We start from the raw sequence: 121,896 nt of genomic DNA on the forward strand, positions 1-121,896 counted from the left end.
TCACTCCTTGAACAAATGATATTGAATACAAAGATGAACTAACTATATTGCAAGGTATAAAATGATACTGCTCAGATGTTTGATACTGTCTTAATTTCATACATGAGCCATATTGAAGAAGGCATTCATTGTAAAGATTGTGTAACTGGTCAGTGAGTCTATCACAAAGAAATCAGGATAAACATGTAACCTGCTTGTTAATGATTACAGCATTCGGTTTCCAGTAGATCAAGCTTGTCAATATGAGCCTAGTTTCAGTAATGTAGTATATTCCCTGACAGAACATGTGATCTCTCTCTATTAATACTAGTACTCCATTACTTTAGGCAATGACTGATTACCGACAAAAGCTTGAGATGACCTTTGGACAAGCTGGCATTCCCGTGTACTCTTGTACAACAAAGGAGAAGTGCCATGCCTACAATATATCAACGGTATTTGATGCAGCTATACAAATGCTATGATGTAAATTGGGAAACATCCCAATAATTCACAAACATAACATTCTCATTCTTTGTTGCCTCCTTCTGATTCTATGTAATAGGAGTGCTTTGGCCCACTACAAGGGTCATCCTCCAGATGACCAACACACATTTGTGTTACCAGTAGAGCTGACCGCTGTCCAGAACCACTACAAAGAGTGAGTTTTGACTTCACTTTGATTCATATTGAGTCTTTTATGTATATGATGTAAATGCTGAGTGAATGGAGAAAACGCTTTTTGTGTGTGTGTGTTGAAACATCAGAAGTGTGTTTTGGTGTTGATGTGAAAAGGGCATTGGTGTGATAGACGTTTGAATCCTGAATAAAAGTTTATCTCAGTTGAACTTTGATTTTCTTCAAATTGATGGAGGGTGAGTCACTTGTGCACATAAGACTAACTTCTGGGGAAGTTTGGAGCAAAACAAAAGAGCCTGCAAAACCTACATTTTGATAGACCAACCTACCTCTCCTTGTATCAATGTTTCCGATGTATCTGTATGTACATATCTCTCCTTTTTTCTTTTTTATTTCACCATTTTTGTGGGACATACATGAAATAAAACTTGAATAAAGGCAAGATTTAGATTTATTGACCAAATCTGAGTTGTTGTTTTTTGAACTGAAATCATTTATTTTTGACATACATGAATCAATGGAAGCCAAAAATTTACCTATTTACACCACTGAACTGCACTAAGTTAAATTGTGTGATACTTATTAACATTTTTTTTTTTTGGATTATCCACCCTTGGAATATTCATTTAACTTATGTTCATATTTAAAGAGACAGAGAGACATCAGTGCAGATGACTTTGTAATCAACTTCAATTTCTTAATAGTCCATACCCCGTATTTGTTAACCATGGCATGTTTTTAGACAAGCCAGCAAATGTTTCTTGATATTTTGCATTGTGCAACATCTACAATACCCATTATGTGAGAATGAAGGTGAGTACAGCCATCACCAGTTAATTGGGCAGACCCAAGAATAAGATCTTTGCTCTGATGAAGCTACTGTCCCGGTGAGAATAGGTCAGATATTGAGTCATCATCCTATATGGAGGTTCACTAAATGGATTGACTTGCATGCTTCTTCAAATGTCACCAACAAGCTCAGACCATGGTATGTATTCAAGGATAGTTTTTAAATCATATCTAACCAACGTATCTGCCCATCACACTACTTGTATTGGCCAATGTTTTGTACTCATCCTGAACTTCACCCTTTAAGTATACTGTGAACATTGCTTCCTTTAAATGCAGACATAGTCATGATGCAAAACTACAGCTCACTCTTTCCCATTCAAAGTGAGGCAATACTGTAAAAGTGGATATTTTCGCACGACTAATTTTTTGTGCTCGGCCGGTTAAGAAGAATTTTGCATGCTTTTAATTCCGTGGAAGCAAGACATTAACTACTGGAACATATGGCAAGCAAAGATATTTGCATACTTTTATTTACGTGCTAGCTTCTGGTTGCACGAAATGCGTGAAAATTTTGACTTTTACAGTATGCTGACAGTCTATGTAGTAGACACCAATTTTGTTTTTCACATAAAGTTCTAGGTTGAGATTGTTAAGATGAAACTGTTTAATATTGATCCAATGTCTGCTATAGGCTTGACTGTTCACCTCTAATAAATCTTTTAGAGCCAAAATAATGTAATGCCAGTAAACACCTCCCAATTCAGGGTTCGAAATTGGCGATGGTCCGCTGGCCATTGGCCACCCAAAATCACGTCGGACTAGCTAAAAATCGTAAAATTATGAAGTTACTAGTCCGTCTGGCTAGCCAAAATATTGCTTCAGTGTCAAAATTGATTCTAAGTAGTCCGCCTGGCTAGTTAAAAAAAAAAGTTAAGTGCGACCCCTTGATTATATCATGTCTGACCTATTTGCCACCATGTCTCATTACACTGAAGGGTAGGGTCATCGTTTCCAAATTTAGAGGGGAAAAATCTTTTTGTCCAGTGGCTGTCATTCGTTTATGAACTTGTAAGATTTCTTGTAAACCAAAGTCATTGATGAAATTGGTCACTGTCTCAAATTGATTCTTCTGCTTTGTATGATCATCAATACAGTCATAAAGACATTTGTGTTGGGATATTTTAGATGAATTCAGGTAGTTATTCACTGATCATTTAATAGTTGCATTGCATGAATATCACTAGTTGATGTGAGATGAAAAACTACTTATATCAGGTGTAACTATCTATCTGCCAAACTAAGTCCAGCCATGTGGTAAAAAGTGAACCGTGACAACGGTTTCAGGCAAAAGTCACAAGAGCAAATCCCACCTAGGTGGAGTACAAAGATTTTGACCATTATTTTTGTCGATTTCGATTTTTTGTTGTTGCAGAAATTGAATCTTTGATATGTTTTCTACATCTACACTAAATTTCATAGCACATAAGACCAAGTTTTTCATGTCGAAAATGGAATTTTAAACACCCTACCATATGTTGGATCACGCATCAGTTTCGAGCTTCTTTCGAACACCGCACCAATATGCCCAGTGTTGCTACGGCACAGGGTCTCGCATGCGATTGGCTGGCCTTTTTCATGGCATGAAATTTTCACAAATTGCCACTGGCGTTCAATGCATATAGTGTAGACAAGAGCTTTCACATACATTTTAATTTCACGAATCTTGGCGCTCATGAAATTCACAAAATTAAAATACACGTGAACATTCCTCGTTTTGCAGTATTTCACTGGACGTGCTAGTATTTGACAGAATGCTTCAAAAAATTTTGCTGAGCCTGTGATTATATTTAAAATCCCATTTTCTGGTGCACAACTCTTCTTCATTGAGTACACCATGCTCTCAGCTAGCTGTAGGTGGTGTTTGAATGCTGCCCTCTATGTCATAAAGCAGCTGTTGGAGATTCTTGAGAGTACATGTCAGGCCTATGAATATGGGGCATAATACTACACGATGCTGTCGCATCATTCGCCTTTCTGTCTGCTTGCTGTATCTTATGTTTATTGTAACAAAGCAGATGATTTGTTTAAATACCATGATTACTCTTCAATGACATATATCATAGAATTATGCGTTTGTATTCATCATTATGATGATTCTCATGTGTTTGATATAATCATTATTTTTTATTAAGTCATTATGCTATTATCTTTATTATTATTACTATTTATTATTATTATTGTTGTCGTCATCTTCCCTAGTATTATCATCGTTTTTAGTTTCTGTTATGTGTGTTATCTGTGAATTCATCATGGACAGTGTACAAAGTACATGTTGCTGATGCACATCTTGTACATGCTTGACATGATCTGTCAGAACCATTCATTTTACAAATTAAATTCTTCTGAGTGTGACAAAATTCTTCCTTCAAAATCCTGTATTTATAAGTTGGCAGCAATTCCACATTTTGTTCATTCTCAACATTAGATGATGGAGATTAAAGAAGCAGATTATATGATGTGTATCAGTAGAAAAAAAAAATTCAGTTAATAAGGTATCGTTGTGAGATTGGGTGGCAGGTGTGACGATGACATTTTAATATGTAACCCTGCTGTACGTATAATACCACACATGACCATAGATTGATGAAAGATGAGTCATATTAAGTTGATAAAGAACTTCAACATGAGAGATAAGTATTCAGGAATCTAGAATCAAAGGAGAGTGGAGGAGAATGTACATGGACAAATAAAGAATAGAGCATGCAAGAAGTAGCTGCACTATGTGAAAGAAAACAAGGAATAGAGCATGGTTTGTACCATATCACATCATTTGTTCACTCATTTGACAGCCTGAATGTTAGCTAGAAGTCACATACAATATACTTGCTTATAGTGGAGCGGCATAGCTTGAAAAATTAGAGGAATTGTGCATTTTATGATAAAAGCACCAAATTTCGCACACATGTTGACAATTACATTAGAAATACATTCAGATATTGGGCCATGGAAAATAGCGCCCTCAACGGCCATGGCAGCCATTTTTCAAAATGGCCGCCAAAAATGCCATTTTTCGTAAGAATTTACCAATTTCAGAAGGGAAAATCAATAACATTTTGCAAACGAGTGGGAAATAACATTCAAAATAGATTTAGATATTGGGCCACCGTAAATTACGCCCTCAACGGTAATGGCAGCCATTTTTCAAAATGGCCGCCATAAATGCCATTTTTCGCAAAAAATTACAAAGTTCAGAAGGGAAAATCCGTAAGATTTTGCAAACAAGTGGAAAATAACATTCAAAATAAATTTATATATTGGGCCATCGAAAATAGCGCCCTCGACGGCCATAGCAGCCATTTTTCAAAATGGCCGCCTTAAATGCCATTTTTTTGGAAAAATTTACATATTTCAGAAGGGAAAATCAATAAGATTTTGCAAACGTGTCGGACATAGCATTAAAAAAAAATCAGATATTGGGCCATCGCAAATTGCGCCCTCAACGGCAATGAGAGGGATTTTTCAAAAAGACCGCCATAAATGCCAGTTTTTATAAATTTTACACATTTCAGAAGGGAAAATCAATAAGATTTTGCCAACGAGAGGGATATAACATTTGAAATAAATTAAGATATTGGCCAATCGCAAACTGCGCCCCCTAACGGTCATGGCAGCCATTTTTTCATAAATGGTCGCCATAAACGCAATCTCTCGCAAAAAAATCAAAAATTTTAGAAAGGAAAATCAAAAAGATTTTGCAAACGAGTTGAAAATAAAATTCGAAATATATTTAGATGTTGGGCCATCGCAAATTGCGTCCTCAGCGCCAATGGCAGCCATGTTTAAAATTGGCTGCCATAAATACCACCTTTTTCTCCGAATTTACTAATTCCTGAAGGAAAAGACAGTGAAATCTTGCACTCAATTTGAAATTTTTTTTTAAATATATCTTGCGCCTATGTATTACATTATTGTAAATAGCGCCCTCAATGGCCATTGCATCCATTTTCAAAATGGCCACCATGGATTCCATTTTCTTTCATTTCCTGATTTCACAAAAGGAAAAGTTAATAAGATTTTGCACACAATTTGAAAATTATGTTTGAAATGAATATTTGTATTAGATTATTATAATATTGCCCTCAACGGTCATGGCCGCCATATGCCAAAATTGTTGCCATTGTCATAATCATTTTGTTTTAAAAAATTTTAATTTCAGAAAGAAAAGTCAACAAATGTTGACATAAATTGAAAATCATGTTTAAAATGAAACAATATTATCTAGATTGCATTAACTCTACAAATTGTTCCTTCGCAAATTTTCAAGAAGAAAAAAAAATGCTTATAACGGTAATTGCAGCCATTTTCTAAAATGGCTGTCATAGATGCCATTTTTCTTTAATGAAGATGTCCTAATGCCGGAAGAAGACAGTAAACATTTTTTTTTTTTTTTTTTTTGGCGCAAGTTGACAATACATATAAAGAAGTTTAGACAATGGGCCATCATAAACTGTGTTCTCATTGGCTATTTCAGCTATTTGTCAAAATGGCTACAATACACTCTTCTTCTTTTTTTGTCTTGAAAATTTGTGTTAACTTCAGAAGGAGAGGACAATAGAATACTCACAGAGACATTATATAATCTGAAATATTGTGTTACGGAAATCATTTGAGGAACATTTGAAATAAACAAGGCAAATGCTTAGCAATTACCTCTCACCGATGATGAATGTATATTTCAGGTGGCAAACATTTCTGAAAAAGAGTAATACGAATATCTAGGGATAATGGCGCCATGTGTTAACTTTGACAGTAACACCATATCATTGAATATATGGGATATATGACGTGTATCTATTCTAAAATGTAACTTCCTAAATATTCTTAAAACAGATACGAAAAAATGGCCTTTTATTTTACGATAACAGTTAATCTATGTTTCCATAAAACACATACCTTTGATATCCATACTGTTAGCCGTCACACACGAAATATTGCAATTAGGACTAAACTGAAAACATGAATTTAGAACTAACCCATCAATGAAACCTTTTTTAAAATTTAAATTTCTTTGAACACCAGATTGCATTAGATATAATGGCTGTTTAGCAATATTCTATTGCTTTCTCCTTCTGGAATAAGCAAATAAGAATAAGGAGTGTGTGGAAGCCATTTTGCCAAAGAGCTGCCATAGCCGTTGGGACGATGTTTAAATGGTGGCTCAATATCTTCATTTCAAATTTCAATTCAAATTCAAACTTGAATTTATTTGAATGTCTTTTGTCAATTTGCACAAGACATTATATTGTCTTTTTGTGGCATTATCATATTTTCAAGAAATAAATAGCATCTAATATAGTGCTCATTTGGAAAATGGCTGCCATGGACGTTGATGGTGCCATTTGTAATGAACTCATATATATATCATTTTCTTTTGAATATGATTTTAAACATAAAGGTATGTACAAATTTCATTGGTTTTCTCTATGAAATTAGCAAATATTTCCAGAAAAGAAAAGAAAAAAGAAAGAAGCAGGCAGCGGTCAGCATGGCCCTTGAGGGCGCCTTCTAAGAAGACTTTACACTTAAATTTATTTCTTGAGCATAATTTTCAACTTGTTTGCAAAGTCTTATTGACTTTTCCTTCTGAGATCAGCAAATTTTTGCAAAAAAAAAGCAAAACAAGGGGGCATCCATGGCAGCTGTTTTAAAACTTGGCTGCTATGGCTGTTGATGGTGCACTTTTGGATGGCCCATTATCACATTCAGTTTGAATGTAATTTTCCACCTTTTTTGGGGAAAAAAAAGACATTCATGGTGGTCATTGTCAAAAATGGCTGGAATGGCCATTAAGGAGGCAATTTGCAATGGCCCAATAAGTTTACTTTTGAATGTATTTTCCCACCTGTTTGCAAAATCTCGTTGGCTTTCCTTTCTGATTTTAGTAAATCTTTTCGAAAATATAGCATTTACGGCGGCCATTTTGAAAAATGGCTGTCATGACCGTTGAGGGCACAATTTCCGATGGCCCAATATCGATATTTATTCTAAATCTCATTTCCCATTTCTAACCAAAATTTCATTGACTTTTCCTTTTGAAATTAGCACTATTTTAATGAAAAAATGGCACTTATGGTGCCCATTTGAAAAAAAAAATGGCTGCCATAGCCATTGAGAGCGCAATTTTCAATTGCCCAATATCTGGATTTATTTTGGATGTAATTTCCAGCTTGTTTACAAAAAAAAAGACCATTGGCTTTCCCTTCTGAAATTTGCATTTTTTAACAAAAAATGGCATTTGTGGCAGCCATTTTGAAAAAAAAAAGGCTACCATGGCCGTTGAGGGCGCAATTTCCGATGGCCTAATATCTAAATCCATTTTGAATGAAATTAACATTTATGGGAAAAATTTTATTAACTTTTCCCTTCTGAAATTTGCAAAATCATCGAAGAAGTGGCACATTAGACAGTTATTTTGAAAAATGGCTGTCATGGACGTTGAGGGCTCAATTCACAATGACCAAATATTTGGATTCATTTTGAATGTAATTTCCCACTTGTTTGCAAAATCTTACTGGTTTTCCCTTCTGAAGTTAGCAAATATTTTGAAGAAATGGCATTTATGGCGGCCATTTTGAAAAATGGCTGCCATTGCCGTTGAGGGCGCTATTTCCGATGGCCCGATATCTAGATTTATTTTGAATGTAATTTCCCATTTGTAACCAAAATCTTATTGACTTTTCTCTCCTAAAATTAGTACATTTTACGAAAACATGGCATTTATGGCAGCCATTTTGAAAAATGGCTGCCACGGACGTTGAGGGCGCTATTTACGATGGCCCAATATCTAAATTTGATCTGAACGTGGTTGTCAACCTGTGTACGAAATTTGGTGCTTTTATCACAAAATGCACAATTTTTCGGCTATGCCGCTCCACTATTAGTGACATTCAGTGTCAATAGACCGGTTTACTAATGTATGCACAGATCTTTAATTTTGCACACGGCCGCAACCTCGGGCAAACAAAGGATGCGAGCCTGCAACGTCGGCTGCTGCAGCCGTCCCCGACACGTCCCCACATGTAGACTTACGTGTATGTTGTGTACATGTGTGCGATGCATCAACTTCGACTTTACCTCCTGGCATTTCGTGTGGCTCTAAATCAATTCCCAACCTTAGATGAGGGAAAATTCTGCTGTGATCAAACGCAATTTGGACTATAGTTTCGATTTTATTGAATTTTGGCTTCGATTTTGTCTTCAGTAGTTCTGAAAATGGGTGGAAAACACTGCTGCTACGGAACATACAACAGTATGACCGCATCACTTCAAACTTCAATGATTTTAAGCATTATGATTGATTATGAAATCTAAACTAGACAACGAATCTCTCATAATCGATATATTTCCAAGGATTTTTTTTTAAAGTTAGACTCAGACTGATTAGACTTCATGAAATAGAATGACGATTTTGACCTATTTTTCTATTAGCAATAACAGTTAGGGGCCTAGCCCTATAGACTAGATCTAGAGTAGATCTAGAGTAGATCTAGACGTAGACCTAAAATTAAAAACAAAAACAATGATAGACCTAACCTCCCTGACATTCGCAGTAGGCAACATTTACTTCCCCCGTTGACTTATTCATCACGACCCAGGTCTGGTAAGTTGGTTTGTTGAGGCATGTCCGGTCGGCCTAACCTCACTTAGGAAAACACGAAAAGGGCTCGTGTCCAAAACCTCATTGAACTTCAGGCTTGAAACACTCCCATCCGCGAAAAGACGGTAGTCCTCAAATGACTTGTATCCCTTTAGCTTTTCCAGTGATAGTCAGTCCGATTGATGATCAGGTAGTTGAACACGTCTAAGAGTCCAAAATCTGGAATACTATCGAAGTTGGATGTAAACCCAGCGAGCTTGTTAGGATCGGAGAACGAGCAGCCTACCAGAGCGAGCTTCTCCTGCAGTGACCGGCCGGTGTCCGCCCGGGAGAGGTCGGGATCGATGGGCAAATCCAAATCGGCTACGGCAGTTGCACTAGTTTGATGAGTTTCTCCTTGTTGTAGCCGCTTGTGCTCACACCTATATCCCTAAAATACTCAGTTAATTCCTTAACTGTCCAATTCATCCATGGCTTGCTCGAACTTTGGCTAGAACTTGAAGCTGACGCCATCTCAAAGCAAGATTATAGCAAATAAAAGTTGTCGATTATCCGCAGCGAGTAATGATCGTAGACAATACACGCGTGAATGCAAAAACAGTGTGGCGCGCGCGTCCGCGCTTATTTCGCTTGCCCGACTTAGTTACAATCACTAGGGTCGCGTGGGGTTGACGTCATTATGCATATCATTAGTAAACCGGTCTATTCGTGTTGAAAATCACCATTCATCTCTCACTGGCTGCCATGAGCAGATCAAAACTGAATTGCTCTTTGTCATTACTTGCAGACAGCATCTATCAAAAGGCAGTCATCTTGGGATTTATTATTCAAGATTCCATTCTTTCATATACAGTCAAACCTGTCTATAGCGGCCACCCAAGGGATACGGAAAAATTGGCCGTTATAGACAGGTGGCCGCTATAGACAGGTAATCCAACTTTGTGTGCATTGCCTACATGTACATGTATCATCGTTGTATATACATGTACATTTATGTGTGTACGTATGCACACGCGTGTATCATGCATAGAACAATGCCGGTGTTTATGAAATTGTTGCACAGTACACTAGATGTAGCATGTGCACAGTCATGAATTAGTGCATTATTGTGACTGAATAAGTGATGAATGCAACGGTGGCGATCACTGAATGTTGCCCAGAAATGACTGGCACGGCTAAAAAGCAGAAAAATGCCCTGAATTATCGGCTCGGCTACGGCTCCATCGGGTTTTTGGCCGCTATAGACAGGTTAAAATCTACCGCGGGAAACAAAATTTGTGGCCGCTGGCCGCGTTAGACAGGTGGCCGCTATACACAGGGTCTTTAACATGGCTTTTCTCTTGGGGGGATTTTTCAGTGGCCGCTATAGACAGGTGGCCGCTATAGAGAGGTGGCCGCTAAGGCAGGTTTGACTGTATTAGAAATCAGTCCTATCACCTCAAGGATGCAGCAAAACTGATTTGAGGAAAAGAGATATGAGGAGATATTGATATAGCATTCATTCAAACTGAACCTATCAACCATAAGGTAAGCAAGAATAAATCCTTTGATATGAGAATCAGGATAATTAAAAAAGTTACCATATCCCTCCCTGCCCCCCCCCCCAAAAAAAAAAAAAACAAACACCAAAACAATGAATTATGCAGGCTTTTATTTCATGCTGGCTGGATTTATTTTGCAAGCTTCTGAAAGAGTTATCCTATTTTCTCCACTAGATCAAGTTCCTCGTTGTGTCATCTTGAATATGCCACATAAGTTCTTTCCATTCACATAATAAGGATCTTCTTGACTGCTGGAAATGATGAATCATCAGCTCTACCTACGTAGATCCTTTCAATGGAGCAGGGGAGAGGGTATGATGCTATTATTTGATTTCAACCTCGTTATTGGATATTATTGGCCTAGTTGTAAGGCTACCAAACTGTCTCCCACCCAACCCCATGAAATACATGTTGCCGTAAAGTCCCCTTGCGTGAGAGCCAGGTGTGAGTATGACTCATGGCCACATGGGTTATGTGATATACACATTTCTTGGAACTCATTCACTTCTGAAATTCTATTTAAGATGTTGTTGTTGTTGTTGTTGTTGTTGTTGTTGTTGTTGTTGTTGTTGTTGTTGTTGTTGTTGTTGTTGAGAGTATTGCAGACATTGAATTTTGGGTGGTGTGGTACTGACAGTATGTGATGAGTTCCAGCTGGTTGCCAGTCTGTCTCTGGCTACCCATATTGCTTCTCTGAGTAGTCTCTGTAGGTTTTATATGATACAGGTTCTGTATAAGATACGTAGGTAATTTTGTGGGTAGGTAGATAGATATATAGATATATATAGATGGATAGATATAGATGTAGATAGAGTAGAGATAGATTCATTAAAAATAAAGATAGATTGGCAGATAGATAGATCCAGATAGTATATAAAGATAAATTGGTAGATAGCGTAGACAGATAGATAGATAAATAAATGTATACATACATACATACAAACACATATAACTTGTTTCTACCACTGATTAGCAGTCATACTCTGCTGAAATTCCTATCACTTTGATTTCTGAATTTTTAAAGCTGTTGATATGTTAATCTTTAACTCAACTTGCACTCATCTACTGCAGCTCCACATTTTGCACTCGCAAACATCTATTTCAGTGAGAAAAAAAAATTGTCATCACTTGTTTTGCCGCTCTGTTCAGTCCCCCATGTAAATCATTGATGTACCTTTCCATCACTTGTATTTAGGGTGAATCAGTAAAGCAAACAATTTGCTTACTCTGGGCTTCTCCCAGCTTCTCTGGGAGATTCAGTCATTTTGTATGTCCTTTGTCATGTTACTGGATGCTCGTCAGGATGTGGACATTGTTCTCGCTAATTACAAGATGGCAGAAGTGTACTTTGCACACTTCTTCTTCCGGTGATCTCCCTCTCTCTCTCATACTCACTCTCACTCCCTTCTTATCCTTCACATGAGCTTCAGGGAATAAAAATCTCTGCCTCATATTAAGTTACTGCACGTGCTAATGGTATCATTACGTCTAAATATAACCCTCCCGCACACTTGATTATGGGTTGGTCGGTGAAAGTAAGGGGCCATCCGAGCCCCTGCGCAGGTCGTCAGCGTCCGACAAGGATGAGATGACCATGGCAGGTGTTAGTTGATCAGATCCTACGGCCCGCGAGCTCTCATCCGCCAGACGCATTGATTGGCAAATAATAGGACAGAGTCAGTCAGGCGTTGACAAGCTGTCAGGCAGGTCGCGGCGCAGGTATCCGCAGTGGCTGCAAGCAGAAATCAAATAAAACTCGCTGCTTCCGTTTCGTTTCGTAGTACAGGCAATGTGAAATGGAGCGTGAAGCAGAGATGCTGTAAGCTGGTCTTTTATATGTATGAGAACTGGAAGGATGACACCCTTTTTCAAAGTCTCATTGAGCATACAGCACTGCACTCAAGAATGCAGAATGATGAATGGCTGCAGCGTATTACGCTCCTGGGATTTGCGTGTAATCTGGAATTAATGGCGTGAAATACAGGAAGTGAATTTCTATGAAGTATCAGTAGCCACATTTTTGTTCCCAGGGATATTCAAGATGTCAGGGTAATATATGTTATTGACGTTAAACGGTGGAATATGAGATGACTCTTGCTTACGGGGGAAACTGGGATTAATTGCACAGGAATGAAGATACCCCCAAAGTTGTGGGAGGCACCTAGAAGCAGGGTGGGAAAATGATTAACAAGTGATTAATTTGTTCCCCAACATGTTTCTTATTAATTGTTTGCTTTGCTGTTTACCAACTATCAATCACTCACAATGATTCGAAGACCAATCTTAATGATAATGTTTTCAAAGTTAGAAGATTAGTCCTGAAGTATGGACCTCTCTTGCATTTGCTTGGAATATTAAAACCAGCATTGAAATGTCATTCTGATAACTTCAGAAATACCTTGAACCACCACAAAGCTGCAATCAGGATTCTACATTTCTGCTCTTCATTTGTGTATGGTCCTTTCTCCACAAACAGTCTAGTAACTAGAGTTAGAGGACTGTCTTGTGGCCATACTTGCTATGAATGCATCACAGATTACATCACTGATTTTCTTTTTCTGTTTTTTTTTTTTTTTTTTTTTGGGGGGGGGAAGGTTTCTACCAGAAGATTTATGTTACAGATATTAAATATTTACTGATTGATTGCCGATGTACAAGCAGAGTGGCAGATTCTGATTCACGTGAGTGGCTTTAGTCTGAGAGCTTTTGAAGTGCGATTCATTTCACGCACAACCCTGTGTCACCCAAGCTAGGTGGTGAAAAGCACACCTCATCTAAAAGACCCTCGTCTTCTTCTATGACTTGGAATGAGTCAGTGTAGAAATCTGGATGTCACTGCATTGGTGTCATCGGAGCAAGGTTCTGTTCTTGATGCTCAAGGTGGATGGAAAATGACTCTTTCCTTGCTCCAGTGCTGCAACTGTCCTGGTCACTTACTTTGCCGCTGAGTTGAGTTTGGCTTGTAAAGCAAGGATCGTATCAATGTGTAGACTTCTGGCTTGATTGTAGCACTTGCCTGTTATGCAGCAAGTACGAAACCATTGATGCCCTAGCTGCACTCTTTCATACCCTGTATGTATAGAAGCCTTTTTGGGTGGAGTTTGTCCCAATATCTGTGACATGAAGCCACACAAGACACTTTGTGACTCCTCAAAATGTATAGTATCACGTGACTGGTTGCCCATCAATCTCTAGTGGCAACCAATCACAACTAGATGGATTGGAATCATAAGCAATAAGTCCTGCCTGAGGTTAGTTGTAGAGGGGTTTGAATGAGAAACTCACAATCTTGCAAATGGATTCCTCAAGGCCTTTGCCTCATGGACAGTTCTACCATCCCAAGTTCACATGTAATTACTAAAACCACACTGATCTTGAGATAGTCATGCAAGTTTGATTAGTCATTCAATCACCAGTGGGCAAATATACCCATGACGTGCAGAATCAGAAAGTACTTCCTTTTGTAAATGATGAAATTCTTCCGTCAAGTTGTTTTTATTGCAACTGATTGACAAATTGCCTTGCATTAACATAAATAAGTGCTGACTTGATTAGTGTTTTAGTAGTAGACATGACAAAAGAAATCATGGGCATACAGAACTGTACATATACTCAAGCAGAATTCTGTTAACCTACGACCTCCTGATCACTGGGTTGCGTCTTATTCACTAGACACCAAGCTTATCCACCCGACAACCAGTGCTGGTTCCATATCCTTCAAGCATGCAGTGGTTGCTGCATATTATTCAAAATTATGAAAGTTCTGATACAAGATATTAGTCCTGCAACTACAAGATTCATTAATGCAAGAGCAAGATGATCCTGAAAACTTGACAGATGTTCTGTTCCAAACCAATCCCAAATACCACACTCCCAAATTTCCAAGTCATTCCAATACTCTTCCCCGATATGCTAAGCTTGGATTAGACAATTTTTACAATCCTTATTCCCAGTGACTAAGTCTGTGATCTGTAGTATGGCAGTCCTTGATAGACTGTCTGACCAAACAGACAATCAGAATAAAACAAGGGACATGCTGCAATTGATTGACATATTGCCCTCCGTCGATATAAATTAAGCACAGATTGAATCAGTGTTGTAACAGTAGCCATGACAAAAAATCATGGACATACAGCTGTACATACTTGGGCTGGATTCAAACCAACGACATGCTGTGATGCATTAATTGCGAGATCACCGATGTTGTGATGCATTATGGTATCACTGTGATATATGGAATAAACCATTGGAGAGAAATTATGAATCCCAGCCACTGTATGGATCCATAGGTGAGATAGTCTGCCTTCAGTGCCCCTCTTAGCCCAGGTGAAAAAACAGGTACCTCTGCCATTGCTGGAGTCAAAGGATGGCAAGGCTCAGTATTTACAACTGGAGATGTTACCTTTAAGATTTAAGCATCATCATCACCATCATCATTGTTATTATTATCATCATCATCATCATCATCATTGCCATTATCATCATCACCATCACAATCATCATTGTCATTATCATCACCATCATCATCATCGTCATTGTCATTATCATCATCATCATCATCATTATTGTTGTTGAAATGAAATGAAATGAAATCATCACCATCATTATTGTCATAATCATTATCATCGTCATTGTTGTTGTTATCATTATTTCCATTATCACCATCATCATCATAATTATCATTATCATCATCATCATTACCATCATCGTCATCATCATCATTATCATTGGTACTGATGATGAAAAGACATATGCCTACTTCTCAAGAAAAGTCCTGCGGGTTCAGACTTTTATAGAGCAGGAAGTGTTTGTGTTTTAGATCGTGAGAGGCAGGTGAGGTTAATAGCAATTACTGCGCATCATAGACACATGCCTTGCCGATGTTCACTACAAGCTTCCGGCAAGCACACTCTGATGTTGATCAGGTGGTAAACATTGAGCAGTATGTGTGATGTGGTGTTAGGGCTAAATAACAGGAAGTGTAAGAAGAGAAGGCTAGAGATTTTGCTGTTGTTTACTGTGGTCGAGGGTTTGAGAACTTGGGAAGAAAGAAAAGAAAAGGTGAAACCTTATGTTTCAGTGCAGTTTGTTACACTACAGTTAAAGGCATAATTTACCATTTGCAGATAAAACAAAAATCCAGCTTTAGTGCTTCAAAATAGTTACTAAAATGTGAGTTAGGTAGAGAAATAACCAGTGTAAAAAGTTTAATAAGTATAATCAATGTTAAGTATTGTTAAATATACAAAATGTGAACAATAAGTATAATAAAAATGCTTCCGGACCAAACCGTCTACAGTTATGGTTTATTGAGAAAAATAGTGATATCTCCTTATATTTCAGGCTTTATTGCAAAATGTTTACATGGTATGATGTTTTGTGATACAACTGATCTACACGTATGCATTAAATCTGATATCTTGAAGTTTTTTTAAATCACCGTTCCCAAAGGTAAATAGTACCTTTAATGTACATAATGTATATCGTTTCTACTGTGAGATATCACAAATTACTTGAAATACAGTGGTATTTTTTTTTTTTTTGTTTCCATCATAGGAAAGGAAGAAGATAATGGCTACAGTGTCAAGAAAATTTTCCTTGTATGTGTCCTGCATACTTCATGATTTATGGATCTCTATTCCTACGTCAGAAGCACTTGCTAATCAAGAAGAGATGGATATTGTTAGATGTGTGGAAACCCACTCTTATAAATCTTATTCTTGGAAGAGAAGTGGAAAACATCTCAGTTCTTGGGGACCATTAGAGTTTCATCTTTCCCTCGCTCTCTCTCCCCGTCTCTCTGAAGCAGCTAGTGCTAGAGTGAGATGACTGATACTTATGGGTAAATTGCATTTGCCAGCACTAACTGTGGGTTAGACACCCTTTCTCCGTCTCGTTTGCAGTTGCCGCCGCTGATCTGTAAAAACTACCACCTGTCAAATACACTCTAGTAGTGTCAACCCACTGAATTTATGCTGACTCCCCTTTGCTTAGGTATCTCAGATTGTTCTTCTTGTTTTTTTTTTTTATCATTTGCACAAGATTCAGGGTATGGTGAAAGGAAAAGCACTCTTTTGTGAGAACAGTTGTTTACTGAATTACTGAATTTCTGAGATCAATATGTTGATGTCAGATTGTTGCTTCACATACCAGTATAACAGAGAGAGAATGTAATGCTATGAACAGTATTTTTGTCTATAATCTTAACATTATTATATGAGAAGTCAGCTACCAATCAGTTATTGCATATAAGAATGGGATATTCTGTAATATTAAATGGGTTAGTCAAATACCGGTTAGTGATTGGCTAAACACAGTCACATGATGGAGGCACATTGGTTATGTTTGCCCATGGGCAGAACATTTTTGTAATCTAAAAATCTGTCTGTATATGAAAATGAATTCAGAGTTAAATATACAAAAGTCCCATTTTAATAGAGAGGTAAATATGTCTTCAGCCTAAGTTCAGGGAACTTATCCATCTCCCATGCTACAGGTAGTACTTACAGTGCATTTCAAATTCTTTGGATAGAATAATCTGTCTGCTCCCTTCCCATATGAGTTATCAATTGTTTGTAACCTCGCAGCACAAAAAAAAAAAAAAAAAATGGTAGATAAGGTTCTTAGGTACAGATCAGGCTCTCATGGAAGAGATTTTCAGGAACATACTTTCTTGAATAAAAGCTATTTGAGTATACTGACTCACTTATAACTGTGTGTGTATGCACACACAAAAAAATGGGATTAAAACTCCATGGCAACCACTATGAAGGGATTATTGGATTATCCTTGGTAGGGCTTATACTGGGAACTTGGTGTCTTCATTATTCAAAAGCATGCTGAGGTATTAGTGCTACTGCTGACTGTTTTTGAAAAAAATATTTATGGGATTTTCATTCATGTACAACTGCATATATGCCCCATAGATGGAAAAATGCAAAAAAAAAAAAAAAAAAAAAACACGAAAAAAACCAATAACACAATGAGGAAACCATTATCTGCAAAGCTATAAGAAAATAGTACTTACACTCAGTTCAATGCTTTCAAACCAAAGATTGAGATACAAGAACGATTACTCATACTTCTTCCAAAACTACCAAATACCCAAAAGCAACTAACAACATTGCTGACACAAAACTTTGTGTATCTTTTTTTTTTTCTCTTCTTCTTTTTTTTTTTTTTTTTTTTTTGCAGGCCTGCTGGAAAATTGCCTCATGCAGCTCTTGGTGTTTTTGTAATAAAAAAAAAAACAGACCATGAAAATATTGTCCCAGATTTCAAGATCACTATGTAAACTTTGAAACCATGCAAGATGACCTGGATATACTAGACATGTGTTTAATAACCCTTTGCATGTGTGTGTTTCCCAAATTGCACATGTAGACTCACAGTTTATCGAGTAGCGCGCTAAAAATGACATGCATACAAAGGGTTAAAAGGAGTGGGATGATAAGTTGACTTACGGATGAAAGCAATATTTTGTAAAGAGCCTCAAGAGTGTGATGGTGCTTTAGAGAGCTCTCTGTCCTTGAAAACAAAATGATAGGGATGTCTGCATGGTGGATATAAAGCTGCAGGAATCTTAGACTATCTGATCTGTAAGAGAGTAAGTGCTGGGGGCATTTCATGAAATGTCTTGTCTGATATTTTTTTTTTTCTGATGTATTTGCTCTTGGCCAATCAGATGCAAGGATTTTAGTAGCTTATAACAATTTGTCAGAAAAAAAAAATTACAAAACCTTTATAAAATCCCCCCCCCCCCCTCCCGATTGCTTAAAATGGAGTATCCATAGTTCATTTAGCCATCAAGAGAGTAAAATGGGTGCAATAAGGGTTTTGGCACAGCAGTGAAGTTTGCCGTCGGAAATGAGCAAAATGCATAACAGACCCTGGGGGACCCTCCGCTCTGCCAATGTTTTTATTTTCTTGTTTACAATGCAGCAAGAAGCACATAGCTGGAATGTCAAGGATGTGTTCAAAATGTTAAGTTTGCATTTAAGTGCTGTGTTCAATAGAATATAGAGTAATACATGTAGATATAAAGGGAAGTAATCACACATATCACATGGGATTGAACATCACTCATTATCACATGTTCATCAACATTGATATAGATCATGGAACGCTCCAGTTTGAAGTGCAATTCTATACAATATTCAAGTTGACTTTGATTAAAGGAAAATGAATCCTAAATGATAATGTGGATTGAGGGAAAATGCAGCAGGGCAATTCCACGGTATGTAGGACACAGATGCCGAAAATTCAAAATGATATTTGTTTCAAACACCATACATTTTCAGACAGTACTCGAGTTGAAGTTTTAAGAATCATTATGTTCTTCAATAAAAGCGGCCATTTTGATTTTCAAAATGGCTGCCAAAATATGCCTATAACTCAATGGTAAGAAAGAGTGTATTGTCACATAATTTACCCTCTGTAAGCCACTTTACTAGCACTCTACACAACAATCTTTTATATGTATGCAGTTACCAGACAAGTCTTTTACCACATGATAGAAAGAAAAAGCTGGTTGCTTTAAAGAATTTTATAAAAACTTTTAATTAGTTTGACAATGATGGATGTAACGTCAGTTACCAAAAACAAGGAATTTTTAACTTTATTCATCAAAGAAAGTGAGCTGTATGATGTAACTTAGGATTTCTAATGTACGTATGCCCATATGCCTTCCTTTCAATACCAGAAAATAAGGATACTTGGCATACTGGAGAGTCAAATGAACACATCAAAATGTGTAACGTCAGTTACCGAAACGTCATATACCAGTATGTAACGTCAGTTACCATGACAGTAAGTATAACTTAGGCAAATTTTTTGACTTTAGGCCATTTCAATACATCTGGGAAGTCAAAGGTTATCAACAAAGAGCAGCAATCCCTTTGTTAGGGAATGATGTCATCACCATGGTACACTGTATTTTTTTTTTCATTTTATCTTATTTATTTATTTATCATATTTGTTTTGGTGGAGGGGGCTTGAGCTTTTGATTTTCGGTTCAGCACAAGTTTAAGGTTAAATCATCGGGAAGTTTAGGTTTACCACATGCAATATATAATGCACTCAAATTACTATACAGTACATTCACAGTCCTACGGGATGATAAAGCTACCAAATTTGTAGGCCTAATCAATGATGTGGTTGCATGGTAACCACCTTTTTCTATTAAAAAGCTTGTGTACAGCTGTATACCAACAGTTTTATAATCTTTACTAATGACTACTTTTGCTCGCATTTTTCTTTTTTTTTCTGGAAGCTTATGAAGTTTCTACCTCAAGGCAAATGCAGGAAGAGATATATTTCTTCGCTTGCACTTAAATGTTTGGTTTAGTTAATATGGCACATCTTGAAATGGTACATACAATGTAAGCAGGCCTGACATAAGGCGTGTACTGTCATTACTGTTTGAAACTAACACTGATGTTGCTCAACGTTTAACAATAATGTTGCTCAAAGTGAGAGGTGATTCTAGGGTAAAATAAAAAAACTTCGTATTTGTTGATTACTTTATTTCATTCATGCAGGGACATTTTTGTAATACATAATAATTATGAACAGGAAGATTCATTTATATTGATCTTAGAATTCTTTCGTTGCAAAGTCCTATTTCTTGGTATCTGGGATGTATTTGCAAGCCTTGATATACCAGTGAAAAGGAAAAGAAAAACAATTACATTCCTTCAAGCAAGGAATAAACAAATGCCCTTTTGACCAAAAAAGCATGCTTCTTCTTCACAGAAAAAATATTAAAAGTATAACACTATTCATTTAAATTATTATTAATGATGGAGATCATTTTGTTATTTGTGGCCCTAACAATGCCTTGAGGGAGGAGTAAAATAAAGAAAAGAAGAAAGAATATATCGCAGTGGATTTCATATGAATATTTTTATTTGTATGTGTTTTTTCCCCATGACCTGAAAGATATTTTTTTTTTTCACACACAAAAATATTTGTGTTTTGTGTAGTACTGCAGGGCATTATGGGTGGGGTACTCTAGATAGAAACTTTCCTGTTCATTAAAAAAAAAAAAAAACAAACAAAAAAAAACAAAACAAACCCTTAGTTATGTCAATATTCATACTTGGAACTGCTGAATCTAAATGGCTCTGTGTAATCATAACTGTTGAATAAGCATTCAATCTTAAGACAAATGTCAAGAAATATCCTCTGGTGCATTTACATTATTTTTGCTCAACTGTGCTATGGCATGGGGGGGGGGGGAGCTTGCCCTCTAAGGGCCCCATCCCATTTGTGTCTTTAGATTTTGTTTTAATTTGTTGCTAAGTAACTGCCTGGGATTGTTACTGGTATACTGCAGCAGTATAATAACCTGTTAAATAAGTTAATTCTTTGTAAACCCCATAGCAAAAGTATGTGTAACGTCAGTTACGTAACGTCAGTTACTGACATGTTTCCCTTTAAGTTTTCATTAAACACAAAGAAAATGGACTAATGTTTCATTTCATTTGGGTATTTGTAATTGATGAACCAAGGTATGATTCTATATCAAACAAATCACTCTGAAAGGTCAGAATTATAAAATATCACAAAACTATTCCTAATCATGATTTTCCATGTGTAAACCCTATGGCAAATGCAAGCGTAACGTCAGTTACGTAACGTCAGTTACCGTCATGCCTTCACTGAAATTGGCATGGTGCTAAAAGGAAATATCTGAAGTGCACATTATTTTGCACACCTGTTCCTAAGAACCTAAGTATATTGCCATATAAAGCACATAAAGTTTAGAAGTCTGGGACATGAGATATTTCCATTTAAATCAACACCATAATTTCCCATGTCCTTTTTCCGTAACGTCAGTTACCGACACATTTTCACTTGCTATGTGATAAGGAATGCAGTTTGAGAGAAAAACTTTCCACCCATTTCTTCATTCTCATGAACTCATTCATCAATGCTAATTACAAGCCCCAGGTGCTTTCATTCACAAAACTACAACATAAACAATTTCATGAAAATCCTTACGCGTAACGTCAGTTACCGTGGAATTGCCCAGCAATGTTAGTTAAGTTCTATGATCAAAGTTATGAATTTTCAAAGTTCAATGCTGCAGTAACTGGATGAGAAGACTATGACATTTTGTGACATCACACATGGACAACGATGTAAAGAAAATATAAACAAAAAAAAAATATGTATATTATCACTTTTCTAACATAATGAAAGAACACATGACTTACCTCTTTCAGAAAGCAGAGGGATTAATGTTACCCTGTACATATGTTAGTTGCAAGTAGAGGGAACGTGTACTTTTATTTAAAAAAAAATTAAAAAAAAGAGAATATTGAATTCTTTGTATACTTCACAATTGGGTACCACTTAATCAGGTACTCTGCTGCAAATTTACTGACAAGCTGAAAAACAGTTCCCATTTGCGTGCTGTATTTACTGGATTAACCAGATCTATTTCCATACAGCCCTGCAGAAAGCTTTTAAAATATGTTGTCGCTTGGGCGACAAGACCTCGTATCTACAAAATGTGAAATGTTCAAGAGAGCAAAAAAAAAGAAAAAAAGAAAAAAAAACATGGCTGCCAAAGCACTGCATCAAATGGGGGAGCATTTCCTTTGACATGCCGTGGTGTCTTTATTGTGGGGGTAAGACAGCTAGGATTTCGACAGGACATCACATAACTGATTATCTGACTGTTAATCCAACAAAGTCATATTCACCAAAATTTCAGATACGAGGTCTTGTCACCCCAGCAACGATGTGTAAATATAAATCATCAGGAAACTGTGAGGTGCTGAAAGTCAATAGAGAGCTTAGTTTGATGTTTAAACACATTAATTGTGCACTGTACGACTGATTCCCTGTATCTTTGGTAATAGATGCATGTATGCATGCCGTATATGAACCCTTGCGCCAGCACCACAAACACTAAATTACCAACATGCTCACACACACACAGTGACACACTAAGTGCTATACATGTGCCGTGAGCTATGGCCAGCTCGCGAGAAAAACAAAGAATAGACTAACTCCATTGAGACTCTAACCTTTTTCCTGGCCGTTAATTGAAAATAAACTTACAGTTGCCATTAAACACACAGGGACACAGCAGAATTTGTTGCTGCATTTGGCTGCATATATGCATGCATATAGAAATCTAGTTTCAAATGACAGATGTTTGGAAGCGCACATGTGGTTTGAGGAGGACTCAGGGTGCATGCAGATTATTTGGCACTTTTGTTTTGACTTAATCACAATTAGTAGAAGCAATATCCTGCTCAGAATAATACCGAACTAATCAATATCTCTTGTTTTTAATGTAATTTCTCAATAATTTTTCCCTTTAAAACATATATTTCAAAAAAGAGACTTAGGCTGTAATAATGGAAAAGCATCAAAATGTCTAGAATGTATGTGGTTTACACATGTATGTAAATATGCTGACACCATCTGTTGTCTCTTGTGGTGAATTTGGTACCTCATTTGGGCCAATGTGCATTTACATCAAAAGTAGACCAACCCGAAACTATCTCAAGATGTTGTCCAATAGCGGTACCGCGTTTAGTAGTAAGTGGGGCTTTGTACTGCAATAATCTTTTGTCTCGATCGGTTCCACTATATTCTTGGTGTAACCAATGGTCTATATCTAAACATGCTGCAATGCTTAGCTCCAAAGTATTTGTTATCATTTCTAAATATTCCTGGTTTTGTCTGTGAACATTGGTTATTTCACTCATCAAGCTGACATTTCCAATGATGCTTAAAATGAGTCTGAATCCACAAGATAAGTTAATCTGCAGAACTGCTGCACCAGATTTGACTGTCTGGGACTGAGTGGCATGTATATTCCATGCTACACTCATATCACATCGAGGGTACAAATTTGTAGTTTCATTTTTTTTTTCTGCACCACAACTACATGAAGTATACAGTGTATGAGGGTGTGTTCTCAGCAATGTGCTTGAACATCTGCGCATAATTGACCTGGAAGCATGATAGACTGGAGAGGTTACTCCTGAGTACGGATAGTGAATATGTTCATTTTGTCTGCTTCACTCATAACTGCTGGTGCAGAAGTGGAGTATGTTCACCACCAATCATTTGATTCCAGTGCAGAGAGAAATTAATGATTTTTTTTTTTCTTTGGGTAGAATCATTTAGTAATGATGTGGTGGAAAGGTACTTAAAGGGGATGGCTAGTAACTGATCAGTGGGAATCAGTGGGAATGCTGGGGGATGATTGTTCCAATTCTTGTGGGATTCATTTAAGATTATGTTATATATCTAATGTTATGTGAAAACTATTTGCTTCAGAACGATCTCATATTCAAGTAATGTGCAGTTTAATGCCCCGTCACTGTACAGGCATGCTAACCTGGGCCCTGTTTTATGAAGAGTTAAAATCGATTATATAGTTGATTTCAACTGTAAGTCTATGGCGGCCTGTGTGGTAAGGAAATTTAAAATCGATTTTATCTTTTGATAAAACGGGGCCCTGGAAACATTAAACTGCACATTGAATATGAGACCATTCTGAATCAAATAATTTTCACACAACAATAAGATACATAATGTACTCTTAAATGAATCCCACAAGGATTGGAACAATCATCCCTCAGCATTCCCACTGATTTCCACTGATCGGTTACTAGCCATCCCCTTAAAAAAACAACAGCACTCCGAGAGAGCAGACATCCACCAAGCAGCCATGATTAAAATATTGCCATTTCATAGGCAGTATCTTCAACACAAACATAAGAGTATAGGGACATCTACACAATGCATTGGTTGAAAATCCGATCATCCGTTTTCAAGTTATCTTGAACACAGACAGACAGACAAACATATGGAACCGAAAACATAACATAATTTCCACTGCTGATCACAGAGTGAAATCAGATATACTGTAAATACCCCTTGAGTTTCCCCCCAAATTTTAATTGTTAGAATTTTAGTATGTGATCATGATGCTATAGTTGAGCAAATTTCCTAGGAGCTTGAAAGGAATAAATCATAGTTAATGAGCCGAGACTATATGCACAACCCACGTGAAGCATGCAGAACAATGCGCATTTCTTTTATATTTATATTAACCCATTGAGGACAAGTCCGGAGTATACATGGGCAAGCAGCTATGGGAAATACTTGTTGTTGCAAAATCAAACTGTCCTCAAAGGGTTAACACTATTATCTTCTTTTCTGATATCTGAGGAGGTATGACAAACTTGAGCCAACAGCCAATGACTTAAACTCCATCTCAAAACCATGTTGTCAGCATTTGGTTAAAAAAAATTAAGATAAAAATCAATTTTCAGTTACAAATGATACCAAGGGAACTCTTGGCTCTTGAAAGTGAATTTGATAACTGAAAAGGTTGATTGTGGAATATCAATTTTCCAAAACCAGTCATTTCAAAATGAAGGAAATCAACATCCTGTCACAGAGTAAGTATTTAACCACAGTTGTAGCAATATCTTAAACTCTCCTGCAACTCAAACAATGATAACATCATATTAACTGAAAGTATTCCTAATTAAGGTATTTGATATTCATTGTACTGTTACATTATTTAAGGCATATAGCATATATATGATTTTAATGAAAGTGCATGTTCTGTCTGATTTGTTTGCAAAAAATGATTGAACACATTTGATAGAATAGCCCAGTTTGGAGTGAGCTCATGTGCACATGGGTACAAACGGCCTTTTTTCCTCAGTTGGTTAGGCACCTCACTCATTTTCAAAGCAACATAATGCATTTATAAGCTTGCCCGACGTAACAGTTTATTGAATCATCAATTATGTTCAAACAAAGGATGAAATTGCGTAGACCAGGTGACCAGTATGGTCCTGCAATTAACACCTGCAAATGCATCCATTTCATTATTTTGCATTTAACGTATTAACAATCTTTTTCCATTGATATTGTCGAATACTACTTTTGCTGTCGGGTGGTTGTGCTGGCAAGCATCATGTTAAGAATTACATGAAAAATCATTACGTCCAAGATGATTATCTTGGACATGATTTAGACACCAATCATACTTGCCAACTAGTAAGATTTTATTAGATTCAGTAAGATTTTTTACGTTAAAAATAGCAAAATCAGATTTTCTGTCAGAGAAATCAGATTTTTAAAAAATATATAGATATACCTTTCATGTGTATTTTCTGAAGATTTGACCAAAAGTAAGATTTTTAACTTCAGTTTGCATATAAAATAAGATTTTTGCAATCCACGAGTAAGATATTTCATCTTGAAATGTTGGCAGGTATGCACCAATACAGTATGCCTTGTTGGTATGATGACCTTTTTCTGCTCATGTGCAAAGTAGAACCCTGATCTGGCTTATTCTAAGGTACAGTAGCTTGGTGTTGTATCTGATTTGTTATAACAGGTAAAGCTCAGTTGAGGCACTGAGGGTATAGTGATGAGATCAAGCTTATTTATCTGAGGTCTGTTTTACCGCAAACAGGGAATAGATCTCTCCAAAGACACCTATTTTTAGCTGTTGCCTGGCTCTTCTGAAGTCGGTTTATATGCCAATGACTCGAGTGGGCAGGGAAATGGCAAACTTCCCCTTTGGGAGGCAAGCCCGTATAATAATAAAGGCCCATCAAGGCCGCGGTAAATTACAGTGCCGAGAGCCTTGTGACAATTTCATGGAAAATTTAAAGACTCTGTGCCAGGGCCAGGCACGTGTTCCCTGGCCCCGGAATCATCACTTAGCCCTAATGTATGTGTAACGTAGTCGGCTTTATACGGCTGGCTCTCTTGTTCGATGTGGGAAGAAAATTGAAACCATACAGTTCTGTTTTTTTATGATACACCTGCACATTAACTTTATTGAGCAATTGTATGTCTGTGTGTGTGTGTGTGACTGTTTGTTGTTTTGCTGCACTATACACTGTATGTTTATGTGTGTTGCCTTATTCTGTATGCCTTTTCCTTTTGTTATGCACAGTTCCAGTTGACAAAAATAGAAATTCAATAGATAGGCAAACATTGTGGTATTACATGTACATTTCCAAGGGGAGTGGTACGTGCAGACACTAGACATTATACATTATGAACCAGAAATGAAGAATTATGAAATATGAGCCATCAGTACAATTTCCTGTTCACACATAGTAGCTTGATGCGACTGTCATGTGCAACATCTTATAAGAATTTTGAATCAGAAATTTGCCAAGTGCAGTTTATCAAATAGGGCACATTTAAATCCCAGTTCTTTAATAGCCATGGTTACAAGGTAAAATTTCATCAGTAAAGGTCACCATTTTTTTTTTTTTTAGTTTGTGAATTTAAAGAAAAAGAATCAATGTAGACAAAACCGCCTTATAACTTACTGCTAGGCATGTAATTAAATTAACCCTTGCCTGTTAGGAGCTAGAGGTTTTTGGAATTCAAGTACAAGGTATTGAATGGATTGTGGGGATTGGACAATTTTATATCAAACTTCACCAGCACCCAAAGTTGGGTAGCAACTGGGAAGGTTATTACAAGTCAACAACCTATTCAGTAGTATCACTCAAATGATAGGGGAAGGGAAGGGTATTAGGCGATAAAATCCTATGATGCTTGACAGAGGCCTAGCAATCCTGTAGCAGAAATCATATAGCAAACATGATAATCTCACTGGAATGCTTTTCATGAAGAGATGCTTTCAAAATTCACAGTGTGCTCAATTCCATGCACCATGTCATCCTAGAAAAATCATCCAACCAGGTACGGATCCTCTCTCGTCAATCCAACTCTTCAATGGAGTGATCCAAAATGTCTGTGGATTCTATTTTCAAAATTGATAGGGAGAAAGGGCTCAGTGAATTAAAGCATGGAAATTAAACATAAAATGAAATGTTACAGCAAAGGGGAAAAAATTGGCAAAAAAAAAGTGTGCATAATGGCATGATTAAAGGACCCGGTAAAGTTGGGATTCACGGGCGGCCTGATTCATTCGCTGCCCACTGGGGTACGTTTGAAAACAATGAATAGCACCATTCAGCAGAATAAAATATGTGCATCAAAGTGTGCCTGGCCTTACACTATCCCGAAATTGACACAAAATGGCCACATGAATATATGGAATTTTCAGTTGCACACAAAGTTAGCCATGAACTCGGTTAAAAGCCAATCAAATGCCAAAGCTTGGACAATCTCTTGTAAGCAGCCAGAGAAACCCCCCAGCGGTTATACGTGGGCTTTAAAGGGACTGTACAGTACTGGTTGAGGTGGGGATTCATGTTTTGAACATTCCTAATTGAGATAATGAGAAACCTCTTATGAAATATGAAAGAGCATGTTATTTTAAGAAGGATTCAAAGTTTATTTGATGAAAATCGATTTTGAAATGGCTGAGATATCCAAAAAAGTGATAATAATAAAGGTGACAGGCCACGCCTTTTATTAGGATCTCTTTCTTTAAATAACCCAATGTTTAAATATGATCAAAGCTAAATTGGAACATTTCCTTTATCGTTTGTCCATCTTTGCTCATCTTAGGCACAGTGTGATGCCTGCATTACACAGAGATCATTGATACAGCTGTACACAATTCATTACAAGTGTAAGACCAAAAATTGTGTCCTTCTCCCCACTCCTCACTTCTCTCAGTAAACGTCCTTGCAGTGCATTATGACGCACTACACACTGGTTTATTTGGAAAGTGGTCAGTCCCCACTGACCCATTCCACCCACCTCTATGTGCCCCTGTGTTTTAGACTTCTGCCTAAACACTTGACCAGCACATTCCATGGTGCTGATGACCACTACAACAGAGTAGTGAGTTCATTCATAAAATCTCATGACCAAATATTGTACAAGAACTTTCCCCTTCCCAAATTTGGATTGCCCTTCTTTGAAATATCCAGCATATGCATTAGTAAATAATAATCTCCTCTTTCATTTTATGCAAAGTATCAAAGATAATATATTCACAAGTTTAAGTATAAATGTCCCTGTAAACCCATGTTCTTGGTTCTTGTTCAGCCGAAGTAGTGGTTCTGCCAGTCCTCTTGCCACCCGGCAGAGGGTATATCATCCGCGATACACTCTAGCCCCGACTGGGAGCACAACAGGGAGTGCCAAGTGTTTATATCAATAGTTTACTTCCACCGCTCATTTCTGTATCATCGAATAATAAAAGACTGACGTCTGAAGTGGACTTTCATTCGCTTCTCTTCATCATCATTATTATTGACCATCGCAAATTCTGTTATATGTTAGTAACACTCAGCGAAGTGTTACATTCTGGTGACAACGATATAGTAACACTCGCATACAAAGTCCACGCTTTACCAACAACGATTCAAAACAAAAGTGTTACACGAGAATTGTCCAATGATCCAAGCCGGGCCAACCTTCCCTTTCCATGGTATCCCCATGCTACCAGGTCTGTGATTACTGAAGTATGGTCTCATAATGTGTGGTTGAACTCATACACATTGTTTTACGTGTCACCGTCCAACTCCAAGCCTCATACAGGTGCAAAAGCATTCTTTTTAAGACTTCTACAATGTCTAGAGCTGAATGGAAATTGTGCGCTGTTGAATGAACATCTCATTGGGCTGAAGACTAGTTGGTGACCGAATGGCAACTTAAGTCTCCACTTGGTCATGGAGATGTCTCCATGGTGTCTCTTTAGTTTCGCCCAATTTGAGAAAACTGATTTTTTTCGCGAGGTCTCCAAGATGTCTCCACAACTTTTCGGAGACCCACTGGCATCGCGTAGACATCTCAGCGACTCAGACTCACACGAAAGACATTCCTGATATGTTTGATCCAAAATCTGCAAGAAACTCAATATCTTCTACAGATCATTCTTTGTGTGTTTATGTAACATTAATGTATCATAAGTTGTGTCAGGGTTTCTTTTGTTCTTGTTGAGAAAGATATTGTATTCTTGTGCACCTTCCACAGAAAAACCTCTTGTACCTCAAAGAATTAATGCCATTTGTTGTTTCGTTGATCTCAGGCGAACAACGTAAGTTTTGCCAACGGTTTGCATTAGATGACACAGCTAATGGTGGGTCTACCATGGCAGTGTTCATACCAAAATCTCACAAGAGCTTGACACATGTTGATATGGGTGATCTGACCTCCACTTTTCAGAGTATCTCCCACACTTTGATGTATTAGATGAGTCAATTCATTTATAATGAACCTGTAGATCTGATTATGGCAGTTGCCTTCATAGCATGAGGTATGTTATATTAGTAATAAATGTCACATGCTATCTATACCACTTAACAGCTAAGAATAGCAAAGCAAGAGCCATACCAAATATCTGCTTTTTATAGGCAGGGTGAAAATAGCAAAGCACTTTATATCTTTGATCAATATATCAATTCAATTAGTGCAAATGTATTACACCCATGGGAACAATCATATTTTGTTTAATTGCTCTTTCCCCATATTCAAGGCAGTGAGGCTGCAAATTGACCTAAATTAGCCACTGTTTTGGGCAGCAGGTTGATTCTATTTCAGTCCCTCCCGACGCTTGCCTGCCGTGTATTCCAGATTGACCTGCCCAGAGGAACTGCATAATCAATGTCAGTAATCCTACACTTTGAATCGAGACTCCGCTGTTCTCTATGCATCCTCCTCTTCCACCTCCTCCTCCTTCTCCTCCTCCTTTTTTCCTCCCTTGAGGATATTTATTTGCCAGCTGAGGCAAGGTAAAAGGAGAAGGGAAAAAAAGGGTCAATACCTGCATTTGCTCTTACCGTATAGGATGTGGCAACGGAGTGTGTGACACAAATATATGCACCTGTAAGCAGCATGGCTTCAGGGGCAGTTGTGATATTTCCACTGGGTTAGGGATGGGGGGGGGGGGGGAGTAATGCAGTCCGTGTGTGATGATGCTTCTATTGTTTGACTTGGAATGCATCATTAACATTTTATATAGAATTGCTTTTTGCTTACATGTTGATATAAAAGAATAATAGATTGAATTAGTAGAAGAAAAGAAAATGCGCAACATTGGTTAAGTTTCTGTTAAGAGTATGAATGCAGTGATCTTTGGACTACAAGTAATTGTGAATTTCCCATTAATGGTGTGGATGAAACTGTCAAATACTGTTCTCTAATTATTTCATCCTCCAGTTAAAAGTTGCTAGTTTGTATTTGGATTAAATTTTGAATTGCTGATGTAAAATAGCATGTGTAAATTGTCATTTTAAATATTAAACAGCTGAACTGCAAATACAATACTTTTCCTTTAAAAAAAACCACCCTGATCTGACAGTATTGCAACCATGTTTATAGTAGCTCATCTGATGGTTCCTTCATACCTTTGTTGTGCTTCATTTTACATATTTTCTGTCTTTGGTAATCATTCATAGTAATTAACCTGTGAAGCAGTTTGTGTCTTTGCCTATAGCCCAGCTTTAAGCTGCCATTTTATGTAGTCAAACACTGGCTGCATGAGATAGACAGAGTTTAGCCAGTGTTAGCCACTGATGCTGACCTCAAGTAAATAAGATTGGGCCACCACACATAGAGTTTGACCACAGTAGATTATGTCATTCTGGCCACAAACTGTAGTCAAACTTTGACCACATCTGAGTAGATTCAGGCTACCATGCATATTCAAACACTGACCGCTACACGTAACTGGAGGCTAAATTTTGAGTGCTGATAACTTCGTGTAGAGAGAATACTTGCTGTTATAGTGTGTTTTTAGCCACCGATATGTACCCAGACATGATATACGTATAGTCAGATTCTAACCATTGAATGCTGTCTGTTCTCATACAAAGACCACAATGCACTGTTTGATACTAGTTATGGATTATCATTATTGTCTGCTGAATTCCAAAGTATGGGTGTATTCACCTAAATTTTATACTTGACAATGTGTTTGACACTGGTATCTTTTGTAACTACTGCTAGTAGGTGTCAGTTTAAAGGGCAGTTAGGCACAGAGAGAGATTTCTCTGGATTTGCATTTATATGAGTGACTCAGAGGTTAGGATCAACTTCCCTGACTTGATGGTAGGATAAACAACAGATCAAGTAACAGAACCCATTAGGAACTTTGGCGCGATATGTCTTCAATCTCACTCTCTCACTCTCTGTCTTTCTCATTCACTCTTGAGAGAAACAACTACAACAACTGGACACAAACGTGGACACCACCTACATGAGCAATGAAGTGGCTTCTAGTATTTGATGTCATTTCTGTGGGGATAGATCTGGTGATTTTAATCAACTTGCCTTTCTTGGACAAAGAGCTTGCAGTTTTTTTTGTTTTTTTTTTTTTTTTACACCATCTACCATGGAGTTTCAGCAATATTATGCTTGATTATTGTGTACTAAGCAAAATATCACTCACATCCCACACATAAGTATTTAAGATAATCTGATACTTATATAAGGTATCAACCTTGTTACTTTGCCTTTTCTGACAAGACATGTGAATTTGTCATTTCACCATCAGCAAAATGTACTGTAGTACTTTCGGGAGAATAATGTGATATAGTAGAGGTATACCAGTCACCATTTCTAGTGTGAAAATAATTTTCAGAGGCTCGGGACTGATGGCAGATATAATGTACCAATCAAACAAAGAAAGCACACTCTGACATTTGGTTCAATATGTCACATATTTCAGGGGCTGCCCCTCTCCCCTCCCCCAACATTTCTCTTTTACCGTGAAGGTTAAACAACCCTTGGCTACCATCATTTTAAAAGTAACATTTTGACAGCAGGAATACCCTTTATTTCATGCGCTTTCATCCACCTCTCTTCATTTTTGTGCTGACCAAGAATTTGCTCATGGTTTCTGGGACGACAGGGTCGTAATATTCATGACCGTTCCATTCCTGCCGCCTTTCCAAGAATGGCATTAGTTGCACCTCGCCATCAATATGGTGAGCCATGCACAGATGGGAATGTAATGGAGCATAATGGGAGAGCATATAAGAAAGAATTCGCAGAGGTACTGACTTAAAGAGTTTTACGCATTTTTGCAGTTCATTGTGCCTAGAAGTGGGGCAACTTTTTTTCTTATTACTTCTTCTTCTCCTTCTCGTCTGCCTGTGTTCTGATTCACTAACTTTGAAAACCTGAGCGTCCAGCACTCTAAAGTCAAAACACTCTAGTGACTGGGCATTGCATATTTACAAGAAGTGGTTATCTCAACTCATATCTTTGACTAAATTCCCCAAGGATCATCTTAAAGGAAACATTTTGAATGGAATGTGCAGTGGCAGTGAATTACAGTGTCATAAGACAGCCTTTCAGTCTCAATATTCTTTGTCTCTGGCCTTTTTCTTATCCCTATCTTTTTGTGTGTGTCTTTACCTTTTGTACCCATACTGATGACACAATTTTATTTTCCATCGAGAGTTTTGCCCCGGCATGGTTTAGAATGATGGATTGTGATTTGTAGTTATGTCCATGCTTGCTGGAAATAAATGTCATTGAACTGAAACTGAAACATTGATGTCCCATAGGAAATTACACTCTACTTTGGTTTATTGAACAGTTTTATGTAGGCAATAGGATTTCACCCACACTGTCTTTCTATTCCAAGCATAATCAGGTATTGGAAAATTTGGCAAAAGTAGTTACAAGGACCTCATCTATCAATTTTGCTTCTTGTTTTTCTGCCCACAAGAGGAAAGTATGTATCAGAATGTTATTAGATGCTATTTTTAGTGTGTAGTGGTACTTTAAGTCAAACCCAATTTAGAGTGAGCACTCATTTTAATAATGCATCTTTTTATAGCTGCACAATGTAATCTGATATTCTCAGTGATGGTAATAACTCTCATTAGCAGGCTGTTGCAGGGCTTGAGAAACTCTAGAAAAGACTCAGTGTTGTTTCCAATTTTTGCCTCATGACACACAATATGGAGTAAAATTGATTCTATTTCTGTCCAAGGCCGCCCAATTCTCTGCCAAATAGGGAGGCTGCTCAGGTAACTTGAAAATTCTTATGGAAGACCCACGCAGGAATGAAATTTGGGAGGGTTTTTTTTTTCCCCCCTGCAAGGCAAATATGCAAATGGTGACATTTGGCATACCTATGTGGACGTGCACGACATCATAAGGCCAGTGTTGTTATCATCTGGTCTGAAGTATCCTAAGGATCGCAATGCCTCGCAGTGCACTCAAAACAGCTTTTGAATTCAATTAACATTTCTGTATGACGTCTAAAGACTCTGCATTCTCCAGAGCTGACATTTGTTTGTTTCCTTGTGCTGCAACTTTGTTATTTTTTTTCTCTCTCTCTCTCATTTTTTTCTCTCCTTCATCTGTTGCGTCACACTCTTGCATGCCGTCATACCACCTTCTTTTCATTCTTTGTTCATTAATTTAATCTTTTTATCATTCTGATTTCAAAGAAATTTTGTGGACAAAAAAAAAAAAGTGGAATCTGGACAGTGGTTGGTAAACATACTGTGAAAATCTTTGCATGTGCTTGTGAGTGATTGGGGCATATGATGTTATGTGTCACCAATGAAAGCCAGAGCCTACAACACCAGCACATGGCAAATGTATATTGTTTTGTGCAATTGCCGAGTTATAGAATATCAACTTTAACAAAATCTAGTGGCAAAATTTGTCCTAATTGATCAGTCTGGTCCCTTATAACTTGTGGAGTCGTCAGAATGCTGACAGACAATCCTTAGACACTTTTTTTTTGGGGGGGGGGGTGGGGGAGGTTGAGGGAGGGGATGAGCCAAAGAAGACTTAAAGGATGGTAAAGTATTGGTGGAGATGAGGATTGGGCTTTTAACTCTTTGTGAGATACCAAGAAACCACAAGTAAATTAGTACAGAGCACACCAATCTAAGAGGAATTCAAAGTTCATTTAATGAAAATACTGCCCAGTTATCTTGCTACTAAGGAAAGGTTGTGGGCCAAAGATCTAGATAGCTCCAGGAATAATAGGTTGCACAGCCCTCTGATACTTGTATTGATGAGACATCATTGTCATAATGACCATGCCAAGTATGAACCAATGATGTACTGAGTCATACGAAAGAATTCCAAGAAGTGTATCAGTACTACATGTAGTCAGTGCTTTTAGTTTGCTTTTTTCCCCTTTGCCAATTCTCAATGTTTTATTTCAATTTGTGATGTACTGTAATGTGATCAGTGTGATTATATAGAAATACAATGGAATTTTAAGCATGTTGCTTTTTTATGGTACTAATTACTGTTTTTCATTTTGTGTTAAAAATATCTGTTGAGCACTTGCTATTCATTGCTGAGTTCTTTGCTGAGGGGTGGTCTGGTATTGGTGAAATCAAGCAAGCAGTTCATATAAGAAAAATGATAATGGCTTGAAATTAGAAGTCTATGGGTCCATTCTTACACAAATCAATGATTGCATTTTTTTTTTCAGCCCCATCCTTCAGCATTGATGGGAAACAAAAGAAAATGCTAGCATCATTTTCACACCAGCATCCTGCTATCAGCAGTAGATATGGAAACATTCAACTTATTGTTGCTAGAAAAATATCGAATATCAGGGCTCCAAGTTGTCACTCTTGTAATTACTTGTGAAACTCATCACGAGTGCTGTTGCCATAGCTATGCATGAAAGCTGCCAGTTAGTGGCCAGCATTTTAGTTGTTGTCATAGTATCTGTCATTGCTGTAACTCTGTACATGCCAAGCTAATTCTTCAACTTACCAATCCTTTTCACCAGCAATCAGAAATCCACCCAGAGCTTGAGGTGGCTGTATACTGTAAAATCAGAAATTTTGCACGTGCATTTTAATTTGGGGAATTTTGCAATATTGAGCAAAGATTCATTTGATTAAAATACAAGCCAAAGTTCTTGTCTACACTGTATGCGTTGAATGCCAGGAACAATTTTTGAAAATCTCATGCTGCAAAAAAGGCTGTCGGCTCCAATTTGCAAAATTTCATGACGTGAATATTTCTTGCTTTACAGTCTGCAGTTAGTAAGCCCATTCAAGGTTAACAATGTGCCTCAGTCCAACAGGAAGGCCATGGTGTCACAATAGGGATTAAGGGATTAGGTAATCTCAATTCACTGACAACTAGTTTCCTAGGCTTAAAATGCAATTTGTAGTTTCAAATGTCTGTGTAAAATACACAGAGACCCAATTGAACAACCTATCTTAGGCATTACAGCGTATTGGCCATGGTCTACATTGTGAGAGAGAGAGAACAGATACTTGAAGTTACCTTCAAGTGAGGGTCAAAGGTCAATCTCAAATGACCCTCATGTTTATATAGAGTGAAGTAAATGACTTGACAAAGTTGTTTTATTTCTACACCAAAGTATGCCTTTAAATCTTATTCAATTCAATTATACAAAGTAATTCATTTATAAGGTTGCATGATTCGATTGTGAATCAATATCTGAAGAAATGAGGGAGAACAGTGAGTTTCTGTGAAAACAAAAGCAACCCCCCCCCCCCCCCAAGAAAAGGTTTAACTCTGGGCCGATGACTTTCACTTTAAAGGATGCTCCACATGCTTTGCTTAAATGTAGGACGTCTGTAGCAAACTATGTTTTGAAGTGAGTGGCTTGGAGATGCATTCTCGTTGTTGTTGAGATGTCTAATTGAGTCCATAGAGGAATGAAGAATTGAAGCGCTACGTGGAAACTATATATCTCGGGGGGGGGGGGGGGGGGAGGGTGTAGAGATCGTAAATTGGAGTAGAAGTCTGCTTCACACAGTCTTGTGTGAGCCATAGCCCCCACTTCAGAGTTTATGAGTGTGCCTGCTAGGAAAGGAGATGACCTACACATGACCTGTCATCCATGTTTCATATACCGGTACCAGAATTCCCCCTTGATTCAGAGTGGAAATTCCTTTTAACATTCTGTGCTTTCGACAATGGACTTCTCCTGGCTCAAAATATGTTTGGGGCTTTGCCCATCCAATTGTCTGAGGCGTGAAAGACACTAGATCTATGTAAAACTGTGGTGGAACATTCATGATTAAAGAAATTGTCTAAGTCTGTTGACTGAAGCTGTATGTTAGTCAAATGGATGGGGAGAGAGAAGCAAAGTTTTGAAATCATGCTGTCACTGAAGAAATTGTCTACATAAGGTAACATATCACACCGTAAAACTCATTTTCCATTCAAGCAACTCTGTCTATTACACAAAAGGGTTAAATCCAACCACCCTCATTGACAAATGTGTCCTTTTTACAAATCAGTTATTGTTTTTGAGAGCAACTTTATTTATAACTAGCAATATAACATGATAAGCTTACACACTGGTTGGCATTATTTACTGTGTAGCTCAGACTTTTGATTTCTTATCAAGAAGAGACATGGATATGATCTCTGTCTATGCCACGGATTGTGGACAGTGTGCAACACAATGCAGTTTCCTGTGCCAATCGATGATGCAACGTTTGCTCCTGCGACAATTGCTCTGGTCTTATTTTCCCCAAGGAGTTAGGGTTAGGTTTGTGATAGGGTTTTACACTCAGTCTCATGTGAGGAGTAGGATTAGGTTTAGGGTAATGTTTTGCAGGTAGAATTTATGTTTGCCTCAACTTACAGATATTTCATGGGAGCAATTGTAGCAAGAGCAAATGTTGTTGTACCCTGCCAATCAGACCTCAAAGCATACTAAGAGTTAAAGGACAAGTCCACCTTCGTATATACATAAGGATTGAGAGAATGCAGCTATATTAGTAGAACACATCAGTGAAAGTTTGAGGAAAATCAGACAATCCATTCAAAAGTTATGAATTTTTGAAGTATCTGCGCAGTCACTGCGGGATGAGAAGACTACTACAGTGTATGATGTCACATGCGTACAACGATATAAGGAAACTAAAAAGAGAAGTTCGCAAAACTTTACTTTTTGAATAAAGTGCATATTTCTTCGACTTCTTACTGACATATATTAAGGGTAATATTATTCCCCCTGCCTTCTGAAAGAGAGAAGTTGAGTGTTCTTTCTTTATGCGAGAAAAATGGAAATATGTTGAATTTTCTTTATTCTTTCTTTATATCGTTGTACTCATGTGACTTCACAAGCCATAGTAGTCTTCTCATCCAGTCGTGACTGAGCAGAAACTTCAAAAATTCATAACTTTTGAACGGATTGTCCGATTTTCCTCAAACTCTCACTGATGTGTTCTACTAATATTACTGCATTCACTAAACCTACATGTCTATGAAGGTGAACTTGTCCTTTAATGTGTGCCTCTTACACAGTGAACATGCTTTGATTCTTATGTTCCTAGTGTGATCATAGATGTCACCACAGCTTTATATAAGAGGAAGACTCATTGTATACATATAAAGGGAATCAGAGCTGTCATGAATGAATCCAAGGACAGCTTTCTTTGACACACCCATTTTTCAACATTCAATGAGAAGATAAGGTACTGCATAGTTATGACACTGATTTCTTCCTGTAGCTATGATAAGCCCACCTCCTGGTTTAACACTCAGACTGCTTGATTGATTTTCAGGGCATTTCTTTGTGTGTTTATTTCATCTGCTGACATCACTAGCTGTCATGGTACGTCAAGGTTGCTGGAGGCATTTTACCCATTCAGTCCAAGAAAACTTCTCCTCTCTTTTTCTTTAATATTTTGCTGTATCTTTGTGATATTTCTGTTAAATGCCAGTATTTCATAAGGTGCAATTAGAGCATCAGAGACTTACTGTGCTCTTATATCATTGTTTACATTGGATGCAGGATTATCAAAGCCTCTAATCACTTTATTTGTTACTAATCATTGACCTGGCAACTCATCTTGAAAGAAATATAAGTTGTGTTTCTGTTTGAAATTGACAAATTACAATAAATTCTCCTTTTTTTTCTGATTTTGCACATTTTATCAATTCAAGCAGTATCATCCAATATTATCCAGTACAGAATACCCAACTGAGTTGTCAATTTTATTACTAAATGAAAATTTCTCAGCACAATTGACCCAAGAATTGATGGGACACATGTTTGGCTTACCAGCTTTTCATTTGTCCAAAGCTACTTGGCGTATCATAATACTCTCATATTAGCCAGAGTACAACTGATTGACAAATTGCCCTACATCGATGTAAATAAGCACTGAATTGAATTCATTTGGCACAGCTACTACTGAAGCACTGATCAAGTCAGTGCTTATTTATGTCATTGTAGTGCAATTTGTCAATCAGTTGCAATAATACTAAAACAACTGATGCAAGAATTTCATGAATTTGAATATGAAGTGAGATTGTCATCAAATTTGGTGCATTGACTATAGTGGATACTATATCACTCTGTGACAGCTTTGCTCATGTGTTGTTTGAAGTATTGGAGACCCCAGTAGCGTGGGGATTCCATGCAGTGAGAAGGCTGGCCCAGTTTGGATACATTTGAGAATCCCCACATCAAATTATGCAGTTTTATCACTGACCTTTATGTAAGTACACACACAGCCAAAGAATCTCGCCTGGAGTCGACTGTTACCAGTGAACATTTGCTTTGATGCATATATTTGCTGACCAGTACTCTTTTATGGCTTTCAAATGTACCCTCGTGGGCAGCAGATGAATTGGGCCACCCATGAATCCCCATGTTACTGGATATTTAAAGCAATCTCTTTACAATCCAACAATTCCTAGGCATTCTTTCAGAGGCAAATATTCAGACTCAACCCCACTCCAACTCATAGGGGCTCTTTTCAGGTGGAACAATAATTCAACTGCCATATCAAATTGAAGAGTTATTCTCTACTAATTCTGCAACTAGTTCTTTATGTGATAAGCAGACGGTGAACAGTTCCTTTTATGAAGTAATGAGACATCAGCATGTGATCAGATACTATCCTTTCAAACAATAAATCATTTGTGTGCAAACAGTCAAACGGATTAATGTTCCATTATACTTGAATATATGCATTGTGGGTCAATTTAGCTGAATCGGACATTCGGTTTTGTTATGAAGCATAGAATTTAGTGTAAATAGTGTTTGTAAAAGACGGGTTTTTTTTGTCTCGGGGCAAGTTTCCTCTTTTTTCCAATCCATGAGGTGTGAAAAAAAAGTAATGTGCGTAGAAACCTTACAAAAACATTGAAGTTTATCAGCTGCAGCAATGATACTTTGATATAATCATGAATAAAATGCTCTTAGCGAGTGTATTAAGTTTTAGGTTAATCTGGTAGTCCCTTGACAGTGGTTGCCATGGTGCTGTAAATCCATTTTAGGATCGACATACACGTACAATAAAGATTTACTTATTGTACCTAAATACAGCCTTAACTGCAAAGCTTTGTTTCTCAAAGTTTGATTTTTTTTTTTAGATTGATCATTTATTTGGATGGTAAGGTACTGTATAAGCCATATATTTTTCGCAAGATTTTTTATTTTTGCAAAGTTCGTAAGCTGCGTGCAATCTGCGAATTGAATAACCCATGAAATTATCATCTCTGATGTAAATATGAACGCGAAGTGCTCACACACGTGTCTCAGTTTATTCCTGTACTCCACATTCTCACATTTAACTACTCGCAAAATTGTCAGGAAGTCCCTATTTTCGAAAAAATTAGACTTGCTATATATATGGCGTACACAGTATATATCACTTGACAGCTTGGAATCTCAGAATGTGACTTAAAATTCCTATATTCTGACTCCATGTTGGTGTGGAGATGCAAAGTCACATTTGGCCTTTTCTCTGTTTCTGTGTTTTCTTGATTTTCTTGAAAAAGATGAAGTTCTCATCTTCTGACCTAGTACGGAAACCTTTCTCAAAGTATACATTTAACTTAGAAGGAAAATCAAAGTAGTTGCAGCTTCCATAGCAGAAATCTGCCGTAAATCACATAAGCTTTAGATGATGTTGCCATATGCCTCAAAGGATTTAGCAGCACAGACATAGGGGCACCATGCAGGGGAGTTTAACAGAAAAAATAAAGTTTTATTCTTCCCAAATCCATCGTTTGTTTGCCGCTAAGCTAATACCGAGTCGGGGAACCTATGAATACATTGACTTTTATGATCAGTAGAGCTGAGAGAATAGATACTGGCATGAAAATGTTACTGGCGTTGACAGTACCCTTTCATAAGTTTTTTTCATACCCATTCCAGATTGTACAGCGTTTTTTGTGATTACAAACTACTTTTTATATCACAAGGATACTGGTATATTGTGTTAAGTGTATGATATCAGTAGCCTGTGTTTGTTGAGTATTCATGTGTACGTATGAACACACTACATTGTGAGAGAGTAGAATTCTTGAATTCCTTTGGGTCATATGAATGCTGCGTGTACAATATGTGTGTATGTATTGTCTGTGTGTGTATGTGTGTGTTTTGTTGGTGTGTCTGTGAAAGTTTGTACAAGTATGTGAATGAATTATCATTCCTGTGGGTGTGCAAAATTGTTTTCTCTGTGATTCCCATCTTAGAAAAGTGATTTTTTTTCTCCTTCTTTTTCATGTGTACTTTACTTGTCAGTTACTTGTAATGCTATAAATGGAGTTATATGTATCTCCTGTTTCTCAATACTAATAAAAAAGGAATGTAAGTTTACTGTAGCTTTATTATGCATTATATGGCATTGCTTTCTTATTTTTTCATGTATCTTTAATGTATTTGTCTAGGGCCTCTAAGAAAACAGTTTGTTGCCACTGACAGAGCTACTTGGTTGAAACAAAACCATTAAGTAAGTAGCTAGATGAATAAGTAAATAAATAGATGAATAAATACGTAGATAAATAAATGAATAAACAAGTACATGAGAAGCCTTTGGAAGTTGTATTATTTTGAATAGTTTGTACCGTGGATACTAAAAATCATCTCCAAAATGTGTTTTTTGTTCTGTCCTAGTAAACTACCGAGCATCTGGAGGATGACAGCTCAGTCTGGAGCTAGAGCAGAGAGAACCAGCTCTGTCTACCAGCTCAGTCACAAACCTCTCTTTGACATTGAGTCTACTTCCATTCAAGGTAACCCATTCCCTACTGGAACCTGGCGTCGCGTGTATTAAATCTATGGGGTTTCAGAATTTGGCATGGAACAGGTTAACTCTTCTACTAGTCAGCTGAGAGCCAGAAGGGCGCTATCGCATTCTAAGATTTGAGCATAAGTTAAAATGAAACAATCAATTTTCATGAAATAAAAAGGTTATTAAATCAAGAGTGGATAGATTTATAAAGCATTGTTCCAAATGTAGGGTAAAATAGCACCCTTGTGGTTATAATTTTTAACATTTTGCTGAAAATGAAAATAATTTTAAATTGACACCATAATGTAGAGGAGATTGAGTTCTACAACACGATAGCAATAAATCAATACCCCCAAAAATGTTGATAAAGCCCTTCTGGTTTTCAGCCAATGTATTATAACCTGATGCCTTTTGGCTCAACACCTCTCTAACCTTCTCTGTATTTTGTATGCCTAGCAGTATGTGGGCCCTGTTTTATGAAGAGTTATGATTGATTATACAGTTGATTTCTGTGGTAAGTCTATGGCAGCCTGTGTGGTAAGGAAATTTATAATTGATTATATCTTTTGTTAAAACGGAGCCTAAAACTAGCATTTTTTTCACTAATTTGCACAGATCTATTTCTAAAGGGTATCTTAGTCATTAAGCTTGTTGTTTCACATTAGTTGGGGACTGTCATGTTGCATCTTTTTTTTGGGGGGGGGGGAGGGGTGAGTTTTTTTAGTCTGTCTGTCTCTTTGATGAGAGAGGAGTGAACAAATGCCAATAAAACGACATGACACTTTATGAAGGTAAGTACAAAGGCACATGAAGTGTGAACATCACAACTGTGATAACGGACTCATGTAACTTTGAGAAGCGCAACCCCTGTTGATAAACTCAGACTTTTTGATTGATTTTTCAGGGCATTTCTTGGTCTGTTCATTTCATCTGCTGACATCGTTGACAATCATGTACGTCAAGGTTTGCTGGAGGCATTTTATCCATCCTTTAATCTGGCTCTCGTGGTAGTGCCATAGCTGAATTGGGTGTCTGTAGATGCTGGAAGCATTATTTCAAAGATTCATTTTTGCTTGTACAGTGTGAAGCTCCACCATGTCCCCATTAATTTAACCTTTGGAAGAGAAGAAGCCATTGTTACCTGGTTTGTTGTTTGGATCATCTTCCTCACAATACATGAAACCCTTTGAAGGATAAGATAGACATTGTACGTCAGCAGAGCAAAAGCTGAGTAATACCCCAATTTCACAGAGATTTTTTCTCATCAGTCACTCATCGGAAGCAAAGTGTGTTTGATCCGGCCAGCCACCGAAGTGTATTGGATCACAGTCTGATGAATCCGACTTGGTTGGTCGACTATCAGGTGAGTGTCAAGCATGTTGAGCTTGATCCTCATCGGATCACCATCCAACATGTCTGACACTCACCTGATAGTAGATTTTCAGCAATTGAGTGAAATAACAAGATACAAAGATCTTCCTTTTTTATGTTGCCATAACTGCCATTAAGATCTCCCAGTGCCCATTACAGTGTAAATGTAATACGAAAGATGATGATCATATTTTTTCTTTTTTCTTCTTGTAACAAACAAAGACTTTACGATGTGAAAGTATTTCTTGCTAGTCAAGCTGTCTTGCATTGATTGGAGAATGAACTTATACTTCTTGCCTACATTGTTTGGAAGAAATTGAGGCATTTCCTATGTGAAGGAATAGCTTTGATCAGAGTCATTTACATGTATTCTATCATTTGATTACATGGGGACCATTCAAAGAGGAGTCTTAACATTTTTGTACTAAGACTTGTCATATGATCACAAACAGGAAATGTATGGCATGGATAAAATCAGGAATGATTCGTTAACTTTTATTTCCAAATCATGCACCCTTGACACAAAATGATTCATGATGATAATCAGTATGATCTTGTCATGTAGTCATCAAGAAGATGATATGCTCTTTCATCTAATTATATGAGAGTTCTCTTGAACATACTTTTTCCTCTTTATATATCAAGTGGCAGTGACCACACAAGTAGGGCCAACCACGTAAGGCATCATTACTTACCTCGACCATGGAAAGTTTAGAGTGAATTTGGCTCAGGGCAAGTCTACTAATGGAGAGATGAATGATTTTGGGTAAGAAGCGGGACAAGAAGAGGTTAGACTGTGGCGGGCACCAAGGCAAACCATGTCTGACGAACTCTCTACGGTCTACACATGGCTAATAGCTTTTGAGGGCGCTTATCAAATCCGGACTGTAATCGAATGTCTAATGGCTTTTTGCCGCTGGTGGTAATCAATCGAAAAATGCCCCCCAACATGTACTGTGCTCTAGCCAAAAAAGTATTTGTAAATAAATTCACCTACTTAAAGTAAATTTGGACATGCTTAATATGAACTTCGGTGACATTTTAGCCTCATTTGTGACAAGAGGCATATGTAGAATTGTGTGTCCTCCCTACATGGATGCACATGGTACTTATCAATAAAATACTATACTTCATTCTGTCTCGATAGCAGTATCATGCATAATCCAAGAAATGGCCTTGAAAGGCTCGATATATCTCTCCTGTGGGAACACCCACTTGTTGATTGAGTTCTCCAGCTTCAGCCTGCCCGAGGAAATCCATTTGAAAGCCGGCGTGGTGCTAATTGGGTTCTCTTTCTTAATCCTCACCTGCGCATTGGTTTCTTTTACGACCTCATGCCAGTGTGAAATGGGATTTGGTCCGCTGGAAGTGCACATATTCTGAATAAATTTGCCTTTTACAATTTTATGCTTGAAATTCATTTGCATAATATCTAGTAAGAATATAGGAGCTAATAGTGGAATGTTTAGTAATTTTCTTTCTGGTTTTGCCTCTGGTTTTCCTTGTATTTGTCTTGTAAAACATTTTGTTGTCTTGAAGAATGTAAAGAAAACACTTTTGATTTTGATATTGATTTTGTTGTTTTTGTGCCTGTCTAAACAGATGTCTTGGTGGACGAAAATGCAGATGCGAGAGAGGTGTTAACATACTATGCAACCCACATAAAGAGAGAATGCGTACACTATCCATAGTAACTTTAGTCGGAGCCTAAAGCTTACAATGACAGATGAGGAACTCTACACTTGAGCGGCATAGTGATGTAAGAAACCCTTTAGTGTTTGGTTGTCCACCCATGTGACCATCAGTCTGTTTGACCACCATTTCATCTGTCCCTGTGTAATTACTGTTCTACAACAGAGATACATTTACTTCAGTGATGAGGAAATATATGTCTGTACAATGTCATAGATAAACAATAGTAACTGATATTTAAGTATCTGATTAAATTTTTTTTAGTTCAGTTCAAATTTATTTCATATTTTTACTTTCTCGATGCAATTTCAAAATGATTGACAGTAATACAGCAAGTAAGAATACAAAATATCTACAACAGTGTCTTTTGATTGAAGAAAAAAAAAACATACTGAACACAAATGTATGGTCATATTATGATATTAGGGTGCCACAAGGAAATGACAGAAATATGATGGGGCCTACGTAAAAGTTATAATGCTTGTAAAACTGTACGTTCCCAAATGCATAGGCGGGGAATTATATGGAGAACTGATATGTTTATCTTGACCAACTAAAATTATACCAGTACAACAATCAATAAATGAGGAAGTATTTGTGTATACAATGTATAGATACACAATAGCAGGCCTATATTTCAGTATACTTGGCATAAGTCAAAGGTCAGCTGAAATCTGCTTTTTCATAATTCAAATGCCGATTTTATAGGTTTACATTGTGTTTTGATTGAATAGTAGAAACTTTAAAGTATTCATTCTCATGACAAAGTGATTGATTTTAATGACTGTGTGTCCAAGCCTCTAAGGTCAATATTGGATGGAATGTTTCTGGAGATTTCAGTGTCTATGATATGATCCCAGAAACATTCATATATTTCCAAGGAACATTGTGAATATTAAAGTATAATCAGTATTTATTCCAGGCAATCAGCACTGCTTTGTGTAATCTCCCATAATGCATATTATCCCTATTACCGTGTTGTTATTTATCTTTGGTGTATGCTTCTGAACTGCGATGAACTAATGCGATCGCCCTACTTAGGAAATCCCAACAGACATGCCCATGTTTTGATTAGTAGCTTCCTTTACCCATGCTCATCCTATACTTCACAGGCACAAACATAATTATATGTACTTCATTTTAACAGAAATTGTTGATGCGCTGGCATTATCTAAGATGGCTTCTCCATGCTGGTAGAGATTCAGAATAATGATACATGTATAGGTGGAAAAAGGATTGTGCTCTTTGTAACTTTCTGCAGAGATATTCAATCAAAGATGTACTATTTAAACCTTCATTTAAACGAAATTCATAATTAAGCATAAGCAACATAAGTGGACTTACAGTGAACAGTAAAGATGATGTTAAATTTGAGTCAAAAGAAGAAAATTTGTTGTGTTATTGCAAAAAGCAAAAAAAAAATGCTTTTCAATGTGTCAGGAAGGTAAAGATAAAAACAAGTGACAGAAGTGTTTTGTTTTCTATGAACGTATGAACATTTGGTACCTATTAACTGCAAGTTCCAATTTTATTAGGTTCCTCCATGTTTTGACTTTGTTTAGTATGTCATCCATCTGAAGGACATGAGAAAGAATAAACATGATCTATGCCTGTTATCCATTATGCTTGACCGTTGTGGACTAGTTCCAAGTATACTGTCAAATGAGGAATGTTTGGGTGCATTTTAATTTCGCCAGAGCCGAGATTTGCGAAATTAAAATGCACGCAAAAGTATTTGTCTACACGATATGCATTGAATGTTTATAGAGGCAACTCAAGAAAATTTCATGCCACGAAAAAAGCCGTCAGCTCCAATTTGTGAATATTTCATGCCGCAAAATATTATGTTTTACAGTACTTAGGCAGGTGTCTATGGATAATGCCTGTTGAAGCAAAATCAGCTTGTCCTTAATGTGTTAATTACAAAGTTTGATTAATGTGCATGCAAATAGATGCACTGTGTACTGTAAAACGAGGAATGTTCGCGTGCATTTTAATTTCGCGAAATTAAAATGCACGCGAAAGTTCTTGTCCACACTATATGCATTGAATGCCAGTGGCAGTTCGCGAAAAATTCATGCCGCAAAAAAGGCCGTCAGCTCCAATTCGCGAAAAATTCATGCCGCGAATATATCATGTTTTACAGTATGTACTACTCATAGTTGTTTATTACATTATAATCAGTATGTATCATCTATTTGCATCACAGATTGATAGATTTTAATATTTGAAATGTAATATCTTTCATTGTTGTTGTTATTATTATTATTATTATTATTATTATTATTATTATTATTTATCTATTTATTTGTTTATTTGATCAGATAAAGAGCATCTGAACATTACACACATAAGACATAAACTAGAATGAACATTATAAAAGGATACACTGTCCTGTACATGTAACACAAAATAATAAGGTGGAGATGATGAGAACATGTGGGTCAGGGCACACTAAAGTAAAGACATTGATCATATATGTATAATTGTTATTGTATATATTTCTTTTTTGTATACATATTTCATGTAAAAATATGGAAATAAATTGAAATTGAATTCAATTGAACTGAACATTTTTGGTATTTCTAGAGTAAATGTATGATGTAAGAATCTTCAAACCAACTTTTAAAAGATATTTCTACATTTCCTTAATTGCCCTTATTTCATATACTGTAAAACATTTTAAATGAGATATGTCTTTTGAATACAAGAATCCTGGATTTTAGCACAACTGAAAGGAATTGAAAGGACACTTTGAGTACTCACACACATATATACACATACAGTATATATATATATATATATATATATATATATATATGTTGATAAGGTAGTCCACGTGTTGGCAAGATAAAAAGATAAGTAACAAAGCTGCTCTATATCAACACTTGAGAAAGGGCGGCGAGACGCTCGAAAATTTGTGTGAAGAAATAAACCGTTGGTGAATACAGCATGAACTTTGTTGCAGCTTTGTTACTTATATATATATATATATATATATATCATGCAGTTAACAAAGGAGAAACTGTCTGCCTTCAAAGTGTGCTTGGAAGGAATTGTTAATAAAAATGTAAAAGAACAATACTACACTTATCTCTAACCTTGTGTGTGTCTATGTACGTGTTGCGAGTACCTGTCTATGTTTGAAAGTAAGTATACATCAAGAGACTAATTTCTCAGGAGACGGGAAAGATTGCCATCAGTGTTTGTTTCATCTTGACTGCCAACGACAAACACATCCTTTTTTAATATATACACACATCAGCACACCATACAGCCATTTATTAGAGGCAAACCAAGTCATGTCCCCTCGAGTGATTTATGGGATGCAATACGTAAGTATAATATGTGGCTTTGAAAATTACATGACAGCTAAACGTCTGGCGCAAATTTGCTTAGTCACGCTTGGAATCTTTGTGTGTGTGTGTGTGTGTGTGTGTGTGTGTGTAGACATTAGAAAAACTCGTCGGACGTGGCGCCATTTCGTGGAGTCCTACGTGCGCTCGTCAATGTACTTTACCTCATTTCTCAAGATCCTAGCTTCCACTGGATAGAATAATGCACTGTCATTCTTCTGTAAACTGCAAATGTATTTCTTTAAATTTATGTAAATTAATCAGATTCCGTTCCAGGTACGGTAACGTAAGACAACCTTCAAAACAGACTTAAAAAAAAAGAAGAAAGAAACAAAATCGTAATATCATGCAATATATTGTGTAGGTCTCTCTATGTGTGTGTGTGTGTTTCCATTCTTGTTGATTTACAATTAAACTTCCATTTTAATTGTTATCAATTAATTATGATAATGACATGCCCGATGTTTTCATTATCATCTTTTAAATCCTACTTCTACTGTGTGAGAAAAAATACAGTAGTGCACAAAAAGAAAATATTTTTGTTAAATTGTTACAAAACAATGCAAATTCAGATTGCTATGCTGATATAAAATAAATGTGTATTACTGGAAAGAAAAGTGTCATTATGTCAAGTAAAAACAAGCCGGGTTCTTCTACCGTATCTAAAATGAACCTGAAACCAAAACATGAATTTCAGTAGGACACCACACTGTATCATTTCTAGACTACAACATAGTGTAGTAGGCTATGCGAAGTACAACGTAGGTTCAAAACTAATGAAAATGTCTGCACAGACCGAAATTAGACGGAGTGAGTGCTGAAAGCTTGACGTCGTGTCAGATTTGTTCTCTGTTTTTGTGATTTGGTGCATTACAATGAGTAACATGGAATGTCAGGAGATGGCTTCATCGGCATATTTATTACACGTGAGCATTCGGCAACCCTGAGCATGGATCATACCGCGCTGAAGAAATGCTGAATCTGACTAACATTGCAAAGGTATTCTTCGACCGATTTTAAAATTCAGTTTGAAGACGTATGCCTTCGCTGCCCCGCTCTTTAGCAAAACACTTAGCACTTCGCCTTTGTATGGTCAGTTCAATGCTTTTAGATTCGAACCAGCCTCAAGAATCAAACTGCATAATTTGTTTTCTTGTAAATCGTAACAAATTTACCAGACAGTGCTTTCAAATTATTGTTAGAACTTATACTGTACATACAAAGGACACAAGATGGCTGTGTGTGTGTGTGTGTGTGTGTGTGCGTGTGTTTATCTGTTTTCTGTAGACTATGATGATTATAAATAAATAAACCATCATTCTGTCTCCCACTCCATCCTTCTCTCCTATGTTTTGATATTTTCTACGGGATCCAGACCGCATCGACAAAGACGTGAGTGTTGCATGTTTGTGAGATACGTTTAAAGTCATTATTCTAATTGTGTCTGTTTGCCCAGCGTGCGTCACGGATCTCATAGACAGCGAAGGTTTCAACGTTGATTATATTAAGTCCATAATTTTCAATTCGGTTCATAGTCACTGAAATATGTTTGACATCGGATATTATAGATTGCTTATCACGTTAGACTTCATAATTTATCATTTCCTTCAATAACTCGTGTACAATCAATCAAACAAAATATGTAATATATACAGGGCTCGACACTGATATTTTCTTTGCTGGTATTATTTTGAAACGCTGGTGATTTTTAGTTGCTCGATTAGGTCACTGAAAGTCGAGCCGCGATATATATATAACCACAACAATTCAACAATTTTGGAATGACACCCCTCACTCTTACCATGAATTTCCTAGCGGCGTCTCCATTAACTCTAGATTTTGTTATTTGATCCATCATTGTTTGGAGATAATGTCTTACGAAAAGTGTATTGACCTCCTGATCTCTGTTGTAAAATTGTGAAATTGTTTGCGCGCTGTTTTGAGCGAATAAATTAAAAACTGGAGCATACCTTTTAATATTTCAGTTTGTTCACTATGTTAATGATACAACTAACAAGCATGAAGTTGTTCGGTAAATCTCTCAAATCTGCCCATGCGGTATGATCTTTTGGAAAATCTCGAAAACTTAAAAAAAAACAAAAAAAAAACCCCGAATCCAGAAATAAATGAAGGCGTCGCTCAAGAACGTCATGCCTGGATTTGTCTTCAGATCCCTTAAGGGCTTCGGACCACACCAACAACATGGCCTGTTTTTCACATAAACATCCTAATTGCTTGAATCTAGTCTCGACAGCTCGTTTTTCTTTTGCACCGTTAAGTCCTCCAAGAGAAATGTCATTTTATGCATGGCTTTTCTGGGTGATTATTTTGTGGTGTCTTTTTCCAATGTATTCTCTCTGCCCTTTTCTTTCAAGCCGGACGAGGTTTTATGCCATTCCTGTCTGGTATGCAACCTTCGATGTGAGGATATGAGACATTTTAGATGTAAATATTCAACGGGAAACAGACATTGCGGTTACCGTTTATCTAATTCAGACGAATATTTCTGACTTAACATTTTAAGGAATTACAGAGCAATATTTTCTACAATCTTGCCAAAGGTCGAAGATGAAACATCGCTTAAGAAGGAGGTGAGGGGTGAAGAAGCAGTGGCGAATCGGGGGGGGGGCGCCCCTTTATTTTTTTTTTTCTTTTAAAGAAATAAAAGTAGGCATCAGCTCTGTGTCAGCTGATGAAACCCAGAAGTGGCACCAGAAATATAAACTGGGCCCCCACTTTTAAAAACGCAGCGCTCGGTCCCTACACTCCCTTACTTTACGCCCCCTTCTTTACAGAATTCCTGGATCCGCCCCTGAGAAGGCAAGGGGGGGGGGGGGACTCGTGAGAGCATGCCATGAGAGCTGTGAAATCTTTTTCTGGGCCTCGTGGTCCCTGTCATAATAGGGGACTGAAGTTCAAAGCATGATTTTCGTATTGATCAGACATAATAGGACCATGGAGCGATGATAAGACGAGGCACTAGTCTGTTAAGGTGATATCCTAACATTCATTTCTGCAATTCAACCAATCAGTGCAAGGGATCAGATACGAATAGAAAAGTGATTATAGAGGGATCATCTTAGGGAGATCAACAGTTGTTTTGTTTTGTTTTGTTTTTCTTGTATTTGCACACACACATGTGCAAGATAAATTCTGTAAAATTTGGTGACTTCGGATGAGAAAACTTTCAGAAAATATGTCTGCAGTTGTAAAACTTTGTAAACATTCTTAGTTTGCCGTCTTCGAATCGTATAAGTAGGTCATTTTTCAGGAACCCCGAAATAACGACTCAAAGAATTTGGCGCAACTGTTAATGCTGTAAACATCGAAATCTGATAATCCCACGGCTTACCAGTAGAATGTTAAGGAGTAATATTTTGAATCGTTCTATGAATTATCGTTGTGCAGGCAAGGGAAGGGGGAAAGAGAGATAAAAAGAAAAAGAAGGAAGTATAGAAAAAGAAGACGATGATGACACACGCTTACACACAGATTAAATTTTCACTTGGCGCCTCGCAGTGTGAGGATCACGCCACGCCAAACGCATTCACGCTCAGAGATGCATTAAGCGCGGTCGCCGTAGGTCCTGCTAATTCTCCTTGCGTGGGTTGTGCGTCGCCCACTCGATCTAACCGCGTTATTTCTCCGCGTATTAAAATTCTGCCGAAGGACTTATGCGTAGATTGTTGACAGGTTGCGTTGTAATGAAATATGGTACGGAGGGTCAGCGATTGTCTGACGATTATATCTATCTGCTAATCTTCTTGTTGCATTTCACATTTCAAATCCAAATAAGAATTCGGGGTAGTATTACGACACTGGAGAAAGGTTATGCAACATAGACTTGTTATGTATAACTGGAGAAAAAAAAAATACGATCTCTATTTTTTCTGCCTTGACCCTAACCCATAGTCTTATCGTTCAAGCTAATGTCAGGAGAACGTGTTTTGATTTAGCAAGGTAAATATTACGACGTGATTTGGGATGTAATATGAGGCAGGATTTTATCATTTTTTTATATGTCGACATTCTTTTTCAAGTATGATAGTCAAGATACGGCTGACGTCTTGATAAGATGCAAGCAGTGCATACTTAACGTTTGCAGCTCTTAAATGTTGTTTGGTTCACTGACATGCAGTTCCTAAATTTAGTTAAGACGTAAGACTCTTTCACACCAATAGGTCGTATCCCCCCTCCCCCCACCCCTCATCCTATCCTCTCCAAATAAGCATTCGGTTTCAGCTGTTGTCGTAATGCCAAGGAGTCAATCTTGATAGCCGCTGACATTTTGCGCTTTTCTATTATTCATCGACCCATGCCAGACCAAAGAGTAAGATTCTAGTCCTGAATGGCTCACGATCTCCTATCGTTTGGTAAATACCAAGCCTCATTTTCTCTTCGGTCCCGCTCCTCCGTCTCTGTATGATGCATTTTCTTTTTTTTTTTCTTTCCATTCGCACTCAAATGACATTTGTCTCCCAATTTTGACTGTCGATTTGAAAGGTTTCTCTGACGTCAAATGTAGGACAGGGTTCTTACGTTTTGACAGTAATGTTTAGAAAAGAAAAGACAATTTGACGAAGGAATCTAAATTAACTCGGCGCCATCATATTCAAGTGTTATCTTGTTTTCTATATCTTGGCAATTAAACATGGATGACATTTTTCTGCAGTATCCTTTCCTGACGACTTTGTTTCGCACGAAATATTGTAACCTCTCTTTAGCAGCTAATAGCTAGTGTTGTTTCCTTTTTAAATCTTTGACGTATCTCTTTATCAAAAGTTTTTGACATACATTATGATGTGGCAAGATTTAGAGATGCTGCCAGCATACACAGATAGTTTCCTTTCGAATTAAGTTTCTCATCTTTCTGATCCCATGCTGACAGAAATGAGACGGGGTAATAGTTGGTAATTGAATCGACGGTTTAAACTGAATCGATTTGAGTGGAAAAAAAAACACACACACAAACACACACACACACAGACACACACACACAGACACACACATATAAATAACACACTCCAAAGATCACAGTTTAAGCTGTATGGTCACATGTTTGTCTGCAGTGGAATGAATTGATCGTCATGACAAGTCATGATTTGATTGTATATGATATATTTCAAAGATACTTTAAGTTACCTCCTCAAAACAGAATACATGTTTACTAGATACGTGTCTTCGTACCAACGTGCTTTTAGTAACCATTTAAAAATCTACATTATTATGCCTTCGCTATTTAAAATAGTTGAATTGTAACTATGTAGGTTGGAAAAAAAAAACATAGCGTAGCCCAACTCTTCTAATCAATTATTTCCATAGGCAGTTGTATAGAATAAGTATCAGAATATTGTGTATGAACGTCGAGTTCCTGAGAAGGTGTGATCTGAAGGACATTATCAGGTGGGAGGTCCTATTATCCTGTTATTAGAATGTTTTTCCCACCACAGTGTTTTGGAGGGTATAATTTGATGTTAAAGGGACTGTACAGTAGTGGTTGAGGTGGGGATTCATGTTTTGAACATTCCTATAGTGAGATAATGAAAAGCCTCTTATGAAATATGAAAGAGCATGTAATTTCAAGAAGGATTCAACGTTTATTTGATGAAAATCGGTTTTCAAATGGCTGAGATATCCAAAAAAGTGCTAATAATAAAAGGCTACATGCCACAACTTTATTAGGATCTCTTTGTTTCACCTTGTTTTTGGATATCTCAGCCATTTCAAAACCGATTTTCATCGAATAAACTTTTGATACCCCTTAGAACTGCATTCTCTTTTATATCTCATAGAGGTTTTTCTGAATATCTCGCGAAATGTTAAAAGCTAAATCCTCACCTCGACCAGAACTGTACGCACCCTTTAATCGCGACATGAAGATGTTCATGTTGTGCGTCGCGCAATATTATAGATAGATAGACAGATAGAAAGATAGACAGACAGACAGATAGATAGATATGTAGATAGAATATAGATAGATAGATAGATAGATAGATAGATAGATAGATAGATAGATAGAAAATAGATAGCGAATTACAAAATGAGTGAGAGAGAGGGATGAAATGCGATTCTCACAAAATGCATTGGAAAACGAGAGAGAGGGAGAAGAGAAAGAAATATGGACTGATAGGAGATGAATCCATCGACGGAAGAGCGAAAGAGATCGACGAAAAACAAATGGGGACAAAAACAAATTGAGCCAAATAAAAACTGAAATAGGTCTGTATTATTCAATTTTTCTTTGCTGCCACCGAAATACGCGCTTCATTCAAAGCCACCATTATCGCCCTTGACAACCATTTCATTGATGACACTGCCACTTGTCCGCTACTCTAGCAGCGGACTAAATATAACGTTTTACTATCGATCTGTATTGCTTGAGTCTTTCAGACTGCTATTGGTGAGGATTTGCAGTTTGAAAAGCTTCGGACTGAGATAGACTATGCGACCAGTGAGCGACATGGGGTATTAGTAACACCAATCATCAGACGGAAGGTAGTTTCGCTGTGCGACGTGGTCTTTTCCAAAGCAGCTGGAGGTTGTATAAATCACTGCTTCTCACGAGAGCCCTTACCGGAGTTAAGATGATGAAAATAGCAGTCGAAGCAGTGCCAAATGGCGAGACCGTCTTAATTGCCACTAGATTTATGACTTCCTGTCATTAGTTCGTTTTGACGCAACCAGACACGTAAAATGTAAATCATTTTCGTGATATAACGACCGTAAGTGGATTTCTCGCAGCAACAGCCGAAAACGTAACGCAGTATTTTCCCCAATATACGCACAGCGCCGTTCTGTTGACAAGCTCGTTGACAAATAGTTAAATATTTTTACCAGGAGTATCTCAAATGCTCTAAAATCTTGACAAATGTTGTATATATACAAACATGGAAAAATGGGATTTTCTAACTTGATGACATATACGAGGCATTCAATAGTTAATAATTAAGAATTGATGAGTAGGATGAATTTATGAACATCTTTTAGATCTCCCCGCATTTTAGAGAAAAAGAGTACAAATCAGCTCTATCAAATTTTGTAAATTGTAGGCCTACATCTGGTAAATTGAACATAAAAGTCTTGTTTTCTGCTTTGAGTTTCTTGCGACATCTTTGTCTTGAGATTGAATTGACCCACGTCTGCAGATTTTTCGTGAAAGTTAAGGGAAGTCACTTGCAACCACCCCACTCCCCCCCCCCCCCCGAAAAAGAAAATGAAATAGGCGGCGATGGAGCAAGATACAGTGTGCGTCCGCATTTTTTTTTATTTTCTTTCATCGAAAAATGACAAATCAAAAAAATAAATTAAATAAAATGATGGGAAATTTGTATATAAGATCTAAGCTAATCTCAGTGAACATGTATGTATATCTCAGGTAGATGTGTACATGTTATTCAAAACTTAATCATTGCAGGGGAAAAAAAAGATGTTCGATAAAGCCACCTGAGTAATAACTCCCTCTCTCTCCCTCTCTCTCTCTCTATCTATCTATTCTCTCTCTCTCTCTCTCTCTCTCTCTCTCTCTTATTTCTTCGCCATCTACTCTCTGTATATCGGAGCCAGAATGTTACATTAATATCATAAGAAAACATGACTATTACGAAGTTGACGAGGATAAATGCACGGCTATGCTATTAAGTTCGCATCTGCTGCATGGTATATCATTTTCGTGTATATTGCTCACTCGACGTGCTCGAATATAGCCATATATTCCGCTATATACATGTATATTGGACATTTTATTTTGCTTGGAACGCGCCACTGCAATTGATTTACTGTGACCGCTTCAAGCTGTTCAATACTTCCGAGACCATCAAAATAGTTCAGTACAGAGCGGGGGTTCCCTATTTCATAAGATGTTTGTAGCGCTGTTTGTACAATTTGTACAAATATCAAACACGCTCGAGTTTGCAAGTCAAATATCAGGAACTCTCACACTCAGACAAGCAAAGTCTTTTTGGCAGACAGCGTTCAAGATCAGAGGTTTTGTTATATGGAAGTTGGTCGTTATTGTAAGGATTTTTTCATGACATTCTCAGATTTCTTGCAGCAGCTATAACATAAAAAGATTAAAAGATGCAAGCCTCCACCTTGTTTACTTTGTAAGAAAAAGGAAACGACTTAAGGAGGAAGATATTTCGTAAGAAAAAGCAGTAAACAAAAAACAAACAAACACGAAGATTTGTGAGATTTCTATTAACGTACACCTTAGATGTCTATAAGTGCTGCAAATGTAATGACACTTTAGAAGAATTTGCAGCTTTTCATCTCCTCAAGTGTTACAGATTTTATCTTATATGCAAAAAATCAATACTGTGATCGAAATAGATTAAATCCGGACGTGTTAAAACTCCAATTCAAAACTAATTCTTTGAAACTTTTTTAATAGAATGAAACAGATTGCAGATAAACACTTATCTTCATGATAGCTTTGTAGCACAGCATACCAATGAGTGGTCGGCAGTGTATATAGGACTTATACGTAGTGGTGCATGCTTATATAACGATCCTTTTATGTTTTCTGAACAACTCTGTACTTTGTTACTCAAACTTATTTCACGGAGTTTATTCAAGAGCGTTCTTTTAAGTCTACAGGGATTTTCTGTTCTATTTACCCGGTTTTTGTATGTTTATTTTTTTTTTTTTTTTGCTTCTTGTTTCAATTATTTTCATACTATGTGTGTGTAATGATTTTTGTATTTCATAATTCACTTTTCCTACTGCGCCTTGAGCACATTAGTCATGTGGAATTGGCGCAGCACATGTATAAGTACCGTGTATTATTTTTATCATTATTATTGACTACTTGACGGAGAATTCATTTCCCCCACACTGCCCCGTTGGAAAAAAAAAGAGGGCTTCTCTGCCCACCACAATTCATTTGCAATTGTAAAAATTTTAAATCGTGGATGAATTATTGATAAGATCAAGTTTTTAAATGGAGACAATCGTTGGGGTTCCATGCCGCGTTACTGACCGTTCAATCTCCAAATCCCCTTAATCATTGTGACTCTACATCAGTCCCGGATATCCACTACGTTACGGAAGTCAGTATCATGGAAGTCACTAGCATGGCACCTCATGAATACACACGGAAGAGGACATGTCTGCAATTCAAATTTAAGACTTTTCCTGGAAATTCAGTCTGAGAAACTTTGAGCCATCGAGTGTAAATTCTCACAAGGAGTGAATCAGTAAAGTAGAAGAATAATCGGAATATGGCAGTAATGATGATTTATTATCATGATTGCTTTTTGCCGCTAATATCCCTCTGGCACCATCCTACTCTCTCTCATCCTTCACTCTCTAGGAAATCTCACAAATCATTACTCCACGATCGTATTAAATGCTCCACTACAAACTCAACTATTATACTGGAGACGTAACAACAGTCTCAAATCCAAACTCAAATCCCAAGCTACCATTGATATAGGTCCATGATTGGAGCGGATATAGCCACCGCTATTACCACTAAATGACATCTGCGAGGCACATTGGCCACATGTGACAATATCATCTGGCCGGCTAATTTGTTCGCTTTCTGCTGTTTAATCGCTCTGGGAGATATACGCTCCTGGATATGAGAAACTCGATCCTTTAGCTTTGATGGTGACCCGAGTCAAACACGAGGCAGTGTGCGTCTATCAACAGACATTGGCAGTGCCGGCATGTTGCAGATGGCCGTGTCCTATAAATAAACTAAAAATAAACAGCCCTCGATTCCCGCACTCGAATTATCAATTAATCACTAACATGCCGCTGGACATTCAATTCATCGACTTGTATTGTTAGGATACCAGCAACTTGCCGGTGGTTAAATAGATCTGTCGATATGACAGAATATGGCTTTATTCGTAGTCGCCAATCATATACTCTTTTAACCTGTCCGTGTAAAAGCGCATGTCACAAAATCGTACTAAATAGATACTTTAGATTTAAGCACAATGTAGTGTTTAAAGTGAGAAAGTTCGTTTACAAGATATGCCGGTTTTCGGGGTACGGTATGCCTTCTGATCCTTTGCGAAAGATCACGAGCTGTCTGCAGGACGCGGCAGTCACGACTAGGAGTTTCGAGCAGTCATTACGGCGGAGCGAGGAAGCCACAGAGCGCTGCGCCCCGCTCCGTCTGTCGTCGCAAATTCCTCCCGGCGTGCAGACAATCCCGGTCCGTCTTCAGTCGTAGCCATGGCAACAAAGCAATCGTGACGTCAAGTTTCGTCACCCCGTACGTCACTGATTCATTATCAAGAGGCTGGCAGGGCCGCACTCTTCTCATTTACGGCTTGTTTTCTCCTCTTTTCGCAGAGTGCCGCCACTTAAGACAGCTTATGTTTTGAAGAAAAATATGATACACGATATTTGACGTTCCTAATTCGGAATACCAATGCGGTATTTTATACAAGGACACTCTGAGTGATCCCGGAATTCAAGGTGTCTTTTTTACCTTGTTTTTATATCAGGACGTCTCTGGAATGTGTTTCGGCCTTGCAATGGCGTTGCCTATTTTTAAGTGCGAACATTCTGGAATGTCTGTGTGATAAAAGCAACAACCCATCCTTTGTTTATGTTGTTGTCGTTTTTTCTTCAGCCTAGAAAATGTACTTGTCTACAAGATACGTAACCAGCTAACAGGTTGAGTCAATGTAACCAGTGGTACAACCATTCAAGATTACACATATAGATAGCAGGGCCCTCTGGTAGAGCAGTGGCAACACTGAAGAGGCTACCCTGGGTAAATAAGATCTTATTATTATTATTATTATTATTATTATTATTATTATTATTATTATTATTATTATCATTATCATTATCATTATTATTATTATTATTATTATTATTATTATTATTATTATTATTATCATTATCATTATTATAGATAGGTAAAAAACCTGAGTACGACTGGAATAATGGAGACAAGGACTAAAAACCCTGGGTTGGTGTCATAGTTACCTGGACATTTTTATGGAGAGATCGATAGCTACCCTAAAAATTGATTTTGATTTGAAATCTGAATTTTGATTGAATTTGAATGTGCTTACACTCTAGAAAAGTAGATTCAACTTTGCACCTTTTGACAGACTGTGGGAGCACCTTTAAAGGTGCTAGCTGGTCTGAAAGGTGCAAAGTTGCACCCGTATTCAAAGGTGCTCCCAGTTTGACTCTGGTAAATGTGCAAGGTTGAACTTATATTTTACTGAGAGTGTAAGATGATTTAAGACTAAGGCCTCCTTTCTCAAACACGTGATGATGGTACAAAAAGAGAAAAATGGAGCACGAGCGTCATAAATAGAAACTTCCCATGTGACTACTGCAAGATTTCCAATTATACAACCAGTGCAGACCAAAATAGCTAGCAGCCTGCGACGGTCATAATTATTAATGAAAGGTGTCTACGTGCCAACCAGTATCCAGTCGTACGTCTTGTGAGACACACCATTAGCATCAGTGGGCCGGCTTATCATAACTTAGAAACTCTCTCTTTATATCTATCCATCTATCTATCTATCTATCTATCTGTCTATCTTTTCATCTATCTTTTCATGTATCTATATATCTATCTATCTCTCTCTATTCATCTATCTTTTTATCTGTCTATCTTTCTATCTATCTCTTCCAGTGTTTAATCCAGTTTGTGTAATTTTAAGTTGCACTCTAAAAGTGTCGTAAAATACGTGAACGCCTTCACAAGTGTAAGCTTCTCACAAAGCCTTGAGTGTTGTCCCCGTACTTCAAAGCGGGTAAATTTGTATCAATCACTTGTCTTAATCTGCGTATTAGTATGGCTACGACATCTGTCCAAATGAGTGAGGCATGTCTGAAATTGGTAATGCACATATCATACAAGCAAAAGCAAAAAAGTTATGCACATGCACACACGTAAATTAAAAAAACATGTAAAGATAGATTGATAAAAAAAAACAGATATGTATGATTTTATATGTAAATATATACATATATACAATATATATATATATATATATATATATATATATATATATGCATACATACGTGTGTGTGTACGTGTGTGTGTCTTTAATCAGACTTGAAGAATTTACCCCCCCCCCCGCCCTAAAAAATAAGTCTTCGTTCATCTCAAGACTTCAAAACATTTTTTTTTTTTGTTTATGCGTACTGTATAGACTGGGTTGCAGTAGGACAATACACTATTCCTTCTGATAATGTTTTTAGAGTGTCATGGCATAACTGTCTGATATCTTTAAAAAATTACAATACCCTGTAATCTTAACTCTCTCTCTCTCCTTTCTTCGTTATTGAGTGCGTGTGTGTGTGTGTGTGTGTGTCTGTGTGTCTGTGTGTCTGTTTGTAAAGGTCGGCACTTTGTTTTTTCTTTCTCACCCGAGGTGACGAAAGGCTTGACATTTTAATGTTGACGCATAATGTCTGTGTTTTAGCTATTTTTCGCCACTCGCCCATTGTTCTGCATGTTTTGTTTTGTTTTGTTTTGTTTTTGCTTGACGTGTACAGAATCATGTGCGCACATACTCATACACATACGGATGAATATTGCGTATAAATAATTTTAGATACACAACCCCCCGCACACACACCGATATTACTCTTACTCATACACATATTTTTTTCTTCAGTTTTTTCATTATATAATAATATGATATAGAATATTGAATTATGGAGGCAATAAACAACCAGTTGGCGTTCAAGAAATAATGTTGTTTTGTTACTTTTACATGTTTACGAATAAGCATAATAAAATCATAACACTTTACTTTTGTTAAATGATGATGACTAAAATGATTTTAAAGATGATATTTGTGATCATATCATGAATTTAGTAATGATAATGGTATTGATAATGAAAGTAACGAGTTTTACTATCATATCAGTATATTATTTCCTGAATGAGCGTGGAAACATGTATGAGTAGTCATTGCAATATTTTAGCGTATTGAAAGAAGAATGTCAAATTTAATCGTGATCTGGCTACAGGAACTGGAATTGTTATGAGAAGTCACTCCGATAGAATGTAGGTTCTATTTGAGAACCCCATTTCTCGATATTTGAAAGGAGTTGCTAGTCTAAAAAATTCGACTGTCAAGACTATTTTTCCATTATGCCACATTTCCGGCTCAAATGCCAATTCAACGCAACATTTTTGACATTCCAAAATGTCATGCCTTGGCGTGTCATACCGGGTCGTGTATTGCCGTGCTTATTCAGTGGATCATGCACAAGAGATGGGTCAATACTAGCTGGATCATCTCGTGTTTGTTTAATGGGCCTACGGAGCTGTGCAGTCTGCGACGGTTCAATAAAGAACTTAGCCAGTGAGCTCTGATCGGGTATACCTTAACTAGTTACAGATTAGAAGTTTATCAATATCAGCTATCCATCGAATACTGCAAATGTATTGCATGTTTTTGTGCAACGTCGTCGTTTAATCATGCAGTTTGCTCATTTTGCTATTCCTATACATTGTTATTTCCTCAACTTGTTTTATATCTTGATGTATGACAGTAAAATGCATGTGAGATGTTCCTTGAAGGAGGTAGTTTGCATGGCAAAAGACCTTGAAAGATGTAGGCTTCTCGATTCACAATCTTCTTCCAGGAGACGGACAGCCAACCTGTCTGAAACGTCGAGATCTCTAACTCTCTGCTATGTACGCTTCCTCTTTTCCATCACAGTCCTTTTTAGGACTCCTCGAGAAATAACCTCTGGTCTTTATTGATTACTTCTATCTATCTCTTCTTCTCCTGTCTTCTAACCATTTCTCCTACTGTCCCCTTTTCTCCACCCAACATCTTTACCTTCCCTCATTTCTTCCCCTTTCTTCATCTTCAACTGTCTTCCACTTGGCTCTCTTTCTCTATCTTCTCTTCTTCTCTTCCCCATTTCGCCTTCTCCAACCATTGATTATTCTGTTCCTCTTCTGTACAAAAACAGACCTTTTTAGGTCCAGACGCGATAAACCGCGAATTCCATATCTTTACATAAAATGCCATTATTATAAATCAGAGCATGGGAAAGAAGTTTAACAATAATTACTAAACATGAGAGTATTTCATTTTTGAGCATCAAGATGAAATACTTGGATCTACGTTTAACCCTAGCCTGACGACCGAAGATTGATACTGCTATTGATGGGTTGTTCATCTATTGTTTTCGCTTTGCTTTATCGAACTTCATTTCCTGCTTTGGAAGATTTCTTAACGCCCCCTGGCATTCGATCCTTAGTATTACTGCCTGAGAGGCGTTTGCGGAAATCCTCAAAGCCTCAGTTAATTTTGCTTGTTTGTATGTGCATGTATAAATCGTTCCATCAGTACGCTTTCTGTTGAACTTTGAAAGAGCAGGGGAAAAAAAACTTTCCCTAGTTTCCATTGACCCTGTTCTTTTGTGCCTTGACAATTTACATTGAAAGTTTGTTTGTTCGATTGCGCGACTTCACTCACCTACTCAGCTGTGAAAACATACAATTTTCTAGCTTTGTTCTGACCTCATTATTTTATTGAGTTTCCCACCTCTTTATTCCAAGAGTTCTCATGATTATTGAAAACATCTCAATAGCAGATTGGCAGTCGAGAGTATCATTCAGATTGAATGAGAATCCTTTCTGACAGAAATGAAAGAGAGAGAGAAATGAGAGATGAAAGAGAGATATGACAGAGAGAGAGAGAGAGATGCAATATGAGAGAGACAGTTGAGTTTGAGTTGATTTTATTTTACCACGGGTCACTCACTTAAGCCAACGGCTGTTCTTCTGCGAGTCCGTGTAGTTAAAAAACCATACAATTACAAAATACAACATTTTATACATAGTGTAGGAAATGAAACAAACAAACAAACAAACACACGAAAGCAAAACATACGAAGTCATACATATTACAAAAAGACATCAGGAATTATGATACTGAAAAAGATATTAATATACAATGTTACAATTCAATGCAAACAATCACTATATAATTTATCTACCTTGTTTTCAAATATAGAAAGGGATGTACTTTTCTTAACATCAACTGATAAATCGTTCCATTAGCACCGCGATATGTTACACTATGCTTCTTGAAATTAGTTCTTGGGTGAGGTACATCTAATTTCACTACAAGAGTAGTGCAGACAGGTAAACCTTGGAGGAGAGATGAAAAGAGATGCCTAGAAAGGTAGAGATTATATTAAAGTAAAACGAATGAGGAGGAAAGAGTGGAGAAAAGACCAAAATGAAATAAAGGGAATAAATGAGAGAAAAAAAAAGAAGGAAAGAGAGAATATCAATCAAGGCAAAGAAGAGGGTCAAAAGAGAAATGAACAGTTTGATGCTTTGTATGAATTCTGATATCATTGCTATCGGGTCTACGTTGCGGGTTATTCAGCCAATGACAAAAATAACCGTAAACTTCTCCAACAACAGACTCATTGTACAAATTCATTTAATGAAAGGTATGGTTCACAATGAAGGTAAACGCAAGGTTCATTGTAATTGGTTATGAGGGTTGTGGCTGACATTCGTATCTTAAACTGTGGTATTCTAATCCTGCACCGCTAAATGTACGTATTAATAATGAATATACATATGGTAAGGATGCTACGAACTCCTAATTAACGACCAAAAAATGCTTCAGCCCTTAAAAAAGGATACTAAAGTAGAAGTCATGTAAGTAACGGGGCGATCATAGGGAAATAAGAATAGAAAACACATATTTAAGGAACAAGAGTAAGAATAGGAGAAATGAAGAGCAGAAAGACAAGCATTGCTGTTAGCTGAAGTGAAAATGCAAGGGTAGTGGTAGTGATGGTACCAGGAATAGTAGTAATGGTAGCAATATACTCTGCTAGAAATTGTGGCGATCCTAGCAGAAGTAGATGTAGAAGTAGTAGCAATATAGTAGAAGTGGCGTCAGTTGTTGCAGTATCATAAGACAGACAAGGACGGTTAGATAAAGGAATGGAAGGATAAAGGAATGAAAGGTTATGATGGATGTTGAGGAAACAAGACTAAAAATTGCTCATCATTCTCATGGTAAGTTGTATAACCCTGTAGCTTAAAATGCATCTTAGAACCTCTGCCATCATTTGTTTCTAATGGTCATGACCATAGTTTACCTATAGGCCTCGAATAGCCATGGAAAGAGAGGGAAGAGCAGACCCGATCAGGGCTCTATAGAATTTGATACCCACTCCGGGAGACGCCGTGTCCCTTGGCGCCCAATTTGAGGCTTGAGCGATCAAGACTTCAATACTTCGTTGCACAGTCGGACATATTTGCTGGGATCAACCAGCATCAGTATCCGACGAGCACACATCGGGTCATTCTTACGTTGGCTAGCAGTAGATGCATTGTTGACATTTAGCGAGTGTTGAACTCAATTAACTTCCAGCTTACAGTGATTATGAATGATCCTTTCTCTTGATGATACAAAGACATCCAATAGTCTTCCTTTTCAGTATAGAGACACTTTACACAAGGAATAAAAAGCAGAGTGAAATAAAGGTTTCGACTCAAGACTGACAAAACTGCAGTTTTGTGTGTGTGTGTGTGTGTGTGTGTGTGTGTTTGTGTGTGTGTGTGTTCATTCTACTTCTATTTTACTCTATCCACTTTCCTACTGTGGAAACGCAGCAGAGTTATATCAGACAAAATAAAATATACTCACATGTTCCTGTACACGGATGAATATTATGATATACCTCTAAATTAAATCGTATACATATGATTTACGAGTAACCGGTTACATATTCCTTACACGTGTTAACACCAATGATTATTAATATAACTCTACCTATCTCTCTCGCTCTCAAATTATGTATGTATATATATATATATATATATATATATATATATATATATATCGTATTACATATTCTGCAGGCGAAATCATCTGCACGTGATGAAAAGATGAAAATAGAAGTCATATTTTACAATCACAACTAATGAGCAGACGTCCAGCTGAGCTGACATTCTTTTCCAATACTGGCAGTTAGAGCATGCAGAGTGCGTTCTACGGGACAAAGAAAAGGGTCTTAAGCTTGGCAAACTGATATCTGCATAATTTTATGTTTAATATCAGGTATACCATTTCCCAGAAGCACATAATACTCGTAGCTGTTCCACGCGATAATTCCGTTCCCAAACGTACCGAATAAGATCTTGCCTCATAAGATTTCGCACATAATACTTGTAGTTGTATGTTCCACACGATGATTTCTTTCCCATACCCACTGAATAAGATGCTGCACTCTTGTTTATGTTCGGCGAGTCTTCACTGACAATGTGTAGAACTCAGTGAATTTGGTAAATCAGGGCAAAAGTCACGAAGTCCTCTCTCAACATCAAATTCATTACAAACATTATGCAGGATCTGTGCAATATGTATCTTAATGTCATGCGTTTGGAACTGGGATGATGCTATGAAAATAAAGGTCACCTTCCCATTACACTTGATATCGCATATTTGGGGGTCAATTTTCCTTCAATATAAGATTTAATGATGAGACGCGGTGGTCATCATTCCTTGTGGGGCTACTTCCTGTCTTTCCTTGTAATAATATGGATACTGGCAAGTAAATTTCATTATCCTCTGCGCCCCTTCTTTGAAAGTGAACCGAACGAGAAGCATGACGAATCCATCCACAGTGACAACACACATGAACCTAGACATCAAGTGGCAGTTGATGCAACATACTGTTGTGATGAGTTGTCGTTATAAGACTTCTGTACCGCAGAGACCTTGTCTACGGCCTGTGGAGGACCGGAGCCACAAGCTAATTACCGTTGTTTCAGACGGAAGCAGTCTTGTGATGGTATATGAATATGATTTATATGCAAATTTAAAACAACGTCCTCACACCTGTGAATGCGTTAAACTCAGCGGGTGTTCGAGTTCACACATCGCTATCATCATATTCCAATGCTGTCGACATATAGGGCGGGGATAGGGAGGAGATATATAGCTTAATTCTTCTCAGTTCGGGCTCCAAGATATCGGTGGTGCATCTCACACCAGCATTCTCGTCTACAAACTTTGCCATTTAAGCTCGTCGAACACGTAATTTGTCATCCAATATGACTGCATGACTTATTAATCAGTTAATGGGGAAAACGCAAGGCGGGAATCTTACGAGTGAATAGCTTTACTCACCAGCTATTGTAGTTTACAACTTGTTTTAAGCTGATAATGCAACTTGCACTCAATGTCTGGCTAATACTCGGTCTATGAGATTTATTTCTATATTCGGAAGAATCATTTAATCACTGAATCAATATCTGAAAATTTATTTATGAGTATATATTATTTCACGTGCATGTTGATCTTTCACATACTGCCCCAAAAGTGCTCGACACTGCATGGTCAACTTTGCTTAGTTGCTAAACACTGAATTACACAGGAGAATTTCCTAGAAATAATGTATCATCTGCGGGTTGAATTCAGTTATTTCCTTGTTTTTTTTAAACCTTTAATGAATCGCGTTACCGATGGAGGCATAAGAAGGTTGTTTCTCTTGACATGAAAGCTTGCCCCAGGCTTTCCAGACGTAACAATGGACTAACGAGAGCACACTTGATTCCAAGTACGAAAATGTTTTTCGTAAACACGTGTGTATTGAATTGCTCGGAGACAAAATGTCAATGGATTTGAAATTATTAGTAAAAAGGCAAACTGAATCCACAACCTTGGGGAAAATCATTAAATATTTAACAGCTTCAGCAGGATAAAATGACTAGTCGGTTTCTGCAGGTATTTGTGTGTTTTCCTGGGGTATTTGTTTGTTACACTTTATTGAACCATTTAAAGAACAAGCAGACATGTACACACATTATTATAATTTACAAACTAGCATAAAGAGTACAATTTTACCATTTATAGGCAAGATCAGTATCTATGGTTGCCTAAATGGGCGAATGTGTTTTGCTTTGACAGAATGAGACTCAAAAGCAGTGAGGTAAATGGAGAGCAGTAATGATTTGAAGGACAAGAGAAAATTAAAACATTTACGTGAAATAGAAATAAACATTAGTATGACGTAATGACATTTCAGAGAAATGCACTGCTTCTTCTTCGAGATCTGAGTCAGTCTGTGCGGATAACTTTCTGAAATTGATATTGTGCAATGGTGCCTGCACAAAATATTGTTGTAATGACGGGTTTCATTGGCTAACGTAAGTTTTAGCTTTCATCTGAAACCACGACTTAACAAAGCTTTGAGTGACTTCATGAGAGATATCAGTTCTAACTGTTGAACTTATGCGCAGTTGAATATTTGAGTTTTGGGCCTTTTTCTTGTTAGTTTCTTTGTTTGCCTATTCGGAGTAAACCGCACTGGTCTATATATATATATATATACATATATATATATATATATATATATATATATATATATATATATATATATAACATATATTATTATATCTATATATATATATATATATATATATATATATATATATATACATATATATATATATATATATGTATTATAGAGGACAATGGGGAAATAAACCAAACAAACAATCAGGTCTCTGCAGTTTCTGTAAAATGCGCCCTCTTTTTTCCTCGTCTACATCTTAATTCTAAGTGTTGTGTCTTCCCACTCTTCCTCGTCTCGTCTCTCCTAATCTCTCCCCTCTATCCCATCCCCTTTTTCCCCTCTATCCGCAAACTTTTCAGACCCTTTCTTTTCTTTCTTTTTCCCTTCTCCCCTCCCTCTCTACTTTGCTCTCTTCCTATAATCTCCATACTTTGTTTTATAAATCCGGTTGGCATGGGAGTCTAATGCTAGAGTCACACACCCCCGGATTTCGTACCGGGTCCATAAGGAATTAAAACCGTATTGACCCGCATCGTAACCCGTATCAATTCTCGATGGATCCCGGGGGGCTAATATACGGCGGTGAAAAAATTTTTGGTCATGTTCAAGATTTTGTCACGGATTTCAATTCCGTATTGATATCCGAATTGACCCGGTTCGAACCGCATTGACTCGCAACGACCCGCTGCAACCCGCAGCGTAAAACCGTGTGGACCCTTGCCGTGTACCGCATTGCCTTCATGCAACGGATGAAGACAAGGCTTACATCCGGGTTCAGTACGGGTCGAAGCGGTTTGACACGGGTCGATAGGAGTCGAAAAGGATTCATTAAAGCGGCTTTTTATACGGTTCGATACGGGTCAATACGGGTCCCTAAGGCTCGAACTGGGTCGATACGGTTTTAATTCCTTATGGACCCGGTTCAAAATCCGGCCGTGTGTGACTGTAGCATAAATTACCCTCCATTCCGGGACTAATCTGGCTCATTATTTTTCACCTGGATCAAATCCGTTGTGTAACCCGGCCGTGTGTGACTCTAGCATAATCGACTTTGATAGTAGTGTTCAGATTTTCCAGTCACTGTAGGCTCTGCTTCTTTTCACATATCTTTTTGCTGTTTTTATATGAAGATCGTAGAGATTTCAGGTTGGCATCTCATCGCCTCAACGGGGATCAGGCAGCAGGATGTTTGGCTGATGTACGACAGCATGGGGGGGGGGGGACCAAGAACTTTTGGAAGTCTACTCTCTCTTTCACTCCCTCCCTCGCCCCTTCTATTCCTTTCAATCTCTCTCTACAGTTTGATAAGATTCGCGTGATCTGTCCAAAAAAAAAAAAACACACACACACAACACAACACACCAAACATCTGTGTTGTATCCAAACTTTTCAGTTCCGCTGCTACTGATTTGTCAGCCTGTAAGAGGCAACCTCTCTTGCTGATAATCACTGTGGCGACACGGGCTGTGACTAGGCAAATCGAGGCAAGTACTTTAAACTCGGTGGTTTCTCAGACGAAGCTGTGTCACTCTCGCTCTCGCAGTCAATATTGTTAGCAGTTTGTCTACACTGTTTAATTCTGATGTCTCAGCGCAAATTGTCGAATCTAACCAGAGCAACCCACTATTCAAGCATTAAACAAGTCAATTACATTCAAATTCTATTTCAGTTTTGGACAAGAGCATACATTTCACTCTCTTGGGTAGCAGAGAGTAAGATTTCATAAGCGACACAATGTTTTTGTTTTTTTTAACATTTAAGACATGCACAGTCTAATTCATTTCACTACTCATCCCTTGAGTGTGGACCCAATGAAGTTGCTTCGTTGGAAAAATAAATACGTAAAGGTAATCAAAGGCCCAGATTTGTTTGTTTTGTTTTGCGTTGTTTCTTGATTTTAAATGAAGAAAGTAATTGTACTTGACAATGTGCTCACGAATTTTCGCAATCCTTGCTTTCACGGCGAAATACAACTAACACCTCACTGCTCTAGACGTTGCATTTTCTGAAATGTACGAATGAAAAAGAGTAACATCACCCCCTAAAAATAACCACACAACCACATACAAACAGACAAACACATACAAACAAACTCACAGACCGGATCTCTCCTAGGATTATTCCATACGTTAAACTTTTTTTGGTAGTTGCTTTACCATATTTTTTTTTCAACTGAAAAGAAAATCATGATACCCTAAACAAATCCATCCAGGACCCAGATTTATAAAGAACTATGTAGCCATGCTACTTTGCTGTGAGGTCTTGATGCCATAGTAACAACGGAAATGTTTACAGCTCACTGGATGTTGCCCCACAGGTATCGCAGAAGTGTCAATTATTGTAGATTGCGATTGTTGTAAATTCCGCATCCGGAAGTACTCCGTCAGACAAGGAAGGGGGTATGCGGTCGGGGCGAGGTAAACGAACGTCAGGAAAAACATCGTTCCTGATAATGATTATGACACTCAGAAAATGCGGACGTGGCGTTTTGCTTGGATGGCTAGGTGTATGGAGCGGAGTAGAGAATATAATCAGTTTGGATAATGGGGCGTATATAAATCTGTGTATTTCCCTCTGTTTCATGTGAGGATGTTTGCATAAGAGTTTGGATCGCTCTTATATCATTGGTATAAATATGTGTGATCATGTCCGGGTAGAGGAATTTATGAATATGTCTTTGCGAGTATGTGACAGTGTGTGTGACGATGTGTGATGTGCAAGGGGGGGGGGGTGGATAAAGGGGTGGCAAGCCTGCTCTAAATTTGCGTGATTGCATAGGTGTACCAAGACTATAGCTACATCAGGACTGGCGAAGCTCGTTACCATTGCAGTCTCTCTTCACGAGAGAAACTAACAACGACCGGATGTCATTAAGGTAAGCCCCTAGGCAACAGGATATGTGATCCAATATTCTACGACGTAACGTATATGCTGGCCAGTCAAGACAAAATTCAGCATTGTGTATAAACATTCATTCATAAGACTAGTGATTTGATATTCATGCGCTTCTTCTTGTTCTTCTTCTTCTTCCTTTTCTCTTTATTCTTTTTCTTCTTTTCTTCTTTTTCTTTTTCTTCTTCTTCTTCTACTTCCATGCCACCATCATCATCATTATCATTTTTAGTATTATTGTTCCGTTTCATTATGTTATAATCATAACCATCACCATCATCATCATCAACAACAACATTATCATGTTTAGATCATGCCTCTACGTCTGCACAAGTTGCTTTACTGCAAGATTTGTCCGAGGCTTTTAATCGTCAAGTAGCGATTACGGCTCTCAGAATTGATTCCAAGTATTCATTTGCATCTGATGGTATTAGATGAGACGAGCAGCTCGTTCTCAAGTCATCAAGAAAAACGACTAAAAAAAGTAAACGAATGCATCATTAGGCAGACTTTTTTTAGTTTCCAGTTTCTAACATTGTATCACAAAATAAGATATTCTCACACTGTAATTTGTTACTTTGATGGCTTTTTCTTTTGAATGCATCTTTCGCTCTCTTTGTATGTGAAGTTTCTATCACTTCAGAACGAGATGACCTAATAAAAGATTTTACATAATTTCTTTCTGAGAAGCGGATGCTAATCTCTTTTTTTTTTCTTGACAATGGAACTGTCATTTTTTCTCATTGCTGAAGTTTATTCTATTCATCAAAGTCCTCGTGAATGTAGAGAGGATTTTCATTTCACGAATATTCGTCGTTATTGTTAAGTGCTTGAGAACACTTATCTTGGGGTGGAACTCACAAAGATGTAGAGATAGATCACAGAGTACAATGATAACATCATTCTATCAAAAAAAGTTTTCCTCCAGTGTCTATTACTGAGAAACCAATAATTTGTAACTAATAATCTTCACATCAGGAGGTTAATTACAGACAACACTTATTCAATATCTTCTTCTTCTAGCTTTTTTTATCTATATCATCTCATTTTGATATTCCTCAAGAGCTCGTAGGGATTTTTTTCTTCATTTATTTAGCCGCATTCATAACAACCGTCTTGCATACAACGCAAAGTAAGGAGTAAAGGTAAACGGAACATATTTCAAAGGACACACACGCACACACGCATACACACACACACACACACACACACATACAAACACATTTTTTAAATGTATGTTTATTGAGATTTCATTCAAAGCATAATCATCACACAACCAAATTCCCACTGAGTCATGTGTTCGACTTTAGGAAAAGAAATAGTCTATAGATACAAATCACAACATGCTTGATAAACTACATCATTAAAAACAGGACATAAATCCTTATAACAATATTTCTAAATTATCATTATAACTGATATAAATCAACTACAGTATCACCATATTGTAACAAAGATGATTTGAATGAAAACGCACACACACACACACGCACACACACACACACGCACACACACACACACACACACACACACACACACACATGTATGCACCTATACAAACATATGCTTCTGTGACGTATGGATTTGATCTAGATGAGTCTCATCGTAGTAAGGTTAGAATATCCCTTTCCCGGACTCTGGCCTTCCAGGATTACAAAAATCCACTCAAGAATCTACATGTCAGTTGAAAATTAATCTTTTTGAAGGCGAACTATTTGTCGAGTAGGTCTTATCATGTAGTGGTAAGGACTTAGCGATTAAATTTGTGATTATGAATCTTCACTCAACTTTGCTGTTTCACGAGGATGCCTAGGAAATCCAGACAGAAGACAAGGACTGTAGTCACAAAAAATAGTGCATAAAAATATCCTCTACCTTGCTGTAACTTTACGGCCGATTTCAATCTACACTGTATTTAGATGCTCATATTGAGTTTGGCAGGTTGTCATACACCATGTACTGTGTGTACATAGGAGCCAAGGTCCGAGAGTAAGACTGTGAGATCCGTGCGTCATGGGTTAAGTCGCAGGCTTTACTGACACACATGTGAATTATGGGCTAAAATGTCAGAGTCCAGAGAATGGCCTAGCTCGTCCTTGCTGTGACTTTATCTGATAAGGCTCCCTCCTTTTTTCTTTTTCTTTTGAAAGTTAAAGGACAAGTCCACCTTCATATCCATGTGGATTGAGTGAATGGAGCAATATTATTAGAACACATCAGTGAAATTTTGGGGAAAATCCGACAATCCGTCCCAAAGTATGAATTTTTGAATTTCTGCGCAGTCACTGCTGAATGAGAAGACTACTACAGTGTATGATGTCACATGCGTAGAACGGTATATGGAAAATATAAAGAGAATATCACAAAACTTTATTTTTTGAAAAAAAAGTGCACATTTCCTCGACTTGTCACTGACGTATGTCAAGGATGATATTATTTCCTCTGACTTCTGAAAGAGGCAAGTCAAGTGTTCTTTTATCATGCAAGAAAAGTGAAAATATGTTGAATTTTCTTATATTTCCTTTATATCGTTATACACATGTGACATCACAAGCTGTAGTATAGTCTTCTCATCCAGCAGTGAGTGAGCAGAAAATTGAAACATTCATAACTTTTGAACGGATTGTCGGATTTTCCTCAAACTTTTACTGCTGTGTTCTACTAATTTTGCTGCATTCACTCAATCCACATGTCTATGAAGGTGGACTTGTCCTTTTAAACACATTGGTTTTAGCTAAGTAACTGTTTACTGCGTCATAATCTCTTCCCTCCCTAAATAATGCTCTCATCCACGCAGATTAGAGGGCACTTTCAATTTTGGGTTCGATGCATATTTTCTCGTACAAAAGGATATTGTATACAGAATAGTCAAGATAATTTTGTGATTTTAGCTATAAATAGATAATATATATATATATATATATATATATATATATATATATATATATATATGACTTTCCTTTTGGCTGTAAACTCATCTAAGTCTGTCGCCAGCCATATGAGAAGATTATGAGACCGCCTGAAGCATTTATCGACTTCATTATTGAACATGGCCTCCGTATCTTGAAAACAAACGTAAATTGTGACCATAACGTTTTTCCTGGGAAGTGTTTTTTTTTAGTAAATACGTAAAGATTGAAAAAGAAAAAGTCAACAAGAATACAAAAAGATGGTGGATGGAGGTGGGTGGAGATAAGATAAGACCAAGACAGCCGAGAACATCTGTGTAGGTAAAGGCGTTCGGTTCCCGGCATCGGTTCTTCATGTAATTTAAATGTAGAAATGGAAACGTGCCGCCAGCACGTAGGATGTGTGACGTGCACATTATGGAGAGCAGACTGCAGTCGCAGTCAAATTTACCTGTTTAGTTACGGGGTGTCGTCTGTCCTTCAATTCCACGCACGTTCGGCGGCAAAAATGTGCAGGCTTCCAGGAAGAAGAAGAAGAAAAAACAAAACTCGTCCCACGATGCTTCTCCAATATTCTCTCTATTTCGACATACTTTGAACTTCTTTTATTAAGACTCACTTTTCCTATGCAATATGTGCTTGTCCGCATGAAGCAGTGACTGCAAATGAACAGTTTGCCATGACAACGCGAAAATATGAGACAGTGGCAAACATAAAAAAAAAAATGCAACATCTGTATTAAGACGTAGATCACGTCGGTATCATAAATTTATCAAGCAGTGGGATTTTGTTGGTGATTTATGTGTGTTTATTCTGTTTTATTTTATCAAGGGAGAATAAACGCATACCTCCCGGGAGAGGTTAAAGAGCACAAGAGTACAAGAAGAACATCATCCCCCCCCCCCCCTCGTTATTAACTGTTGTATATATGTTTAAGAAAATCATTACCTTAATTTTTCTCGGTTGTTTCTTTGGGTTTGTCCGTTTTCGGTGATTTATGTTTATTTTTTTCACTCTTCACTCTTTTATTTTTGTTATAATGTGGATGTATATGATTATATATATATATATATATATAATACACATCCACAAAGTTGACCTGTTGTATGGTTGACATTATTTTTCATCCTGAGAATTCTTCAGAGCGACAGAAATACGTATATATATATATATATATATATATATATATATATATATATATATATAATTCTGTCACGCCGAAGAATTCTCAGGATGGAAATGTCAAACATATACAGAGCTCTTGCCATCTCGTTTGTTTGTTGTTGTTTTTTTTTTCATTTTTTCCCGAAAATGCTCATGCAACAACCTGTTTTAATGTGCTGTTCTTCTGATGCACTTGGTTTTAACAAATATTGATCATAAATTATCGATGGAAATGGATTTTGGCCATATATTATGAAGACAAAAAACAACAACACACACACACAAAATAGCTATATAGTCTAAACTGTTCGAGGCTTTATTAGATACGAAATCTTCTTGTGATGAGCAGCTAATTTTGTAGATATTTGTATACAGCACGTCTAATTTATCTTGTCGAGTTTTACGCGTAACTTTGATCACTTCGTGTATATGTTGGCCTTTATGTTATCTCCTCAATTGATTGAGACACTCTTCCCCATCTCAAAAGAAGGATGATACCGCAATCTCACTCCTAGGCTATCTCTGCACTCCTGTCTGAAGTCGTTCCTATTTGGGATGTCTGTGACACTGATTGATTGTGACGTCAGATAAAACGGAGTTTTCCTCCTGTCGTGCTCGACAACCTCGACATCTGGCTGGAGAAAGGGCTCGCCCCATTTAGGATTCATTCCATGATTTAGGCGACCCGTTTCTCTACGTGGTGATGAGAAGTCCTCCGCCGTACACCTTCTTTCAGTTTCCCCGCACTCCCGCTTATTTGATCTGTGGACAGAGTTTCATTTGACGTCAGTGCAGTAATTCTGAACTGCCTGTAATTGTAAACTACGGCAAAGTGCTGCCATTCCTTTCACTGACGGAGAGCACATGTTATTCAGACATGCTCCTGCTACGTAATATTCAAATTTTCAATCCAAAGCACGCAAGTTATATTCAGAAATAAGATTATACGAGTCATTGTTCCAATGTCAAATGCATTTTCGTCTTCGCCCAGCTACTTTTAATTGATATACCGGTAGCATTTTCCCACCTTTGTATTTCTTGTAGATATTATGTGACGCACATGGTCTAATCAAATGGGTTATCAAGCCTTGCCTTGCTGAAAAACAGCTTTTAGTTGATAGCAAGCGTTTACCGTGGTTAAATAAATAAACTCAAACTCAAACTCAAACTCAAGCACATAATTGGAAAGTGAAATATGAATCGAAGTATATCAAAGAGTGGGACTGTTTAATACGCACAATGAGAATACCACAGATGCCTAGAATGACGAGTGGAATTTGAAGCTCTCAATTCCCGTGAAACCACTCCAAATAAGATAACTTATGGCCTTAATTTTGTGTTTCAAGCGTGTGCGTAATGGTCGTTCTGAGTACACACTATTGTCGGAAAAGCTAAGGTCCATAATTGCCTTTCCTTTTGAATTGCATTGAAATTGAAAGTGATTCTCGTTCGGAATATAGATTTTGCAGACCCTGAAAGAGACTACGACCAAGGAGTACTGAGGTGTCAAGTGCTAGTGTATGTGCTCAGCGAACAGGCACATACTAGGTATTCTGGTATTGGCAACCCACAGGAGGAAAAGTGTCTACCAGAGAGGTGTGTGGTACCTCTGTGGTATAGGGTGCAGTGCACACTGCCATGTCATTTGAGATGCTGAGTCACGCACGAGACTAGCGAAAGAGACCAGGACTCCAGATTGGGAGAAACCTGTTCACCTCCATCAATTTGTCCCGATATATTTCTGTCTTTCCTGCTGGCATGTGTTAAAGTTTAGTCTTTATCTGACGTCTCTCCTGCAATAGGAATGCTGACTTGAATTATGTAAAGAAAAACGCAGTTTGATTCCGGCACTTCAATCTTTTCCCTATTCACCGCGGCCTTACTTTACACTAATACAGATGAAGACTATATTTTTCGTGGCAGAAGGCTTATTGGTGCACCACGTGCAAGACGTATTTTTATGTATGTGGCCATGAAATGGGTCTACCCACTCATGTCCTTGCCGTTCTTGACGTTTTCAAGAGAGTGTGACCCTTTTCAGAGCCACATACACACCCAAGAAAGAATACGTGGTGCACCGTTAATCTTTCCACCGCCCAACATCTACCGCCACGAAGCCTTCAAAGATTTCATCTATTATTTCTCATTTTCTGGTGCACTGATACATCGTGGTTTGAACATAATTCAGACTACACTCTCTGGTGTGGGTAAACAAAGCTTGCTGGAAGTTTCAATGCTATGATGCGAGTTTGCGTCAGATTGTCAAATTATGGAATGCAGTGAGTGTCTTCACGAGAACACTTCATGCTTGCATGTGATTGTTCACGTGATGCTACGCCAGTTCTTATTTTTTTAGGTGGAAGGAAAGAAAGCGAAAGAGAATGGAAAGAAGTGGAAACAGTAAATTACAATAAAAAGAGAAGGGGAAAAGGGAGAAAAATGACGCAGAACGAATGAATGATGGCTGATGAAAAAAAAAAGACGCAAGATCGTAATAGAAATAACTTTTGAATACAAAGACGATCTTTTTTTTTTTTCCAATAAGTTCTTTCGTGGAACCGCCGCCTACATGAAGCTATTATTATGATTATATAGGTGAAGCTAATTGTTTCACCCATCGCGGTGGCAGAATTAGCTATGTTTCCTTGTACAGTTCGCTTACTAGTATTATTTATGCAGAACGTATTTGAATGATTTTGAAACGATGGTGTGTGGGTGTTTTTTTTTTTTTCCTGTGGAAAGAAAGCATTCTTTGATTGATGTCCTGGAGGACGCCTGCGTATAAGGCTATAAGAGAAATGATATGGTTCATTCTTCAATTACAACATGAAAATTTTATCGCTATGCCCATTCTCCGATATGAGACTCGCTGAAAGCCTAGGCGTGTCTTTCGCGCCGATCAAGCGAGCGGGAAACCGTCAACATTCACTTAGTTCGACATTAGTCGCCACGCTCCTGTAGGCGGCAGTACAGATGAGCACACAACGTGACAAGCAGTTGATCGATCGCCAGTCCCGTGTTGACAGAGTCCTGGAGAGATTTGTCCAGAGAGTGAAAGTATTAGGGATGCACACACACATACACACACGCACACACACACACATACACACACACACCCACGTGTCCCCTGGAGTTAGTTTGACCCTCACGTGTGCAAACACTTGGTTAATCACATGGATTTGAAGACTTAAAGAGAGAATCCAACACGGATAGAAAAAACAAAAACTGGCTTAGAGAAAGATAATGCTTTATCTTTTCTTCCATTGCGCCCCCACATGGAATTGTATAGCACTGACTCTTCGTGACAGGCCCAATCTTATTTCGATCTTAAAGTAACACTGACATTGGTTCTGTTAAAGAACAAGACGAATACAAATATTGTCCACTTTCGACGTGGTTTCTGTCTAAATCCATTTCTTAATGTACTGCGCAATATAACTTGTGATAATTAAATCGCTGTATGAGCAGACACTCGGTTCCCTCTATCGACGCTACAATAAGAATGACACTCTATATTGTGAATGGTTTTGACAATGGTACAGGAATATAAGAGAAACAACAACAAATTAATGAGGAATTACAGTTTTATTGGGATTTCGTAGGAGAACATTTCTGACCTCGGTATGTGAAAATATTATCCACCTACATTTTTCCTACTGCGAAGAAAATATCTACGCATATCTAATATAGGAATCTTCATTAACATTTCGAACACTTATAAGTATGGTTAACACGCTAAAACAATTGCAGTGACTTAACCAATGTGCTTAGGAGTATAGTCCTTAATTATAGGGTAGGTGTTTGTAACTGTTTGTATGCGTGCGTGTGTGTGTGGGGGGGGGGTGTGGATGTGTATGATAGCATGTATCTAAACATATACGTGAAAAGATCCATTGTAGCATGAAAATGTGCAACGTTTCTAAATTTTTGAAATGTTGGAAATTTTCATAATTTAATCCATAATCTTCAAGTAATAAAAGTAATTCCTAATCTTCAGGATGTCTCCAAGCTGAATGAAAGTGAGACTCTATTTTCTGTTCAATGATTTTTTTTTTTATATAATAACGTGGTCAAATAAACTTAGCTATGGATACAGATAAGCAAATGAATAGAGTCTATTATCAACACAGTTGAAATGCAATAGGTAAAGGTAAAGCATAGTTTAGGTTCTGTAAATTATTAATTATTGCAATCATGGAAAATGATGTCATTATTATGAAATCTGTCTTTGGTAGATACAAAACTATCCTTTTGCATGTGATTTTGTGATCAACATTTCAACGTGCTCCCTAAGTTTGCATGCAAAAGTATGAGATTATATAACTTCATAAAGCCAGAGCAAACACACACACACACAAACACACAAACACACGCAAGACATAGACACTGACTGTACGGAAAATAAAAATGTGAATATTGTGAAGGCGAATGTATCCGTTCGAAGGTAGGCCCTACATAATACATTAGCGAACGTTAGATCTGCGATGCGAAGTTACTTGGAATCTTATCTTCAGTAGATATGAACCTATCCGTTGGTACGTGCCTTGCGCGTGATAACCTTTCAACGTGTTGTGTAAGTGTACATGCAAAAATATGAGATTTAATGCATGAAGCCAGATCAAACAAACATATACACACAACCACCCCCCTCCCCATCACACACACACACACACACACACACACACACACACACACACACACACACATACACACGCTCAGACATAAGACAACAGTCTAGCGGTGTTTTGGCCCAGTCGGTAGCACTTCTGCCTCCAGCTCCAAAGGATCCGGATTCGATTCCCGAGTATAACTGGGCGTTGTTGCGTGTAATCATACCGTCCCTTCTACTAGTAAGAGGTAAAACACTCTGTCCCTTGGAGAGGACATAAAATGGCCGGCCCACATGTGAGAGAGTAACAACTCATACACGTAAAAAGATCCCGCTTCATTCATTCCTCGCAAAGAGCAGGGTGTTCATAACCCGGTGAAGTAGTCCGGCCTCACATCCAACTGGACACCACGGAAGATCAGCTAGTGCAACACTGAATATGGGCTATCCAACCATCTCCTCAGATGGAAAATGAAACAAACAAGCCGGAAGTTGTACAAATCGTGACAGTAAGTGTATTACTTCGAAGATGTCATTCAAAGGGCAAGCAGTTTAGGCTGTGAAGCTTTGTAAAAAAAAAAAAAAAAAAAAAAACATGCAAATAACGCTCTTGACATACTTGGTCGACGGGTTTATTTGCTTTTGGACAGCAAGATTCCTGACGAGCTCTGAGAGCAAGCTGTCGCCATACTGATTGTCGAATTGATAGACCTGTCATATCATTTCAGAGAGGATGTGAATATGAAGAAAAAAAAAAGCATATATCCGCAGGCCTTAACCAATACAAACAAATATCACATCGAATTTAAGATGAAGGTTTTCTCTCTCCTACTAAGTCGATGATGTTTCTGTTTTTAGAGCTTTTATTGTTATTATCCATCACCACTACCATCATAATCGCCGAGATGAAACCACAACTCCATTTTATTTTTCGTCATACATCTAAATTTGAAATATTATGATTTTTTTCTGTTTTCCTTCATTTTGTTTGTGTCTTTATGACTGTCGTAAAAATAAGCGCCAAGGAGCTCATCCGCCCTTCAAAAGTAGGTTAAAGCATGTAAGCACCGCGATGAGCCCAGGCTTAGGAGCGTCTCTTCTTTACGTCCCAAATACAGGCGACGAAGGAGGAGAAAATTATTATGGGAAAGCTTAAACACGTAAATAATAGCCTGATCCTCATCAGATTGTTTCTAAATATATATCCCGCTTCCCTTATGTATCCGCCTCATTCCCTTCTATGTATCTCGCAACGCGGTTATTCGCTTACAGGTGACGTCAGCAGTGAATTCTATATGTTCCACTGACGTTTGTGTGTATTGGGCTGACGTGCGTGTACTGTGATCATAGGTTTCAACGCCAACCTGTGGTTGGTCGGTATTGCTGCTACCCCCAGCGACGCATGCCAATGACTGAGCAGCAGCACTTTTTATTTCCCTTGGAGGAAGCAGCCGCTCGTCGACGATACTGTGAGAGGAGAGGTTTGAGCATGCGCACTTGCCGACTGCAATGCTGCTTTGGAGCACGCCTGCCTTCTCGGGGCGCCACTCTTGACAGACATCCACATACACACGAACAACGCGGATAGCTAATTTGCGCCCTGCGTGAATCGACGGAAACAGTGGGGATATAGCTAGTGCCTTCTACAGTTTTATTTTTGAAAGAAATACAAAAGAAATCTAGGAATAGCATTGACTGTAAATTTGATTATTTTCCTGCTATTTTAGTCTCATTATTCGCGCATTTTACACCATCGGTCAAGAGTCGTAGATTTTATCATGCAGGCCATACATACACGGATATTTGCCTTTTTCCTCCTCTCAGTTTTGCTAATATCTGCGTTGGCAGCTCCACTGAAAGGTATGTATATTCTATTTCATTATTTTTTATATTATATTTTCTGATTGTACGAAGATTAATTATTTTTCCTCCATTTTCCAGAGTTCGTGATGCACGTGATTCATCTGACGGTAGTCTACAGGTTATATGATGTTATGCTTCATTTCTTTTAGCTCAGTGTAAGATTTCTTCTCTGGCCTCACTTAAATTGTGTTGACGACGGTGCCTAAGAGTCATGCCTTGTTTTATTGGAGAGACTGGATTCCATTTCTGTAAGAATTTATAGAACTTTTTTTCTGAACTTCCTGCGTTCGATAATTCATAGTATCTATATAACACTTGTATACTTTTCGTGTTCGTTTTGAGATGAACTTGTTATTGTTTTACGTGACAATATTGTTCCCTCTAGAGACCTGTTTGATTTACCTGGCAATATGTTACCCAGAATTTTGTCGAAGTTCGAGAGTAGACCATTGTCGCACATCAAAGTCGAAAGAATTGAATGCGTCTTGCGCCCAACTGAAGTACTGATGCAATATTCATGACTTTCTACAAAATAAGATGCAACAAACGACATACTATGGTATTAAGAATAGGCCTGGTCTTTCTTTGCTTTCGAAGTTGTTCATCAACTGTGCCTGATTTCTTGACATCGACGATGTAAGGAATGATTCGACGCATGATATGGCTGCCTAAATAGAGTTTTTGAAGTGATCGGCACGTGAAAAAAATTCAGTGCGACTGAGTAATCGACAGAGATTTACATTTATCAAAATCTGTAACTTGGCATATTATGAATATCCTGAAATGTAATCGTTTGCTCATTTTGGATTCCCTGCTTGATCCTCTAAATAGACCACTAAGCACTCTAAAATGGTTTGTATTGCGTGGATAAAGTTCTCAGAGCAGAAATTTAGCAGTAGAGCTAGTATGGGCAAGCGCCTTTTTATTACTCTAGAGAGAAAAAAGCAGACACACCACTCTTCAAAATTGGGTTTAAATCACATTAGGATTATTTGGTGCCTCCAGCTGTCATAATGCCGATAGCGATTCTACGAGCACAAGCCATAGTTCGTTTTCCTCTCGTACTTATTCATCCTCTGTCCTTCTGTCACTCTCAACTATCTTCATCTGTGGTTGAATGCTTCTTTATCTTCCTGTCTATCTGCCTTTCCGTCGATCTATCTATCACTCTATCACTCTATCTTTGAGTCAAACTATCTGTCTACTGTCATCTTATTGGAAGAGGAAATCTCTTACCATTACTCTATCTCTCTGCTTCATTTTCTTTATCTATCGTTACATCTACTTATCTATAATCTATTTTATCTCTCTTTTCACTATTATTATTCCTGTGCAACTCTTTCTCTTTTTCATTTTGCCTTGCATTGTAATTCGGTATACTCTCACGATAAAATTATCTATCACATGCAAAGGCTCACTGAAGAGTACAAAGGCTGCCTCCTTTATACGAATCCTTCGAATGCCTTTGAATCACCCTCTTCGCATCTTGTTATCTCTTTTCTTTCTTTATTTATTTATCCTTTTTCTCTATTCTCCATGTTTCTCTCTCGTTGCTCTCCTCCCTCATTCAATTCATTCCGCTTCCTTGGGTTGATTCAGAACACCCTGAGTGGAGTCTAAAGAACAAATGAGGCGTACAAGATGCAAGTTTCGTTAGGAGATATCGCGGAGAGGCATACATGTCGGTCTATGCAACTCGTATATGTTAAATAGCGGCACTGTCGTTTTTAAATGGCTGTTGATTAATGGGGGAGACCCTGAAAATGTCTTTGATTAACGGATCTATTAATTGATCGCTTGCGCCGACCTTTGCTGCTTAATGATTGATAATGCCTATACATCTTCATATGATGTGGGAGAACTTCATCGCTCTTAGAAGCGTTAGAAAAATAACCACAGTGATACAAACAGCAACTTGAGAAAAAAAAATCAATGTACACTCTAGAACAAAGCCTGAACAGAGCACTATGTACCAGAGGGTCAATTAGTAATGAGAAGGGAAAATATAGTGAGCGTAAGAACAGTGTGTGAGGAACAAAAACAAATAAACAAAAACATACTAAGGATGTGAGGAATGACGCAAATGCTTATAAATAATCCTGCCCCCTCCTTCAGAGAGGAGAAGAAAGATGACCCGCACGTCGCTTGGAGTTATTAGTGTGATAGCTCAAAGCTTGCCAGTAAATAGCGTTCTATCTCTCTGCGGATTTTTTTTCTTCCTATCGCTTTTCCCTATCCTCCATTCCTTCTTTCTCCTCCTCTCTCTTATCTCTCTCTCTCTCCCTTGGTGTATATCTGAGTCTGTTCCTCTTGGTCTGTCTGTCTTTCCGTCATCCCCCTTCAAATTTGCCCTTCTCTCCCTCTTTCTTTCTCTTCTAAGTAATAGCAAAGAAGGTTTATAATCTTGTTGTCACGGTCAAGCTGCATCAAATGACACTGATCTTCCCTTGATATCTGTTACACCACGGGGACCTAGCAATTGGTGGCCTTCGCGGCCCCTCGCAAGTCTTAACGATAGATATCTGTGATTAGTGTGTGTGTGTGAGGAAAATCACATTAACCCAACAAACCGGAAGAGAGGAAACGGGGCACTGCGCCTCAAAAGTGGACATCAGCCATCCGGGAAAGAGGGAACGAGCGAGGTAGCTAGAAAATCGTGTTGGAGGCTCTTCAGAGATATGATTTTATTAGCATTCTTAGTAAAAAGTAACCCGGAATGGTAATAGCGGTAGTTATTAGCATTAATGTTCATTTTGTTGGTCATGTTACGGCCTGTATACGATTACATTACTGTGTGACGTGACGCCATGCCATATTTGGAAGAAGGAAGAGGCCACTTTCTACCAAAGTCTTTTAACAACAATTGGTCGTATAATGCAGGGTTTGAATTTCTTTAGAGATTCAAATGGATCCGTCCTCGCTTAGGTACATCTTCTTCTCAGAACAAAAGACAAAACGGATCAAACGGTTTTCTACGTCTTAAATGTGATTGTAAAATGTTACTTCGTATCAGCATTTCATTATCTCAATATCATGCTCACCGCCAGTCTTCCAAAGGGATTATGGAATCAGGGAAGCAGAAAAGGGGGCTTTTATCCCAGAGCTTTTGAATGTCAAGATCATATTTCTCGTGGAGCACGGGCAGCAAGACTTTCGCGCACAGACAGGTGGACTTTGCTTTGTTACTGGGCGTGGCTAGCACCGCTAGACGTAGCTTCAAAATACCACGATGTCAATGTCCATTACACGAGCCTTCTATTCTAGCAGAAAGTAATTTTAAGGGGTCACGGGCCGCTATGAAATTTTCCACGTCCAAATCAAGATGGATGTTGCAGTTCTGTTATTGAGTGCGCCCCTCTCTTACATTTCGGATATCTACCCTACTCAACAAGTGGATGAATCTTAATAGACTGACACTTGATTTTCCAATTCCATGTTTTCATAAAGATTTACGCCTTCGTGTCATCCCTAAACAAACAACACGCATACGCACACACACAACACACACACGCACACACACGTGTGGGTGTATTATACAACCCCCCCCCCCACACACACACACAAGTTGCGTCACACATAAGCAGCTAAACAAATAAAGAAAAACGGATAGGATGTAGGCACGATTGGATTCAGTGCAATGACAATGTGGATATTGTCATTGCTTTTACAGAAGGAGAATTAGGTTGTTACTTTCTTTTCTTTCACTCGGTTAAAAAACTCTGACATCTTTTTGGTGAAATGATGAAGACATTAGCTCGGTCTAAATTAAAAAAAAAAAAGAAGATAAAAGAAACCAACGAAATTCCCAACATCCCGGACATTCTTTTGATCTTGGGGACAGCAGTTTTCTTTCGGAAAGGAAAATAGTGCCGCACAAAAATTATATCATACATGATTACATATGCATTTGTATATAGAGATAAAGATACAGATATAGATATAGATATAGCTATAGTATAGATATAGATATAGATATAGATATAGATATAGACATATAGATATAGATGTAGATATAGATATAGATATAGATATAGATATAGATATAGTATAGATATAGATATAGATATAGACATATAGATATAGATGTAGATATAGATATAGATATAGATATAGATATAGATATAGTATAGATATAGATATAGATATAGATGTAGGTATAAATATAGACTAGACAAATCTATTTATTTCTGTATTCAAGATATTGGACAGTAAAATGATGACGACATCGCAATGTATTCAACACGAGAATGGAATGGTCAATAGAGACTGTGGTAAGTCATAAAGGAGAAGTGATGGGCAATTTTCCCAATCGATTGGCTGTGTGTACAACGTGATTGGTTAGAGGAGAAACTGCTTGGGTGTCTGCTGTCGCTGTCGGCTGCGTAAATACGTTGTTTTTCCGTTAGTTCGCTGACCGTAGGGGGATTCGATAGCGTGCCTAGGCTCTCACTTTCAAGGCGGCGCAGAAGAACAATCAGCTTCTTTCACCGTCATTTCAGGGAGAAACGATCACGCAACATCCAGACAATGTCATGGAGTGACGTTGGCGGCGAGGTAATGACAGTCCTCGTGATCGGCGAAGTATTCAGTTTCCTCGTCGTTGCCTTCGTCTCTGTCTATCAGGCAAAGCTGCGACGTTCGTTTGGGTCCAGTCGTTGAAGACTTCCTAATGTATTTTTTTTTTCCGGAAGGACAAGCCACATTGCGTGGGCGTCAGGGCATCATTGGGATGTAGAAGAGCATAAAACCTGGCTTTCCAAGATGATTCCAGATAATTACCACGGTTATAAGACAGGGGTTTTCCCCTTTTCTGGATGATATATTGCCTTAATCTCATTTTATGATGATAATTTTGAAAGTGACCACTGGCTTACGTTCTCCGCTCTACTGAAACGGCCATGCATTGAGCTTCAAATAACTCTGAAGCCATTTTTTTAAAGAAAGGTTTTAATGTTACCGCAGTTCAACTTGATATTGATATGCAGTCTCTCTCTCTCTCTCCCTCTTTTTGCCAGTCAATTCAGTCTACATGATGAGATGATCGATTTCGTTTTATTTGAGTCTCAGGACAACGTAATCAAAATATTATGGTATAAGTTGGAGTAATTCGAACGGTGAATCGTAACAAAGTGGAGTCGTTTTTTCGTTGACCTTAAAGCTATTTGTGACTCGTGATCATTTTCGGGATTCCATCGGCCATATCTTGGACTCAGTTCCTTGATGTAACTTTCTGGTGGTTGTCAAAAAACCTGTTCACAGTCCAGCGTGTGGCATGCAGACCTTAATGTTTTCATAAATAACTGTGTACACCCGACTAAGAGTTGGCTCGGTACAATAAAACAGAGAATGGCACGGTGGGGTATGACGTCATTGGCTCACCAACGTCCAGTGGATTCAGGGTGGCTGTGTTTGTGAGTTTGAGCTAAATGGAGAGGTTCACTTCTTGGTTGTCTCCAAACCCCGATTTCTTTGCTTTCTTATCCATTTGTATGGCCAGGGTGTATCTCATTTGGATTGCTCATGTCAAAGGCATTGTACAGATAGTGTATCCACTTGTCGTTGTTTTTTACATGATGCAAGTGCTTGCCACATCTTACACTTCCGTTTTGTTCCATATCAAATCTGCAAGGTTGCAACACGTACGCTGGATTTGCATAATATTACTTGTCATGTCTGCATAATAATTATGAATGAATTCAGGCTTGTCCTTGGTCTAGCTTAGACACTCAACGACGCGTTTGAAAGGACAGCCCAAATTTAAGGCTCTTAAGTCAATTGAACTGCGCCTCCGTTTGCTTTAGTAGAGCTTGTCTCGCCATCACGAATGCTTTCAAACATCATTTTGGTGTGTTTGTCGCGTTCATGAAGACAAAGGAATAAAGTCAAGGTCTTTCAGCAGGAGACCAGATTACGCTGTCATGGAAACAATGATCATGGAAGTTGCTTCCTCACAATGGGTGACGCGTAGAGACTCCTTAGCAACCGATCTCGTGGATGAATGTCTCTTTTTCATCCTCCATTGGAACAAAAAAAAAATAATGCGGACGTGATAGCCTGTAGTGGGTGAGTTCTACAAAATGGCAGCTGTTGCTTCGTGGCGCGATACAGAATCTAGTTTCTTCGTCTACGCATGGAGCTACAACAGTAACTCCATGGTCTACCGAAACTCATCGGGGCCAAAGTATCCATATCGGATCGTGCCTTTGTACCATCTTCTCATACCATGGGTCAAACGTTTATCCCCAACTGCACCTATCAAAGAGAGGAGCAGTGTTTATTGTGCAAATGTAAAGTAGATGGTTGAGCTGTGATAGGAAAGCTTGAGCTTTCCGGGTTTGCTCCTACTACACGACTCGATTTCTCTGTGAAACAGAAGTCTCTCAAGAAACTCTCTTTATAAAACTAGTTTGGTAATCCTGGCTCAATTTCAGTCGATCTTTATCGATATTGGAATATATTGGAGGGATTTGTACGCCTGTTCAGAGAAGCAGCGTTAAAGTGGAATGCGAACGCCTCGATCGACATTGCTTGCAAGCTTAGTCACAGTAATCCCAGCTTAATTCTTACGGCTTAGTGAAGAGGCGTGTTCCTCGGGACATCTCTTCAGGTACGCCATGGTGTGTAAGATTAGTTGTGCGTGCGTTTTTATGTGTGCGTTTGTGTGTGTACGTTCGTGTGTAAGTGTAGTATTCTCTCTCCCTTCCTCCCTCCTCCCTCTCTCTAAATGTATATTCACTTGTATATTATATTACATACGTCAGCGAAAGTGAAAGAGAGGGACAGTGACGATCAAGATACGGAGGAGCACAGGGAAGTCAAACCACGAAAGGATGATACATAAGGTTAATATCGTCCGAATAGTGAAGGTAGAAGCATATTTATGTAAATGATAAAACGACAGCCGTAATCAAAATACGATATCTGTTGCGATTTACCTCGGTATGAATCACAGAACAGGCGTTTTGGCTATTAACGAGGTAAACGTAGGCTTTCTCGATCAGAGGGAGCATATTAGAATTCCATTGATTTGAATACTCCCGGTATCCTGAACGAATGAAGCCAATAGGTCCGGACTTACGGCACCCGAGTGTAGTGTCGATTTGTCCTATCTGATGAGATTACAACGAAATGCACCACAGACAAATCAACCGTAATTCCTAAAGCGTGCATGCTTGAGGGACCGAAAGAGATTCTCATTATCATGAGAGGTTTGCAGCACATTTCCCGATTCTAGCCATTTTCAATTGGAAATACACATCTGATATCTCACTTTACATGCTGTTGTATATAGACAGCATTGATATGTATAGAGAGTACACAGCACTCCTTTAACCCTTTGATTCCGAGCCATGTTAGTTCTCCGGAGATTCATCACATGGTGAAGCATTCTCCAGTGAGAAATGGGTTAAACAAGGCTTGGGGCGCTCAGAGTTGGGCAAAACATCATGGCCACCATGTCCCTGTTGACACAAGTGTAAACTTGGTTACGATAGGGGAATTATATTGGGAGATCCTTTCAGAAGAGATATAACTAAAATGATGAGGTGAGCCTCAGACAGACCAAGGTTGGAAGCAATAATGGTAATGATGTAATTTCAATAATGGTAATTATCAAGACCATCCCCTCCCCCAACCCCGATTCATAGATCTAATACACCAAAGCACCAAACACCAAAGCTACACACCATTCGAAAGACAGTAGGGGAATCATCAAAGGCTTGGGCAATTTTTTTTTTATTGCTTTTTCCCCCTACAAACTCAGAGGTTTGGTATTTCATTTAGTGCGTCACTCTCAGCAGAGAAGAGATTGGCCAATGGCATTCAAGACTTAGAAACCCGCGCCACAAAACCACCATGCCGAATCGTTCATTTTAGAACGGAACGTTAATATCAGAGCACATAGCTTATAGCCAGCGACCATCTTGATTTAATCATCTACGATCAAGCAAAACCACGCACCGGTGTATGGCGCTTCACTCTAAAGACTTCCTTCTCTGATGAAACCGTGACGTCAGGGCAACTATTTTAGGGTCTTCCCTATATTGGGCACAGAGCTTATTGGAAGAGCTTTAACGGCAAAGCGGCGGAAGGCCGATGTAAAATATTAAAGCTGACTAGAGTGTCATATACAATGCCATGTAGATCTACGGGATGTAGGAATAATACAATATCATGTGTGTGTTTGTGTGTGTATGTGCGTGTGTTATGCTGCATGTGTGTTTGTTTCTAAATGCAGGCGTCTTGTATTGTAAGTACGAATGTGTAGTGAGTATAATATATATATATATATATGTGTGTGTGTGTGTGTGTGTGTGTGTGTGTGTGTGCCAATATGCGTTGATTGTATATTTAAATATTTCCATGGGGTTAATTTAAATAAGGCCACTTTGTCTTCGCATCAACCCCTTCATCTACCAACTTTTTATCCCATTATGTCACATTGTCGTGATACATTTTGTTTATTGTTGTCTTATCTCTTTTTATTCATTTTTTCGAGTGAAACTAGATGAATGAGTGACGGTACGACAGTTTATCTGTCTACTTGTCTCTGCTTGTTTTTGTCACACACTTTCTATAATATATCATTTTGTCTCTTCGTAATTCACCTTGATATGAGTTTTTTGTTCCTTCTGTTCCTTAAAATGAAAAGTATGCTCATTTGATGGACTTTCTGAATAGATTAAGTACATAAATTATATGTAAGTATCTATATGAATGAATAGTGTGTAATGAATGAATGAATGAATCCACTGAACAATTAATCATAAAACAAGCGATGGATGGGCTGCAGTCTCATAATGGTGATACGATCTCCCGAGTGAAGGACATAGCAATGATAGTATAGCTAATCAAAACCACGGGGATAATGATTTCTTGCCATGCTGATGCCAGTGCCTATACACTCATCCAAGCTAATCAGTATTAGCACCATTTTTTCCCCATTGCCACTATGAAAAAAAAAAAATAGGAGAATATCGCCAAATATATTCGAGCTCTAAATTACTTTGCTTATTTCAATAAATACTTTTTCTTTCCTTAGATCTAATAAAGTTCTTTGGGACGGTGAAAAAGAGACTAGATATAAAGGGAGTAAAAACTACAAGCACGTTCGTTCATAGGGCTACCATTAAAGTAGCCCATTCTGTTGACAATGATAACATGATAAAAATATTCAGTGCATCCTACAACAACTACTGTATATACATAAATCTCGAGAAATGTGAAAGCAATATTATACCTTAAAAAAGTAAATCTATCCATCAATTTAGATCCATATCACCACCGTAGAAACTCAAACTTGATTATAATGAATGATGGTTCAAATGATTGATACCAGAGAAGATACCTAATTTACGAGTGACAATTTTCGTCAACATCCGTTAGCGGATGTAGCTTGCCATCCATCTCTCCTATTTTCCTTGGATTACCAGATAGGCTCCGTGTGGAGATCAGTGTCTTAGAAGACATCACTCTTTTCATAGGGTTTCACCACACGAGCTGAAAACCACATTGGACATAATCTGCTCTGGCAGAGCGTTTGGTTTCCAAGGCAATGTGTTATCGGAGCCTATCGGCATTCAGGCGTGTACGCTTCATCGCCTGCCAGGAACAATGAGCCTTCTCTCGAGAACGCACCGTATCACCTGCTCGATACCATGGCAACCACAACTGATCGCATCAGCTCTTGCCATGACAATGCATGCACATACGTCTTTACAGGTCTTGGACTATGTAATGAAGATGCATCACAACAAGAAGCTTCAGGGATGATTGTCATCTTAGTACTTTACGGCAATGTAAACATTGTCATCATTCAATGATGGAGAAAAAAGCAGGGAGTTGGAGGAGACGAGATCTACAGGCAAGTAATGCACCGACTATTGATATTTAGCTGTTTTGACGTCAACGACGCACGTATACACTGATTGCCACCACGTTCTCGCTCAGCTCTGATGACCAAACTAATTCATTACCGTGCCCATAGGTCCTCTCTAGTTTATCAAAACAATTATCATGACAGCGTCCGACTGCCAGCACAATGTCCACTAATGATGCTAATCAGACAAGATGAGTCTGGTGATTGTCTCAAATAAGAGGTAGAGGGCCATTCTGGTCGTCATCGTCGCTGCAGACTTGGGGGAAACTTAGCCATAACAGTCCTAGCCTCTTTCGTTTATCGCGCAGTGATAGCAGTAAAGAATGTCCGGCTTTTTCTGTACTTCCTGCTGTTGTTTGCACGCCATCCGGTAATACGGAGCGGAACCATTAGAGGCCAGCTATCTTCATAGACATAAACATTTTCATGGTCGCCAGTCCCAAAGAATACAGACAACATCGCAAATACGGAGACGAATGACTCGGTTCTGCAGTCCGCGATTTAAATACAATCTAAATTGCGCTTATGGTCACAAGATGACCCTGGTATCACACTCGCACACTTCAACGCGATCTCTCCTGTAAGAAACATTAGATGTGTAAATAGTAGTAGTAGTAGTAGTAGTAGTAGTAGTAGTAGTAGTAGTAGTAGTAGTAGTAATGATAACGATAATAATGATAATAAAACTTATAAAGCGCGTGGCAAGCACATGCTTCTCTATGCGCTGTACAATTATACAATACAAAATATAAAGAAACAAATCAGTGGCAAGTATAACAATCAACAAGATAGCTACAATCATTAACAAAAAGGGTAATGAATGTTTACCTTAATCAAGAAAGACGGAAAAGGCGGGTTTTAAGAATGGATTTGAAATTTGCAAAATTGGGTGCACGTCGAATGTTTTGTGAAAGCGTAAAAGTGAGATCATAAGGATGGAGAGCTACTTGGTGGTGTAGTTAGAAGAGTACGGTTAGACTCACAGGGACTTGTTTGCATTGTAAAGCGGGTTTCACATGATTATAAATATCTCAGTGGCAGTTGTCCCTTCTTCAGTGTTCTACGCCTACACCAAGCGAGGGTGGGAAAGGAGGGTGGGTGCCCACGACAAAGGAAATAAATCATTCACGTGGCTGTGACGTAAATTTGCAGAATATCATTCCTTTTCTCGAGATCTTTCTTCTTTACCAATAATAGTACTTTATTCCATCTTCAATCACGCCATACAAAGTCTCCATCACCATTGAATTTAATTTCAAATGTAGTGTTAGCGATGTATTGGGAGGAGAATGTGACGTAATGCATTGGTTATCACTCCCACAGCGATTATGATGCAGGATGACGTTCAGATCGACGGTGATAGAGTTTCAGCGCTCTAAAAGCCTTTTGAGTTTCAAAGATTAAAGGGATCGAACATCGCTTTGATGCCCACGGATACATTCAGCGAGCGGTGAAGCCAAAGCACCGCTCGCGTGCCCGCTGCTGAGTAGGAAAGTGATTAAACCAACTCCACTCTGTCATGGAAGCCATTCCCATTCACGGTTGCCATGGTGATTTGTCTGGCTAACATCCTGCCTAAATAGGAGGAGGCGGAGAGGATTCCATGATTGATTGAAATTGGGTGAAAATGTAGATGGACTGACATAGCAAATGCCGCTACACAATACAAAAGCATACTGAACGAGATAACGGATATTCCGCTAATTCCTACAAGCAAGGTAGACAATGCGAAACAATGAGAGAATCAAGCATCATTGTAATTCCTTAAGTAATTATTATCAATTCATAAAAGACAGGAATTTGATCAAATGATACGCATAAAATGCATAAAAATGCATGAAAAACATGACAACAAACTAGACGCCTTACATAAGGAGAAGAAATTATATTACGAGATTGCAACACAGAAAATGGTTATTCTCAGGAATAATGCAAACATTCATCGCGATCGAGCGACGCAATTATTGTATTGATTACTCTCACTATTTACAGTCATGAGAAGTATAAGCAATTGTGTCATTGTTACCATGGTCGGTCATGAAGGTCATAGAAATTTGACTCAAAATCATAAGGATTTTTAAACTGATTGTGAATCTAGATTCTGTTAAACTGTCATGAAAGTTTGATTTGATTTGATTTGATTTATTGTCTGTACGGCAATATTTTACAATCTCATCAATTTTCAGCAGTTTCATTAAACATTGTATATACAAAATCTATAACACTGCACAGTTCTCAATACAGAGGAGATAAGCTATGTTGAAAGATTGCCTGTTAAATAATCAACGTGTGTCGACAAGAATAATGTTACGCAAAATCGTCGGGATGAAGTGGTTATTGTAATAAAGCGATTGTGAAGGGGCTGAAAAAAATTAATACAGGAGGTATGACGCAACAAGTTTACATGGCGAATCATGATACCCATCATCTCATCATGCAAACTTGAATAAAATGACATGAAGTGGGTTGTGCTTTGTGCAATAACACAATCATTGAAGGTCAGAATGAACTGCAGCAAATCTAGCATTAAGATACGAAGTCCGGCTTTCGTTGAATCGCAGAGCGCTTGTACCATGCGAATTAATAATATTTCGTCGAAAAGGCTGTCGTTTGCTGCCACGATGTTCCAGTGGACACTCCTCACATCCGTGTAGAAAAAAAAAAATGTCATTACAGAACCCATGCGTGAGTGCATCGCGGAAGAGTAAACGTCAAGTGCTCAAACATAATGTACATCCGCTGTAAACAAATAGGACTGCTCACTTAAAGTGACTTTCGATTTGCTCGGAGAATGTCAGGGATATGAGTTTGAGCAGCCGAACTCTCACGGTAGTGAATATGACTTGGTGCAGCTACTCTCGGTGGATATGAGTTTGTACAGCCGCTCTCTCGTCTTAATGGACGGAGTAGAAGCGAAATGCTCTCCACGTCAGATTTTTGTTTTCATGCGAACATGATATGTACTGCGAATATTGCTTTTTCCATTCGTAAGTAAGATTTTATTGGACTACAGTCCAAGTCAGCATAAATACAGCACGTAAGAGTAACATAGACCAGTGTTATATAGTAAGAGCATACACGAATACGCGTTGTATTAATATGAATGCATATATAGTTCTCGTTGTTATGCATAATGTATAATGTATGTATCTGTGTAAAAATATGTTTGATAGTGTTTTTAACATGATCTGAAGAATCTTGCGTCTTAGATAGATATAAAAGCTGATGGCGCCATTATTGTATTCATAATTCCACTTTTAATGTATAATAGTATATCAATTATATAATTTATATTATATTTCGGGATAATTCACCCTGCAGGCACTGTCTCTTTAGCATCCCTCCCCTTTTCTAGCATTTTCGTTTACTCCAAATGTTTTGCAAACTTATAGATTTCGTTTAATGTATAAACGTTATAATGTTAATGATATGTCTTTACCTTCTGTAAAAATTCATATTCATGTGTTTTTGTTGGATATGGAAACAAAATAAATGAAATGAAATGAAAATAAATATAACGAAGGGAGTTCTACACATCTGGTTGAAAATGATCCTCTAGTCGTAACAAGATAATCACACACATACACATACACGCACTCGCACACACACACACACACACACACACACAGTGATAAAAAAGGACATAAAGTCTGAATGATTAGTAAAAACTACCAGCGCTTTTCTAAATACGTACTTGTGTGCTTCCCATCAGTCATTAATAGCTCAATTAGTCAGACTTTAAGTACGTCATGACTAACATGGAAACCTGCTTATTAACGTCATCTGTTGATCATCGCCATTACAATCAACACCACCATTATCTACATCCGGGTCTTCTTACTTCCTTCCGCCATGATGTATAAATCCATGTAAAACTGCAGGGCGTTTTTGGAAAGCAGTTTTGTATATTCCCAACTGAATAGTCCAGCCCTGCAAGAAAAAATTAAAGGAAAATACCCTCATAACTCTCTAACACTTTAATTCACTTTTCTTTTCTCTCTGGAAGCTATTTCATTCTTATTCAACAACAAGTGCAAAAGAAGAAAAAAAATCAATTTCCATAATAAGTTAAGAGTCGTTGACGAAACACACTGATGTCAAAACACAATCGTTTTATTAGCATAAAATCCAATGTTAAGCACAACTTCGCATAAACCTATTTGGGTCATACTATACGATACAGACTGATGCAAACGAACTGGGATGTGTCGGGTTGATGGTACAATTTTGTGGACAGGGTGAAGCAACATCATGCATAATGGATGGGGTAATCTTCCTGGCACTAACCAGAGCCGCCCTCGATAATTAGACTCGCTCTACTGAAGAGAAGCCAGGGTGGACGGACGGGGCAAACAACATTGATAATTCATCGCTTGTCCGTTTAAATCTTCTTTTGTACAAGGCGTCTACCTGCATCAGGTGTTAAACGTCTTCTCACTCCACTGGTGAAGAACATCGTTTTCCCCTTCGTGATTATCATTCTGCAAGCATCCTCAGTGCACGGTTGGATAGTTACCTCTGAACTTTCATCAAGGGTGAACTAGATTGCTCGGTCACATGAAACTATCAGGCCCGAATTCACGAAGGTGGTACAAACAAAACCATGGTTTAAACCATGGACAAAAACCATGGAGCGCCAAGTGTCGCACGGGATATTTCGTTACGAAATTGGTCATTTCGTCGATAAAATGACAGGTTTCGTTAACGAAATTATCATTTCGTGGACGAAATGTTCATTTAGTTACAAAATGTTGTCATTTTGTTACAAAATAATAATTTCATCGACGAAATGACTGATTTCGTGACGAAATATTCCATGCGACACTTGGCACTCCATGGTTTTTGTCCATGGTTTAAACCATGGTTTTGTTTGTACCACCTTCGTGAATTCGGGCCTAAGAGGTTATGATAGCAACTTCAAGGATAATATCCAGTGTAGCCTCTTCAGTGTTACCACTACTCTACCAGAGTGCACTGCCATAATTATTACCCCAGCGTTGCCAGGTACCCATTTACAGACATGTGTTGAGATGGACATGGTGGGTAAAAACAATCTTGTCCAAGAACGTAGACACTTGATGGGTATTGAACTCTGAACCTTCTATTGAAAGTTAAGAGTCCTATCCACCATGCTACAGTACCGCCCACGGGTAAAGACACCATTGGATGTGCACAGTGCTCAGTGTTTCTCTAAATAACCCACGTTCTAGTCTAATGGGGTTGTTTCTGCCTCCTTAAAAATTATCCGTATAGATTCCCTATGATTTATGAGTCATCTGAAAAAAGAGAAAGATCCACAATCTCTGTTATGGTGATTGATATTCATTATTAACCCATCCCCTCCCCCACTACCACCACCCACCCACCTCCAAATCCCTTCAGCCCGCCCTCTTGCAGCCGCATGCAGTTGATCAGTCTACTCAGTCAGCGAATCTGGAGGATGTTGATCAGACACGCCAGGTCTGTTTAGTGACGTACAGGCCCCGGCGGGCCATAACGGATATTTAGTCTAAGCGGTATTGATGGACTTCATTGGGTGTAACCGTCCTACACGGTCAGATTGCTTAACTGGCGGCTCTCATCCCACTCAAGTGAAGCGATGCCTATAAACTGTGACAGCGTTACCTGGCAACGCATCAGCGAATCGGCAGGGGTTATCGTCTGGAGTAGCTTGATTCTACTCTATAAAATGACATTGAATTCCCTGAAGGAGGGACAGTATTTTCATCATAATGTCCGCTAAATCGTTTTCATTGAATCTGCGCATTTTAATTGAATGAACGTCATCACAATTTGTGTCGGTATAGGCGGGACTTTTCTATCAAGACGAAATGAAAAGATGCTCGCAGCTTCGTCCTTAATTGAATTCAATGATGATGGTATTTTACAGATAATTTGAGTTTCGTCGCGGTTGGCAAATTGGCAATTAAGAGCTCAAGAAGACTGACGTAAGGCCATTGTGATGGACGATATTTCGACTGTCTCCGAAGAGTTTTGCAGAAGTCGCGTCATGAATGCAAGACATGAATTACGCAGCCTTGGAGAGCGGTGTTTTGTTGATGGTGGCGACGTGAGGCGAGCTTCCTCTCGATATCACAGTGCTCATCACTCAGTATTTACGATAACTATTCGATCTAATAAATATTCAAACAGTCCATAAACTTTAATGATGGATTATGTCTGTATCGGCTTCACCAATGACACATACATTCTCACAATTTCTCAAAATATCAGTTGCCCTAGATACTGCAGGTGCTGTCATCGCTCTGCGTGATGGTCCTTCGAAAGAATTGATTTAATCTTTCAAAACAATTCTGTTCTAGGGGAGAGTACGTAATGGCCATTGAGTCCACACTCTAAGGATGTCTCCCTGAGAATACGCATACGATTAACTTTCTCTCATCTACATAACGTATTAATCTCCCAGCATCGCAGAATATTTTAATGTGAAAAGATGGAGAGTTGGGTTTTTTTTTCCCGTCTTGCTTCGAGACATGTCGGTCTCGCGTTGATATGACTTGAGCATCGTGAGGCCAAGGACATCCCACTAAAGTCCTTCTCCACTGTGTAATACAAGGCAGCACAGCCTGCTTTACTGACTATAGTTGTATGGGGGCAGAATTGCCGGCAGCAATGCAAAGAGGAACCACTCGCCAGTGCTGGGGATAGCGTGGTCGGATCAAGCCGACTTCCATCTACAGATAAATATCGCTCGTTCTCGCGGCGAGATGCTGGCTGGCTTACAGGCTGACATCGTTGATGGAAATAGGCTTCCCTCCAGCAAACTCTAGGGTCGTCTGTGGTCTGCGGGGGAGGGTGGGGGTTTGGGGTGGGGCAGTGAGAGGTTTGCGATGAATGTGGGGGCGGGCTTTTAACATATCGGTTCCTCTCTTTCATCTTCTTCATCATTTGGTGAATTTCAAATGAATCGGAAGGCTACTGACTTCTAAAAGAGGCGTACTGATAATTGTTGGGTAAAAGTGGCGCCACTTTCTGGACATATATTTCTTCCCGCTTGTTCCTTAAACATATTTTGATTAACAATTTGTTATGAAAATGAATCATTCCAATGTGAAATATGTTTTTCATCCATACAACTCCGCGAGTTCTGTTCTAACTGTGAGTAATATCCATTTATTTGCATATGTTTTATGTCTAACAACCAACAAACTGAATTTACGACACATATCCACACTATTCACAAACAGTTAATTGTATATTGCACAGAAGGCCCAATGCACTAAGATTATATCATTATTTTCAAACCTCATATTCTATGTCTTCTAACAACAAATGCTTATCATGCTTTTGTTGTTGTTGACTATACGTTATCGATTCCAAAACATCTGCAACATTACATGTGATTAAGGTATTAAGTGGTAACAGGGATTGTTCACTGCTTGTCTCGATATTCCGCTTTCAGTCTACACTGGTCTAATTTCATATCGTATTCCAGCAAATATACTTGTGGACGATATTCGTTATACACTATACCAATTGTATTACCAATGCATTGTGATAATCTATTTTAAATGTTCTTCTCTACTTTTTTTTTCTCCCCTACAGAAAGCAAACCAAATGACGGACAAGAAGAGGACGTACAAAAGGTATATTTCCTTTCAAATTTTGTTCAGTTCCTCCGAGAAGAAAGAGTAGACGCTGATATGGAAGTGATAGCAGAATTCAGATCGATAGACTTTTCTCAGAATAAGATTCTTTCTCTCAGATGGTCCATTATCTAAAATTCCTTTGCAGTGTCATCTTTGCTTTTCTCTCTTCATCTCGAATACTCTTTCTGTCTTCTAAGTGTAGAATTATATCCTAGTTGGCACGTTTGGGGGAAAAAGAATGAAAAGAGCTATAGCGAGCTAAATTTGGCATTATCTTGTCCCTTTGTCTGTACTTGATAGGGCTCTGACGTAAAGGGAACGATCACGTGACTAACTCAATAGATACACTTAGTTACAAAACAAATTTAGCTTGATACATTGTTCTTGTATATAAATCACACGATGATGAAGGGGTAATGATATGCATAATCTATGCTAATTAGTAAGGGTCTGTTCCTTGCTGTCCATAATGCGATGCATTTGTTTGTGTCTGTAGCTATAACAAAAACAAAATGATAAATCGAATACTGAAGATTTTAGACTTAACAAGACAGGCCTACATTTATATTTTGTATTTAAGATATAATATTTTTAAGTGTGTACAATCTCGATGCCCACCTGTCACATGATTATTTGCGTAACCTTCAGAAGAAATGCTAAGGTGTTGATTTTATGTCACTGACCAAACACAAACGACACCGGAATAACACTGTGCACGGTATTTGTTACAGAAGATGAATGCATTCATATTGAATGTTAAGACTCTTTATTATTGCCTGCACTGGAATATTTCTCGTGGAGAAAGATAAAAATAAACATTTCCCTAGGATAGCATTGTTCATGACTTCAACAATTAATGTGGCTGAATAAACACCACCCAGCAGCATCAATTGGCGGTCAAAATCAGGGAGAAAGAATCACTCAGGATGTGATTGAAAATCACTGCGAGCTCAGCCTCACGCAGTATGATAATAACCCCACCCCAAGCTGCGCCTGTTCTCCACGGATTGCCATAGCAACGGGAGAACGCTGAAAGGAGATAGGACGAGCAGTTACTGATGGGAGAACTGAAGTGTACTAGACTTGTAGGAGGAGCATTATCCGCAGTCTATAGCACAATTTCAATGTCACACGCTGTTTGCCCTTCACGTGCCTTCCACTGCAAATGCAGATTTCCCTCTTACATCAGTGAGAACATGGTCACATTTTTGTGCATGCGCACAAAGTTTGCAGAGCGTTGCACTTTGTTGTTGTATCTTATTGATTTGTTTATTCACTTATTCAAGACAAGTTAAGAAAATACAACTTGTAGAAAAACAAACAACCACACGCCCGTCGAAACAGCGGATGAGAATACGTGTTAGTCACAGACAGCATTTCTCGGGAAATAAATGGATGTTTTGTGTGCACAAAACAAAGCCATGATCAAGAAACAAAAACAAAAACATATCATTCAAAGCATACGTGGCGTTTCGACTTCGATGTCTGGGTAGATGGTGACAACGCAGATTTATTAAATAAAGTGAATCAGACAATTCCCCCCCCCCCCCGAGAATCATCGACTCTCGACGCTCAATGCCAAGGCTGCAAACGATCCGGATGTTCGACGAGGCTAATTCCTATTTATTCGTGTCTAAAAAAGGATATTTAGTGAATATTGTATACAGAAAATTGAAATATTTACAAGTCGATGAGAGGCTTGAGAGGTGGTTATATCGGCCAATCTGCATAAGTGGTGGCGAGTAGTATCACTGCATTTCATTAAAGACGTGTGGAAATTTCATTGCTTTCTTATATTAGGGAATGATTTACTTAACGCTCGATCATCGATTTCGTCCACTTCTTCTCAATCCGTCGAAGCCAATTTGAACATGGTATGGACCTGTACTTTGATATGAGTGCATTACATGTATTGTGTGTATACAGCTGTGGGCAAACATTGGTTGGTTAAACTCCACCATAAACAAACTAGCATCGAATAAGCAAACAAAAATGGAGAAGATTCAAAATGTTGGTTGTCCTTGGGTGTAAATCATCGGTTTCATTAATTACCGATCTCCTCGTTAAAGTAGGGTAGTTTGAATAGCAAGGTAACCACTAGTTCCATTATGTCATGAACTACCATCATCCGTTTCCATGGAAACGCGAGGCAACGGACGGATGGAAACCATGAGAAAGACCTGGTGACGGCACGTAGTCAGGAGAAGGCTCTTGGGTAATACAGAAATGCCTCGTTGAAGAGGGTTTGATGGAAAACGAAGACTATCTTACCATTCCAAGAGTACAGCTCATAACCACGACTTGATTTAATTGTATGTCTGTGTTGCTCATTTCATATTGTACCTCCGACGTATTCAGCAAGATGTTCCAACAAAAAACACACAGACACACATACATGTACATCACACACTCAAGAACATCACTCTCCCTGCTGCTTTTCTGTCTCATGTCACATTCAATTTCTTTTAAATCCAATCTAAAGTCGATTTCTCCTAGCCACGTTCAGTCACCACTGGGGAGGAGAACGTGTCGCATCACCTTGAAGACATCATCTCTGACAAAGTTCAAAGTTCTTTTCTCCATTGACAGCCATTGTTCCATTTGCTCATCTCAAGTTTCCTCCTCTTTCTCCGGTGTCCCTCCATCTTCCTTTACGCCTCTAGCGTCGAACTCGAGTTGCCAAGTCCCCGCTGAGAATGCTATGCGTGATGATACAAACACCTGGAAAGAAAAAAAAAGAGTAAGATGCTAAAATTTCGTCCAATCATGAGAAAAAAATAGGGAAGAAAAGGAAGATATAGATGTAATGGCATGAAGAGGCTGAAGGGCGGTGTATGATTCCGGAATTTACCTTCGATCCAGTAAGCAGGAGAAACGCGCGCAGGCAGACGTCACTGCGATGCGACGGCGGAAAGGGATAATTGCATTAACCTCCCTTTGTGAGTCCTGCTATCTCCAGAGGGTTCGGGTGTTTAAAAAGGGCAATCGAGCTCACAGCTCCAGGAGTGTGAAACACTCTGTCTATATACTCAGCAGCCTCATGACTCGCTAGCAGAAAATAGAATGGTAAAGGCAACAGCGGTAATAAAGTTTGCGGAAACTGATAAATATCATAAGAGGTGACGCAAATGCCTTTGGTGAACAATTTATTTTGAACAGAACTTTTAACAAGAAATCGATTAATGCAACGGCTTTGATGCAGGAATTGCCCTCATTTTAACTGCAATTTTTCACTTTCTTATCGCGTTGGGAAATTGTCATTCTAGATATACACACCATCGACCATGGCATTTATATAGTTGCTCATCGTTACAGCAGCATAATATTCAGATGTACAACGAATTGAATAGCGACCAGCACCCGTAAAATTCGCTCAATGTCTGACTATGGTCATGGCTGATTACATATTTCACGTTTGTTCTCTAGAACCACCAGCTTGACTGCAACAGTTCTATTTTAATTAAAGTATAGATTAACATTGTTAAGTGCGGCTAAGAAAAATCAGTCTAGAGCGGAAATTTAAAAAAAAAAGTGTTCATTGTAACGAAATAAAGAGAGACTTGGACTTAGAGAGAGGAAGATGAAGATAAGGATGGAAGAAATAGGAGGGTGTAGTAATGATATATGTAGAGCGGTAACGGTTGTTACCACATGCATGACGTGGCAAATTCACTTATCCCAGAGATGGCCATCGAAATTTAGAACTCATCCGCGAAGTTAGGGAGAGCTGGATGACATGTGGAGATAACACCACCGCTTTCGCCAAAATGCCACGACCTTTATGCCGGCGACTCGGCGAGATAGATTGAGAGCACATTGCTTCAAGAATTCCAATTGCACCTTCTATTTCTGATATTTCCTCACTCGTCTCTTCCCCAGATAGCATACACTTCTCTGTCTCTTCAACTCACCATTAAATTTACATTAAGTCTCTTGGCTATTCTTTTTTTGTTTTTCTGTTTCATGAGTGGGTACAGCAACAGGTGTTTGAAGTCAATAATGTATAGGATAAAGGCGTGTGATTTAAGAAAATTAAATTGTTGGTACTTGAACTATACCCAAATACAAGAAAAGATTGAAGACAAAGAGCGGAAAGATAGAGACATCAGAATACATAAAAAGAGGGGAGATTGAGATGAAGAGAGGCAGAAAAAGAGAAAACGAGAGAGATACTATGTCGGGAGACCTTTCCGAGGTAACCTTGTAAAAAAAGTTGCAGGGAATTTGAGCTTAAACATGATTAATACATGTAAGAGAAACACTGACCAATCAGAACGCAAAGCTGTCTAGCGATCATTGTGTCGGGTTTCAAATTGTTCCGCGGGGGCCAACCCAACAATTTCTGGTCGTCTGAAGTTATCTCCCCTGCGTGCACCTTTAACGTGATTGCCCGCGTAAAACGAGGTTAAAGAGAAATAATTTCGAGCGAATTGTCAGCATCTACCTGGAACGAATTTCCTAACGGGCCGTGTCAAAATTGTTCATCGGGGATCACAGGACACTGGAGTAAAGCAGTTACGTCAACATCGTAGACTTAATGTACATTCGCAAATGTGCATAGTAAAATATATGAAACGAATAGATTCAAAGTGAGCTAAACCTCTCCACACGTACTTAAACAACTCTCCACGTGGATTTAGTTCGACTAATAAACCTGGACTTTCGGCCGCCGTTGCTGCTATCAAAGGCAATTTCTTCACTTGAGTCAGTCGTTAAATGTCAAGCGCTTATAGAGGGAAATATCTCACAGGAAATTGAGGGGGCGGTGGAATGAGGCAGGCTGGTCGCAGAATGACACTGCTCTTTCTTTACTTTCTAAACATGTTTGCATGACATTATCTCGCGGTGTTGATAATCGTTTGAGTCTTTTATGGGGGAGGGAAACTCGGTCTAAAACCCCTACTGAGGGCGTAAACGTGGAATACCTTGTAGTTATTATCGGAGAAATCATAACTATAGATAAGCGGGAAACAGTGTCACGGTCTAAATTCCAAAGTAAACGTTGCGTTATAACAGCTTCGCTCTTTGAATTCAACATAAAAAAAATAACCCACTCCCAATGTTTATGGTTACAATTAGCTAGGACAAAGATATAGATTTGCTGCAAACAACTCGACAATTGATTAAACTTTTCTTTCATAATGTCCGTCATCTAGAGTACAAACTTCGCCGAACGCTTTGAAAAAAAAAATGACGCATGATATAACTTACAAAAAGTTGTATTTAATCACTAATCTCTGGACACAACTAGGCCTTTAAACATGAATATTATCAATAATGGATTTGATTGACAAGTAATAAAAATAATTATATGTGCTGTTTGGAATCATTGGATAATATTTGACTCGAACTACACTTTAAGCATGTGTGTTTGTGTGTGTGTGTGTGTTACGAAAACTGTTATATCATTATATTTGACAAACTAGTTGTCAAAATATTTAATCTATATGAGGCTTCCTTATCAATCTCTTTATTGTCAGGACGCTTGTTACGTTTTTGCATCTCTCGTTTTAGTTACATATGTGTTTGTTTGTTTTTTTTTCAATATCTCGCAACTCTACTTCAACAGACACTACTGTGTCTGTTCAAGGGACAAAAACGATTATCTGAGATTGCTTGGCCATACGTTTAATATAGGAATGTGTTATGATAGCAGGCAGGAGGTCATGGCGATAATGCTGATATGAAAACGGTATATTTACTGTCGTCATGGTCTGAATCCACCGACAAATAATTAATTGTTCCTGTGATTAACGTTGATTAGAGGAGCTTCAGCGTCCCGTAGTCCCCCCGGCTCAATTTGTCAGCTTTCACTGGAGCACAGAAAATTGTCTTTCTAAGAGTTGGTTTCATAATTTGGCGCTTAGAGCTAAATGTCAGTGCTCCCGTAGAATGTTTTGCTTGTTTGCCGCTGAGCGCCATTATAAGTATTGCCGATATGCACTGCCGGGATGGTTCACGTGTACTCTTGGAATATTGTCCGCGAGCGAGGCTAAGAACACATCAATTTTGGCGAAGTTATTAGAAAACAGGTCAGCGTCAATCCGTTGTGTGAATATACTGAACTCTCACCTCTGTATAGAAATGATATCATCGATGTGCCCTTTTATTATCATTTTTACGTTTTATTTCCGTCATGTGGTCTAAACATGATCTATAAACATCGCCTTTTCTGCGCGCCCGTTATTCATGGCATTGCTATGTATATATATATATACTTTTTTTTTTCGGAAACTGATGCTGACAACGAATATGGAGTAATAGCAATGCGACAAAATGGCCGCAGGTATAGGGATAATGGTGGGTGTGGGATGAAGGGTGAAAAGCTTATGCAAGCAAAACTTATATACAATATCTAAAAGCTAATGAAGTACTCGGACGTCCATAATCTCAACAAATTTGATTCCTCTGTTGATGCACAGTATTGATAAAATACTGGATTACAGTATCAACAAGGAGCAAAGAAGTAATGGCTGTGGGGGCTTATTTGTTATCCCCGTTTTTCTACACCACCTGACTCAGCTTATGAAAACAGTCTAATTTCCATTCCAATCCACTTCAATCCACTGCACAGGGTTTTGGAGAGAGAAATCTGGAACTTCGATAATCAGCATTCACATAAAGTGGATTTTGCTCCCACTCCCAATTATGGCATATAGTGAAGAGAAAGAGCGGAGGTACACCGTGCACGTCTGTCTAAGTAGGCTCCGATGACACGCAGCCAGATAAGAGGCAGAAAAATCAGTCTCGAATCGAACTGCTGTGGGTTCCCTTGTCGATACCGGATCTCCCCGTTCCAGTCGTTCGGCATATTTTGGGTCGTTATCGGACAGACTTCTGCCCACGCTGAGGTGTAAGAGGATGGAACGTCGCCAGGCTTCTCAGACATAGTTACCCCACTCTACCTCTCAGCGATGCAAGAAAACATTTTACCCTCAATTCTCGTGATTGTTTTAAATTCAGCGCACCGATATTGAAGAATGCATCAACTTAGTTTGAATCCGAGCACCGAAAGTAAAAACTGAATTCTCTTCTCACAGGACTAGAGGTGTTTTTTTTTTTTGGGTATTCTTTATTCTCTTTCTTTAATTTCACTTGTGCATTATTGATCCTGTACCCATCAATCTAAAACCATTCATCACAGATGTGAGACAGATTCGTCACATCTTTGGCTTTTCTCTCTTATCTTTGAATGCTTGTCTATTCGACTTCCAAACAAGCTATGTAGTATACAGGGCAATTACAGCAAATTCTATTTACCTCATTCACGACATATTTTACTCATACGCTTGCTACTTGTATCCATTATGTTAAACAGGTACATTTGAAAAAAGACTTAACCAAACAAATCTGATTTGAGACTTTGAGACTCATGAGACTTTGAGACTCGTGATTTGTTCATTCATTCAGCAATAATTTTTGGGAAAAAAGTTTGACTTTCACATTTGGAGGATTCAAAGCATACTTCACGTAGATGGAATCTATGAATACAAAATTTGCGAATATCCTATAAAAGTTCATAATGTAACCAAGTAATTATTAAAGTGAAAGAGTACAAAGGCAAAAAAAAAAAGCAACTGAATGGAATGAATTCAGCGAGTGGATCTCATAATGTGACAGGCCTTGAAAGTGTTTCTAATAGCACCTTTCTCCAAGCCAAATCTCTACCAGACGATCAGTCTTTCGTCACCATGCTCGACTTGGCTTTCCACACATCGTAAATCGAGCTCTTTATCTTAAGAAAAAAAATGCTTTATACTGTCCGATTAGCTGATCAAGAAGGAATATAAAATCAAAATTAATGTTTGGGTTGCCTGTTCCATCACCATGGGAACGCATTTTTATGATAACCATCATCAGAACTCCCTAATTCGTGGCGCTGTTTTCCCCACACTAACACTTTCTGTGCTGGTGACAAGAAATAAATTCACGAAGGAATCAAAAGATGGGAAAGATATAGATAAAAATCATAACACAAAATTTGACGCTTCATTCCCATCAGTGCGCCCTAATTCTCTCGCATTGCATTATCTCAACCCATCCTGCTGGTTTTTTTTTTCCTCTCGATTGTTCGCAACTGTCCACAAGTTGGGGTGGGCTTGAATGCTTCATTTACCCCCTAGAATGATGGGTTGCATGTCTGATGGATGCCCCTCCCTAAGCGAGCCAATGGGGTATAGCTAATTATATGGGGCACGCAGGTTTTAAACCATCACCAACCTATCGCCTTCACTGAAAGCACGCATATCTAGGGCAACTTCGGCATACGTGCTCCTATTAAATGTGATACATTTCAATGAAAGAAAGGCCGGTTATTTTCACCTCTCGTCTTCTGTTTCTTTCTCGTTTTCTTCTTCATCTTCCTCTTCTTCCCCCCCCCCCCCTTGTATTAATCATCATTCTTGCAAACACTGCCCAGGTTTTAATTTAACAATCACCACTGGGATGCAGTGCCCATCAAGTTGTACTGGATGGATTGACAATGTTTTTACCAAAAATGTACAAGTAACATCGTATTTTTATTCTTTTCGTCTTTTTCGTCAACGGTAATATCCTTCACTATCCAAAGTGCTCTTGTGTATGCTTCTGAGAAGCACTTTCCCCGTAATCAAATGCATCTTAGCTGTTAAGTGTTTTCTGTTTCACTGAGACGAAGTCTTTTTAGTCTTTTTCTCATAATAGTCTCGAACGATCTCCTTGTTGATTTGTTTCCTTGGAAAAAAAAAATATTCATCAGTGATACCTAACAGTTTGTAATTTCCTCCGAAACCACAAAACCCTAGACTGAAAATTATTGATACTCCTGGATTGAATGTATAACAGTCATTATGATAATTCGCTTCACATGTGTGGGCGTCGGAAATAACTTCGAATATGATCTTTATAATTCCTTTTGATTCGGTAGTTATCACTTCCGAAATTGGCCACGAGAAATTCTACAGTGCAACGCGAAGTTACCTTTACTGAAGATGATTGGAAACAGTGATGAAATTTGAAATTCAAAGCTTATTAGAATAAATATTGGTATATCACATGAATTGCAGCCATTAACGAAGGCTTCAAGAAATCAACATTATTCATACAACGCGGGCCGTAAAACGTAAAGGTATCTTTAACGTCTTGCATAAAGTGACACCGATACTCAGTAATTAAAACATTCATTCCAAGCGAATCCATTGTTTAATTGACGTCAAATACTTCTACTAACTTCGCCGGTAATATTTCTGTAAGTGTTGTGAGCTATTAGAAAAACACCCTTCAACAATGTACACTTTTATAAGAAATAAAAAAGACCCTTGCAATATTCATACAAACTATATTTAGTGGTTGGGAAGCATCTATTAAACCACCAGCATTCTTTAATTTCTGTGGAAGTGGTGTAGGTTCAATCGTGTTCTCTGTTATGCCATAATACTCAACCAACGAGGCGAAAATCTTTAAAAGATCGATTTACCAGGAGGAGGTTATAGCGAAGAAGGAGCGTGCGCAAAAACACTCGCTTGGTTAATATTTGACGAGACACGTTTCAGGGCCGGGCGTTTGTTGGAGGTCAGTAAATGGTGGTTGGAGGAGCTTGTCCATCCAAAAAGACATCACCTAGGATCTCTGTTGTGTTTGTCTTCTTTCCTGAAGTATAGTGGGCGGGCGGATGCGGGCACAAGGGTCTGCGAATAGGCACTTGCAACACATCAGTTGCTCCCGCCCACTCTATGACCTTAAAACACTCTGCCGTCTCCATGACAACGATTATCCATCGTCTGCCCGATCACACTGATAGGATGTTTGTGTTTCGCTTCGGACCCTTCTCGTGCACCTGCAAACTTCCATGAAGATTTTGAGCGTTAAGCACCGGACTGCATCATCGCAGCGGTATTTATTCATCACTCATCACTGCAATCGATGCGTGATCCTCGTAATTGCTAAAAATACAAGTTCAAAACTACCTGCGAAAATTTATGGGGCAGCTTCCATCGAAATACACAAACATTACAAAAGCAATACGACAGTCTTATTTATAGATAGAATAGATTTTACCATCTTACTTTTATCCGAAACCATCTGGCGGCCAAAATGCTATCGTATGAAGATATGAAATGACCGGAAACTACATTCTTAAAATGTCTGCTTATTGTTTGTTTGCCTTTTGTAGCATTTTATGTGTTGCATTGCGAACTGACTTATTCCTTTTATTTCTCTTTGTAACAGGTTGATTCAGCACTGACATTACAAGATGAGGACACACAAGGGAAACAAGTTCCAGGTGAGACTTTGCATCCAGCCGGGAGGGTTTTTTTTTTTTTTTTGAGAGAACAATAAACAAGAAAGACAGCTATTTGTTTGCTTCCTTTTCTAAAGTATTCATGGTTGGGCGATTCTCAACTGGCGAATTGAATCACTCAATTTTGAATTCTTCATGAACACAGTGATATTTATTGAGATGTTCGAATCAATGGGTAAAAAGAGCTAATAATTACATAAAAATTCTTCAATCAATACCTCTCAGTTTCTTGGTTATAACACCCAGCTCCTATGGCTATATTACAAGAGATTTGCGGAAGAGTCAACAAAACTCGGATGAAAAATGAAAGAGGCTCCTACGTACAGAAATATTCTTTTCTAATCTCATCGGTAAATTCGTTCAGCTTGTAATTAGCAAACTCACGAATTATTGAAACGGTCAAGTAAGGTGCGAACATTATTAACGATGAAACAAGAATCTCCATGGTCGAATCACTGAAACGTTCAATTGGTTGAAAGACTCTCCCAGGTGACTACTGGAGAAATCCCTCTCTTGAAAAGTTCGTCCACCTTGTTCTCTTGTCACCATAGTAACAGAAACACGTCAATACATTGTTGGCCTCTCTGGTCACGTGTTCTCACGGAATGTGTCCATCAAGTGTAATAGTGTGCAAACACGTGTAGTGGATCACGTTTATGTTAGGGCTTAATGGACTTCCACTTAGAAATTAACACTTGGAGGTGACTCACCATGCCTAACAGTGAAATCAAACGGGATGGACGTCTATTTTCATTTTTAAAGTAACTTTACAGACATTCATAATCAAAAGTTCAGATAGACCCTCAATAAAGCTCCACCAGGTAGCTTACATCTTGAACGATTCCTGAGAGCGTTCTTGACATCAGATGGTAGGAGTTTTCCAGATAGCGTAAGATGAGGAAACCCAAAGTTTACATCTAGATATAAGGCAGTTTGATTGAAGATAAATATTCCCTACCTACTCAACTACTTAGTTATCACCAAGAAAGTAGGATGCCAAATATACAAATCACGTCGTGATTAAACATGGGAAAATCTTCAGAGTTGGCCACAGTTACCCAAGGACAAAGAGAAGTGGATACACCTGAATAGCTTTGGTGTTTGAAGCGTTTTTACCAGAACATAGGCAAGACTGAAAAAATGTGTCTATTCGCGATAAAATGTGGCTTGCTCTATAACACCTAACTCATCGCCAAAGAGATGGCAAAATATCTAATTCATATGGTGCACGAATAAACCTGCCCCAACATAAAACAAAAAGGGAAATATCATGCACCAGATGTGGGCACAAAAAAAAAAAAAAAAGATAGATGAAAGACTTGGAATCATTAATTCCATACACCAGCGAGTAGAATGTCCTGGTGGGTATACACAGGCGTACGCCCCAACTCGACAGCAGCAGCGGACCCATCCATTGTCACTGTATTAACCATTATTGCACGAATCCCATTCCCACCTCCCTCACTGTACCTCCCATGGGTCTTGTCCTTTCGTGTGTGTAGGACTTTAATAGAAGTGATGTGAAGCCACGAACCTCTCCTGATTTCACCAAGGAAGTTTAATAAGAGATGGTGTTCCAACTGGCTGTAATTAGTCACACAGCTGCCAGTTTTCACGTGGATGGACAAAAAGAATTCCACAGGTGCATTTGTGCCTTTGATGATTGGGGTTCAATGCCGCTGTCTTGCTGAACAATCTGAAGATTCATTCTGGACGATAGTAACGTCAGCTTTATTTTGCTTGTGTATTTATCAAAAGAAATGAAATTTAACTCGATGAAAAAGCATATTATGACACAAAAGCAGGACAAACTGACACAATTCTCAAAAGTGAGGATAGGATGATCAACGAGGCATACCTCCTTGGGCTGATCAAACGTCCATCATCCTATACAACAAATGCAGCGCTGGCGCTGTCGATATTTCATTAGATATAGAAAACCATTCAGAAACCCCTATGATTGCATGCCTCATTTTACACAGCGCTATACTACTTACCATTATATCCCAAGGCTAGTCCATTAAAGTGGAGAAACCAAAACGTTACGGTAACAAGCTTAACTCTAGGCCGTATTGATACGTCTGTACATATTTAAGCCAAGGGCCAAACGATCACATAACTTTTATGTCTAATATAAGATCGACAAAATGACATAATACATATCTGGATGGAAGTGGGATACTCAGTGAGATATTCATTCAGTTTGTCTACCCTTGTGAACGGGCGCGAGGCTCTTTTCCCAATAATGGGAAGCGCATAATACTGGGTTAGTTTTATGAGTGTGTGTGTATAGAGACGCGCAGCGGGTCTCTAAAATTGCCCCGGAAAATATGGCGGGTTATCTCGACGAGCAAATTACTCAGTCGACCTCACGCCCTAATGAAATTTTTGCCTCATCACCTCCTCCACATACCGCTCTTTCGAAAAGGAGGAAGAGGCTGATGGGGATTCTTATTTTTTGTCAGGAATGCTCATTTCAAACTAGTTGGACGGTCCTTCTGGTTTCAATATGGCTTCCAGAAACCATCTCATCTAGACAGGGACGACCAAAGATAAAAAAAGGCTTCAAAAACATTATCATGAAAGATAGGAAAGATAACTTATCATAGATTTGTTTTATCATCAAACGAAGAAGATATGATACTAAGTTACACAGTTATTTTCGAGACGAGATTAATGTTATGTGGTTATTGATACATATCTGGCCCCGCGGTAACCTAAGCATATTTACAGAGGCGGTTGGAGAAAAAAGAAACAACAACATGATTTTAATTTTTAATGTCACATTAAAGATTTACTTGTTTCTCATTTTTAGTTTGATGGAAAGAAATTGCGTTGTTTTCATAGCAAGTTATATGACAGGTAGTTGTTTCAGAAATTGTCAATCCCTACCTACCGTATTCACCGATATTACATTGGCTTCATAGACGAATTCTCATAAAGGGGCGTAGAATTGAAAATCGCATTTGGGTGCCAAAATCGACCGTATAGCGCTTTTTTGACGACTTTAGACTTTGGCTACAATTTAGCACGCACACACAAGCACACACACACACACACACTCACACACACACACACACACACACACACACACACACACACACTCACATTCACCCTGCTTTCAAAGTGCTCCAAGATTAAAACTCGTGGTAGATACTTTTTTTTTTCTTTCTGTTTTTGCGTCTGACTGTCGATATTGGTTGCCGTGGTGATCTCTGACGTAAATATGTGACGTGGGGACATTTTGAGGGGTTTCAGCGACCAGCAATGTTCTCTTTGTGTATAATCGATTTATTGATGAGACATATAATGCCTGTGCGGACACGCGCACCAGCTCATACTCACAGCCAAACATGCACACACACACATACACACAGATACACACAGATCCACAGACATAACACTCACTCGCACACAACTGCTCATTAGCCATAGTTCTGGATTAGCTTTATCAACATTTCCTCAATTACCCCATTACGGTTAATAGCTAATGATGCACTGAAGCTGTATTTTGTAAACATTTATGAGTTTTCAATATCTTACGTTTGAAATAGAAATAACAACCACTTACGAACCTCCGAGCCATGGACCCTTCTGTTCTTACGGGGTGCCGTATAGTAATGATTAGTACACTTACTATGTATTTTGTCAATGCCTATAGACAAAATTACATGTTACACTACACCGTTTTTGCATGTCAGTCAGTTGGCCTAAGTCAGCTTCGAAGTTTTCTAATATTAAGTGAAACCTTCAGTCCTTATTTCAATAATGTTTTGGATAGCATAATAGAAAAAAAAAAATAATGGCGATCAACCTTGAGATAATGTAGAATCAACAAACAAACGGGCAATTTTCCATAATGTTTACCTTTGCGATATTTCAACAATAAGGTAACGGACATATAGCACCTGCTAACTGAAATCGACAAGAAACTCAGTTGGCCAAAACATAAAGAAGAAGAAAGAATCGCCCTTCAGGGCATCATTTTGAATGTAGGGCTGACACAAGAAGTAAGCCATGTGGGCGCGTGTGGGATCAGGCTGTAGATTGAGACGGCTTACCACAAGTCGCCTGGGGCGAGATCTTGCTGAGAAGCACCTAATACCAGCAGGCGCGTGGGCGTACCTGTCCAACACTGAGTCCAACTGATGATGAGGAGCAGCGAACTGCGCCCCGTACAGCGCCACCGGTGATTGGACCAGACGGCAATCAATGTACTGACAATGATCGGGGACCTTTCAGGGTCGCAATTGTGGTTTGTTTCTCAACATATCCAGGGATGGTGGAATCAATCTGTTTTCTTAGCAGGATCCTTCAGAGACTTGTTTACATTAATTGTCTCCTTCTGGCTTAGAAATGAAAAGACAAATAATAAGTACATTTTTATTTCTGTGCAACACAAACGTAACTTACAGCTACATCACACTGACATGACTAGAAAGTGTGTCATGGCATTGATCAAGAGCATGATAATGAAAGTAAACTTGATCGCCTGTTCATTTGGAATAAGATATAATTACATGAATGTGAGATTGTGATATATACGACTTTATTGTCATTATCGTGCAGAAGATCGTCCAGGTGCTGACACGGAACCAGAAGAAGATGTGCCGGAAGGAGATGAAGACATGGGTCAAGAGGTCATCAATTACCAAGACATTCAAGTAGACCACAACAGTAAAGTGACGAGTGAAAACGAAGGACAGAAAAAAGGTTAGAATAAACAAAATTTTTACTTCTCTTGGGATTCACAGAGTAGGCCTACATTAATATTGCTCTGCATGAGAAGCAAATAAGAACCTTTAGACAATAGAGCAATATTGTTTTGTTTTATTTACTTCAACTACATATAAAACATTTGTTTTCTAATGTACCGAATGAGACCACATATTACAGGAAATTATAAAACAAATATCACAGGTTGATAACTCGTAAGAGTATATGCATACACGGTGGAATAACGACATCTGTGAAGAATTTGTGATACGACAGATTGTCATTAACTTATTTTACTCTCGAGGTGTGCATAAACTAATGTTGCCGATTTTTTTTTTATGTAAATAAGAAAGCAGGTTATTTTCCTCGGAGACTTTCTGGGTTAACCAATCCCCTGAAACATTTGGTAAGATTCTCGAATAACAAATATAATCACCCGTGATTGAGTTGAACAACTAACTTTAGCCGCTGCTTCACGGTATCGGCCTGGCGACGTATAAGAGATCCATTTTGGTAGAGCGGCGCTCTCGCCCACAAGCAAAAATTAGGTTTCGCGCAGACGACGAGTTGGCGCCTACCATGAATACTAGTATTTGACGGGTCTGTTCAAGCACGTGACTCTCATTGCACCATCCACGTGACTTCCCTTTCCCATTCTGAATGCTACTGGCCATGTTATGAGTCTTTTACTTCAGTACCACACCTTTTTGTTTCACTTTCGAGAATGCGCGTTAAATGTAATCAGATAAATTAGAAGCGCACGGACTTAAACGCATTCTCATGGTTCACTTTGTACACAGTGAAGACACGCGTACACTTTTCTTTTTCATATGGATTCAACTAAAAGAGAACATGTGAACAGAGTGGACAAAGGTATATTGCTATTGTAGACAGATAGTGACGCAGTGATGAAGAGCTGAATAGCGTGGAATGAGAGACACTGTTGACCTTCAGTTAGTGGGCTGATGAAGAAAGAAAGAAAAAAATCATCGGATGTGGTAAACAAATTTGCCGCTTCACTAAAACTTCGATTTGCGTCTGACTATACGCCGCGACTCAAATATTTTGATTTATTTTCATGACCTTTTGAATCTTCAGTGAATAGAAGGACATATGATAGACAGCAACGATATAGCAACAAATAACACACAGTACTCACATAACTAACCATTGCTAACCTTGGCTAATTGCGTCTTGACGGCACACAGCGATTTTTTTTTTCTATCCTACACATGTTGTCCTTTCATGTAATTTCAGGGAGCCATTTTTGTTGCCAATTTGATGTACGTAAACAATGTACAGAAATTAAAGATAATCGGCTAAAAGCATAAATAAGACAATCCAGCACAGCAATGATTTTGTATTATTTACATCCATTGTGCTTCAGTAACAGAAAACATTGAAGCTGGCGAGAAGGAGCTCGATGACACGGCACTGGACATCGCAGAAGAACAAACATTGACAGATGATGGTGATGAGGAGGAGGGGGTCGAGGAGGAGGAGGAGGAGGAAGAGGAAGAGTTAAATGAAGGAATTGGGGAAGAAGATACAGAAGAGGAATTCCAATACATGCTCACACCATCAGCTGCCCGCGAACTCATGCTAGAGCTGCAAGATCCCGTCGAAGTGGCGAAGTTCGTGGTCGAAACCGACGATGCGGCGGGCTTCCTTCGAGCTTTAAGATTACTTCTCCACGATGGCTACGTAAGTGATGCCAACGTCTTGTAAACGCGACCAACATCGGGCCTATCAGAATTAATGGACTAAAAACTCATAACTGTAGAACTCTTTGAGTAAAAATCTTCAAATTGCGATCGTAGATACGCAAGAAAAAGATGTTAGAGTCTAATAATGTTTTAACCATAACCAGTTCTCGTTAACTACAGTCAAACCTGTCTATAGCATCCACTCAAAGGGGACGAAAATTAGTGGCCGTTATAGACAGGTGGCCGCTATAGACAGGTGACCGCCGTAGACAGGTTCGTTAACATGCCTATTCTCTCGGAGGGAATTGTTTCTAGTGTCCATATAAGGCAGGTGGTCACTATAGACAGGTGGTCGCTAATCTGCTCTGATGGTCTATTAGATATATCATGAAACGCCATAAAGGCTTCACCCACGGTCATTAGGCCTTACAGATCAGGAAAAACAAGGTCGGGATGAAACAGAGGTGGGTGGATTTCATAACACATTCATTACTCAACTTTGTGTGTACACTCTGTGACGAGCAGGACATGGGAGGATCTTGCATGCCAAAAAACTCGATATATGTCGGCAAGTTGTCCCATGAGCAGCGGGGGCGTGTTAGCCGACATACGGGTCGAGATTTCCACTCAATGCCGCCCTAACATATTACACGTTTTTTGTTTTGTTTTGTTTTTTTATTTGTTTTGTTTTGTTTTGGGTTTTTTTGTTTGTTTTTTTTCATCAGAGAGCTGCTCGGGGTTGGGGCTATTAAAATCTTTAGTCAGTATTAAGCTCCACACACAAACAACCCTACAAGCGTTAGAATTTCATTCTTGTGTAACTCATCTCTTTACAGTCATGTGATCCTATCTCCTCAAGCCATTAAGGCTTTTACGAGACACCTTTTCTTTCACTTTACTGCACGTCTCTTTTCTTGTTTTTTTACCTGATTTATCACCGTTTTGTACGATGACCTTTAAAGTCACCCCTATATTGTATATTACGTGTGAATTATGCTTCATTTCATTTTTTTAGATTCTGTATATCGTAAAAGTTAAAAGAAATAATAGAGAGTTTTATGCTCTTAGCCAGGCTCTCAGTCATAAGTTACAACACTTTTTTTTTTACACTTGACTGACTTTTTATGGGGAGAGGGACGAATACCATTCACCATAGTGATATTTCTAGTTCGTATTATGTACAATAATTCACCTGGTGTACATGCTCAATTTGAAATTATTTGTATTAAGTTGTGTGTTTGTGTGTGTGTGTGTGTGTGTGTGTGCGCGCGTGTTTCAACTATTCCCTAATGTGCTTCCTTAAGTTGATTGGAGAGGCCCAAGGGCCATAGTGATTTTGGTTGCTTTATAACCCGGCAACTTAGGGAAGAGCACCAGGGAAAGCCTGACATCTTGCATCCTTGTATTTTGCTTGTTTTGTTTGTTTATCTTTTATCACTTGTATTGTCTTGCAAATGCTGAACAAATAATAATAATAACCACACACACACACACGTACACACAACCACACACAAATAACACCATTAGGCCTATACCTTCACCTTATTGTCTGTCTGTTTTATGTATGCATGTGTGTGCTTTGTTACTATGCCCGATGTTGGGTAATCCTTTCTTATGCCAAAGTTTTAATGTATTTCTGTGTTGATTCTTACAGATAAGCGAGTCACAAGCATACGAACTGAAAGACGCCGTGGCAGCACAGCTGAGAAATCTATTGATGCTACAACAAGTCGAACTATCGAGGGCGCTCTTTGAGACGTACCAACCTCAAATGGAAGAAGCAAACCCGGACATTGCCCTGGTAAGTTACCAGATTGAACTATTTGATATAAACCAAATTTATCCTCACACAGTTTTGGTTTGAGGTCTGTATCCGATGAGGAGGGGTACTTGTATTGAAGAGAGCCGATAAAATAGACTTGTACATGTTGAAGTATGCAATTACTGGTGATAAGTAACAGAGAGAGAGAATAAAGAGAGTATAGGAGAGGAATTAGTGAGAGGAGACTCTACTAAAGTTAGGACTTTGGAGAATTAACTTCAATTTGAATATCCAAGAACCTTGAAGAGTCCAGACCATGATTAAGAGGAATTGTCTACGTAAAGGGTAGACTAGGGGGACTGTTAACAACATTGCAAGAGACATTCAGCCGCTAACGAACACAAATTACACCCTAAGGGGATAAACATGGAGATGTAATTATTCGAACGTCTCTCCTGCTTGTGAGTGATTACAATCTAATTTCAATACAACGTTGACCAGAGAAAATAACAGCCAACAAGAAAATCTAGATGAAAATGAGGGACCTCAAGTGACAAGGAAAACGAACAAACAAGACGTGTTATGTGTCGAACTTTTACTGGAGGTATTCTGGGCTCCTATTCAAAGTGCAATTAGGCCACATTCGGACATTTTTAATGAATGTTTACCAGTCACGGTGTTTGTCTCTTATTGGTTACCTCAGGAGGAATTGCTCTTTGATCCTGAGCCTCAGCCCATCGACTACTACGACTATGGCAACATGCTGAATCAGGAGGACGCCGCTTACGGCAGCTCACAGGTCAACCTCTATGAAGCATACCAAGAAGCTCTGGAAGAAGGTAATTTTGTTCTTTTGTTTGTTATCTTCTGTACGTATGCATGTTTGTTGGTTTATTTGTTTGTTCATTCGTTTCGGGTTAAATATCCCGTTGGGTTGATTGTATTTTTGCTTGTTTGTCTTTCTAGCACAATGATGTTAGGACCCTAATTTGGAATAAAAAAACGTTAATTTCTTTCATTAATTCTGGAGTAATAACATGCGTACACTGTTCGGTAAGGATACTTCGTGAAGGTATACATTCCGTTATTCCAAAGGTTCGTTATTCCGAAGGTTTGCCAATCCGAAAACGAAATAAGGTTCCGAATGTTCGTCAGTAGAAACTTTTTTTTTCATTTTTGGCTTAACGAACCTTCGGAATAACGAACATTACCCTTTTCGTTCAACTATCGATCTTTATCATATTATTTCGGATCCCACATGATTAACCTTCCGTGATATTGAGAGATTATTGATATCTATTCTAATTCTTTTACTCATGCCTAAGTTAATTCCTTTCAGTTAGTACATACATCATTGCCATGAAAGGTTTACTGTTCTACTACACTGACTCAGCCTGATTAATAGACGGCCTCCTACACATACTCGTCAAAATTCCCCCGGTAGATTCAATTCAGGTCATTTGCACATGAATGTAGTTCAGGTAGATAGATTTGACTGATTATTGCGTTTCCTTTCGTAGTGTACGTTCAAAGATTTTAAAGGGAGCAAATTGCATGTCACATTTCAGCATGCTGATGTAAGACGCGCGCATACGCACAATAATGTGCAGACAGATACTTAATCATAAGACAGACTAAATACATGTAATGTAATATCTAATCCTTTCGTTTTTGCTCCTTCTATCTCTCCCCTCATTCTCTTTTAGCTTTTTCCTTTCTCTTTCTTCCATTTCTCCTTTTCACAATCATTTGTGTCACGGTCTCTGCCCTTCTAAATGCACTTTCTAAATATCTTCATTTTGTCATGTCATTCTACAGAAAGCTCCCAAGCGCTCGCACAGATAGCGGAAATATTGGCTCAGCGGATTGCCAAGGGAGAAATTTCACCGGAAGAAGGCGCCAAGATTATGAGTAAGTTTCAAATAAAAGCTAATTGTCAACTATTAGGTTGTTGATTCCTTCTCTGCTGCGTCTTTCATTGTAAATTCGCACTTTTGTTTTTCGCTAATCTTGTAGGAAATCACCAGTTTTGTTACCAAAATTTTGATTGTCTTAATAATGGATACAAAGATAAATGTGTGCCAACATTCCCTTCTGAACTTTAATATTTGAACAAAGAATCATTAGCTACTAAGGTTGTGTAGTTTTCGTCCTCGTTTAGGCAAATCTCTCGCACCTTTGCTTTTGCCCCTCGTCTTTTTCTAACATAATCCTCTTTGCGCATTTTATTCATAGCTCATTTCCTTCACCTTAATGCGTATCTTTAAAAGATCTCTCCCGCCCACTCCGTTCTCCTTTTCACACCGAGTATTGATTAGGCACCCGAGAGGCGCGAGTGGAATATGAGAACCCGGCGGCGATCCATTCAATACCCCCGCCCATCCGTCACTTTTATTATTACCCTCTCAATCAGGCGTCTGATCTCTGGTAGCGCCACTTCTAATTTGTGTGGGACAGGGATATTTGTAACGTTTTTGAGGGGACTATTTTTGCATGTCTTCCTGGAGACAATTGGGCAAGAGGGGGCGGTATCCCACACCCCCAGAATCGTGTGTGTGTGTGTGTGTGTTTAATTTTAGCAGATGCTATTAGAACCACATCGATTCCAGTGGGCTGACGTTTCCATGAAAATCAAAAAAGGGTGTATTTTGTCCACCATTGAAGACCTGACTGATCTAATTTCAAACGATTATTGTTGACTTTCAGATAGATTTTAGATGGGCTAAAGAGATAATTCCGTCAGTGGGTGTGTCATGTCTTACATTGTCTGCGAGATTGTCCCACATATTCACATTTCTAAAAAACACAAACATATTATTTTGATGAATTTGTTCTGCCCTCCTTCCTAGGCAAGGTGGTTCAACTTCTCCCAAACAGCTACTGGGAGGGGAGTGAGCAGACCATGAGTTCCGAAGGAATGCCGAGCGAGTTCCTCAACGGCGAGGAGAATGGTGTCAGCGTCGGCCTCTCATCTCAGGCTAGCGAACAGGATGACGACGTCAAACAAGACCAATTCGATGACGACGACGAAGCTGAGGAGGAGGAGGAAGATGAGGAGGAGGACGACGATGATGAAGACACCAAGCCTGTGATTGAAGAGAACTTTGAGGAGGAGTTGTTGGAGGCAGGTCCAGACGGAGTGGTAAAGGAGATCGAAGAAGAAGACGATAACGGGCAGGAAGACGCCGCCGAGCTCGAGGAAGAGGCAGAGAATCTAGCTGAAGAATTACAAGACGAACTCAAGGAGGAGGGCGGCAAGATGGAGAAAGGAGGTATGCTGCCGATTTCTTTCTTGATTAATACCAATATGCATTCGAATTTATGTCTTTGTAGGTTATGAACATATTTAAAACATATTTTCTTTAACAGGCTTGGAATCTGGGAGTAACATTGTGCAAGGAAAAATAAAACTGTAGCATGGTGGAATTTGTTTGTAAAAAGTTTTCTTCAAATATTTTCGAGTAAAACTCATATGAACCAAAAGATTGTATGTGTGTCTGTGTGTGTACGCGCGCGTGTGTGTATGTGCGAGTGGTTATATTCATTTTCTAACCCAATGGCGTTGCATTTTTCTACTATGTTTTTTGTTTGTTTGTTTTTTTAGAATCACTCAAGATCCAGAGACCTGGCGGCATGGCTGTTGTGAATGTTGGACCATCCAATGACGTCATCGATGACAAAGTCAGACAAGACTGGAAAGACATGTCATTACTCCTAGACAAAAGTAAGATATTTGCTTGATATCCATTGTTTTAAAGAGACACACTAATGATCGTAATTAAAAACATTTAAAATGAGATGAAATTGTTGGTTATTAGGGGTATTTACTTATCTGTAAAAAAAAAACTCTACTCATTACCAGTGATAGATTTTGCAGCTGTATTTTGGTCGGCTAGTTTTCATGGTTGCCCTTTGTTATCTGTTTCCTGCGAATTCCATTATTTCAATTTTACAGAGTTTTGTTTTCGTGCGTAATGCGTATTTCTGTATTTCTGCAACTGAGTTGAGTACATTACATTGTTAATTCCTTTTATTCCCCCTCTTCTACAATTACTAGGTATTCCGGAAGATGTGCTACGAAGTCTCGGCTTGACCTTTGACCTACCGAAGGGCGGGAAAGAGACGGCGAAGGGATCACTCATGGACAGGAGCGAGTAGTGTGTATAATGTGAAGGGAAAAGCTTGATGTGACTGTAACGCGTGCAAGCCGCCATCTTGAAGCACGCCCCTTCTCATGTGGATGTTGGAGAAAAACAAAAACAAAAACGGGACGGCAGGATGGAAACGCGTCACGTGATTTGAATGAAAAGCGGAAGGAGATGGAGTATCTATGGAAACGGGACAGTATTTTCAAGAACGGCACTGCATTTTACATGCTGAAAAAAAAAAAAATCTTGTAATAACATAACAATGATAATATAGTGATTACTTCAGTGACTGACAATCCTATTCACACCAGTCATCGCGGGTTTATTAGAATAATTTATTGACAACAGAAGGATAATATAATACCATAAGTTACTTGAAACTATCGTAATTTTTCTATTAGCATTTGCCCAGTATTTCAATGTTGTTCCAATTTAAGGCTCTGAGGTCAAGAAAATATGATTCGTAAATAATATCATGTAACACCGTCTATCTACGACCACGTGTTCGTTCGAAAGATTGAGGATACAATCAGTCATCTTCAAATTTGTGCGTGTTGTGACAACCTTTAAAAGCCTGATCCCTCAGAGTTGCTTCTACATTCTTGCTCAAACACTGCGAGAAGCATGTTAGGAACAAATAGCGCCACCACCTCAGAGTTCAGAGCGAGAAGGTCATTACTTACGCCTTTATATGACCTCTATAGCTTCACCTATCTTCCAAAATACAGAAACAACAACCAAACACCTTTTTCTAAGTACTTACGCCTGTGTCTACGGAGTAGTACATTGTGATGACTTTCATGTAACTTGTGTACTGGGGAAATGCAACTATGATTGTTCGTCGCGGATCCATCCTACCGTCCCCTATTCCTTTTTTCTTTTGATTTATTTCTCTTATATTTTGAATTTTGTTGCAACGAAGATTAAGTGGATTGGTTTATTAAATTTTGCACTTTCATTTGTTTTCAGTTCATTGCAATTTGAGTTGTATATTAAGAATGTAATTATTTTGATTCTTACCTAAGTACGAGGTCCATCAAACCTTGACAACATCTTTGCCATAGAAGCATTCTTTTTTTTCATCAGAGGTATTTTTGCATTTTTACGTGCACTACTATGTATAAGTTTTTAAGGTGCAAGAAGAGTTTTCATTTCATAGA

The 121,896-nt window shown here is 38.4% G+C and overlaps 2 protein-coding genes across 2 annotated transcripts in view; both read left to right on the forward strand.

The window, feature by feature from the left end:
* LOC140237563 (protein zwilch homolog) overlaps window positions 1-46,830 on the forward strand; it is a 61,666-nt gene extending 14,836 nt beyond the window's left edge. Inside the window, exons 12-14 of the mRNA XM_072317497.1 lie at window positions 545-640; window positions 41,378-41,496; window positions 44,469-46,830. Coding sequence (XP_072173598.1) covers window positions 545-640; window positions 41,378-41,496; window positions 44,469-44,557 — 304 coding nt within the window. The 3' untranslated portion in view covers window positions 44,558-46,830. The remainder of the gene's footprint in view (window positions 1-544; window positions 641-41,377; window positions 41,497-44,468) is intronic.
* An 11,087-nt stretch (window positions 46,831-57,917) lies between these two features.
* Window positions 57,918-121,174, forward strand: LOC140238336 (uncharacterized). The gene is made up of 10 exons (XM_072318269.1): window positions 57,918-58,079; window positions 108,332-108,386; window positions 112,974-113,117; window positions 114,508-114,824; window positions 116,481-116,627; window positions 117,292-117,427; window positions 118,407-118,499; window positions 119,438-119,860; window positions 120,193-120,312; window positions 120,646-121,174. Exons 1-10 carry the CDS (start codon window positions 57,918-57,920, stop codon window positions 120,744-120,746), a joined length of 1,698 nt encoding a protein of 565 aa, XP_072174370.1. The 3' UTR covers window positions 120,747-121,174.
* The last annotated feature ends 722 nt before the right edge of the window (window positions 121,175-121,896 follow it).

The sequence above is a fragment of the Diadema setosum genome, chromosome 14, assembly GCF_964275005.1.
Source record: "Diadema setosum chromosome 14, eeDiaSeto1, whole genome shotgun sequence".
Lineage (NCBI taxonomy): Eukaryota > Metazoa > Echinodermata > Echinoidea > Diadematoida > Diadematidae > Diadema > Diadema setosum.

Excerpts from the sequence above, each read along its gene's own strand:
- LOC140238336 (XM_072318269.1), top strand. The coding sequence starts at position 57,918 with ATGCCTTCTGATCCTTTGCGAAAGATCACGAGCTGTCTGCAGGACGCG. Across the intron at positions 118,500-119,437 it reads AGAAGGCGCCAAGATTATGA|GCAAGGTGGTTCAACTTCTC; the intron begins GTAAGTTTCAAA and ends CCTCCTTCCTAG. Across the intron at positions 119,861-120,192 it reads CGGCAAGATGGAGAAAGGAG|AATCACTCAAGATCCAGAGA; the intron begins GTATGCTGCCGA and ends TTGTTTTTTTAG.